This window comes from Notolepis coatsorum (genome assembly GCF_963971535.1).
Source record: "Notolepis coatsorum genome assembly, chromosome: 2".
NCBI classification, from domain to species: domain Eukaryota; kingdom Metazoa; phylum Chordata; class Actinopteri; order Aulopiformes; family Paralepididae; genus Notolepis; species Notolepis coatsorum.
Genome location: NC_140166.1, coordinates 83,081,527 through 83,225,705, shown reverse-complemented (window position 1 = coordinate 83,225,705; position 144,179 = coordinate 83,081,527). Strand labels below are relative to the sequence as shown.

General features: G+C 44.8%; 1 protein-coding gene across 1 annotated transcript; it reads right to left on the bottom strand.

Moving 5' to 3' along the window:
- Nucleotides 1-29,444: 29,444 nt before the first annotated feature.
- Nucleotides 29,445-114,925, bottom strand: rras2 (RAS related 2). Its single transcript, XM_084307695.1, has 6 exons — nucleotides 114,462-114,925; nucleotides 50,149-50,236; nucleotides 47,633-47,735; nucleotides 43,605-43,713; nucleotides 42,613-42,731; nucleotides 29,445-31,537 (listed from the first exon to the last, which is right to left on the bottom strand). The coding sequence occupies exons 1-6, from the start codon at nucleotides 114,561-114,563 to the stop codon at nucleotides 31,459-31,461; spliced, it is 600 nt and encodes a 199-aa protein (XP_084163821.1). The 5' UTR covers nucleotides 114,564-114,925; the 3' UTR covers nucleotides 29,445-31,458.
- Between the last annotated feature and the right edge of the window lie 29,254 nt (nucleotides 114,926-144,179).

The following is a 144,179-nucleotide window of genomic DNA, read 5'->3' as shown; positions in this document are numbered from 1 at the left end:
TTTCCTATGCTACAATGCTGGTACTTTAAACAACAGCTGATACTTCAAAGTTTCTGTCAAAGACTGTGACTGTCAAAAAAAGATTGTGTGGGTGTGTATGTCTAGATGGATGTATTTCTGTATGGGGGTGGGGGCGAAGCTGTGGACGGGTCTATATGAAGCTATATAGGCTGTCAGGGTTGGATAAAAACCTATATATTTAGAGAGTTCCCTCTTAGAGAGACCCTAGAAAAAAGAAATGGCGAGCAGTCTAGCTACATCTACTATACGCACGTCAGCCCGAGTAGAACATTTTAAGGCCGAGTTACTTGCACCATCCAAATTTGGTAGCGTGTTTTACACCGAGATATGGCCCCTCAGGGATGGTGTGCTAGGATTCTGTTATGATGTTAAATTTGAGAGAGTTGTCTTCTACAAGACCTCCTTGGAGAATTTCCAGGGTGTTGGAAGAAGATCTGAGATAGACCTATCGGAGAGTGAATTTTGGCAACTAAATAAAGCTTCGTATGAGGCTATGGATGGATTAGTGGGTAGAACGCTTAAGGACGGGCATATATTCACCCTGGTAATAAGCTCAATAGACTACGGGTATGTGTATTACGGGCGGATATCTATAAAAAGTACTCTGGCTTTTGGTGTAGAGACTAATCTAACCATCTTCTCAAGGTTCCTTAATACAAGTCATGAGTATATCCTCTTCTCAGTACCGGTACCGGCCTGGTTAGAATGTCTTCGGACTTGCGGAATGGTTACTAAAGAAGGGGTTAAGGTGAGGACAGACCTGGCATATTCTAGAAGAAGGCTCCTTCCAGCCGACGATTCAGAGGAGATGGAGTGGGAGTGACCCAGCGAGGGGGCGGAGGATGGGGCGTGTCAACCCTAAATCCTCCTTTAAAAAGACTTACAGTGCATTTTGTACTTTTAGATAGCAATCATGGCTTTGTATGTGACACATGAGGCTGATCCTGCTAACTCTACAATGGATACACTAGATAGCCTGTCTCCACTATACACGCCTGACGATGTTGAGACATTACCCGTACCCCTGTATGGTTATAGATTCGGTGACCCTACTTCAACGCGACCAAACTTTGCTTACTATGTGAGACACGGGGAAGATCCATCTAAGCATGCATCGGATACACTAGATAGCCTGTCTCCACTATACGCTCCAGACGAGGAAGTTGAGACATTACCCGTACCCCTGTATGGTTCAACTAAAACTTTTTCATTGCAAAGCCTCCTAGACACCCCTAGGACTAGTTACAGCCCTCTTACAACGATTTCGGAGACTTCATCGCCGGATTCACCACCGTCAAACCCCGTCAGGTGTATGGATCCTAATAGCCCCTGGTACACCCCTCTTACATCAGAATCTGATGTATTCCACCCTGACCCCGAAGAAATACCTATCGTTGATGTAACCAACAAAGCATCATCACTGCCATCCCCAACCCGGGGTATGGTTAAGAGACTGTGTCCTACTAGAAGAAAAACCCTCCACTTCCCAATCAAAGTAGCTACTCTTAAAGCCTTAGTGACCGCTGCAGAGCTGTCAGGACAATTGTACATCGATGGGTAAACGGGAATGTCAATAGCCTGTGCTTAAGGCTTTTTGAAAATATGTTGAAGCTGGTGAGAGAGAAAGGCTTGCTAAATAATTGGCAATATATGATAGAGACACTCTCAGAGGATGAAAGTCTTCTATCTGAAAACGGCTTAGTTACTATAGATCATATGAATGGTCATTTTAACAGAGCACACCTGTTATGTTTATACACTGTAATAGTGGATGTTACGGCTTTTAAACTGACAAATCATAAGTGTTTAGAAACTTTAGATATTAATCACATTATTGATGTTATCCACGCTTATATTATTGATAAAAAAGGTTACAGCATGATCTGCAATATTCTTTAATAAATATTTTATAATATACCCATCTGTGTTTCTTTCTACCTCTAGATGTAATAATTGTGTTGAATGATTTTAAGTTCAGCTCTATGAATTGGAACCCTTTAAAACTTCAAAATGTCACCACTGTCTGTTAAATGTAATGCTTGAAAACATTTGACCATTTGTAGGGATCATGATCAAATCAGATTTATTTGTAAGGTCCTACAATACATACATTAATGACCCCTCGGGTTAAACACATTATCTTTAAACAATTCAATAAGAAGTATCACATTAAATCATGAATAAGCTATAAATACCATAAAGTCCACCAAATTTAAAATAAATGAATGCAGCACAGTCATACATGGAAAAACCTATCAATAGGACTTAATGGATCTCAGACCTAGTGTTGAGGAGATAACCCTAGACCCTTCTTAAATGTTGCTGATAGTCTTGCACTAAAAACAACCAAACAGTCAAACAGTTACAATAAAACATACCAACACATTTGTTTTGTATAGAAAAGGTGTAATTCCCATAGCAAGAGTCGGATATTTATCTTTCTGTACACGTTTTTAAAGTGAAATATATTACTAGAACTCTTTTTTACATCATTCTATATAAGACTTGTAGATACATAAGAACATCTTATAGAACATAAGACGTGTTTTGATATTATAAATGAAATGCCTCATTGTCTTAAGGTGTTTCATACAAAATATAATCGATCCACTATACCCCTGTAACGGGGGTAGACTGTATCGGTACCTATGGCACAGTGAATCAGTCCAGATATTATACATTATTTTTACACAAACAGCATCTTTATTGCGTGAATGAAGTAAATCTTTCATGTAGAAATAAGACATGTCGACAATGTAGCTATCAACAAGACCATCACTGAAACAATATGAATTGTTTTTGCTACACATTACATTTCGCAGAGTACATTTCACACAAACTGAGTACATTTGGATAATTGAATGTGAATGATACATTCCTATCCCTGACTTCATAAGTCTGTCCAGGGTTACTGATAAAGGACCCCCTCCTGGATACATTCCTATCTGTGAACACTATAATCACGGTAAAACCTAACATTGTATTATTTTCATGGTTATAATGAATAAAAATACATCTTTGTTTTAAGATGTTTCGTGCTAAATAGTTCTTAAAATGAATTTCCTTCAATCATCGGGACAAAGATCAAACAACCTCGCCGGTAATACTGTGCATTTAGCTTTTTTCTGCAAAAAATTATGAATTATAATATTGTATCAACAACTTTCCTACATGTTAGCCATACTATACACTAACTATGGTGAGTGAGTTAAAATGTATTTGCCTTAGAATTATCATCTTTGAGCTGTTTGAATATCTCCTATCGTGTGTAGGATTTAATGCATATCGAAATATTGAGAGCATAAAACTCAGGGGGGCTAAAAAACTAGACACTGTTCTGCAAAGTAATTCAGAAATGTGCTATTTGTTTAACTTAGATCAGGTTAAAGAAAATACCTTTGGGGGTTGATCGTACTAAAACTTGTAAAAATACATCTGTATTGTTTTTACCTTATCATTATGCAAACAGGTAAAAAAAACTATGTTGACATGTCTGTTTTTAAGTGTATCGGGCAGTTTCATGGTTTTAGATGTTTATAATTTATGTGTATCCTTGACACTCAACCAATAAACAACAAATTCAGAATTCACTAGGATTATGTGATATCATGTTTTTACCAAAGTACATGTTTTTCATATAACAAAGATATAAATACAAACTGTCTAGTAGATACAAAGATGTATGCCCTGCATTGTTTAGAACAATGCTGTTTGCAAATAGTCTGTTTTACTTATGTACCACAATATAGTTCCAATTCTTTCACGAAAGTTGTTTACCAGGTAGTCAATTGAGATCATAGATCCCCCTTTTTTCCCCCTAGCTAGACCTGGTCAAAATGACAGATAAAACATAACCAAACACCTAAAAAATACACAATAAGCAGATTGATAAAAAATGAAAGACCGGCAAACGATCCTAATCACTGTAATTACAGCACCAAAGCTGTTTGTCTTACAAAGTAGGGACGTGTCATGGGGGTGATATATGTCAACCCCCTGAGAAAATAACATTATCCTTCTGACTAATGATTCAATCTAGTAAAAATCGACCTGTTTCATGATTTTAGATGTCTATTTTAAGTGTATCATTGACACTCAACCAATAAACAAAAATTCAGAATTCAATAGGATTATGTGATATCACTTAAGGAACATTAACACTATGCAACAACCATCAAATGCACTCACAACACACACACACACACAGACCCATACATATATTTTCTGAACATTAGCTAACTCCTAGCCCCTACTAACTCAGATATATATGTTGACTGAATTACATTTTATTTACCCTAGAACCGTCATCTTTGTGTTGATTGAATATTTCATGCTGTGTGTAACTGTAGGATGTAATGCAGGTCACCATACTAAACTTCTAAAATACATTTGTAATGAAGCACATTGTTTTATTTAACCTCTTTTCTTATCATTATGCAAACAGGTAAAAAAAACTAGGTTGATATGTCGGTTTTAAGTGTATAATTGACCCTCAGCCATTAAACAAGAAATTCAGAATTCAATAGGATTATGTGTTATCATGTTCTCTGTCTACAGATGGAAACTAGTTTCTGCTAAATATCCTGCAATATGTTTTCAGGTGACAATTATATAATTGCATATTGTCTACATTAGCTACAAAGATGTTGTAATACACTGTTTAGAACAATACTATTTGCAAATATTATGGCTGAATTACTAGTGTGTAACACGTTAGAGTTTAAATTCATGCATGAAAGATGCTATACCATGATTGGAGATCATTGACCCCTCTTTTAGCTAGACCTGGTCCCAATTGACAGCAACAGCAAAGACCTAAAAATACACATTTTCTGAACATTACATTTGAGGTGGAGCAAACTATATTGAATGGGTTTTTCGGGCAAAAAAAAGGATGGAATGTATTGATCTGCAGGAGGTTGGTATGGGAGAGATGGTCAGGTCATAAATATAAAATATAACACCACGTTATGCAATGATGCAGGGACATTAGCCCTTCTCATTCTTTAAATGTCCTTAATTTGGAACTTTAAAACAGCTCGGACAGACACATCCTTACAAGTTATCACAAACAGTGCTGTATTTGTAATCTGCTATGTCCTAAATGTCTGGATGTTGCATTACAGTCTATCTGTATGTCATGTATGCCCTGATTAATTGAAAATGGGGACTCTGATGTAAACAAGACAAAAGTCTTTCTCTGTTCTGCTACCTCTTAACCTTGTCTAAAAGACTCATTTTCCAGTCAACATTGTATTCGTTTTACGAAATAAGAAATAATAACTACAGCTTCTCTGTAAGCACCGTGTCCCAAACTGTCAGCAGACAGACACCCCTAGCCCTGGACACCTTCAGACCCCCTGTCTGACTCATTCTAGTAAATGAGTTCCTTCCCCCTTTTAAAAAAACATCTCATATAATATCTTGAATTTCCTTCAAATGTCATCTGGTCTTGGAACAAGTCAAATAATCTGAAATTAATAAATAATCTGCATGTTCTCATGAACCTACTTTGTGTTTTATTGCTACACGATAATAATTCTAATGATTCTAATGATTTTATGCTACATTCATAAACGTTAACCCCTAGCCCCCTAACTCAGATATATATGTTGTGTGAATTAAATGTCCATTGTACAAGTGCCCATATAGGTTAGAATAATAGAACGTTTTATTAACCATAGCCTTTGTGAGTAGGCTTGAGGTTACAGTGGAATTGGGATCTGATCCGTTAATTCTAGTACCTGTTTTAAATTGTGTTCATGTGACCCCTTCCATTGTGTGAACTATAAAATATGCTATGAGTATAATGTTGTACACTAACTTTCATGTTACAAAGATATAAACCATTTGAATGTTGCCTGTAAATAATATGTCAGAGTTTTACTCTAAGTATGCATGTCCCCTAAATTTCACGCCCCTATGGGCTGTTTTAACACCTAAGAGGGCCTTATTCACACCCCCCGAACAGAGACACATAGCCTCACAGATAGATATTTTCAGCACTTTATATTTTCACCCCAACTCTTTAAGCTATCATATATAGTGTAATATATGTGTAATAATTAATGTGAATAATAATACAAAAACACTGTAATGCAGCCTTTTTAAAAGAATCTAATTTTAAATAAAATGCTTCACTGGATCGTATTAACAATACATTCAAACCCTAGACCCCTGCAGGCTAATGAAATGGTGCACTTTCTGAATGACAAGAGACCTCTCTATATTTTCAACACAGTTCTAAGCATCATTGTGCCAAACAGACACAGTGTGACACCTTTTTGAGGGGGTTTGCTTTTTTTCTGCTGACATATTAGAAAATGTAGGCTCCCCCTACATTTCTGCTGAGTGGTTAGACAACCTTGCAGAATAAGTGTCACTTTTCAGAAAAAGGAGAAGCTGCAGTTTCCTTGAGGGAACACACACACCCACACACACCAAACACATAAATCTATTAGACTTGACAGAAGCTGAATACACTAGTTTTAGGCTGCCAGAAAGGGGAAGTCGGAGGGTCATAAATCTGGTCCCAGTGACAGAAGCTGCATACACTAGTTTTAGACTGCCAGAAAGGGGAAGTCGGAGGGTCATAAATCTGGTCCCAGTGACAGAAGCTGCATACACTAGTTTTAGACTGCCAGAAAGGGGAAGTCGGAGGGTCATAAATCTGGTCCCAGTGACAGAAGCTGCATACGGCAGTTTTAGACTGCCAGAAAGGGGAAGTCGGAGGGTCATAAATCTATTAGACTTGACAGAAGCTGAATACACTAGTGTTAGGCTTCCCTATTCGCTATCGTCATTCTCCCTCCTTCTATGACAGCTAAGGGGGCTCTCACTTCAGAATCGTGACAGTGTCAGAACCACTGTAGTGTTTCTGTATGTCATTTCACCATACAGAGAGGAGACAGCCTACGGAGTGGAGACAAACAGAGCATGGGGAGAATTCTTTCTGCTTAAAGAAACAGCAAACTGACAGAGAGATATTCAGTTTGACAGAGAGGCTATTGAGCAACCACTTGCAAGAAAACATTCTCTACTTAAACAGACACAAGTGTCTGAACACACTCACACACATACACACACACATTTATTCTGAAGATATACACATATTCTTAATTCTGTAACTTAAACCACACACATTTGAAATGTTTAATCTGAAAACCTTGGAATACTTATTGTGAAACCATATTCTTAAGATACAGAAATACATATTGTGAAATGTTTAATCTGAAAACCTTGGAATACATACAATCTGAAAATAAAAAAAAATAAATCTTTTATTTCTGAAAAACTTTTTATTTTGAAAAAATTCTGAAAATCCTCCCCTTCCGTAACCCGATGTCTCTCCCCTTCCGAAACCGGATGTCCCTCCCCTCAAAACCGGACGTCCCGCCTCCTTGAATCATTGACCAATCAGAAAAGGGGGCGGGACTTAGGGGTCATAAATCATCTAAAAAAGGGGGCATGGCTACAATCAAGCAAACTAAAAGGGGCGTGGCTATATGCCCTTATAAGGTCTGACAGAAGCTGCCTCTTAAATCTCTCTCTATAGTATTTAAGAAAATTGTTAAATCGAGTAATAGATAGAACTACTGCAAGCGTATAGATACAGGATAAGATACAAGACAATAGCTCAGGGCCGTATGCCCCGGGGGGCAGGAGAAGCCACTCAGAAGGTTCAGCACTGCAGGCCAGACAGAAGACGGTATGAAGCTGTTCCATGGGACCGGTTGAATGAATGAATGAATGAATGAATGAATGAATGAATGAATGAATGAATGAATGAATGAATGAATGAATGAATGAATGAATGAATGAATGAATGAAGGAAGGAAGGAAGGAAGGAAGGAATGAATGAAGGAAGGAAGGAATGGAAACTTTATTTAACAGATTGCAGAATGGGTACAATACAGTACGGCTCAATACACACAATTGTTAAGGGGATGCAGACCAGAGAAAGACGTTTGTCTTGTTTACATCAGGCTCCCCCATTTTCAATTCATAGTGACATTTATGACATAGTGACATACACAACATATATGACATCATGACATTTATGGCATAGGGACATACATGACATACAGGTATATAGTACTGTTACATTTGTGACATATACAATATGCAAATATACAGTACTGTTACCCATAGATCTTGGCAGAGAGTATATACATATGATGGGGAGGAGACTGTACATTAGGAGGGGGTGGGTGGGTGGGAGAGAAATATACATACGGTGGGGAGAGAATATATACATACGGTGGGGAGGAGACTGTACATTAGGAGGGGGTGGGGGGGGTTTGGACATTTACGGTGGCCAGTTTCGAATTGCAGCCTCCCGTAGGTGCTCTTTAAGAGCAGTTTTGAATGTGGGTAGGGATTCACATTCCTTTACAGCTTTGGGTAGGGCGTTCCACATTGATGCGGCATAATTGCGAAACGTGTTTAGTCCCTTGTTTGAGCCGAATCTGGGTTTAACATGATTTGTTGAGCTCCCTCTGGTGTTGTGGTCGTGGTATTCACTGACCTTTGGGAAGTATTTTGACATGTACATGGGTACCTTAGTCGTATAGTGTATCTTGTAGACCAGGCCCATTGCAAGTTGCTGTACTCTGTGTAATTCAGTTATTGAGAAATTTTTTATGCTTAGCCCAGTTTTTGTTATAACTAAGTCTAATGTATTCCCAAGCCTGTGAGTTGCATTTGTTATATGCTGTGTTAGATCAAAGCTATCCAGTAGATTTTTTTGTTCTTTAGTTTTGGAGTCTGTTTTCTTATTAAAATGGATGTTCAAGTCTCCATTTAGGATCACCTTATCACTTACACCGTTGTGAAAACCACAACAGTGTATAATTCATACGGACTCTTCTTGTGAACAAGGAGAAGAAGTTCCATTTGAAGGCAGCACTGTGAATGTTTTCATCGGCACGGTTATAGCGAAAGTTTATGTGTTTGTGAAGTACTGAGCATACGACTGGATAAATGAAACTTGGAATACGTACAAGATTGTTCGGATTTTCTCTTTCTTTCTCTCTCATAATGGTATGAAATATTAGCCAGTAGAGTAAACGATATGTAGCCATTAGCTGATTTACCGAGTCCTGTGGCCGGAGGTCTAACTGTGTTCCAGACTAACAGTCCTGTGGTCTGACTGTGTTCCAGACTAACAGTCCTGTGGCCTGACTGTGTTCCAGACTAACAGTCCTGAGGTCTGACTGTGTTCCAGACTAACAGTCCTGTGGCCGGAGGTCTGACTGTGTTCCAGACTAACAGTCTTGTGGTCTGACTGTGTTCCAGACTAACAGTCCTGAGGTCTGACTGTGTTCCAGACTAACAGTCCTGTGGTCTGACTGTGTTCAAGACTAACAGTCCTGAGGTCTGACTGTGTTCCAGACTAACAGTCCTGAGGTCTGACTGTGTTCCAGACTAACAGTCCTGAGGTCTGACTGTGTTCCAGACTAACAGTCCTGTGGTCTGACTGTGTTCCAGACTAACAGTCCTGAGGTCTGACTGTGTTCCAGACTAACAGTCCTGAGGTCTGACTGTGTTCCAGACTAACAGTCCTGAGGTCTGACTGTGTTCCAGACTAACAGTCCTGAGGTATGACTGTGTTCCAGACTAACAGTCCGGTGGTCTGACTGTGTTCCTGACTAACAGTCCTGAGGTCTGACTGTGTTCCAGACTAACAGGGCAGCTGGGCAGCACAGAGAGACCCCAACCCTGTCCTCGTGGATTTCTGATGCTTAATTTTTCTCTCAGACCAACGCAACCTTGGAACTCTTTTGTCTCTCGGGGAACAGTGGTGTATTACTACGCACTGGGGCCCATTCACATACCATGTGTCGGTGTGAGAGCAGAATCAAGCAGCAATAATACATGAGGACCTTTGTATGATTACAACTTTTGTTTGCATACCGTGGTGTGGGTGGGGGGGGCGTAGGTTTGGTTTCAACCTGAGGGTGGGGGGGGGTCACTTTAAGAGTGGGGTCTGGGGGTCCTTCCCCTGGATTTTTTTCTTTTCCTTTTTCTCCCCATTTTTCTATTTTTCTCCCGTCCCCAATTTCGTATTGTCCAATTCTACCCTCCCCTGTCTCAAACGTTGTTAGGCCATGCCTCCCACAAGCCGGCTGCAATGTGGACGAAGCCTTGCATCACTTGTCCCCTCCGGTAGTCGAGGAGGCAGCCGTCGCATCTTTTCACCTGCACAGCGCAATCTCTCAGCGGCGAGGGTCTGCGTGGGAGGGACACGCCGCCCTCGTCACTTCCTGATTCTACTGCGCAGGCGCACCAACCGACCTGTAGGAGTCAGTGTCCACAACGTCCGATCCCCACCCACCAGCTTCCCACCCCCTAATACTGCCAATTGTATTAGTATGAACGACCAGCCAAGGGCTCGAACCCAGCATCTCCTGCGTTGGTGGCGAGCGCCTTGCCCACTGCGCCACCTAGCCGCCCCTCCCCTGGACATGTTGAGCGTCAAACACTTAATTTCATGCATTCTGGTATACTTTTCTGCACCAATCTGTGCCTTTTCTGCATCAATTTATGGTGGAAGTGTCTTTATTTATGTAAATGAAAAGACAACATTCAGGTACCCTGAAGGTAAGAAAGTGAAGTGTATTGGGCTAACAAGCTAGCTAGCTACTTACATTACTTACTACACTGGCTGCATTACCTTGTGCAAGCCAAGCCAGAACCCAAGCCAGTGACTGAACGTGAGTGAGCTGGCACGTCTGCAAGGTTGAGATGGTACAGACAGTCCTGTAGGGGTGTCTGAAATTGTTGGTTAATATATAGTTACAGGTAAGAAGGATATATAAATGTTTTTTACCTCATCTGGGGAGGGGGTTGTCTTTCATATTAGTGTAGCAGCCTGAATATTCTACAAAGTATTCAGTAGTGCTAACTAACTGTTACTTTCGCTGTGTGTGTATAACGTGTGATTAACAGTGTTCCTTTGGATAGCCTAACAGTGGTCCTTTGGATAGCTCACCCAGTCTAACGACGAGGTGAGGTGCTACTCTTCTCCGGCTGCAGTATGGATTACTAACAATAACATTGAGCCCTTTTTCCCTTTCTGGAGCGGTCCTTGAGTGGGACCAGTGGAGGTTGCCAGCAGGGGGCGGAGTGGCAGTGGTGGCAGGTGGAGCAGTGGAGAGAAGCAAGCAACGAGGAAGAGGGAGTTACCTGGAGGCAAAGGGAGCAGGAAGCTCTCTTCGGCGTTGGACTTGGCCGTGATCAGTCGCAGCCACAGCGGGCGTGTGCTTTGGAATAGCCCTGTTGAAGAAGTTAATGAAGGAGAGCCCCGTTGGAACGAGCAGCGGGTGATGAGAAGTACTTGCTAGTGACGGGTTATCCTAGAAGTATCAGCGATAGTGTGTGAGTAAGAGAAACCAAACCGAAGGACTAACGTCTAGAGTTAACGAGACTAACGTCTAACGTTATCGGGTTATAGTAGTTACTGTGTGCGGTGTAGTAGTATGCTGCTAGCGGCTCTGTCTGACTTGAGTAGACTACCGGGCGCGTGGCGCTGAAGAGACCGGTGGTATAGCCAGCCACGTTGCGTTAGCAGTGTAACCGATAGCAGGAGGGTCCATCTAGACCCAAAGCTTAGCTGTGTTTAGGGTAGCAACAGTATTAGCTTGCGCGACAGAAGCAAGCCAGCAACAACAGCGGTGGACGTCTCCCAGACGGTACAGAGGACGCCTCTTCCCACCAGCAGAGGACGCCATACAGCACGCTCCTCCAGCTAACCACTGCCTATGCTGTCCGCCCAGCCTGCTGGCTGTGCTCGCGGATAGCAGACGCCATCTTGTCACCTGGACGAGCGGTGACAAGGGTGGGTCCGCCATCTTGGCTAAGTACTAACGGTACCACGTGTATCAACAGCAACGTCCATTCAAGTAAACACTAACAACCAGTGTCTAAGGGGTACCCCGAACAATTTAAGCCGGCTTAGGTTAGGTTTTCTTTTGGTAACGTGGGCCCACATTTACTTGGTTTTATTTTGTTATTTGGTTATTTGATTATTGGATTATTTGGTTCTTTGAACTCCCAATGTGTCTCTACTTTATGCCTGGGTTCCCCTAGTACAAGCGGGGTGTTTTAATGTATTGAGCACTCTGTGCCTATGGTGGGAAGAGTTTCCCCTACATTATAATAGCAAGAGCACCCGGTGCCATGTATTAATGAATGACAGTGTAATGGATAACATGCCCAGGCTTCTATATAAAGTAGACATTATCGGGAACATTGTGTGTGTCTGTTTCTTCCAATTTCCATTTGCTATTCTAACCCTGGGTAAATATTGTGACTGCATAATTATTTAACCCTTACACCCCATTTACAGAATAGCATTTGAAGGGTCTATACAGGTGGTCAAGGAAGGGTACTGCTTAAAGGGAAGCCCAATAATACTATTGAACTGACAGTCAGTGGGTGTGGGAGGGCTGTCGGAGGTACTGGGGGAAGTGAGGGTGTGTGGGGAGCTACTGCTGACCGCCTTGGAAGGTGAGGGAGACCAGAGTACCAGTCCCGAGGTTAGTAAATCCTGGGCCCCATCCACTCCAGCTGCAAGCCCTCCAGAACGACGTTCCGGGCCAAAGACGGGGGTACATATAGGTCCAATACTATAGTATCCGACTACCCAGTGTCTGTGTACTACTACTCCCACAAGCAGGGATAATCCACCCTTCTACATTTGGCGTCACGAACAGGATCAACATCCTACTCCACTTCCTTGACAGACCAGTAGAGAGACCATGACGTCCAAGAAAGGGACCCGCGCCGCGCAGGCGTCGATCCGACAGCTATTCGCTGGCCTAGAGCGGTTGAGCGCGTGCCTGGAACAGGCGCAGGAGTGGCAGGTGAAGTTAAAGGAGAAGCAGCTGCAGTGCGAACAGCTGGAATGGCTGTACGTCCAGCTGGAAGGGGATCTTGACGAGCTGTGGAGTCGGCTGAGTGAACAGCAGAGCCACGGGGAGCAGCGGCAGCTGCTGTGCGACCGGCTGGAAGTAGAACTGGTGGTCAAGACCAGGGATCTGGAGGAGCTGCAGGAGAAGTGCCGGACTCAGACGGCACTCCTGGAGCAGCAGGCCGAAACAGTGAAGGAGTTGGAGCAGGCACTCCAAGAGAAGCGTCGATCCCAGGCGGCTCTGGAGGAGCTGCAGGAGACGTACCAGACGCAGACGGCACGAATGACGACACTGGAAGAAGCAGTGACGAGACTGGACCAGGAAGAGGCCGTGAAGGAGTTGGAGCAGGCACTCCAAGAGAAGCGTCGCTCCCAGGCGGCTCTGAGGGAGCAAAGAGACGGCCAAGACGCCGTCACCGAAGTGAGGAAGGAGGGCACGGAGGCCGTGGAGGAACTGACCGCCGCAGACCTCCTGGACCGACAGATACTGGCCCTGGAAAGGACCCAAGCCTCCCTCGACAGGGGACGGACGTTTTTCGACCCGACGATGGCGGCGATAAACGGGTCAGAGGAGGAGATGGTCCGGCCCCCACGAAGGGTCCCGCCCCTTCCCCCGCTCCCGAAGCGCCGGGCCCGTCGGGATTCCGACCTGGACCGTGAAGGGCGATCGACGCCGTCGTGACGGGAGCCGTCGACTTAGTCACGCACAGCGGCTGCGTGGTGGTCCGGGTGAACGAAGTCCGGGCTCTGCTAGGCCCAGAGGGACGGACCGAACCGAGAGAGCCCGAACGGAGAGGGCCTGACAGGAGAGAGCCTGAGAAGAAAGAGCCTGACCAGAGCGAGAAGGAGAGAGAGCCCGACGAGAGGGGGTCTGAAAAGAGAGGGGCCGACCAGAGGGGGCCCGAACAGAGAGAGCCCGAACGAAGAGGGCCTGACAGGAGAGGGCCTGAGGAGAAGGAGCCTGACCAGAGAGAGCCGGAGAGAGAGCCGGACCGGAGGGGGTCTGAGACGAGAAAGGCCGACCAGAGGGGGCCTGAACAGGGAGAGCCCGAACGGAGAGGGCCCGACAGGAGAGAGCCTGAGAAGAAAAAGCCTGACCAGAGAGAGACGGACAAGAGGGGGCCTGAACAGAGAGAGCCCGAAAGGAGAGGGCCGGAGGGGAGAGAGCCCAACAGAAGAGAGCCCGACAGGAGAGAGCCTGACAGGAGGGGGCCTGAACAGAGAAAGCCCGAACGGAGAGGGCCTGACAGGAGAGGGCCTGAGAAGAGGGAGCCCGACGGGAGATGCGACAGGTCCCGGAGTGGGGACCGAGACCGCGGGAAAGACAAACCCAGGAGACAGAAGTACTACAGAGGCTTCCGACCAAGGGGTTTCCCCCGTCCCAGACTGGTGCGAGACCGAGAGGAGAACAAAGAGAACAGGTCAGACGGAGGTCGAGGAGGAGAGGTAGAGTTGGTCCCCTCAGGAGAGGACGGCGAGGACGGCGAAAAACAGAGAGAGCCCAACAGGAGAGGGCCTGAGAGGAGAGAGCTTGACGGTGGAGACCGGGACCTCTGGAGGCAGAACTCCCACTGAGGTTTCCGACCAGGAGGTCAAGGAGGCGAGGACAGTCCAGAGCCGGGGCCTCGTCGGCGTCCATACCGGCGCCGACGCTCACCGACAGGGGTCAAGCCGGGCCCAGAGGGTGGCCATGGGAACGTCAAGAGGACGTCAGGAGAGGTAAAGTCAGTCCCCTCAAACGAGGATGGAGAAGACGGCGGAGACGGGGGCGAGGAAGGCGCCGCGGGCGGCTCCTCAGAGGCCTCGGCGGGCGAAGCCGTGGCCGAGGGCCTACCAACAGAGACAGACGAATCTGACGCAGAATCAGATGCAGGGGAGGTTGGACGAACCTGGCCCCAGAGGAGCACCAGAGGTCGGCTACCCGCTCGGGATCGCCAGGACTACGTGCTGAAGTATGTGGTAATGAAACAATGTGTGAAACTGTGGGTCTAAGGACCGTTTTCATGTCATTAACCTGGTTTCATTGAGTAACCTGCAGAGGACTTGGCAAGTTTAAAGTGGGGGGAAATGTAGCAGCCTGAATATTCTACAAAGTATTCAGTAGTGCTAACTAACTGTTACTTTCCCTGTGTGTGTATAACGTGTGATTAACAGTGTTCCTTTGGATAGCCTAACAGTGGTCCTTTGGATAGCTCACCCAGTCTAACGACAAGGTGAGGTGCTACTCTTCTCCGGCTGCAGTATGGATTACTAACAATAACATTGAGCCCTTTTTCCCTTTCTGGAGCGGTCCTTGAGTGGGACCAGTGGAGGTTGCCAGCAGGGGGCGGAGTGGCAGTGGTGGCAGGTGGAGCAGTGGAGAGAAGCAAGCAACGAGGAAGAGGGAGTTACCTGGAGGCAAAGGGAGCAGGAAGCTCTCTTCGGCGTTGGACTTGGCCGTGATCAGTCACAGCCACAGCGGGCGTGTGCTTTGGAATAGCCCCGTTGAAGAAGTTAATGAAGGAGAGCCCCGTTGGAACGAGCAGCGGGTGATGAGAAGTACTTGCTAGTGACGGGTTATCCTAGAAGTATCAGCGATAGTGTGTGAGTAAGAGAAACCGAACCGAAGGACTAACGTCTAGAGTTAACGAGACTAACGTCTAACGTTATCGGGTTATAGTAGTTACTGTGTGCGGTGTAGTAGTATTCTGCTAGCGGCTCCGTCTGACTTGAGTAGACTACCGGGCGCGTGGCGCTGAAGAGACCGGTGGTATAGCCAGCCACGTTGCGTTAGCAGTGTAACCGATAGCAGGAGGGTGCATCTAGACCCAAAGCTTAGCTGTGTTTAGGGTAGCAACAGTATTAGCTCGCGCGACAGAAGCAAGCCAGCAACAGCAGCGGTGGACGTCTCCCAGACGGTACAGAGGACGCCTCTTCCCACCAGCAGAGGACGCCATACAGCACGCTCCTCCAGCTAACCACTGCCTATGCTGTCCGCCCAGCCTGCTGGCTGTGCTCGCGGATCGCCGACGCCATCTTGTCACCTGGACGAGCGGTGACAAGGGTGGGTCCACCATCTTGGCTAAGTACTAACGGTACCACGTGTATCAACAGCAACGTCCATTCAAGTGAACGCTAACAACCAGTGTCTAAGGGGTACCCCGAACAATTTAAGCCGGCTTAGGTTAGGTTTTCTTTTGGTAACGTGGGCCCACATTTACTTGGTTTTATTTTGTTATTTGGTTATTTGATTATTGGATTATTTGGTTCTTTGAACTCCCAATGTGTCTCTACTTTATGCCTAGGTTCCCCTAGTACAAGCGGGGTGTTTTAATGTATTGAGCACTCGGTGCCTATGGTGGGAAGAGTTTCCCCTACATTATAATAGCAAGAGCACCCGGTGCCATGTATTAATGAATGACAGTGTAATGGATAACATGCCCAGGCTTCTATATAAAGTAGACATTATCGGGATCATTGTGTGTGTCTGTTTCTTCCAATTTCCATTTGCTATTCTAACCCTGGGTAAATATTGTGACTGCATAATTATTTAACCCTTACACCCCATTTACAGAATAGCATTTGAAGGGTCTATACAGGTGGTCAAGGAAGGGTACTGCTTAAAGGGAAGCCCAATAATACTATTGAACTGACTGTCACTGGGTGTGGGAGGGCTGTCGGAGGTACTGGGGGAAGTGAGGGTGTGTGGGGAGCTACTGCTGACCGCCTTGGAAGGCGAGGGAGACCAGAGTACCAGTCCCCAGGTTAGTAAATCCTGGGCCCCATCCACTCCAGCTGCAAGCCCTCCAGAACGACGTTCCGGGCCAAAGACGCGGGTACATATAGGTCCAATACTATAGTATCCGACTACCCAGTGTCTGTGTACTACTACTCCCACAAGCAGGGATAATCCACCCTTCTACATTAGCTATATTTTTTAAGAGGGACAAATTTACCTCTTGCAAAGCACTGCTCATTGGGATCCGTAGCAAGAGCATCCAGAAGCTCCAGTACATTCAAAAATGTGCTGCTAGGATCCTGATGAGAGTGCGGAAATATGAACACATCACACCCCATACTCCATTCCCTACACTGGCTCCCCGTCTCCTTCAGGCTTGAATACAAGGTCTCCCTCCTCACCCATCAGTGCATCCACACCGCAGCAACACCCCCTCCTACAGTATCTAAAGGAACTAATCGCTCCCCCGACCTCCACCCGCTCCTTCCGCTCTGGACACTCAAACACACTCCAACCCATACACAGGACACACCTCCGTCACCATGGGCGACCGGGCTTTCTGCTCAGCTGCTCCTCCGACCATCTGAGAGCACCACAGTCCATTGAGGTTTTTAAAAGGGGCCTAAAAGCATTTATTTTTAACAAGGCATTTGCCTGAATTATTATTTTATTACATTTTTATCTTCCATTTCATTGGTTGTTTTATTCATTTTAATAGTTTTTATTCATTTTATTTTTTATCTTTATCTCCTGTAGCACTTTGAGATTGTCACAAATATAAAGTGCGTTACAAATTGAATTTATTATTATTACCTCTTCTCAATATTGAGGGAGACATGTCCCCTAACCCCTCTGATACCAACTAATAGCAACTGTAATTAGTTTAGGCCAGAACCACTCTCCGTCCTCCCTCCCAACCCCCAAATCCCCCCTCCCCTGGGGTGCTTCCTGAGACACCCGGACTCTCGGCTAGAAGAACATTGTAACAACAAATGTGCTTTGTTTGTATTAATTTAGGGTTGTGCCATTATTACTATGCAAATGTAATAATTGTGATTGTTTTCCTGTAATGAGTATGTGCACGTTGTTTCAAGCATCCTTGACTTCCAAGGACAACGATGTAAATAAGTTATTGCACCTTTTTCGTTCCTATCCTTGACAAAAATGTATAATAGAGTAATAGTTTTCAAGTTTCAAGTTTCTTTAATAGTTGTCATACAGAAGTACAAAATACTTTTATACAAAATGCTTCTTACTGTTACGCTCCAGAGACTGTGCAAGACAAGATAAGTATGAAATAAAATAACATAGTATAGCATGTAAATTAGAAGTAAAAAAAAATTAGGTCACAGTGTTCAGTATAGACATATGTACAATGTTCGATGCAGAATAGACGTAACTGAGTTACCATATAATATACAATACTGTGCAGTGTACTAATATACAATACTATATAGTGCAAGGCAGAAATGGGATGAGGTGCAATTTAGGTACAATTTACAGTAGGTGTACGAGTTGTAGTGCAAATCCTTTATCAATAAATATAAAGTGTGTTTGTGTGATCTAAAGTGTGGAGAGTGGGTGCTGCAGTGTGTTGTTTGTTTAAGTGAGTGTGTGCGTGTGGGTGTGTGTGCTGTGTGCATTTGATGGTTGTTGCATATAATAGTGTTTATTGTTCGTTTAGCAGCCTGATGGCCTGGGGATAGAAGCTTCTTCTGAGTCTTTCTGTGCTCGCCTTAAGACTCCGGTATCGCTTGCCTGACCGCAGCAGTTCAAAGAGGCAGTTGTTCGGGTGGCTCGAGTCCTTAATAATTCTCTTAGCCTTCCCCTTGCACCGCTTGTTGTAAATGTTCTGGAGGGTGGGAAGCCCCCCTCCAATTGTGCGTTCGGCTGAACGTGTCACTCTTTGTAGTCTGCTACGGTCTTGTGCGGTGCTATTCCCAAACCAGGAGGTGATGTTGCCAGTCAGGATGCTCTCTATTGTACATGAGTAGAAGTTCCTAAGGATCTTCTGACTGACTTGGAACTTCCTTAGGCGCCTGAGGAAGTAGAGGCGTTAATAATCTGTATATGTTTTGTTGTCTAAATAAAAACCAAACCAAACCAAACCCTGCTTCCCCCGCTAAACTACGCCTATGGTGGTGTAGCTTAAAATATTTGTGTCATCTAATGGCTACGCCTTGTTTACTCTACAGGCAAGTAGGTTATACTTCATGTCAAAATATTGAAACTATCCCTTTAACATCTTTCCCAATTCATTCTCTATGGAACAGCTCCAAACTCAATATCTTGATGGCATCACAGATTCAAGTCTGCCTGGCTTCTGATGAATGGCCATGGATCTTGATTAGACAAATCTAGAAGACCATCAAATGTGAATGGTCTTGGTTTAACATTGTTTGACAGGATTATGTATGAAATGAAAATTAAGTAGAATAAAAACTATGATATTTTGCGGTCATGTTAGATGGTCTATTGGTACCGGCACCTCATCCCTACCAACGCAGCTCTCTGGCACGGATCACTACGACATGCCGCTGCCTCGCCAATCTCACCGCACACAGGCTGAACGAGGGGACATTCTGATCGGCCAGGTTACAAGTCAGGTCGACCGGGTAGAACGTTCATAAATAACATGCATTCAGTTCAGTAACAACATTAAGTGTATCTTTAGTGAAGCTTCACGAGACGTCTCGGTCCCACACACACCAGTCAGCCACTAGGCTGGTAAAGATATGCCTCCTAAAGTGTGTAAACGGAAGTACAGGAAACAGGCTTTCCGGTTTCGACAAAACAATTACAGAAACGTGTGAAGTGCACAATATTTCCTCTGCTTTGCCTGAAGAATTTACTACATGACCGGGACGCGTGTTCTAGCTTGTTTGGCGACAGGATCCGGGAAAAGTTTGGTCCGTTCGGAGGCAGCTTCCAGGGGAAGTACATACACCGGAAATTCTACCCCATACACACTTTCGGCAGTAGTTCTTTACCAGGCTTTATCTCACGAAGGAAACTGGTGAACGAGGTTAGTCAGCCACTAATCCCACTCTCAAGACAGACGGCCAAGGCATCAAAAGAACATAAAACGAAATGATTCTCCTTACCGACATTCTTGTTTGAACTATACATCAGAGTATATTGGACACATTGAGAGCACATTTGCAACTTTGAACATACCAAGCTGGTGTTGAATGTACTTGTATCGGGTCAAATATACACTGTTAATTCAACAAAACTGTAGGAGTGTATTGTTGATTGAAGATACTCTTCTCCTGGATGCTATGGCAACCTGTGTGCAGTGATTCCTGTGGGGGGGGGGGGGGGGGTGAGTGACCCATCATACATTCTACTTTATATCTGTTAGTCAAACCATTTAACCATTGGCTATTTCTACATGGATGTGAAGTCCCTCTCAGCTGTTAAAGCAGACTCCATTATGTCAAGAGAGAACAATTTCAGCATCAAACCATTTAACCGTTGGCTATTTCTACATGGATGTGAAGTCCCTCTCAGCTGTTAAAGCAGACTCCATTATGTCAAGAGAGAACAATTTCAGCATCAAACCATTTAACCGTTGGCTATTTCTACTGTACATGTCAAGAGAGAACAATTTCAGCATCAAACCATTTAACCGTTGGCTATTTCTACATGGATGTGAAGTCCCTCTCAGCTGTTAAAGCAGACTCCATTATGTCACGAGAACAATTTCAGCATCATTCTTTTTTAAGTTTATGTTTTTTTTTACAACTCTACAAGCATATCGGCATTGATGTGCATGACGACACATACAAGTAAGTTAGTAACTACTTATGTAGCTAGTTAAATGCCTAAATCGTAGTTAGGATAATTCCCAAATTTCATGAAGAATACGGTAGGAGAGAACGGGGATGGTTGTCAGTCACACGGGTAGGTTGTCACATTCATTATATTTTGCTACCAAAAGGTGCTTTCTCCAATATTTTGGTATGGAAATGTCCCGAATTGGGATCAGAGCTCACCTACATAGTCTTCTTTGGAGTAAGACAGCTGAACTTTAGGTGAGAGGACTTTTTGTGTTTTTCATGTGGAATTGTAAATATTCAGCTCCTCAGTATTTTTCTTCAAGGTTTTTACACAATTGTTTTTAATGAAACAATTGTTACCCTTAAAAAGTGTGAAGGGAAAGCTATAGTTTATATTGTTGTTTGCTAACTAACACATTTTTAGATGGTTGTTAGCCTTGATACTAGCAAGACATTCCAGTTGGGGTTGGTCGTCACATTTTCTTTGGGGTTGGTTGTCACATGTGACAAGCACATGACAGTGCTTTAATGAGCACAACATGGACCGTTTCTTCACCAACTTGGAGGTGATGGATGAGCTGAGGACAGACCGAGCAGAGCCCAATGCACCCCAGCCCACCTACCAAGCCTAGTACATCCCAGCCTAGACTACCTACCAAGCCTAGTACATCCCAGCCTAGACCATCTGCCAAGCCTAGTACATCCCAGCCTAGACCACCTGCCAAGCCTATCATCCCAGCCTAGACCACCTGCCAAGCCTAGTACATCCCAGTGTACTCCACCCCAGCTGGAAAAGGCAGCCAGCAAGAAGAAGAAACAGAAAAGAAAGAGACAGGAGGAGTCTTCATCAGATGAAGATGATGTTTTTGTTTGGTTTGTATGGAAACGTTCTCCAACAGCCGTTCAGGGGAGGTATGGGAGAAGTGTTGGATGTGCAACCAGTTGGCACACAAGCTCTGCTTAGTTGGAGTGCCCAGACCCTACATTTGCCATCACTGTAACTCAGATAGTGAATGAGTGTAGCCTAGTTGTGTTTTATTGTTATTATTATTGCTATTATTGCTATTATTGTTAGGCCTATTTATTTTGTTCTTATTTTGTTATATAGGATGGCCTAAAGAAAGATGTCTTTCCTGTTTATGTTCATGTTAAGATGCTTAAGTTATGCATTTGTCAACTTGTCAATGCAATTCAACTTTCAAATTTAGTTCTTCCTTCTTGCCTTATTTTTAAGATTTGTCCCATTAACTCATTCAGTGCCAGCTATTAGTCTTGGCCTTGTGCCAGGTTTCCATTACATATTTTCACTGTGCGTCACTATGTTTGGAGAGCTATATCTATATTCTATATTATAGCCATGGGGACAATACTATGGTCATTTGACAGTGACTTTCTTCCGTCCAAGATTCTTTCATGTATACATTCGCGTGTTATCCCGCGGTGAATATAAGTATAATTTCAGAGTGATCCGGGATCAATCCTGGGAAGCGACTTATAGGGCGCAACGTGAATTCTACTGTGTTGGCGTTTCTTGCCTGGACACGCTACTATTTCCAAATCAAATGTATATAATAGGTATTATGTTTCATCATGAATGCATGAGAGGGGGGGGGGTCGTTTCTGATGCTTTGATTGCCAGTGACGGCATTCGTATTGAACACTAAAAACGCTGATCAGCTGGATCGGTATCAAAACATTGTTGGATCAAGCTGAAATTGATGTCAGATAGTCCTTACCTGTGGTCGGGGGTATTCCAAAAATTATATGCCAATTGTGTGATCGTGATTTCCAGTATTGGTGTCCATCTGGTCCCGGACATAATTTGGCACAATTTATGGATCGAGTGTGCCAGATGAGCTTCGAAGTGGTCGGATGAAGCGATCTACTCGGCTCCATCTAAATATAGCGCCCGGAGACATTTGAGTGTAAAGGGCTCTACGTGGTTGGGCAACTGCAACGCAACATCGACAACGCAACAATGTTGCAGACACTCTGCATTTATACTTCTGCAACAGCTACGCGCAGCCTAAGCAACATTGTACCCCGTAGTATGTAGCTAGGTTCCCTAGATGAAACTTCCCTTCTCAACCAACCCATATAATAGCCGTATTTATGTTTGCTTTTGCTTGTGTTCTTGTATATAGTGTAATATAGTTATATTTAGTTTGTTTGGTACATTTGTTAGTTTGTTAGTTTAGGTAGTTGTAATGTTAGTTTAGGTTCATTTTAACGTTAGCTAACGTTAGATAATGTACAAAATAAAAGTTTTTCCTGTGTTTTAGACGTTGCTAATTTATTTTGAAAGTATTATTGCTGCTATTGTTGGTGAACAACTAACTTTAGGTTAGTTTTAACGTTAGCTAGCAGCAGGGATGGACGCCGTTGTGCAAATGCAGCTACAGGCACTCGAGGAAGAGCTGCTGATTTTAATCGGCAAGAGAGAGCTTGTCAGAGCCGTATATCCCTGGGGTGCGGTCGTAGGCACGAAAGTGCAGCTCAAACTACCTGTTGTATTAAATTAATTGATTGCTGTTTAACTTGTCCCTGTGTCCAGTCCTTTCGATTAGCCCCACCCGTTCATTATAAACAATGATGCATGCAATTATATTAACGTTACTGCTCTACTGTGTTGTAGCTATGTTAATAAATTCTGAATGGCATTAACGTTAGTTGGGTATGTTAGCTAATATCATAACATTGAATAGCATCAACGCTAGCTGGCTGGCTACAACGAATTCTCACAAGCTGGCATCGTAAAATCTCAACACCAGCCATGGGAATACTGTTTACTTAGTTGTGGAGGCTTTTTACACGTCAAGTGCCATTCAGCAGGGGGCGCTGTGGGCTGTGAGTGCCAGCGCTCTGTTCAATGGGGATAAATCAAATCAAATTTATTTGTAAGGCCCGACAACACACGTTAATGTCCCCATGGGCCAGACACATCTTCTTTAAACAAGTCAAGAAGAAACATCACAATAAGTCAAGAAACAAAACAAGAACACCATAAGGTTTTTGCAGTGCTAACCCTATATTAAATTATTATAGCTATGGATCTAATAACGTCAATTGTCAGTGAGTTTCTTCCGGTCAACATGCAAAAAACAGATAATTTTTTCATCCATACATTTCCGTTTTATACCGTGGTGAATATGAGTATTAATTAGAGTGATCCTGTGTAATCCCAGGAAACTCCGGCAAACAGCGCTTTACTGCATTTCATTATAAATCGTGCCACTTCTCGCCTGATTATAGAATCGATCCGAAATCAACGCTAGATATCGGTATTATGTTTCATCATGCATGCACGAAAGGGTGGGGGGGGGGTAGATCGTTTATCTATGCTTCGAGCGCCACCAACGGCATACATTACACAGTACATTACAGACACATGCTGCGATCGCGGGGAAAAAATATCGGATCAACGCAAGATTGATAACATATAGTCCTTACCTTGTCTCTGATGTACTGCAAAAAGAATAATCCAATTATCTGATCGCCATTCCAAATATCCACAGCGATCCTGTGTCCAACGTTATCCAGCATTGCACATGAACGGGCGGGCGGGGACCATGCCATGCGATGCCATCCCTATAAGCGCTTGTTTTGCCGGAGTGTTTAGAACCCGCCCCCACACCGCAGCTCGGCCGAGAAAACAAACCACATCGTTTCATATGGAGTGCAATAGCGGCCGCAAGGCGTTAGGTGGCGGTATTGTACCGTTGCGGTCTCAGACAGAGTGCCACACAGTCCTACAGCATAGCAGGATGAATTATGAATGGAAATAGCAAATAAAAGAAATAACGACACAGAAACGTAGATCTACGTTTCCGGCACTCAACCGCTGGGCCACAGAAACGTAGAGCTACGTTTTTGGCAATCAAAGACTTAATCGTCAATGCAAGCGGATTTGAAGGCGTATGCTATGGAAGTCTTCCCCTGCAGCTCCACTTTGTTGAAATGTACATATAACAGCGGTCAGGTGGCGTAGCGGAGATTGCGTTCGTCACCAACGCCGGAGACGCTGGATTCGCCTGTTCGAATCCAGCTCCCGGCGTGTCACCAGCTTGGCTGGCCGTTCACACTAATACAATTGGCAGTATTAGAGGGTGGGAAAGGTGGCGGGGTGGGTCCGGGTCGTTGTAAACAGCGACTCCTACAGTTCGGTCGGGGCGCCTGCTCAGCGCGGATAGGATCTAAGGGGGGTAGTGTGATCCTTCCACACATTACACCCTCTCAGTGAGAGTCCTCGCTGCCAGGTGAAAAGAAGCGGTGGATTGGCTAGACGTGTGTCGGAGGAAGCACGCAATAGCCTCCACTCTCCCAGACCGACTGTGGGGGGTAAGTGCGCAGCGACCAGGAAGGGGATTGAGAATTGGCATAACGACTAACATTGGGATGGGAGAAAATCGGAGGAAAAAGGAGGGGGGAAAAAGATTAAAAAATAAAAATAAAAAAATGTACATATAACTAGGGCTATAGGATAACCACCGGTTAATTCGTGATTTTTTATTGGTTTGTCATGACAAACCAATTACATAATCCAACATATGTGTAAAAAACTAACATATTCCAGTTGACTGTATATTTTTTTAATGATTCGCTACGAAGAAATCAATACTTCCATTTGTATAAATTACGTTAACTATCGAGGATAGTATTCCTGCCTGCGGAACCAATATTATATGACAGCCCCGCCCCCATTCGCTAACCAACCAATCAATGCTACACTACATCCACGCAACATCTAATCTAGTTAGATTTTTGTGATAGGTACTAGGGGTGTAACGGTACACAGAAGTCACGGTTCGGTACGTACCTCGGTATTGGGGTCACGGTTCAGTACGAGTTCGGTACAACAGAAAAAAAATATTTATAATAATTATATATATTTTATATATATATATATATATATATATATATTATATTTATGATAATAATAATAATTAGTATTAAATAGAATAATTTTCTATAGGCTTGCCGTGGTAGTCAGTGATACTGGTGTCATTCTGTGTTCAGGCATCCACTTGCCTACTGCCCCTTTAACAACTTATCCTTGCGCATCCTTAAGTTTCAGTTTCACTTCCAGAGAGAATTAACTTCACGACGAGACTAAATAGTAGAGAACAGAGATGACATGTTACTTACAACAATGGCAGAGGATTATTTGGATTTAAACACAGTGGAGCTCAGATGATCTGTCCGGAAAAGTATGTTTATTTTTTATTTTTTTATTGTGAGGAGAATGTTGATGTGTTTGTTGGCGCGTGTGTGTGTCTTTCCTTTGGTTTCATTTGGTTAACGTTATTGAGCGAACAAGAAAACGACCCTGCAGCTGTTCCAATGTAAATGTGCTTTTCTCGTGCACTTTCGCCCGCTCGCTCTGAACTGAAGAGGGAGAGGGAGGGATGCGGAGCATTTTGCGCACGCTCCCAACTGCGTGTGTGTGTCCCCCAGGTGTCCCCCAGGGCTCGGTTTTAGGACCCCTTCTCTTCTCCCTCTACACTAAATCACTGGGTAACATTATCACGTCTCATGGCTTCTCCTACCACTGTTATGCCGACGATACTCAACTCTTCCTCTCCTTCCCTCCCTCAGATATCCACGTCTCTGAGCGGATCTCGGCCTGTCTGTCCGACATCTCCGCCTGGATGACGACCAACCACCTCAAACTGAACCTAAGCAAAACAGAATTGCTCCACCTGCCGGCCAAATCCTCCCCCCTGACCGACCTTTCCATCACAGTCGAGAATGCAGCTGTGACCGCGTCCCCGACCGCCAAGAACCTTGGTGTTGTCCTCGACGACCAGTTGAACTTCTCTGCTCACATCGCAGCGACAACCAGACCCTGCCGATTCCTCCTGAGCAACGTCAGAAGGATACGCCCCTTCCTGACAAAAGAAGCCACCCAACTCCTCGTCCAATCAACAGTCATCTCCCGCCTCGACTACTGCAACGCACTGCTCGCTGGCCTCCCGGCCACTGCCACTAAGCCTCTTCAACTCATTCAGAACGCAGCGGCCCGCCTGATCTCAAACCTACCGAAGTCGGCCCATGTCACCCCACTTCTTAGGGACCTGCACTGGCTCCCCATTGCTGCACGAATCCGCTTCAAGGCCCTTGACCTAGCATACCGTGCGGCAAAGGGAACTGCTCCCGCCTACCTCCGGTCAATGGTCTCTAACTACACACCCTCAAGACCCCTACGCTCTGCATCTTCTGGCCGCCTCAGACCTACTCCTATCCAAGCTCCGGGAGGGTCATCAAAGAGAAGTCGCCTATTCTCAGTCCTTGCCCCACAATGGTGGAATGAACTACCCACCCCAGTTAGGACAGCCGAAACACGTCCAATCTTTCGCCGTCGACTAAAGACTCACTTCTTCAACCATTATCTGAATTAAAAAAAAAAATAAAAAAAAATCTAACCCTAACTAACCATACTGTCATGCACTTGTCCTAATAAACTAACCTACACTGTAGCACTCAACACTTTGATGAACATTGTTACTCAGCTGATAGAGTTGTGCTCTTCCTGATGGCTTGTCGTACAGAACTTGTAAGTCGCTTTGGATAAAAGCGTCAGCTAAATGACTAAATGTAAATGTAAATGTAAATGTGTGTTTCCCCACGCGTGCGGTGTGTGTGGGGTGCTCCGTGTCCCTCTCTCTCCCTCTGTCTCTCTCTCTCCCTCTCTCGTCACAGTCTGTGACAGTGTGCCGCGCGCTGTTCTCGCATGTGCGACTGGTGTGTTTGCGCTGAGGCGTATTCGTCGTATGGCGCGCGTACCGCACCGTGATGGCCGTACCGTAAATTCGCGGGACGAATACACGTACCGTTACACCCCTAATAGGTATGCAACATCCTCGCAACACCCTCTGCAACGGTTGCAGATGTCGCAGAGCCATGTTGTGTTGCAGTTGCGTCGCAGTCACGTTGCAGTTGCTCGAGCATGTAAAGCCCTTAACACAGAGTTAGATATAAGGTTTCAAAGGGTGGGCGACACTGCCATCTGGCAGGATGCGGCCGGTATTGCACTTTGGCGATCTCAAAATCCTTTCCTATGGCAACACCAAGTCAGTGGATGAATAATGAATAAAAATATAGAATAAAAGAAAAAATTACAAAAACCCGAGATATCTCGGGTCTGGCAAATAAAGAGTTAAAACACATAGTGACAACCAACCCCATAGTGCGACAACCATCCCCATGATGGGGTTGGTGAGAACGGGGATGGTTGTCACACTTTTTATTCTAGTGTGAATTGCTCATCATCAAAACCTCTTTCAATAGTCATTCCTACATTAAATTGAAGCTTAAGATGTTGGCTTGAAATGTGTATCCCTCTCATTTTCCAACATATTGTAACAAAGAGGAAATTACCTATCAAAGACACTCTGACACGTGATGTATTTCAGGGGTTCTCAACCTTTCTGCTGCCAAGGCACCCCTGTGTCCAATAAAATATTCCAGGGCACCCCTATATACGATAAAGACTTTTCCGGTCCTGTCTTTTTTGCTACAATGATGACAAAAGTGCTTGCTTTCAAAATAAGGTCTAAATGGCGTTTCAGGTCTAAATGGCTTAGTACTGTTGACATTACACTGCTTGTAGTAGTAAATCAAATAGCATATTTAAAAAAAAAAAAAAAATTACAGAAAAGTATCACTAAAGTGCTATCTGTTGTATAGCTGCACTGTTTTCCATTAAAATTGCATATTTGGATAAGTGTGACCATTTCTCAAAAACAGAAAATCATGTATTTCTTTTAAATACAGAAAAGGATCACCAAGTTACCATTTCTCAAAAAATATAAATAAATACAGAAGATAAGCACTCGTTCACTCAGTGGACATTTCTAGCTCAATGCGAGGTCTGCTGCTGCTGGCTAATAATACGGTCAATACGTGGGGAGATCTTTGACAAGGCAACACGCATGTCATCCTCAAGGCTAAACTTGGCCCTATATTTTGTTTTCAGAGCTGTCATGGATGAAAAGCCAGCTTCACACAGATATGTGGTGCTGAATGGTATCAACACCTTAACTGCTGCATCATGAGATACTTGGTACTCAGCACCACACTCTGAAACGAGCTCTCCAGGTGGTATCAGATGAGATTTCAATGAGTTCTTCCAAGAGTTTGGATGGAGATGTGTCAGGAAGCTTTGTCTCAATGTTGTCTGTAAAGGGATTCTTTATCCAGAGTAACTTGGTGATCCTTTTCTGTGTTTTATTAAATAATGATTTCCAGGGTGCCAGGGTGGTGCACGGCCGTCCCGGGTTCGACTCCCGGACGCGGCAACCTTTGCAGAATGTCTTCCCCCATATATCTCTCCCATCCTTCCTCTCTGCCGGACTTGTCCAATAAACAAAAGAAAAATCTACCAAAACATGTTAAAAAAAATTATGATTTTCAGTTTTTGAGAAATGGTCAAACTTATCCAAATGTGGTATTTTCATGGAAAACAGTGCAGCTGCAACTGATAATTTTCTTTAATCATATTAAAAAATATTTATATATATAATTTTTTTTTGAGAAATCTCAAGGCACCCCTGGCAGCTCTCTGAGGCACACTAAGTGTGCCTAGGCACCCCTGTTGAGAACCGCTGATGTATTTGACCATACCTCCTCCCCCAAGCTACGCCTACAACAGGTTTACATGGAATGAGACTTGTTTTTCTAAATCCACCCTTATGACACACACACACTTTGCATTACAAAAGAAAAAGGAATTTTGATATGTAAAGTATGTAGGCGGTTGTTTACCCAGACTAAACAGATTGTGGAAAAAAAAAAAAAGGGACAAAATAATTAATAAAGAAAAAAAGACATTTGAACAGAGTTATATTCATGTATGCGTCACTAAATCGCCAGTAGATCATACACAGGGAGACGTACTGTATCACCGTGGCCCCGCTAGGTTGTGGCTACAGCCGTGAATCTCTTCTGAAAACCCAAGGTTCCCACCTCGACAGGGCTTTAAAACAAAGGAAAACCCTCTACCCCATTTGGCTCAATCACAGATTTTATTATAGCACCAGATGCTATGCATGGACATGGAAAATAAAAACACAGGTATGACTTGGGATTTAAGTTACACTAGAATCTACTTGAAGATGGGGAGGTGGTTCTTTCAAACTCCAGTGATCAGAATACGTGAGTCATCTGTGACCATAAGCTTCTCAGTAGAGTAGAATGAGCTCCCAGCTTCCCCACCACCCCCCTGACATTTTGCACTACACACCAGCAGCCAACACTCCAAAGGCGAATAGATTTCCATTACTAAGCCACTTTGGGAAAGACATTCTCGATCGCACCTCTATCTATCTAGCATCCAATTTTGAGTCAATTTAGGCCAACAGTCAATTTCAGTTGAAAGCAATTGAGAATTAAATATTCCTCTTTACACATATATATATATATATATACGTACAGCTGTGCTGTGAAAGCGTATTCACTTACAAACATATAAAAATACTTGTCAACTAGTTTGATAAGAAAATAATGTATAAAAGTGGAGTAAAAACATTTAATCAAGTCCATCACTGAATCACTTCCATCCTCAGATTTGAGTTTTTGTCTTATATTACATGATAATAAAGCAACAGAGAAAGCAACAGTTCATGTCTAGGCTCAAACAGAAGTAGTACAAATGCAGAGAGGGGGGGGGAAAGGCAATACAGTATTTTGTCTCGACGGCGCCTCGTCTCCGTGGTGACAGCAACTTGATGGGTGTCAGGTCTGGTGAGCGGGCGGACTTGAACCCCCCCCCCCCCCCCCCCCCCGGGGTGTGAACTCGTGGCCTTGTGGCGTCAGGTTGGCATGGGGACAGGAGGTCTCGCGCACAAATGACAGATCCTCCGGGGCAAAAGGAGAGAAAAGAAAAGGTACAGAAACGGACAATGTACACATACCGTGTAATTGGAATGATGTAACATAATCCATCAAACCCTTTGACCTAGATTCCAGACATATGGTACTGTCCTATAACAATTCTGTTAAAAAAATAATAATTTTAAAGGAAATACACAGGAATGATCTGAAACGTGACGTTTTGAAGCTCTTCTGTATCAAACCTATCAAAGAACTACTTGTTGATACGCCGTTCCATTGGCACCCGCTCGCCAGGAGTTGAAAATAAAGAGTGTACAGTGTTCCAGTTCCACTGCCTCGGCACAAGCCACGAGACAGCGAGGGATACGTCTGAACGGTTTGGCTGAATCGAGGAGAAACGGCATGAGATTTTAATCCTACGATCTCTAAGACTTAAAAAGATGCAGATACAGTAGACATTCCATTATTTGGTTATCGAGATGAAAGCAGAATCCACAGACAAAAAGAAATGGATCCAAAATTCTGTCATATAACTTTAAGGGCTATCTAGGTATTATATATATGTACTTATATATTTATTTTCATATTTATTTTCATATTTGTAAAATCTCACACACCATATTGGTGATTTAATAAGTCATTAAAAATGCACTATGAAAATCACAACAAATGTCACATATGTACAGTAGCAGATTAGCACATGGAGTAAAAACGGATATGGCACTACATACACAAAGCTTCATAAAATAATCTCCAATCTAGTGAGACACTGGAAACAAAACAAAAAAAAGAACTCATTAAACAGTCTGGATATATATTTCTCATTCAATCTCGGCAAAAAGTACAAATATGACTACAAGGCAAGAGGAGTCCTTCTGAATACAAAAAAAATGAAATTGTTAAGCTGATTTAGAAGGCAAGGTTTAGTGTTGGGATTCTCATGTGACTCAGATTACTGTTGAAGGTAGAGTGGTGTTAAGATTTGGCGTCTGTCAGTTGTCTATACTGAAGTCCATGGGGACAGCGATTCCTGATCAAAGCATTTCGGAAAACAGCTGTCTGAAGTCATGCACGTGGAGAAGGCAGCGGTCAGTCATCCACAAAGGATGTTATGTCAGGCAAAGGGGTGGGGCTTGTCGAAGGTAGCTGCATGAGTGAGTGAGTGAGTGAGTGAGTGAGTGACAAGGCTCTACTCAAACGATCACACAATGGCAGCCGCTGGGCTCCGGCGTGGGCTCCGGCGAGGGCGGGCTCTCCTGCTCCTGGAACTTCCTGCGAGGAGGACAAGGGGGTGTTTTAAAGCTGCTATAGGTAACATTCAACCACTAGAGGGTGCTATAGATAACATTCAGCTACTAGAGGGTGTTTTAAAGGTGCTATAGGTCAGGGGTTCCCAAACTTTTCAGGCCGCGACCCAAAAATAACAGTGTCAGAGAGCCGCGACCCCCACTATTATAGGAGGTACATTTTTTTTTCTTTTTTTCTTTTTTTATAAATGGAAATGTATGGTTGAAACATGCACACGTTCAAACGCACACACACTAATACGCATTGGAGGCTTTTAACCAGGGCCGGACTGGGGAAATCATTCAGGCCAGGAAATATAGTGCAAAATATAGCCCCAGTCAGGCCACTTTTTAAGCAGGGGGTCTGGGGGTCCCCCACCAGGACATTTCTTGTTACAAAGACTTCATTTCCTGCATTCTGGTGCAGGAATTTTTTTATTTGTACCCTTTAAATGCCAGTGTTTGTGATGGCATCACAAATTATTGTTAAAAAACAGGCTAGCATATGTATGATTAGAAACAACACAGATTTTGATGGATTTTCAGTTTTTTTGTAATGTCAGATTGAAAATAATACAATCTTTTATTCAACTTCAGCCCTGATCATAACACCACATATTAATTGTATAATTCTAACCCTTTAAATGCCAGTGTGTGTGATGGCATATATTTGCAATATATCAAATACAAAGTAGATTTTTCTGGGGGGGATTATTACAGGCTAGCATGTGTCAATGATTAGATTACAACAGTTTTTTGTAAGGGTCCCGCCTCCACCAATCACATGCGGCTCCTTTTGTGTGTGTGTGTGAGAGCAAGAGAGAGAGAGAGAGAGAGATAGTTCTCCAACTTGTGTGAGTTGCAGTGATCTCCTGGTTGTTCCCCACCTAGGTTATCTAACTATTGCGCTACTGCAACTAGAAACACTGTCCTGGCCTGCTTCTAAATTCAGTTCAGTTTTTTGGATTTTTATTAAAAAAAATTGGAAATCATCTGGCTGCTATAGGTAACATCCAGCCACTAGGACAAGGTGGTGTTTTAAAAGCTGCTATAGGTAACATTCAGCCACTAGAGGACAAGGTGGTGTTTTAAAAGCTGCTATAGGTAACATCCAGCCACTAGGACAAGGTGGTGTTTTAAAAGCTGCTATAGGTAACATTCAGCCACTAGAGGACAAGGTGGTGTTTTAAAAGCTGCTATAGGTAACATTCAGCCACTAGAGGACAAGGTGGTGTTTTAAAAGCTGCTATAGGTAACATTCAGCCACTAGAGGACAAGGTGGTGTTTTAAAAGCTGCTATAGGTAACATCCAGCCACTAGGACAAGGTGGTGTTTTAAAAGCTGCTATAGGTAACATCCAGCCACTAGGACAAGGTGGTGTTTTAAAGGTGCTATAGGTAACATCCAGCCACTAGGACAAGGTGGTGTTTTAAAGGAGCTATAGACAACATTCAGCCACTAGAGGACAAGGTGGTGTTTTAAAAGCTGCTATAGGTAACATTCAGCCACTAGGACGAGGTGGTGTTTTAAAGCTGCTATAGATAACATTCAGCCACAAGGTGGTGTTTTAAAGGTGCTATAGATAACATTCAGCCACTAGGAGGTGTTTAAAAGCTGCTAGAGGTAACATTCAGCCACTGGAGGGAAAGAGGACGAGGTGGTGTTTTAAAAGCTGCTATAGGTAACATCCAGCCACTAGGACAAGGTGGTGTTTTAAAGGAGCTATAGACAACATTCAGCCACTAGAGGACAAGGTGGTGTTTTAAAAGCTGCTATAGGTAACATTCAGCCACTAGGATGAGGTGGTGTTTTAAAGCTGCTATAGATAACATTCAGCCACAAGGTGGTGTTTTAAAGGTGCTATAGATAACATTCAGCCACTAGGAGGTGTTTAAAAGCTGCTAGAGGTAACATTCAGCCACTGGAGGGAAAGAGGACGAGGTGGTGTTTTAAAGCTGCTATAGATAACATTCAGCCACAAGGTGGTGTTATGTGCTATAGATAACATTCAGCCACTAGGAGGTGTTTAAAAGCTGCTAGAGGTAACATTCAGCCACTGGAGGGAAAGAGGACGATGTGGTGTTTTAAAGGGGAACTATCTTATAAATGGCCTTTTTGAGTGTTTAGCATTGTTTCCTAGCTATGTGAACTTATATTAATATGATCTATGTCTCAAAATTCTCATATTGGCGCATTCTTCCAATTCTCCTCTCACAATATTCACCCTCACTGAACTGAGTCGTTTGAAAATGTGCCTATATATGATGTCATATAGTCACTGCTGCATGTTAATGTTCAGCAGGCGGCGCAGGCCACACAGTGGTTTAGGTGGCACCTGCAGCCCAGACTCAAAACAGCTCGAGATCTTGAGGTAGAAAAATGCTGTTTTTGAGGACTTGATTAGAAATACAAAACAATGAATAAAAAAAAATATATATATTACAGAGGTGTTCCATAGACTCACAGGAATTGTGTAAAAGTGCCCAAATAGTGAAAGAAATAGTAAAATAGTTCCCCTTTAAAGCTGCTATAGATAACATTCAGCCACAAGGTGGTGTTTTAAAGGTGCTGTAGATAACATTCAGCCACTAGATGTCGCACTAGAGCAGTGGTTCCCAAACTGTGGTGCGCGCACCCCTTGTGGTGCGCGAGCGCTCTCTAGGTGGTGTGTGACATGAAAAGGCTAATGGTGGTAAATTTTTTTAGATTTTTTTTACAATATAATTTCATACAAATCTTAGGTTGCTTTCACACTAGAGCTGTTTGGTCCGGACTATCGGACCAGAATTCGATAGTCCGCTTTTTTGGGTTTGTGTGAATGTGCGTCGAACTCGGTCCGCGGACCAAACACGCAAACTCTGGTCCGCCAAAAAACATAGGTCTCGGTTCGCTTCATCGGACCAAACGTGGACCAAATGTAGGAAGTCACCTGATAAACTATGCATCTTGGGTATATTATTATTATTACTGCGGCGCGGCATTCACTGCAAAACAAGCACACTGCATCTATCTATCTATCTATCTATCTATCTATCTGTGCATCTTGGGGTAGAAGGAAGAAAAAAACACAGCTGCTTATTATTATTATTATTACCGCGGCGCGGCATTCACTGCAAAACAAGCACACTGCATCTATCTATCTATCTATCTATCTATCTATCTATCTATCTATCTATCTATCTATCTATCTATCTATCAAACTGTGCATCTTGGGGTAGAAGGAAGAAAAAAACACAGCTGCTTATTATTATTATTACCGCGGAGCGCGGCATTTACTGCAAAACAAGCACACTGTGTAAACATGTCTCGTGGACAGACTTGGGCGAAGTGAAAGCCCTGATCGACATACAGTATGGGCAGAAGACCAAATAAAACAGCTGCTTGTGGGCACTCACAAAAACAACAAGGTGTACAAGTTGTTTAGCGAGAGGATGGCGGTAATGGGTTATAATCGAACGATGGATCAATGCCACGCCTCTGCTACTGCTACTATCACGCTTCACGCAGTTTGTGTTGACTCGCATTTCACTTCCTGAAGGGGAGGGATTTCCACTCTCCATTGTGTCCAATAGACGACCGTCCTTTTCGACCGCGTGACATTGTTCAGATAGTTTGGTGCGCCTGACAAATTGCTGTGTGAATGCAGACGAACCAAATGATGAATGCAACAATGTTGCAACTTCACCACCAGAACCGCACCGAGTCCACCAAAACTATATGTGAAAGCACCCTTAGGGCATGCGTCCACATATCTCACAAAAACGCTGGCAGTGCGCCGGTAGTACTGGGGGTGGAGCGCTGCAGCGCGAGCCTTTGTCTGAATATGCGCCCAGCGCATCGCTCTGTAAAGTTCAGAAAGTTTCAACTTTAAAACGCTGTGTGCGGCCGCACAAAAAAGCTGAAATGCGCTGAAAAAAGAAGCTGACTGCAGCGCATTTCCTTATAGGCGGCCGTGCGGCCGCATACGCTCCCTCCCCATTGGAATACATTGAAAAAAGACGCTTGCGCCCAGAAATATGAGGCAGGTGGATCCGCGCCCTTAGTCAAACCTTTAGTATTATGGATATTAAACATGCTGGCAGAGTACATGCATCCATGTTGTCGTGAACATTTTAATTAAATAAAGAAATTCCCTATCCATAGTCGCCGTGGGAAGAGATAAAATAAAAAATAAAATCTGTGCACGAAGACCAGCAACAATTTTTTCTAACAGAAACCCATTGGGGGGTGCGTCAGCTAGGTCGGGAGGTGACAGGGGGTGCACGGCCAAAAAAGTTTGGGAACCGCTGCACTAGAGGAACTTCCTGGGAGGGAAGAGGACAAGGTGGTGTTTTAAAGGTGCTATAGATAACATTCAGCCACTAGATGTCGCATTAGAGCACCAGCATTGTCATTTATCCACAATGGGAAATGGGAAGTAGGTGCATGCCTGCAACATGTAAACAACAACATTCATATTGGACCCGCAAATTGTTTTTAAATAATAAATTCATCAATCAATATTTTTATTCCGCACCTTTCTAAAATCATATATATATATATCTGCCACGCTGTTTCCGGGATATGGCTATGCACTGCCACACATTAAACCAATGGAGTCAGTCACCTTGTTTGCAGGGCTATAACTATATTCTATATTATAGCTATGGATGCAATACTATGGCCCATTTGACATCGAGTATCTATCGTTCAAGATGTGAAAAAAAAAAAAAAATTCATCCATACATTCCCGTTTTATACCGTGGTGAATATAAGTATGGTTTTAGAGCGGTTTAGGGTCATTCCTGGGAGGCTATTAACCCTTTTCCCGCCAATAACGTCGTACGACGGGTTTCAAGTTCATGCGAATTCTGCCAATAACGGCGTACGACGTGATTCTGATAATAATTTCATATTTTCGCCATGGTATTCATATTCCACTCACGGAGCCTTGTCAGATGCTGATGGACTCAGCACAACTCTGCAACACTTCAATACTGCCACCTGGTGGCTTATCGGCGAGTTGCCAAACCGGAAATGCCCGTTGCAGCTCGGTCTGTCCCCTAATTCTTTGCCATAACTCAATAATCTACATGATTTGGGCGTGTATTAGTAATATACAAACCGGAAATGGATCGCCTAGATCCCCACCACATAACTGGGATCTGTTTGCTCCACTCTCATCGCCAAACGGTACGAGGAGACTGACGTGAGTTTCAGCGTTTTTGTTTATCATTTTCGATACAAACTGCTCTGATCAATATATCACCCATACTACATGAAGCATCTAACGACTATCACAGAATTATAAACAACCCCCCCCCCCCTCCGTTCACCCGCGCATGATCAGTCATAACCCTTAGGACCATGTACAGTTGAAATTTTTTATATAGCATCGATCGGTATCAAACTGCATTTGATGATCTAATATAATGCATTTGTGCCTATATCTCACGTTCTGGGAAATACTGCAGAAAACGATAAAAACATATTTATACTCTACGGTATTTTCGTATGAATGTGTGAATGAAAAAGTTAAACGGTCCTACATCCTGAACGATAGGTAATCGATGTTGAATGGGCCATAGTAATGTCAATTTAGCAATACAATTTAAAAAGTTATAGCCCTGCAAAGAAGGTGAACATCTCCATAGACTTACAGTACTGGCAGAGAATGGTATAAGATGATCAAAGTGGTGGCAGGGAATGGATTAATAGCCTGCGACATGTATTATACTAAATCCATTGGCATTTCGTCCCTACACACGCTATGATAAAAAATTCAAATGCATATGATCGGTATTATGTTCCATCATGAATGCATGAAAGGGGGGGGGGGGTCGTTTCTGATTAATTGATTGTCAATAACGGCATTCGTTAGTACAACAACATACGCTGATCAGGGCGATGGCTATGAAAACAAGGCACATTCAAGCTGAAATTGACGTTAAATTGCTCTTACCTGTGGCCGGTGGGATTCCAAAAAGAATATTCCAATTATTTGATTGCCATCTGGTAGATCGTATGTGCATTTGGCTCACGACATAACCCACCATAATCTTTGTTGGCAGAGAAAGAGTTAAGGATCTTTTTTTTCTTAAAAAAAGGCACACTGTGCAGTTTTTGCAGAGCCTGCAATTAACCATACCACCATTTTGCTCTTATGTCATGCTCAGTTTGGGATTCCTTTCCAACCTAATATTGCAAAAAAAATGTAAATGTTAAATTCATTAATCAATACATTTATTTGGGGGGGGAAGCAATACTTTTATTCTCCACCTTTATAAAAGCTCTGTGGATGCTTATTTATTAATCTATAGCGCCAATCTATAGGATGCCAATTTGTATTTATTCGTTTATTTTTATTATTCTATCTTATGTCATCATGGTAGGTTTCTAGCCTCAGTGTTCCAGGGACTCAATTTCCTGAATATTCTGTCCGTTTCAAAGTTCTCTCCCTAAACTAGTGCACCTTTAACACATTCTGCGCCATAAACGAGTTAACTCGTTATTGGGCGCCATGCATTGAGCGCCAGAAACGAGTTAACTCGTTTTTGGGATCGTTATTTCATTTAGTCGCTATATCTATTCATAATTCATAGCTGCAGCCTCTGGTATCCTCTTCAGAGCTGGCAGACGGTCAACACCGCCCTCTACTGCCAGGTGGAGCTATTGCATCTCATTGAAAATGGGCTGGTGTGTTTTAGGAGGCGATCCGAGCCGGGTGGGCGGGGTTTAAATATTCAGGCGAGCCACTTCTATACAACGATGGCATCAAACAGTAACTCCGCCCGCCCGTCATTGTGAAAGTCGGTAGTGTGGTGCGGACCTCCACAAGCATTATTTGGAATTGCGACCAGATATTTGGATTATCTCTTTTGCGTATCAGATACAAGGTAAGAACATTATATATAAATTTGATCGTTGATCTGACATTTATTTCTACCGCGATCACAGCTATATGTGTGGACCGTGTATGGCTGTTTACCGTTGGCTGCGGTGGGGGGGGGGGGGGGAGCGCCCCGCTACGACGGTAATTTCATGTATGGACGAGGAGACATACTAATGATAATCTAGCGTTGATTTCAGAATAATTAGATAATCAGCCGAAAAATTACAACGTGATGACTGGATCAGTAAAACGCCTTTTTCTCGCATTTTCCTGTAATTACTGAAAAACACCCAAACCATACTCTATTCAAAACGGTATAAAACGGAAATGTACAGATGAAAAAACAATCTGTCTCGGGCATGTTGACTAGAAGCAACTCACTGAGACCCGACGGCGTTATTAGACCCATAGATATAATATAAGATATATTTTAAGGACTCGCAAATGTCACAGTCTAAAACTATATCCATTGAATAAAGACCTGGCGATGAATGGGGTATCAGCGCCCCCTGGTGCTGGTGGTCAATGTGTTAACCATTTAATACGGCTTATAAACAGGATATTTCTGAGCACTCAAAACCATTGCAGATAGACTTTTGTCCTCCAACATCCCATTCACCCATTTATTAATATCACACAGATATGCATCATAATATTAATGATATGTCAGATGTATTTTTCTTTAAGTTGTTGATGATCCAAATAACCAAATAATCTGGGTATGAATTACTAAATTACAAACCATTCAAATTACATCTTAGAATGATACTTTTAAGTTTGATTCGGCATGAGATTTTCCTTTGAAGCATGAAGCACGAGTAAGAGCGTGAAGCACGAGCATGAAGCACGAGTAAGAGGCTCATGGTAAGTCATGTAGTAACATGTGATCTTGTCATGTACAGTAACATGCAGGGCTTGACATTAACTTTTTGGCTCACTAGCCACTGTGGCTAGTGGTTTTCCAAAGTCACTAGCCACTCAGCATTTTCACCAGTCAAAAATCTCCACACTCGCACCCCCACCCAAAAAGTGTCAATAGTGTGGTGTGTGATCAAATAACATCTAATCCAATAACATCTGTCCCCACCAGAACATCCCACCCACCTAGACAGTCACACTTTACATTCTCTGTTCCTGTGTAGCTATTTGTGTAATGACAGTATAACAAGTATTGTACTTAGTCATTGTTGCAATGTACTTACTGCATTGAATTGACTCAATACCTAGGAATAAGGTCAGGGTTAGGAATATAGTTAGGGTTATTGTTAATGTTAAGGAAGTGTAATGCGGTAAGTACACTGTGTAACAATTAGTATGTAATTACAAAAACGAAGTACAAACTTAATTAATTAAATTGTAGAGCGTGATATATTGTTACCAATATTTGCTTTGATGTCTAGTCCTCTATTCAGTGTGTGTGAGTTAGAGAGAGAGAGAGAGAGAGAGAGAGAGGAGAGAGAGAGGGGAGAGAGAGAGAGAGAGAGAGAGAGAGAGAGAGAGAGAGAGAGAGAGAGAGAGAGAGAGAGAGAGAGAGAGAGAGAGAGAGAGAGAGAGAGAGAGAGCGCTTAGGTTCTAGGTTGAATGAATTGATGAACAATTGATGTCGCCGTTGGAACGTTTAATTATAAGCGCCTTGCAAGTTGCAACGTTGGTTAAGATATGAAAATACTTGCCAGTACTGTAAGGATGCATTAGCCATTAGCTAGCTTACTTACAGAGACTTGATGTGGAGGTTGTAGCTGTGTTCAACTTCGAACGAGCCCGCCAGCTTGATTTGAGCCAGGCAGAAAACGGGTCCATAAACGAACGTTTTAATCCACACCACAATATGTAAACAAAGGTTTTAACCATCCACAACAGAATACTGCAGTCCAAATGTATTTCCGATGCTTGATTCTTCTCTCAGACCGACGCAATGTCTTGAAACTATTATGTTTATTGGCGACGCAAGTGTAGCAGAGTGTAAACAAACACGCCCACAACTTGTCTCCCCACACAGGAGTTCTACGCACACACAGTAATTCGACCAGGTATTTTTCCATAGAAAAAAAGTCACCCGCTACTGTGGCGGGCAGAATGACGGAGTTACCCACCACAGCCGAATTCTACCCGCATTTGGCGGGTGTTAATGTCAAGCCCTGGTAACATGTGATCTTGTCATGTACAGTAACATGTGCTCGTCATGTACAGTAACATGTGCCCTTGTCATGTACAGTAACATGTGCCCTTGTCATGTACAGTAACATGTACTCTTGTCGTGTACAGTAACATGTGATCTTGTCATGTACAGTAGCATGTGCTCTTGTCATGTACAGTATCATGTACTCTTGTCATGTACAGTAACATGTGCTCTTTTCATGTACAGTAACATGTGCTATTCAGTCATGTACAGTAACATGTGATCTTGTCATGTACAGTAACATGTGTTCATTATGTACATTAGCATGCGCTTTTGTCATGTACAGTAACATGTGATCTTGTCATGTACAGTAACATGTGCTCTTGTCATGTACAGTAACATGTGCTCTTCAGTCATGTACAGTAACATGTGCTCTTCAGTCATGTACAGTAACATGTGCTCTTGTCATGTACAGTAACATGTGCTCTTCAGTCATGTACAGTAACATGTGCTCTTCAGTCATGTACAGTAACATGTGCTCTTGTCATGTACAGTAGCATGTGCTCTTAAGTCATGTACAGTAACATGTGCTCTTCAGTCATGTACAGTAACATGTGCTCTTGTCATGTACAGTAACATGTGCTCTTCAGTCATGTACAGTAACATGTGCTCTTCAGTCATGTACAGTAACATGTGCTCTTGTCATGTACAGTAACATGTGCTCTTCAGTCATGTACAGTAACATGTGCTCTTCAGTCATGTACAGTAACATGTGCTCTTCAGTCATGTACAGTAATATGTGCTCTTCAGTCATGTACAGTAACATGTGATCGTGTCATGTACAGTAGCATGTGCTCTTAAGTCATGTACAGTAGCATGTGCTCATTATGTACAGTAGCATGTGCTCTTGTCATGTACAGTAATGTGTGCTCTTGTCATGTACAGTAACATGTGCTCTTGTCATGTACAGTAACATGTGCTCTTGTCATGTACAGTAACATGTGCTCTTGTCATGTACAGTAACATGTGCTCTTGTCATGTACAGTAACATGTGCTCTTGTCATGTACAGTAACATGTGCTCATTATGTACAGTAGCCTGTTCTCTTAACCAGCATGACTAACATGTGCAGCAGTAGAAAACGTTAAGATTTGTGCAGCACCAACACCACCAATAGCAAGTAGTCAGAAATAAGTAGCACTGGGGACAAGTTACAAATGACAGCCTTTTGACGGCTCCTACAAGCAGGGGCGTCGTTCTGGTATGGCAAGGTATGGCATTCGCCATACCTTGGCAAAAAGATTTTAAAAAAAAGAAGAAAAAAAATTATTTTGTATTACATTTTTTTATGTTGATTTAGAATTCGAATGTCAACATTATGAACGAAGCTTCGAACTATTCGGTACAGCCCTAGCATGTTTTGATATAGTCAATTATCTCACTTTTACTATGTGACTTTTACTGTGACTAACTGAAATATGCCCCAAAAAAAAGGAAAATGGACATAGGGACGTTTTTTAATCAAAGGGCAGCAGAGACAAGTGATACAGGGACACAGGTAAGGTCTTACAATGGCGTAGTGATTATAACAGTGCAGTTCAGCATTCAGTAACCCATACTTTTTGTGAATGTGTTTTTGACATTCTGTTGAACACACACCTCAAAACCATACCTAAGGAAAATTGGCTCAATTGCAAGAAAAGTAATAGACAGTTATGATATTACATTCTGCATTATTCGTATGCAAAATATTGTGGTTCCCTGCTTTAGTCTGTTGACACATTTCTATACTAAAAATGCTTGTGTAGTCCTGTGTCATACCTAAATGTCATATAACTGAATTGTATAGAAACAACTCACCAAAAGTGACTATTGCACAACTGATTTGACAAAAAAACGACGCCACTGTCTACAGGTCACCTCTCGTTTTAAATTATTGTCAATTTAATGATAATAATGATAAATCTAATCATATTTTTTTTTATATGCAAAATAAATATATCAATAAATAAATGAAAAGTAAGTAACCATTAGTAACCTATAGTATGTTATGTCATCTGGAAAGAACCTACCTGATAACTCTAACCAGCTCATGGAAAGCCTGGTCTACATTCATACGGATTTTGGCTGAAGCCTCCATGTATGTGACTTTCAGCTGCCTGGCCAGTTGCTGGCCCTCCTCCTGGGTGACCTGAAGGGAATAGAGCGTACATCCCACTGTGAACCATCCATCTATAAGAACAGGTCACGCATACAACACTGGGAGCAAGAACCACCGCATGAGACGTCGGTGCCCTCTGCTGGCAAGACTGGAGAATGCATGGTGGGTTTATAGACTCACTCTATGCATAATATAAATGATGCAGCCATGAATAAAATGGGGACAAACAACTAGAGTAGCCATCATCTTGTAGTGGGAATAGATGCTGCTAAATGATTTAAGCTGTCAACTGTAAATACACTGGAACTGCAACTGAAGACCGATTGTAATTACACATAGTTATTTGGGTGTATAGTCTAGGAGAAACCATGCGGGGGCAATCAATACTATCAAGAGCTACAGTAAATCCTTTCAATAATAAACAGATTTTTAATAGGACAGCGTTCGACGACTACTATTCATTTGAATGGATTTCTCATATTGGCCTGTACGGCAACTTTTCGCCATAAGGGGGCGGTATAGCTTCACGGGAGGAGGTGGACTGCAGCTGCATACCAAATAAAGGCCACAAAATTAGCTTCTTTTCAACTCCCTCTCCATCCCGCTCCACCACCCCCCCCCCCTCCCCTTCACACCACAATCTACAGAGCTCGTCTTTTCTCTCTTTCACTCGCAATCCTCAAACAGCTGCAGCAGCTGCCTCCCTCGTTTTCAGTTTCCCCAATATGTAAATATGAATCCTCGAGACTTTCACGACCCTCCTTCTTCTTCTTCTTATTCTTCTTCTTCTTCTCCTTCGTCTCTCTTCTCCCCCCGCACGGCACGTTCAGACACGGTGCATGTTTGAGGACGTGGTTCGGAGGCGTATTATTATTACTCTGTACTGGAAGGCCCGGGACTCACCTGTCTCTGTACCTCGAGGTCTGCCTTGTTGCCTACGAGGATCATGGGGAACTCGTCTCGGTCCTTCACTCTGAGGATTTGTCTTTGGAATTTGTAGATTTCTTCGAAGCTGTGAAACAGATCGCATGGTTGACAGACATAAACCGCTTTGGCCGACGACTTCGGCTCAAATGGACAGCAAGCGGGGAATTATTACGCGCCCACGTTGCCCACACACGAATCATGCAATGCATGTGTGTGCGGCGTGTGCGCACACGCACGTTAAATTAGTACCTCTGAACATCCAAATCTTAAGTCAGACCTCCCAGGAATGTAACCTCCCCCGCTGTCACATAAATGCCCTCGTCTTTCTCTCTGCCCTGACCCACTGGCACCCTGTCTGTCTCTCTGCCCTGACCCACTGCCACCCTGTCTGTCTCTCTGCCCTGACCCACTGGCACCCTGTCTGTCTCTCTGCCCTGACCCACTGGCACCCTGTCTGTCTCTCTGCCCTGACCCACTGGCACCCTGTCTGTCTCTCTGCCCTGACCCACTGGCACCTTGTCTGTCTCTCTGCCCTGACCCACTGGCACCCTGTCTGTCTCTCTGCCCTGACCCACTGGCACCCTGTCTGTCTCTCTGCCCTGATCCACTGGCACCTTGTCTGTCTCTCTGCCCTGACCCACTGGCACCTTGTCTGTCTCTCTGGCACCATGGCTTACCCCCTGGCACCACGTCTTACCCCCTGACACCCTGTTTTACCCCCTGGCACCCTGTCTTACCCTCTGGCACCACGGCTTACCCCCTGGCACCACGTCTTACCCCCTGACACCCTGTTTTACCCCCTGGCACCCTGTCTTACCCTCTGGCACCACGGCTTACCCCCTGGCACCACATCTTACCCCCTGGCACCCTGTCTTACCCTCTGGCACAAGAGAGTGCAAACAACACGCCCGGGAGAGAGAGAGTGCAAACAACAAGCCCAGGAGAGAGAGAGTGCAAACAACACGCCCAGGAGAGAGAGAGTGCAAACAACAAGCCCAGGAGAGAGAGAGTGCAAACAACAAGCCCAGGAGAGAGAGAGTGCAAACAACAAGCCCAGGAGAGAGAGAGACTGTCAATCACACACAAAAAAAGAGAGAGATAGATAGAGATAGAGCCCACTGGGCCCGTAGTAAATCTGGAAAGACTTGACTAATAGGAATGGAGGAAGGAAAGACTGTTTACAACATAAACAAGGGGTGGGGGGAGGGGGTGGGGCAGAGACGCATAGATTGGTGGACTGACAACCGACCACATGACGGCACTACCCAGAATTAACCTCATACTCAGGCTCTTGCAGGAACTTCAACAGTCTGATGGTGAAGTTATCTAAAAAAATATATATATAATAATAACTGCACTGGAGGAGTTTCCAGTTCATGGTATTTCAAAACCGAATCTAATATCTACCGGTCGGCGTGGAGGGACATACTGGAGACAACGCACCACCTGAAGACCCTTTATTATCACGTGTGTGTCGCTTGTGATGTCAGCCGCTGGTTTTCTCCTACAACAGCAGAGTGGTGTTTTAAAGCTGATCTAATGAATTCCTAAATCAGTGACAATTCACTGCAACATTACAGTACACTTTACACTTAAATATGTGTACAAACTGCCCCCTGGACTTTGTAACGGATGTCGATGGAGTAAAAGGTTTGATTGGGCCTGCAAATATTGGAATGAAAAGGGACTTTTAATTTGCAATGTGATTAAAGGCAACAGGCTTGTTAAATCTATGTCATCTAAATATAGGCTGCATAGGTGTTTGTCACTGTTAGGGTTACTTCAGGACCCCCCCCCCCCTCCCCTCACTGTTAGGGTTACTTCAGGCCCTTTTTTCTTTATTTTGTATGATGTCTTTTTTTGGATGATTGTAATAAGTTAGGTTGTTGTATTGTGTATACTGAATGTGTGTGTATGTATGTATGTGTGTGTGTATGTGTGTGTATGTGTATACAGTACATGTATATATGTGCGTGTGTGTATACCGGTATATTGATATGTGGGACTTCGGACCACAGGAAGACTAGCTAATGGGGATCCTTTATAATAAACAATAAGAATAAATTCTTGTCAATGTTGACCGGTGATTATAGCGCCACCGTCTGGCCACTTTGTATGATATTTGTTGTGAGGCATTGGCACATCAATATCTAGCAGTGTGATAAATATCATGTCTTTTATAATTTGAGAACAGCGCCACCATGTGTCCAAATGACACAAACCTTTGAACACCTCTTCTGTTCAAGAGTTAACACATCACTTCCTGTTACTTCCCGCTCTTTTTCCCCAAATTCGATTGGGTGTGGCAGTCATGTGGTCTGGGCTAGCACCAATTAGACGTGAGGATGTCGGTGACCTCCCTAGATGCCACAGGGCAAGTTTTGTGAGAATCAGGCTCCCAGGGTGAGCAGGGTAAAAGGTGATTTTCCAAAGATTCAAAATGGTGGAGAATCCAATATGGCGGTGATGGGTGGGTCGATTGATTGAAAACTTTATTAACAGATTGCAGAATGGGTACAATACAGTACAGCTCAATACACACAATTGTTAAGGGGATGCAGACCAGAGAAAGACTTTCGTCTTGTTTACATCAGGGTCCCCCATTTTCAATTCATCATAACATATATGACATACATGACATACAGTCCTGTGTCAACGTTGTAGACCAAGGATAGGTGGATATCTGTACAACGTCTCATGTCAATCAGACATAGGTTGTAAAAATGTTGGCGTTTCAAAGTTGTAAATTTCTTTTTTTTTTATCCACTTTTTCTCCCATCCCAATTTTCATATCGTCCAATTCAACCCTCCCCTGTCTTCGAACGTTGTTTCTTGCCTCCCACAAGCCGACTGCAATGTGGACTAAGTCATACATAGCACGAGTCCCCTCCGATACTCGAGGTAACAGCCGTCGCATCTTTTCACCTGCGCGGCTCGATCTTTTAGCGTCAGGGGTCTGGGCTTTGGAGGGGCCCCGCCCCCGTCGCTTCTTGATTCTACTGCGCAGGCGCACCAACCGACCTGTAGGAGTCGCTGTCCACAACGCCCGATCCCCACCCTTCAGTTTCCCTCCCCGTAATACGGCCAATGTGTATTACTGCGGACGACCAGCTAAACTGAAAGCAATGTGGAGAGCGGGGCTCGAACAGGAGGCATTCCACCGTCTGGCCGATCTAGCAAATGTCACGTCTCTTATCTCTTATCGCCGTTTTCTTTTTTAAACATTTCTAGGATGGACTGAATGACCGGATAGGTGGAAGTTTAAGGTGGAAGGTTTCACAAAGAAGATTACGAGACAGGAAAACACTGAAAACCATGAATGACAATGAGAACAAGAAGAGAGAGAGAGAGAGAGAGCCAGGAAGTGGAGGAGGTGTTTTGAGTGTGAGATGTAAACGCTTTAAACAGAGAGAGGGGGATAGATCTAGAGAGTGTATATATACACCTGCATATAACCCACATAACTCTGTATGATAGCATGTACAATAATGATGTCTATACCGTATACATATATCTATTCTTACCATATATATATACAAATCTGTCTGTACATACATACCTGCATATAATCCGTTTTACATATCTGTAGATACTATATCTATCCCTACCTACTCTTACTAGTTACACTGATGGCCAGTATGACTACTACCATAGTGTATACATATCTGTGTATCACTGTACATATGAATACTACAACTCTGTACATACATCTTGATTAGCACTATTACTCAGTAGTACTATTTATATATTTTATACCCAGTTTAAATCACATGTACATATTACTATTGCACTTTACTGTTACATTTGCACTCTGGTTGGATGCCAGAGTTATTTCTCTTGTACTGTACTTGTGCTGTATAATGACATAATACATTTTTAATCTAATCTAAAAAGGGGTGCGAATGTGAACTATAAACAAGAGGCACATAGAGAGAAGAAAAAGAGGAAGGGTGAAAGAACACGAGATGATGGAAACGGAAAAAAGAGAGAAAGCTGTCACTCACCTTCCTCTGTCGGTGACGGAGAAGACCAGGAGGAAACCCTCCCCTGTCCTCATGTATTGTTCTCTCATGGCTCCAAACTCCTCCTGTCCGGCCGTGTCCAGGACTAACACACACACACACACACACACACACACACACACACACACACACACACACACACACACACACACACACACACACACACACACACACACACACACACACACACACACACACACACACACACACACACACACACACACACACACACACACACACACACACACACACACACACACACACACACACACACACACACACACACACACACACACACACACACACACACACACACACACACACACACACACACACACACACACACACTAGTAACCTTTTTCAGGGTTCCCACAGACATTGCTAAATGAAATTCAAGGACTTTCAAGTACAAGGATACAATTCACTTTCAAATGCTGTTTTTTTTACAGAAGAAATCTGATCCAATATTTATGGCTTAAAACCAATTTCCGACAATTAGTTACACTTGAAATTTAAAAAAATTCTATTTCTTGATTCAGAACAATTTTATCATGGATGAACAAAAGTTTCAATGCGAATGGTTGATTTGAATTTCAATGACTTTTTAAGCACCTTGTTAAAAAATTGGCTGGTTTAAAGGAATTCCGGGCCTTGACTTTTTTTTTTGGTTAAAAAATCAAGCACTTTAAGCACTTCAAGGACCTTGTGCGAACCCTGCTTTTAAAATTGTTATCATATAGAAACTGAACAGCAGGACTTCCAGCATTTATTTTGAAAAGGAATACACTATTTAGCTAAGCATTGGTGAAATTAGCTGAAGTTAGTTCACAAAACAATTGCAGTTCATCTCTGCCATTTTGCAATATACCTTTAAACGTACAATGTAGGGCAGGGTGCTGCCAGTTAGGGCACCTTGTGTATACGGTTTACTTAACCCTTACTCATAGTATATATTCAGTTTCAAATTCTTTATAGCCTATATTTATTGTAACGTATAATATAACCGATAGGGTATACAGACCATCATCTGCACCTTTGTTTACACTGGGCTGTTTATTTTTATATTCTGATCAAATTGCATTGCCTATATTTATCTATTCTATTACCCTGCCCATACCTGTACCCCCCCCATGCTGCTATGTCGCTCGAATTTCCGCCAAGTAAAGGGGATCGATAAAGGAATATCTTATCTTAAACCTGCGTTACCAAGGCAACAAGCTGTCAATGAATGATTGAACGAACGGATGATCATTGCGTTTGTATAGCGCTTTTCTAGTCACTCAAACCGAAGTGGAAATTGCCTCCTTCACCGCAGAGTGACGTGAAGTGCACACGACGCTCCGTGGCGGGAATCCTGTCTCTTCCCGACACTTTAATGTGATCACAGCCCCGGTGACTCGTTACGGGATGAGGGACGGGACACAGACACGTCACCAGTCACCACCGTGCGTCAAACTGGATTTATTGAGGCCATTAATAAACAAGAGGCTTTCAGAGCCGCTGGAGAGCTGTGTGTAGTGTTTACTTTTCAGTCTTTATTTTAAATTTTTTGATCCACTTTTTCTCCCATTTTCTATATTTTTCTTCCATCCCAATTTCGTATCATCCAATTCAACCCTCCCCTGTCACGAACGCTGTTTCCTGCCTCCCACAAGCCGGCTGCAATGTGGACTAAGTCATACATAGCACGAGTCCCCTCCGGTACTTGAGGTAACAGCAGTCGCATCTTTTCACCTGCGCAGCTCGATCTCTCAGTGGCGAGGAGTAATGCGTGGGAGGCTCACGCTGCCCCCGACACTTCCTGATTCTACTGCGCAGGCGCACCAACCGACCTGTAGGAGTCGCTGTCCACAACGCCCGATCCCCACCCATCAGTTTCCCACCCCCTAATACGGCCAATGTGTATTAGTATGAACGACCAGCTAAACTGAAAGCAATGTGGAGCGCTGGGCTCGAACAGGCAAGCCCAGCGTCTCCGTCATTCGTGGCGAGCGCCTTGCCCACTACGCCACGTAGCCGCCCCCTTTTCAGTCTTTATTATAATTTTATTTGTAATTTTTTTTATTATCTTCTGTTATTGTCTTATTTAGCTATTTTTACTATCTTATCTAATACTCTTCACTTTAATGTTTCATCATTTCCATCCTTATTTTATGAGATCAATAGTAGATACAAAAATATTTGATAATTTTTTTTGTTTTTTGTGTCAAAGCACTTTGAGCTGCAATCTGTATGAATGTGCTATATATATAAATAAAGTTATTATTATTATTAGTGTTGTGTAGGTCCGACATGACAGGCTAGCTAGACTATTGGCTTTGAGGTTTACTGGACATGGCACGCTGGCGCCATCTAGAGTTCCACTCGTTTATAATTGCTTCTATTTTTATTTATACTTTATTTAAACTCGGGAGTCATTGAGGGAGACCCCTCCTTTCCAATGGCGCAGAGTGTACCCTTGTCAGATTTATCTTATTTGTTCAACAAAGTGCACTTACTGTCAAGCCTGGCTGCCCGCTCGTCAATCACACACTGTTTGGTATATGAGTCTTCAATCGTGGGGTCATAGTCAGTGACGAAGTACGACTGGAGGACATAAACAGAGGAGGGGAGGACGAGGAGGAGGCTGTTAATGTGACTGATCATACTGGTATCATCATAGACTGGTATCATATTGGTATCATCATCATAGACTGGTATCATATTGGTATCATCATCATAGACTGGTATCATATTGGTATCATCATCATAGACTGGTATCATCATCATAGACTGGTATCATATTGGTATCATCATCATAGACTGGTATCATCATCATAGACTGGTATCATACTAGACTGTTATCATCATCATAAACTTGTATCATATTGGTATCATCATAGACTGGTATCTTATTGGTATCATCGTCATAAATCCCAATCAACCATGTGTTGAAATGGCAATAAAGTTTCTATCTATCTATCTATCTATCTAGACTGGTATCATATTGGTATCATCATACACTGGTATCATATTGGTATCATATCATCATAGACTGGTATGGTATCATACTGGTATCATAGACTGGTATCATATTGGTATCATCATACACTGGTATCATATTGGTATCATCATACACTGGTATCATATCATCATAGACTTGTATGGTATCATACTGGTATCATAGACTGGTATCATATTGATATCATCATAGACTGGTATCATATTGGTATCATCATACACTGGTATCATATCATCATAGACTTGTATGGTATCATACTGGTATCATAGACTGGTATCATATTGATATCATCATAGACTGGTATCATATTGGTATCATCATACACTGGTATCATATTGGTATCATATCATCATAGACTGGTATGGTATCATACTGGTATCATAGACTGGTATCATATTGATATCATCGTAGACTGGTATCATATTGGCGTCATCATACACTGGTATCATATTGGTATCATCATCATAGACTGGTATCATATTGGTATCATCATCATAGACTGGTATCATAGACTGGTATCATACAGGTATCGTTATCTGCACAACGTGAGTCAGGAGACAGTTGTAACTTAAGAGGAGAGTGGGCACGTGGTACTGTGTGGATGGATCTCAAGTCAAGTCAAGGCTTCATCAATCCCCTTGGGGAGATTCGGGTGTCATAACAGCATGGGGGAGGGGGGAGGGAGGGGAGGTACAGGCAGGGGGGGGAAAAGATAATAATAGAAATAGTAATCAAAGGAAAGGAGATATAGTAGGAAATAGGGGTAGGACTGGGAAAGGCATGGGAGCTACTGGCACAGGCTGCCACCCACTGCGGGGGGGGGTGAGATGTGAGGAGAATAAGCTCTTACCGCTCGTGTCGTTTGGTAGGATAGCAGAGAGAGAACCTCGATGACCTTTCCTAAACACACCGCTGTCGGAGCTAGGGTAAATACGGTCTCTCGTAGCCCATGCGTGTTCACTGTTTGGTTTTAGAGTTCTCAAAACAGACCGGTGTGCATACAAAATACAGCCTTCCTGCTGATGAGATGGCTAGCCGTATGTCAGCTCAGTTGCAACAGTTACAGGGAAATTTAAATACCGCCTCGCAGTTGTACGCCTGCGCCAACCATAGCGTAGGAGGGGGGCTTAAGAGTAGGAGGCGGGACAAACATAGACCAATGTAAGTGAGTGTCCCCGCTGAGTCCAACGGTGCCACCCGCGAGTCTCTGTGACATGATATACAAAGGGTTAACGTGCAATGAGTCTCTTGGCCACTTTCGTTTTTGAGGACTGCATACTTTTTTTGCAAACCAAAACAACATACTTTATACTTATAGCACATGCATGAGCCTGGTCTCTTTTGAAAGATGACATTCTGACGTTTCTGAAAAATGCACTTTTAGTGCTAACGTAATAGAGTAACATAGGTCTGAACTTGAGTTGTAAAAAAAAAAGTGTTACTCAAGTTTTTCTGTAGTAGTTAGTAGTCCAGAGGTAGTATTTCCCCAGAAGGTGGTACGGCTTACGAATCCAGACGGAGCCATAGCCTGAAGCCTTATGTAGTACATATCCAAATTTCATAAAGATCCATTCAGAAATGAGTGATTAGGAGTGATTTAGGTAAACTGTGTACAAAGAAAAACTCAGTTTTCTCATAGACTTCAATTAATTTGGCTTCCTGTTAAAGAATTTAGTTGTTCACCTAGATCCCTGATTCACACATCCCCACATGGGGTATCATTGGAAGCCACACTCATTGGCTACAACGATCCACAATAATTTTCAAGATCGGATCTAGATTGACGGAACTACTGCAGCCTGAGTCGGGAGTGGTATTTTGCGCAATACCGTGTACTTTGCACAAGCCTCAAATACCGGCATGTAACTCGAGAACCGCTGAACGGATTTTGTCGGATTTTGTCGCTATCGACAGGCAACAAATACGGCTTCAATTCGATATATATATTGTATTACAAAATATGCACACCCGAGCCACTAGGGGTCACCAAAGTGCCGGTTGCAAAAAGTCAGAAAAACGTCCCATATGAGGGACGTTGCAGCTTAAGAGGTTGGGGCGTGGCTTGAGTATGGAGGCGTGGTTACCCTAGAGTCATAGATGAACAAAACTTTCAATGCGAATGGTTGATTTGAATTTCAAGGACTTTTGAACTCATTCAGCGTCATACCCGAGTATAGTCGTGTTATCTCGCCAACCGTTGAGCGCCAGAAACCCAAATATACTCTTTTGATCCTTTGATATTTTCCTTTGATCCCCGTTCTATACGGTCAGCCGGAGCCCTCTAGGTGTCTCCGATTCATCTGCCTAAGTTGGAATTGCAATGACGATCGAATCTCACCAGGTGGCAGTATCGCCTACCTTTTGAACTCTGTCTGAACTAGACTGTCCTGACTCGCTCTGAGGGGGAGGAGCTCTTGCAGAGTAATCGCTAGGAGATCTCCTCGCCTCAAAACCTATAGTTTCCCGTATACACAAGTAATTACATATAAACGAGTAATCGTGATCGCCGATGGGATCATTGGAATTATTATTTTTGGAGTACCTTCTGGCTAAGGTAAGGTATATTCTAGTCTATTTTACCGAACCTGAAACATGTTTCTGTAACGATCACAGTGTCGTATTTTACCGGACCTAAACCAAGCTTTTTCTAACGATCGCATTTTTGGGGTAAGACTTTTTGTGAAGGCACATATGTACATGGTATATACCTTTGATTTGGGAGTATTTGGGGCTTCAGGCGATCAACCAGAACTATTTGGGCTCATTGCATATAACGTGTGGTATCTCGCGATCTATGGAATAATCTATGGATTATTTTGGAAATGGGGCGATGTTTAGCGTGTAGCAAACTACAGTGTGTAGAAATTAACTGATTAGTCAGTAATGGACTATGAACAATGCCTGTAAAATGAGCCATACTATTGTCTCCATAACTATAATACAGAACACACTAGGGTTAGAAATTAACATTCTTTTTCAAGGGCTTTTTTTGCCCCCCTTAAGTGATTTTTGGGTTTTTTTTTTGTATTTCGGGGGCACTGAATTTTTATGATAAACGGTAGGGGTGGGACGGTTCACAAAATGGACGGTTCGGTTCGTCTCACGGTTTTGGGGTCACGGTTTTCGGTTCGATATACGTACATTTTTATTAAAAAAATATTTAACACTCAAATCGAAACATGCTTCTCATTTATAAAAAAAATAATAAAAAGGTTTACAGTGTTACAGTGTTTACAGCCTTAAATAATGTTTGGCACACAAAGACCGAACTGACTGAAAAATATAGGCTACATTTGTCAAAGTATTAACTTAGTGCAAACAAACAATATGCTCAGCCAGCACTAGACTTTCCTTTCTTTAATATAAACACAAAAAAACTGTCAACCATGTTTAAATTCCCTGATTGTCAGTTCTTAATGGAAAGATTCGTTTTCGGCTTGAAATTATTATGTATCCGTCTACATTTATTTAGACTAACATTATTGAGTGCAACTGTGGTGGATTATGTAATCCGGTGAGTTGGAACTATCTATGGGTTTGGCGCCGGGTCCCCACGGACATTTTAGCGTCACGGACCACCAGCTCAGGCAATGTTATCAGCTCCGGAGGAGTTCATAACATCAACATGCAGTGGGACAGCGGCAATAGTCCCGATTGGAGTTAGTCAAACACAGTTGTATGTTAGCCTTCTTGGATGTTGAATAAACGCCTATCATTGTCTTTAAACACCCCGCCTCTCAGACTCCCATTTCCTCCTCTGCTACAGTAGCTAGTAGCTACGGTAACATTTCATTGACTGTACAGTATTAGCTTGCGGGCTGCGTCGGGCTACCATAGTTAAAACGTGCGCTGTGTTGTACAAACTGCTAACGCTATGGCAAGATGTGTGTAGGCCTATGTATGTTAATGGCTATGTTTTTAAAGTCGTAATGAAGATTGATTTATATTGTGCTTGCCATTTTTACACAAACTGACTAGCACCTCACCTCTCCCGGCTCCGCCAAATGAATTTGTTTATTTGCGCGTCATCTGAACCGTACGATACACAGACGCTCCATTACCGGATAAATATATATATATAATTAGTAAACTGTCGGGGGCATTTTGTGCCCCCCTTAACTGATTTTCGAGGACATTTTGTCCATTTTCAAGGGCATTAATGCCCCAAGCCCCCGTTAATTTCGAACCCTGGAACACACGATGGGTCTGCAAACATCGCTAAAATGGTCAATAATGCTGGCGCTAGCCAGTACAGATGGGGAAAGTCTGTGGCAGTCAAAGAGTTAAGCACCTTGTTAAAAAATGGGCCGTTTTCAAGGAATTCCAGGCCTCAACTTTTTTTTTGGTAAAAAATCAAGCACTTTAAGCACTTCAAGGACCTTGTGCGAACCCTGATAATGCCTCAGGCTGTGCCACAGAGACAGGAACTATGTTCAAAAGGCTGCTAATCCCTTGGAGTTTTTCCTTTTTTAACTCCGTCCCGATACGGTCTCTTGGTTACCTAAAATGGAAGGGTGGGGCCGGGGAGGAGGGAGCTGTGGAGGAGGAAGAGGAGCCGTGCATTTTTCACATTTTCCCCGCTTTGTCGTTCCCTCTCTCTCTCTCCTCGGGGACACCACAAAGGACCCTGACACACACACATACACACACCCACACAGTACAGAGTAGAGACTAAATGACACAGCAAAACAGCAGGTCAAGAAAGCTTTTCATTCCACCAATCTACTCTACAGCGGCATTGCGTCATATTTTTATTCTGCCAATCAGACCATTGATGCAAAATAAAACGGTAAATCACAGCTCTCTCTCTCATTTATGCTTCAAGCAGGTCCTTCCTCCTTCAGCACCTCTATATGGTGCACTCTTCTCTCATCTTTCTAACCCTGTATTCCCTGTTGCCCCCCCCCCCCCCGTACTGCCCCTTGCAATAGCATAAAGCAGACTCTCTCTCCCTCCCTCTATCCCTCTCTCTGCACCACATACAGTAGATATGCTGGCCTGTGTCACATCCACTAGCCACTGTTCAATAATTCATTAATGCTCCTGTGTATGAAATGTCTCTTCAGTCCACTGCACGGCCCATGTGACCCATGCACACAGAATTGAGAGAGGGATGAGAGACAGGGGCAGGGAGAAGAGTACAGAGAGAAAGAGAGAGAGGGAGAAGGATGAGAGACATGGAGAAGAGTACAGAGAGAAAGAGAGAGAGGGAGAAGGATGAGAGACAGGGAGAAGAGTACAGAGAGAAAGAGAGAGAGAGAGAGAGAGAGAGAGAGAGAGAGAGAGAGAGAGAAGGATGAGAGGCAGTGAGAAGAGTACAGATAGAAAGATGAGAGACAGGGAGAAGAGTACAGAGATAAAGAGAGAAGGATGAGAGACAGGAAGAAGACTACAGAGAGAAAGAGAGGGATGAGAGACAGGGAGAAGTGTATAGATAAAGAGAAGACATGGCTCACGTTTCTTGCCCCTCCCAAACTACCCCCCCCCCCCCCCCCCCCAGCACATCATCCCAGCTCCCTCTCCTTCCAATTACATCACAGAGCTCTCTCTCTCTCTCCATGCCGTCTCCACTGAGCCAGCATGCACTCTCTGCCCTCTTTATGTCACTCAGAGCTGCTTCATGGGGTCTGAGCCTGTAGTGCAGCTCCATAAGCCAGTCGGACTAGAGTCTGGGCTGGGAGGGCTGGAGCTGAGCTGGGCTGGGGCTAGGACTGGGCTAGGACTGGGCTAGGACTGGGCTAGGGCTGGGGCTAGGACTGGGCTAGGACTGGGCTAGGACTGGGCTAGGGCTGGGGCTAGGACTGGGGCTAGGACTGGGCTAGGACTGGGCTAGGACTGGGCTAGGACTGGGGCTAGGACTGGGGCTAGGACTGGGGCTGGGACTGGGCTAGGACTGGGGCTTCGTTCGAATACTTCAATCGAAGCTTAAAATGTTAAAAAATTACATTCGGTACAGCCCTAGTAGCTAGGACTAGTAGGGGCTAGGACTGGGCTAGGACTGGGCTAGGGCTGGGGCTAGGACTGGGGCTAGGACTGGGGCTAGGACTGGGCTAGGACTGGGCTAGGACTGGGGCTAGGGCTGGGGCTAGGACTGGGCTAGGACTGGGGCTAGGACTGGGGCTAGGACTGGGGCTAGGACTGGGGCTAGGACTGGGGCTAGGACTGGGGCTAGGACTGGGGCTAGGACTGGGGCTAGGACTGGGGCTAGGACTGGGGCTAGGACTGGGCTAGGACTGGGGCTAGGACTGGGGCTAGGACTGGGGCTAGGACTGGGGCTAGGGCTGGGGCTAGGACTGGGGCTAGGACTGGGGCTAGGACTGGGCTAGGACTGGGGCTAGGGGTAGGACTGGGGCTAGGACTGGGCTAGGACTGGGGCTAGGGGTAGGACTGGGGCTAGGACTGGGGCTAGGGGTAGGACTGGGAGTAGGCTGGACTGGGCTAGGACAGAGTAAGGGCTGGGTGAGTAGCTAATAGGGCTGTACCGAATGCTTCGAAGCTTCGATCATAATGTTGACATTCGAATTCTAAATCAACATTCGAATTCTATTTTATTTTTTAGTGTTTATTCTAGAGGTGGGCACAGATACATTTTTTTAATCTAGATTAATCTATCTGCAATCCTGGATTTAATCTAGATTAAAATGGCTCAAAAAAAATTATTCATTTATTCAAATATGTGTGTTCTACCCAAATAATGACCAGAAGTAAGTCCTTACTTTTTCTTTCCTCCTTATGTTTCTCAGGCCAGGTGGCCCATTACACCATGAGCCCATCTCCCGTTTCAAAAATGCATTACAGACTGTTTGAAAAAGCTGTTTTGCTATGATAATTGGTAATGAAATATCAATATAATGTTCAATAAGATGTACTTGTGTTTAATAAGTTGTTTTATTCAGAAGTTAACACAAATAAATAATATTACCAGTACAGTACAGTATCTAGCACACTCTCAGGAGCAAAACAGAAAGAAGCATTTCAAACTTGAACTATGTGACATGGCTTGACTCAATCAGTCCAATCTCTATTTCTCCTTCTTCCACCAGTCACTCAGGCAGACCAGCTTGTTTTATGTAGCGGTGTCTACTTATAGTGCCTATAATATTTTTCCTGTTGGGTGCCAGACAGGGCCAAACCCTGCCAATGCAAATCAACTGCTCCAGTGGAGTTGCTCAGTGGCCAATGGTGTCAACTGTGGTTGTACTGGGCAGCTTCCAGGTGTGAATGGAACTGTGTGAATGTGAAGCAGGGCGTTCCTGAAAAAGAGCATCTGTGCTCAGCAAACCTACACTGGGTAAATAAAGGTAAAAAAAAGAAAAGAAAAAAAAATTAGATTAACTGCGTCAATTATATTATCGTGCGATACTAGTATCGCGTTAACGCAGCACGTTAACGCCGTTAACGGCCTAGCTCGAGTTTATTCAATCTGTTTAAACCAATGGGCGTTTTCTTCACAGTTGCAGTTAAAGATTAGGCTACACTAATATTATACTATAAGACGTCACCATCACTTTCATACCAACCGTGCCCTTATTGGATTATTTATGTTGACGAAACTGATGAGTTATATTCATTAAAGAAAGTTGATTTAATAAAAGAAAAAGACTCATTTAATCAGATTAATCACTTTATTCAAATTGAGGATTTAGTTTAAATATATATATATATATAAAATGTATGAAGTAAATATTTTTTTATAGACATTCGAAGCTTCGTTCGAATACTTCAATCGAAGCTTCGAATGTTAAAAAATTACATTCGGTACAGCCCTAGTAGCTAACGATATCATGACTCATGAAATAAACCAGAATGAGCCATGTCCAGTAATATGTGTGATAAATCATTTATATGGTCACTGAGATCACTGGGTCACATTATCCGGATGAACTTCACTGTGGTACGAGTTAAAGGTCACGCGGGGGAGCAGAGCAGCCCCCCACCAGCAGTCTGGCCGGGAAGAGGTCAATACTCCCACTATGAGTATGCCGTCGTCTCAGCCATAGATTAGAATTAGTCTACTGTACATAGTGTTACAATTGATGTTAAGGGCTCATTCCCTTTTTAGGTCAACTAATTACAACGGTCTACTTACAAATACTAAATTACAATTTTTCAAACGCAAAACTGTTAAGAATCAAGAGAGCCGATGTTGAAATCCCATGTCAGCTCTGTGATAAATGTGCGGGGGGGGGGGGGATTTGTCTCCAAATTATGTTTAATGAACTTCATAAAATAACGTCCGTCTTGAGAAAGGAATCGCTGAAGAAGGGGACTCTGGGATTTCATACGTCATTCAGCCTCGCATAATTCAGACACAGCTCCACGCAGGACTCCTTCCAGTCCACAAGCACCGACTTGCAGCAGGGTTTTGATTGAATTGGAAACAGAAAATGTTAGCATTCATTAGCAATGCTGATGGGAGTCAATGGGGCCAGGAAGCACGTCTGTGGGGGAAAACTCCATGCTTCACGTCCCCTGTGACGTCTGCCTGTATTGCTATTTCTAAAAAGGTTCTGTTCAAAACCCTGGTGCAAGTGCTTTTGGAGATGGACGGAGGAGACGGTATGTGACTCGTCGGGTCATATAAATATGTAGGCTACTACCCCTTTAAACCCACTGTTCGTATATATGTGTCCACTATGGAGCGAGCCAGACTCAAGAAGGTGTCTGGGGGGGAGCTCCCGTAGCTCACCGCATATCTCGGCGCTATTTCTGCGTCGGGGAAAACCGTGCTCGTCACAGATCTGGGGGACACGAGTTCGATTCCCGGACCCGCCGTCATTTCTCAGAATGTCTTCCCCTGCTCTACATCCCATTTCAACCTGTTTCTGTCGGTCATGCTTGACCAGAAAAGCGATAAACGCTAAAAAAAATAAAGTTTAAAAAAAAAAGAAGGTGTCTGGGTTCCCGCCCGCGTCGCAGTAGTAGTGATATCACAGCATCCGGCAGCACAATGTAGATGGTGTCAGCGAGCAGCCTTGCTCCACTCCACTCCACTCTCCAGCCCCTGTACAGGAAGGAAACTCCACCTCCACAACGGGGCAGCGTCACAGAGGACATGTTCCCCTGCCCCACCCACCCACCCACCCACCCACCCACCTCCCCGCCGAAGTCCCAGGCCTGTCACTTGTTCCCCCCTCAGCATTCCAACCATCCCATTCCTCCGCCACCCACACACGCGCTCCAAATTCACGGGCCACACCAGGAAGACATTAGAGGCCTGTTTCAGCATGAAAAGAGGGTCAGTAGATGATTCTCAGCTGCAGCGTGGCGGCTCTGTCTGTGCAGCGCTGTGCTGTGCTGTGTTGTGTTGTGTCTATCTATATGTACTTGTATCTGTGTGGGAACACAAGGGAGCTCTTCTCTTCGGCGCGGCGCAAAGACGACAGACGGTCGAAGAGTCGGAGAGAGAGACACAATGCAACAGATCCCGTCTGTGCTACATCTGCCGGCTGCCAGCAGCCTCGTCTCCACCAAAGGGAAAATAAGGATGTGTGTGTGATGAGTGTAGGCGTGCAATAAATGCCACGCTCGCACCATGTACCCACTTCCTCTCTACACAAACAGCTTCACTGGCACTATATATAAATCCTGCTCTATCGTCGACACAAGCAGAGTAGCGGATAAACACACAGCACAGCACAGATTCAGTAACACTATTTGGTAAAAGGGAGATTTTTTTTGTTTAGGAAATAGAAACTTCCTGCAGTTCTTCTTTTAATTAGAATGATGATATAGATTTAGCACATGTTGTATGTTGTTATTCCAAGAATAATTCTGCCAACAGCAGCACTTACCCAGGCTGACCCAACCGGAGCCTAACATAACCTGAATCTTACCCCGGCTGACCCAACCGGAGCCTAACATAACCTGAATCTTACCCAGGCTGACCCAACCAGAGCCTAACATAACCTGAATCTTACCCCGGCTGACCCAACCGGAGCCTAACATAACCTGAATCTTACCCCGGCTGACCCAACCGGAGCCTAACATAACCTGAATCTTACCCAGGCTGACCCAACCAGAGCCTAACATAACCTGAATCTTACCCCGGCTGACCCAACCGGAGCCTAACATAACCTGAATCTTACCCAGGCTGACCCAACCAGAGCCTAACATAACCTGAATCTTACCCCGGCTGACCCAACCAGAGCCTAACATAACCTGAATCTTACCCAGGCTGACCCAACCAGAGCCTAACATAACCTGAATCTTACCCAGGCTGACCCAACCGGAGCCTAACATAACCTGAATCTTACCCAGGCTGACCCAACCAGAGCCTAACATAACCTGAATCTTACCCCGGCTGACCCAACCGGAGCCTAACATAACCTGAATCTTACCCCGGCTGACCCAACCAGAGCCTAACATAACCTGAATCTTGCCCCGGCTGACCCAACCAGAGCCTAACATAACCTGAATCTGACCCCGGCACCAATATATCAGGCCGATATTTAAAAAAAAATATATAACGGTAACGGCGGCCCGCTGACATGGCCATCTTAGGTCAGGTTTGTGGCTTACTGTAGGTCTCATTCACATCTACTGTACATGTTTTCATGTGAATTTTCAATTAATTTTAATCCACATAAAAATGTACCCTTTTTTATTTTTGAACGAGGGTAGTTGCGTCGAGCTCTGGCATTTGTTACCGCATGGGTTTGCTGAAAAAAAACAGAGTGGTATTCTGCAAGAAAGTTGAACTGGAGTTCAACGCAGTCCAACCCTCCCCACGCTGCAGTGGCCAATCCCAGCGGATGATGAGGGACTGGGCGGGGCTAAGAAGCTTACAGCATGATGTCACACAGATGGCCCATCCACACAAGGCGTCGCGTCGTCGGATCAGATGAGAACGAGGCTTTACTCTCCAAAGTTCATAGATATTTGGAAGGAAGAAATACTGCAGCTTTTGTGTAAACCTAGCTGTCGTCGTGAATGTGTGAGTGAGTGGGTGAATGTGAGGAACAAATTGTAAAGCTCTTTGGATAAAAGCTGCTATATAGCTATAACTCTCAGGGGCTCATACAGAAACAAGCATTTCATCATAAAGTATTCTGTATTTTGTTGTGACGAATAATAAACAAACTTGAAACTAAATTCAGCCATTTACCATTTAACTTGAGCATGACTCATAAGAGCAAAATGGCCACCGTGTGAATGGTCAATTGAAGGTTTACATGCTTCTCTATGTTGTGAGCCATAAGTACCTAGAAACCTCTTCAAAACACATCATATATAAAAACAATACATGGGTGTCATTCTAAAAATGAGAATGTTCGTCTTTCTTTCTAAAACGCTGACCCTCTTGGAGAGGTGATGTTTTCATCCAGAAGCAGCGATGTTCCTGAGTGAACTCTACAGATGCCCGATATTATCGGCTGATATTGGCATTAAATATAATAATATCGGAAATTATCTGTATCGTTTTCTTTTTTTACCTGTATTTACCCAGGCAAGCTAGTAAGAACAAATTCTTATATACAAAAGAAGCCTGAACAAAAAGCTAAATCATTTTGAGGGAAGGGGGGGTGGGAGGCTGCAACAGAAAAAGAGATATGCAAATGTTAGTTACCTGAAATTATTTCGTTCTTTGGAGCATATATCGGTATCGGAAATTATGAGTTGGACAATATCGGTATATCGGTAAAAAAGCCAATATCGAACATCCCTAGTGAACTCATTAACTGTGTTGATATCCCCTGCTAAGCTTACATATGGTGGCCTTAATAGCCACATGCATGCGGGGTTGTGAACTTTAGAGAATATGTTTATTAGGGGTTTTAACAGAGTTTACCAGAGCCCTGTGAGGCCGGGCGCCAGAGCCCTAAGCCCTTTCAGATGCCTGCACACAACCTGGCCCCCGATGTGGGGCCGCGTGGCAGTGGTCTGCATGGTCTGATCTGCAGGGCTTCCTTCATTGTCTTCCTCCTCACTGGATTCAGAGCCTGAATCCCATGACATGGAGGTATTAAGTTTTTAACAGTATGTTAACCGTTTCACTGCCACACGACAGAAGGTTAACCCTTTACTATCACACAACCGATGGTTGATTTCAGATTGATTGTTGATCCAAGCGAGGAATGGCACGGTTTCTAGTGACATGCACTAAACACTGTTTAGCAGCGTTTCCTAGGATTACACAGAATTACTCTAAAACTATACTCATATTCACCACGGTATAAAACGGGAATGTATGGATGAAAGAATTATCTGTTTTTTGCATCTTGACCAGAAGAAACTCACTGACAATCGACTATATTATTAGATCCATAGCTATAATATTTAATATAGTTTTAGCACTGCAAACACCGGCATGTATCCCCATTCATTAAAGCGCTGGCACACACAGCGACCTCTCGTGAACGGCACAGGATGTGTTAAGAGTAGGGGTGCACGATATTGATTTTTTGACCCCGATATCGATAACTTTCAGCTCCTCAAGGTCGATACCGATAACCGATATATATATATATTTATAGTATTATAATTTTTTTTTTTATGTATATTCCTGTAGTGTTGACCTAACCAGATGTATCATGACATGAGCGTTACTACTATGAACAAAACAAAGCCAAGAGAACAGTTTTGACTCTTCAAATAAAGTGACTATATTTATTTTTCCAAATAAATATAATTTGAGTCAATCACAAAATTCACAATCCGTCAATGTCATTAACAATGTGTTTCCCTGAACAATGAGTGAACTAAAAACCAACAGGTATTGTGCTTTGTCAGTAGGGATGGGTACCGTTCACATTTGAACCGATACGGTACCGGTACCTGTGAATCGATACCGGTACCCAACGGTACCTTTTTTCGGTATTTAAGTCTCTAAAAATTGTATCTACCTACCTCAGTTGTGAAAAAGATATTCAAATAACCACATTTTCGACAGTTTTCGGCTTGCCATTGCCCCGACTGCTTTGTTGTTGAATCAAGTCAAATCCTAAGTAAGCGTATATTGTGCGTGTGAACGTTGACATGAAAAGAAAAAAAGTTTAAAAAAAAATTAAATAAAAATGTTAACAAAAAAAAAAAATTATCGGAGCTATCAATAATTTTATCAGGTTTATCGGGATGACGTCATAATTGCTGATATCGGCCCGATAATTATCGTGCATCCCTAGTTAAGAGCATAACAGCAGCGGTAACGTGGGCGAGGAGCACCCTGTGAGGAGGCAGGGTGAGGAGCACCCTGTGAGGAGGCAGGGTGAGGAGCACCCTGTGAGGAGGCAGGGTCACATTGAGCCAATAATTATGGAAATAGTCTTAACACTTTCAGTGCCAAAAACGAGTTAAGTCGTTTCTGGGCCCATGTCGTTCAGCGCCAAAAACTGGGTCGTTCTTCCTTTTTTTCAATATTTTTATTCATTATCCACCCAGGGAGCCTGTTGTTACCATAGGGAATGAGTCTGAGGTCGCCAAAGTGCAATACCGGCCGCCTCCAGCTAGACGGCGGTATAGAGCACCGTTTGAAACATTGTATCTTGGCCTGTGGATCGATCTAATGGGTCCGGGTAGTTTTTTGTTGTTGCTCAAGCTCAGCGGTTATAGCGGTCGGATTGAGAAGAATCAAATGCTCCCGACGCATGATGTGTGGTGGATTATGTTGGCGACACGATGGACATCACTACTTGGAATCACGATCAGATAATTGGAATATTCTTTTTGGGGTACGTACATCCTAGTCAAGGTAAGGGCTATATGATATCAATCTTGCGTTGATCCAAGCATGTCTTCAGCCCGATCCGAACATGTGTCTGTAACGTTAGTCCACAACGTATGCCGTTTGTGGCGATCAAAGCATCAAAAAACTACCCCCCGCCCCCTTTCATGCATTCATGATGAAACATAATACCTATGATATAGATTTGATTTGAGAATAATAGCGGGTCCAGGCAAGAAACGACAACGGTTATAGTATAATACGGCTATAAGGCTATTCCTCAGCATTTCAGGAATTACCCCAGACCGATCTAAAAACACTTATATTCACCACGGTATAACGCGCGAATGTATGCATGGAAAAAAAATCTCTTTTTTTGCATCTTGACCGGAAGAAAGTCACTGGCAAATGACCATAGTATTGTATCCATAGCTAGAGCTGCCGCGATTATCGCATTACCGCGGTATCGCTGTTACATCACGGCCACCGCAGAGTAGGCTGAATACCGCGTCACCGCTGTTTTTTATAATAATAATAATAAATTACCCTCCTCTCGTTGGGCTTGCGGCTCTGCAGATATACCCTACTCCTCTGTCGAGGTTCCAAGCGACCCTATTGGGTACCAGAAAAGTCTCGTGAAACATTGCAGACCACTGATTGGTCAGAAGAGAGACGCGTCACACGTTGTAGCGTCATGCAGTGTGTTACCACCAATCGGCAAGCGTGTATTAGTTTTTTACGTCCTGAATGTCAGCTCATCACAACACGGCTAATAACTTTAGCTTTAACTCTCCGCCGGAGTGGACTACCATCGCTCGTCAGGAGTACTAAACGAGACATAATGATTTTACTGTCTGCAACGAATGTTATAATAAAAGCCCTTCGTTCTATACACTTGTCTGATTGAAAACTTTATTAACAGACCGCAGAATGGGACAACTCAGCACGCTCTGAGCAAAGAAAGGAACTGAGATATGAATAGAGTATTGCTTGGCTTGCTATGGTCCGGTAAATACGCTGATGTTATTGAACGTATAACTATATAATGTCAATGCCACAAAACGAATGCCTTTATTATAAAGTAGTAACTTTATAGTAATAATAATAAGAAAGGGTCGGGGGGGTTAGGGGTAACCACCCCTGCCCGCGACACCGAGTGAACTGCGCACGACCAGAGGGGAAACTTCGAATCCGTGTTTCACTTTCAATAACTAATGCGTGCTTGCCGAATCCCAAACAATATTCATGCTGCAAAGTCATCCTCTAAAGATAGACATTTAGACTAGAGGCAGGCTATATGCTATAAAGAGTAGACTACTACTAAAAAAAAAAATGCATTCAAACTTTTTTTTTTAATTTTTTGTGTGCGTGTGGTAATAACCGCGGCGGTAGGAAATATTTAGCTAATTTGTGCGGTAAGGAAATAATCAATACCGCGGCAGCTCTATCCATAGCTATAATATAGTTATAGCTCTACAAACAAGGTGACTTGCTGTCTTGTCGTACAGAACTTGTAAGTCGCTTTGGATAAAAGCGTCAGCTAAATGACTAAATGTAAATGTAAATGTAAATGTAATGTGACGGATTCCTATCTATCTAGCATTGGCGTTGCTACAGAGGGCTGCGTCTAATGGCTGGCACTGAAAGTGTTAAGAGTGGGACCCCAGCTTTACTCATACTGTAATGTGGGTAAACAAACACCTGTAAACAAAGCATTTCACGGGAGACGTAACGAGACATCGTTTCCCGTCCCTCCAGGTTTAATCCCCGCTGAACCTGTCGGGCCAGTTGGACACAGCTGTTGGTAATCAGACGTCATCCCCCCCCACACACACGGCATCACGTCCTAATGGTAACCAGCTGTGACTCGCTTCGCCGTCTCAACTGTGCTGTAAGTGGTATTTTTTATTATTATTATTATTATAATATTTTTAAAATACATGTTAGAATAATAGCTCTACATTCTGACAGCCATCACGGAGTGTTTTGGTCAGTAACATGGGTTTCTCAGTAAACAGAAAAAATACAATCTTCTGGTATCCTGTTCCCACTTTATCCAATCAGGAGAGAGAACTCCACACAAATGGTCAGACATAAATAAGAAATAAAAAACGATTTTTTTTTAAGCAAATAATATGAGCTTGAAACAAGTAAAATAATCTGCCAGTGCAGTAAGCAAATCTAGCTCGGCAAGATTTCTTGAAAGTATGAATATATAGGGTTCTCTCTCCTGATTGGATAAAGTGGGAAGGGATATCCGAACATTTATTTTATGATTACTGCAGAGTGGAGGGACTGACCAAACACTCTGTATCAGTGATGGCTGTCAGACCCATGTTACTGACCAGACACTCTATATCAGTGATGGCTGTCAGACCCATGTTACTGACCAGACTCTATATCAGTGATGGCTGTCAGACCCATGTTGTTAATGACCAGACACTATCAGTGTTTGTTTGTTTATTAACACAGTTAAACAGAAGTAAAAACAATACATAATAAGTTATAACGATTGTGAAGGAGAAGTTAGAAGCCTAGAGGCTTATCAAGAACGTCCCCTGTTTTATAAAATCAAACATACAAAAATACAAAAATATGCATATTATAAAATACCAGAATACATTAAAAGATTTGTGTTAATACAAACATACATACACACAGTACATACATGCATATACTGTGTACATAATAATATATAACAACCCACCCACCTGCCTACAAACCTACCCACCCACATAACCAAATGCATACCTACATGTATGACCTGTTATCTATCTACTAGTGATGTGACGTTTGAAGTAAGGCTCCGGAGCTTGTGTCGAGCAATCCAGCTTTTTTTAAGTGGATCAGTGATGGCTGTCAGACCCATGTTACTGACCAGACACTCTATCAGTGATGGCTGTCAGACCCATGTTGTTAATGACCAGACACTCTATATCAGTGATGGCTGTCAGACCCATGTTGTTAATGACCAGACACTCTATATCAGTGATGGCTGTCAGACCCATGTTACTGACCAGACACTCTATATCAGTGATGGCTGTCAGACCCATGTTACTGACCAGACACTCTATATCAGTGATGGCTGTCAGACCCATGTTACTGACCAGACACTCTATATCAGTGATGGCTGTCAGACCCATGTTGTTAATGACCAGACACTATCAGTGATGGCTGTCAGACCCATGTTAATGACCAGACACTCTATCAGTGATGGCTGTCAGACCCATGTTACTGACCAGACACTCTATCAGTGATGGCTGTCAGACCCATGTTGTTAATGACCAGACACTATCAGTGATGGCTGTCAGACCCATGTTGTTAATGACCAGACACTATCAGTGATGGCTGTCAAACCCATGTTACTGACCAGACACTCTATATCAGTGATGGCTGTCAGACCCATGTTGTTACTGACCAGACACTATCAGTGATGGCTGTCAGACCCATGTTGTTAATGACCAGACACTATCAGTGATGGCTGTCAGACCCATGTTACTGACCAGACACTCTATATCAGTGATGGCTGTCAGACCCATGTTGTTACTGACCAGACACTATCAGTGATGGCTGTCAGACCCATGTTACTGACCAGACACGCTATATCAGTGATGGCTGTCAGACCCATGTTACTGACCAGACACTATCAGTGATGGCTGTCAGACCCATGTCACTGACCAGACATTCTGTTGGAATGTAGAGCTATTCAATCCTTATTTTAACAACAAAATACCACTTTTCACATGACAGAACCTCACGTCTGGGCTGGGTCTGCTGAACCAGAACCTCACGTCTGGGCTGGGTCTGCTGAACCAGAACCGCACGTCTGGGTTGGGTCTGCTGAACCAGAACCTCACGTCTGGGCTGGGTCAGCTGAACCAGAACCGCACGTCTGGGCCGGGTCTGATGGGTGTCACACGGCTGACGCCAGGTGTTCATGCTGAGAATGAGAATCACAAGTTGTGCTGTGTTTTGTACGTGTGTTATTGTGTACAGTAAGTGAAAAAAGAGAGAAAAGGAGGGAGTGGAAGACGTGAGGGCGAGGAAGAGAGAGAGAGAGAGAGAGAGAGAGAGAGAGGGGGAGAGAGAGAGAGAGAGAGAGAGAGAGAGAGAGAGAGAGAGAGAGAGAGAGAGAGAGAGAGAGAGAGAGAGAGAGAGAGAGAGAGAGAGAGAGAGCAGGCCTAAGAGAATGGGAGAGAGTGAAAAGGTTCCAGCTTCCTGTGGCAACACCCACTTTTCCCATGAGCTCATTCAGAGCAGAAAGGTCAATTGCTCAATAAGTAATAGAGGCTGGGAGAACACACAATGAGCGCACCCCCTTAAGAGGCCACCGGGGACAGCTCTCCTTAAGATCACACTGAAGTAGGCATCAACCCAAACGCTACAGCAATGATTTATAAAAAAAAAAAAAAAAAAATAGGAAAACCAAACCGACCGTGTGATCGACAACGGCCTATTCGGAATCGATCGGCCGCTACTGTACAACTGTAGCCATTAGTGCGCACACTGCATGCTCGACATTTATAGTCACTCTCGCTGCACGTTTCCTCTTGGCATGCTGCTCGCGTGGACCACCCATCCTCGGGTTGATGCCTGATGAAATGAATCGCGCACACCGCTGCTACAGGCTTTCATCTTCCTAATGCCTGGCAGATCAATAGCCTGTCCTCTGAATCAGACGGAGTAACCCCCCCCCCCCCCCCCCCCCCCCCCCCAAGATGCCCCGCCGACAGGCCAGACAAACCCTATCCTGTTCATGGTAGCGCACTCTTCCGACAAATCATCTTCTAAATTTAAAAAGATCCCCTCCGCTCAGAAATGTGTTGTTTTATGGTGAACTCCCCTCTAGAGGCTTTGACTCTACAGGTTGATATTTGTGACTTTGACATTTGTGCAGAACGTAGTCACCAGAGAGAGCACCTCTTTCATATTCTTCCAGCCTGCAGAGGGAAGAGCTTCTCTGTACCTCCCTGAAATCCGAGTGTGATGTCACTAAAAAGGTCAAAGCTCTCATGGTCCAATATGAGGTAACGTAACACATTTAGCTTCAGCGTGTCCACAGAAAGCACAAGTGGGTATTGACATGCTAAGCTGTTAAAGGAACACGCCAACATTTTGGGAAATTAGCTTACCGTCTTATCCAAAGAGAGACAAGAAGTAAAGTAGATACCAGTTACCTCTCTGTGCGTTCAGTAGAAAGCTATCTGGCTGCACGTTAGCCTAGCTTAGCACAATGAATGAAAGCGGACATGTCCGGTTAGCCTTCGGGAGAGGTGTTAGTTGGACAATGCCTAGGCTAACCGGCCATGTCCGCTTTCATTCATTGTGCTAAGCTAGGCTAATGTGCAGCCAGATAGCTTTCTACTGAACGCAGAGAGGAAACTGGTATCTAACTTATTGTTTCTCTCTGGAGAAGACGGTAAGATAAGCTGCCCAAAATGTTGGCGTGCCGTGTTCCTTTAAGGGTTTAAAATACATCTGGAGGGAATCTTTGTAGCAGATATCTGAAACGGTCTAGCTCTGCTAGAATCACCCACATTCCACTTAGTAACCTGTTCTCACCTGTGGAGCCACAGAACAACCTCTCACCAGTAAAACAATGACCCTACTACAGTAGGTTAGAGCAGTGTTTCTCAAACTCTGGGTCGCGAACCAAAATGGGTCGCAGACCAGTTTTTATTGGGTCGCAAATTAAAAAAAAATAAAGAAAAAAACGTTTTCTTCTTTTTAATTATTATTATTTCTTTAAAAAAAATGTAAAACTGTAGATCTGTTGATTCAGTTAGGCACCACATACTTATGTGAATCTGGGTTTTCTACTCTAGCATACCTGAAAAACAAATACAGAAACAGACTAAATGCTCAGCATGACCTCAGAATAGCACTTTCAAAAACCAAGCCCAGAATAGATCTGCTGGTTGAAAACTTCAACCAGCCACATACCTCTCATTAGATTTCATTGTGCCATAGATGAAATATTATACACCTTCTAGCATGTCAGGTCAGTAAAAATTTTAAATAAGTCAGTACAAATTCATCAGAATGTTGCTCAATGTTGGGGTTTAAGGTTGAGGGACGGAGGGAGGGGGTAAGTTGAAAAAGGGGTGAGAAATAGAACGGAGAGTAGAACATGTTCGTTTTTAAAAGTGTTACAAAATTGTATGTACATATGTTATGAGGTGGTGAGCAACTTAACATTACACTCTGATTATTGCTGTGATGTACTTTTATAATTAAATAAATACATTTCATATACATTTGAAATTCATGGTTTGTTGTGTTCTTTATCAGTAGTTTATAAATTCCGTTTTTCTCCCCTCCCAATGTTAGTTGTCATGCCAATTCCCAATCCCCTTCCTGGTCGTTGCGCTCTCTACCCCCTACCGTCGGTCCGGGAGGGCGGAGACTATCACATGCTTCCTCCGACACATGTGTAGCCAGCCCACCGCTTCTTTTCACCTGGCAACGCAGACTCTCACTGGGAGAGTGTAACGTGTGGAAGGTCACACTACCTCTCCTAGATCCTTCCCTCGCTGTGCAGGCAGGCGCCCCGACCAAACTGTAGGAGTCACTGTTTACAACGACCAGGACCCACCATCGCCGGGTTTCCCACCCGCTAACACTGCCAATTGTGTTAGTATGGACGGTCGGCCAACCCGGAAGCACCACAGCTGGATTCGATCCCACTGTCTCTGTGGTGGTAGACAGACGCTTAGTCCGCTGCGCTACCCGGCCGCCCTATAAATGTATGTTATGGCAATTCATGATGTATTTTTGTAAGTTTGGGTGCCGGGGAAACACCAAATTTCTCTTTTGGGTCTCGAGCTGAAAAAGTTTGGGAACCCCTGGGTTAGAGCATTAGGAACCTTCAGATTCAGTTTTATTTGCCATATCATAATAATTATGTAACAAGTACAATGGAATTCTTACTCTCCATCTGCTCCACAGCATCAAGGAATAAAAAGCAACAATTTACAGAATAAAAAAGCAGGTATTTATATACAATAAACTGGTATGTGCAATACAATAAGTAAAAACATTTTTTTAAATGAATAATGTTTAATTGCCCTAATTAGGAACAAAATAAACGTCATGTAATTTTTTGTTGTGGTTTATTTTTTTATATTAAAAAAGGAAGAAAGAACTGAGGTTAAAGTCTGGGTAAAGCACATTCAGCGATCTGCTTCGAAACACATTATGCTAGAAAATCGTTGCTGAAAACATGTGGAAAGACTGAACTATGCGATACTGAATTGCGGAGTTAGACCGTTTTAAACAGTTTTTCACCATTTTTGTGTTCAGGTATTTTTGACACCTGACACACTGGAGCCGTCGTTAGCGTAAAGCCCTCCTCTCACACTATAAACTAGAGTTCTCACAGAGTTTGTAGTAGCTCAAGAGTGTAGCGTAGCAAAGCTAACCGTTTCATGTATGTGAATGGAAATGCTAACAGGAGGGTTAGCGCCGTACTCCGGGACGTATAGTTAAATAAACACACAAATTTGGGTGGTCTAACCTAGTTTGCTAGTTAGTCAATTAGTCAAGCGTTCTAACCAAGTAGGGTCAATTTGTCAGAGCATGCTTCAATCAAGCACCGTGCTTCAATCACACATGATCTGACCGCACCCCACAATTCTGAGAAATCTGTCTGATGCCATGAGACATTTTTGATAACAGTTATTAACATAGTTTAATCCTTCAAATTTGGCCGGGTGGTTAATAAAAAAAAATGTCTGTGGTGTGAGAAGCTCGGAACACAAATTGCTAATTATTTGCATTAGTAACTTCAGAATGTTATCTTTCAAAAGAGACCAGACTTATGCATGTGCTATAAGTATAAAGTATAAAGATAAGCTTTGCAAAAAAAAGTATGCAGTCCTCAAGTTCAAGTAAAAAAGATTGCCACTTCTCTGGTTGCCTGTTAAGAGGTTAAAAACCCAGTATGGCTAATTCCACTTCGCTCCCACAAACGCTGCGGCTGTAACTGTTGCGAGCAGCATTCCTGTTGTAGGGTATAAAGCAACGGGAGAACATCCCACCAAGCGTGCTTCGTTCTGGCCGCGCCCGCCCCCCTGTCCTCCTCTGCCCTCGTTGGCATTAAGACTTCAATCGGCCCATTAAATATCAGCCTCTGTGCCGGACTCTGACGTATTTTGAACACGCTCAAAGGCCTGCAGTCAAAGAGAAGACATTTAAAAAGCCCCCCCCCCCCGCCTGGCTCAAAGCACCCGGCTGATACCCTGGACGTTTATTTACCCCCCCGTTTCAGACGTGCACTTCTCCCCTTAAAGCGCAAGCTTGTTTAAATACTGTAGGGGCGACAGTGGCTCAGGAGGTAGAGTGACCGTCTGGTAGTCGGAAGGTTCCCGGTTCGATTCCCGCTCTTCCCGGGCAGCTTGTCGAAGTGTCCTTGAGCAAGACACTTAACCCCCCTAACTGCTCCCGATGTGCAGGTCGGCACCTTGCACGGTTGCCTCCGCAGACGGTGTGTGAATGTGTGTGAGTGATGATGTGAGGAACAAAAAGTGTAAAGCGGTTTGGATAAAAGCGCTATATAAATGCAGCCATTTACCATTTACTGTAGAAGTCCCACCACAATGATTAGATGACATAATACACACACACAACCAGAGCTGGTGTGAACGACTCTTATTGTTCCAGGAGATCACGTGACATCACTGAAGTTCCCCTTCCTCGCATTAAGCCGGCCCTAAGCCTGCCTATAGTGGGGCTATTGATGCAGCCATCTCTGTGGCTTTTTCTGTTTTCGCTGTGAGGGGCAGAAAATAAAGACTTATTATGATTAGTCTCATTGTCTTTGGACGCGCTAAGTCCCCCGACAGCATTCTGCTCTGGTGAATCTTCCTCAATGGCCGCTTTTGTGGCGGATTCCAAGTCGGTTTTTGTCGGCTCACGTGACGCCATATCCGAGCCGTACGAGAAACTGATTCAATATGGAATATTAAAAAGAAACACTGGGAGGGGGGGGGGGGGCAGTGGGACGGCTGTGAGAAGTTTAGAGTGAGGGAACAGGGATTATCACATACAACCCCAGTGGCTGCCTGCAGTTCCCAAAGCCGGGTACGTTCATGTACCAAAACAAACGTCCCCTTTCAAACTGTTCCAATTCCTGTCATTCTCAAGCTTTCTAGCTGGTGGCTACGAAGCTAGTTGTGAAATAGTGCCCTCATCTCATTTGCCTTGAATTACACACATGGAGAAAACGGTCCCTCTTCTCTTCTGGTCTAAATTGCATTGAATTCAACTTGGCTGCTCTTGCAGCTGCTCGCAAAACAAACAGATATACAGAAAAGGTTCAGTACCACTAATTAGAATCAGGGACGCACGATGTACAGTCAGTATGTGAGGTATTATCAACTTCCTCAAATGAATAAGAACTGCCAACAGAAATAAAAAAAATTATAGTTTGCCCTCAGATAAGTGGTATGGCATGTAGTAGTAGTAGTTTTAGTAGTGACATATCAACAAGCCCGATAGGCAATTTTGTAGCATTCGATGTCCTAAAATGACCCCTATTAGTCGATTAGTCGACTAATCGGTCGAAAGGAGCCGTAGTCGACTGCCAACCTCTTAGTCGAATACAAACAAATAAATAAAAAATATTTATAAAAAAACGTTTAATTTTTTTTATCATTCATTCCAAAAGAAAAGAGGCCTAGAAGCGTGGCTAACGCTAATGGCACGCATACCAGAGGCTAACTGCCTACGAAAACAGGCACAGAGGCACTGAAAGAGGATTTCACCCATGAATGAACACACTAGACTAGACAAATATCAAGATGTATCCATCAGTGGACCAATTGCATGCTTTTGCAGAGGACAAGAAGCCTTCAGTCGACTCCTTCAGACATTAAGCACCCCCACAGCCCAAATGGAATGATAAAAAAAAAATATATATATATTATACTTTTTTTTTTTTTATGGCCGACTAATAGTCGACTAACAGCAAATTTTGGCCAATCATAGTCGACTATGCAAATCCTTAGTCGGGGACAGCCCTATGGTGTACAGAGCCGAAATTGTGAGAACTGTGTCAATGTCCAAATATTTATGGACCCGACTGTATCTGCCACCATATCGGTAGATATTTGTCATTCTTTTTTATTTATTGTGATCAGGATGAGCAAAACTGAGTAGATATATAAATCAGCTGATAACAGCGACTTGTTTTTATTTATGACCAGTGACTATTCCTCTGTCTAGCCCATCTCCGTCTAGCCCATCATTCCTCCGTCTAGCCCATCATTCCTCCGTCTAGCCCATCATTCCTCCGTCTAGCCCATCATTCCTCCGTCTAGCATCTAGCTCATTATTCCTCCATCTAGCTCATCATTCCTCCGTCTAGCCCATCATTTCTCCATCTAGCATCTAGCTCATCATTCCTCCGTCTAGCTAGCTCATTATTCCTCCGTCTAGCCCATCATTCCTCCGTCTAGCCCATCATTCCTCCGTCTAGCCCATCAGTCCTCCGTCTAGCCCATCATTCCTCCGTCTAGCCCATCATTCCTCCATCTAGCATCTAGCTCAGGGGTGGCCAACCCGCGGCTCGCGAGCCGCATGCGGCTATTTGCCCGTCAATGTGCGGCTCTTCCATCCATAAAAAAAAAAAAAAAAAAAAAAAAAAAAAATTGCTTTATTTTTTTACTTTTTTTTTTTTATGTCACTCATTCCATAATGACGTAGAATAAACATTTACAATTTTTTTTTAAATGGTCCATTTGCATGTTCTTGGTATCTGAATCTAGGGACATATATGGATCAGTGTCAGAAATAGTGTGTCTGTTACTAGGCTTGAGTAAATTGTAATGAACCAAAGGAGAATATCAATTCTATTTAAAAGAAAAATTATCTTTGACTGTAAATAACACCATGCTAAAATTGACCAGACCTGAAAAATCTAAGCAAATGAATAAAGGGAAGATGATTAAACAGAAGGTTTTGTAGATACAGTACTGAATTCTGCCATCTTTTTTATAATGTAAATTTCTCCACCATTTTTCATCATATTGCAACACCGTTTTTTGCAAGACGTTCACAGAAAGGTAGAGAAACTAACTGCGTTCTGTTTTATGGCAATAACGTTCAGGTTTGTGGGAGATAATCCCAAAAAATAAAAGAAATTAAAAGGTAAATCCAGAAGTCAGATGATTGACAGGGGCTGGTGTGAGCTGGGTAAGGTCGTTTTTCGAAATTTGAAAGCCCTGAGTCTCTTCCTTCAAAAGACTACACTCACTTTTGGATGTGCCACTTCCTCCTGTCAATATGCGCCGGTTTCCGACTCAATGCCCTGAGATTTCTATAATCTTATATTTCACTAATAACAGTTAAAATAATTGGTAAACAAACGTGATGCTGAAAATATACACTTTTACTGTACCAGAGGGTGGGACATATAAACACATTTACTATCAAATAGCATTGTGAGGCTGAACAACAGGACCAATTGACTATACATGTGCTTAAAGGGGAACTATCTTATAAATGGCCTTTTTCAGTGTTTACCATTGTTTCTTAGCTATGTGGACTTGTATTAATAGGATCCATGTCTCTAATTCTCATATTGGCGCATTCTTCCAATTCTCCTCTCACAATATTCACCCTCACTGAACCGAGTCATCTGAAAATTTGCATATCTGTGATGTCAGAGATTTCTCAGCTGCATAATAATGTGGCAGTTGATGTGGCAGTTGGCACCAGGCCACACAGTGGTTGGAGCCCAGCCTCAAAACGGCTTAAGATCTTGAGGTAGAAAAATGCGGTTTTTGAGTACTTGATTAGAAATACAAAACAATGCATTTTTTTGTGTGAAAAAAACCTAGGTGTTCCATAGACTCACAGGAATTGTGTAAAAGTGCCCAAATAGTGAAAGAAATAGTAAAATAGTTCCACTTTAAAAAAAATTAAATAAACATTATTTTTTTAAATGGCTAAAAGTGATTTTGTAATTTTGCAACCGTGGGTCTCACAGGGTATTTTAACCCTGTGAGGCCCAAATAAAAAAGACATTAGCAACTTCAGAGGCCAGAGGGTGAGACCACAGTAATTTTTGTGGCTCTTAGTCTCTGACTGGTTGGCCACCCCTGGTCTAGCCCATCATTCCTCCGTCTAACCCATCATTCCTCCGTCTAGCCCATCATTCCTCCGTCTAGCTCATTATTCCTCCGTCCAGCCCATCATTTCTCCGTCCAGCCCATCATTCCTCCATCTAGCCCATCATTTCTCCATCTAGCATCTAGCCCATCATTCCTCCGTCTAGCTCATCATTCCTCCGTCTAGCCCATCATTCCTCTGTCTAGCCCATCATTCCTCCGTCCAGCCCATCATTCCTCCGTCCAGCCCATCATTCCTCTGTCTAGCCCATGAGATGAGATACTTGGTACTCAGCACCACACTCTGAAACTAGCTCTCTAGGTGGTATCAGATGAGATTTCAAAGAGTTCTTCCAAGAGTTTGGATGGAGATGTGTCAGGAAGCTTTGTCTCAATGTTGTCTGTAAAGGTTTTTTTTATCCAGAGTAACTTGGTGATCCTTTTCTGTGTTTTATTAAATAATGATTTTCAGATTTTGAGAAATGGTATTTTCATGGAGAACAGTGCAGCTGCAACAGATAGCACTTTAGTGATAATTTTCTGTAATCAAAAAAAAAAAAAAAAATTAAATAATTCTCAAGGCCCCCCCTGTCATGCCTCTGCGCCCCCCACTTTGAGAAACACTGGTCTAGCCCATCATTCCTCCGTCTAGCTCATCATTCCTCCGTCTAGCCCATCATTCCTCCGTCTAGCCCATCATTCATCCGTCTAGCCCATCAGTCCTCCGTCTAGCCCATCATTCACAGCCCTCAGCTCAGGCCGATACACACAAGAGGGAAGGAGACAGCGTCCCGCTGGCAGCGTATTAGAGACACAGAAGCACCATTACCGCTTTAGGCCAGCAGTCACACAACAGACAGCAGGGATGTTATTGGCTCAGCGGGCAGCTCCTCATAAATAACTGGCCCGCTCGCTCAGGGCTGCTGCCGCTCGCTCAGGGCTGCTGCCGCTCGCTCAGGGCTGCTGCCGCTCGCTCAGGGCTGCTGCCACTCGCTCAGGGCTGCTGCCGCTCGCTCAGGGCTGCTGCCGCTCGCTCAGGGCTGCCGCTCGCTCAGGGCTGCTGCCGCTCGCTCAGGGCTGCTGCCGCTCGCTCAGGGCTGCTGCCGCTCGCTCAGGGCTGCTGCCGCTCGCTCAGGGCTGCTGCTGCTCGCTCAGGGCTGGCGCTCGCTCAGGGCTGCTGCCGCTCGCTCAGGGCTGCTGCCGCTCGTTCAGGGCTGCTGCCGCTCGCTCAGGGCTGCCGCTCGCTCAGGGCTGCCGCTCGCTCAGGGCTGCCGCTCGCTCAGGGCTGCTGCTCGCTCAGGGCTGCTGCCGCTCGCTCAGGGCTGCCGCTCACTCAGGGCTGCTGCCACTCGCTCAGGGCTGCTGCCGCTCGCTCAGGGCTGCCGCTCGCTCAGGGCTGCCGCTCGCTCAGGGCTGCCGCTCGCTCAGGGCTGCTGCCGCTCACTCAGGGCTGCTGCCGCTCACTCAGGGCTGCTGCCGCTCACTCAGGGCTGCTGCCGCTCACTCAGGGCTGCTGCCGCTCACTCAGGGCTGCTGCCACTCGCTCAGGGCTGCCGCTCGCTCAGGGCTGCTGCTCGCGCCTCGCAGCGGTGTGTAGGGATGGGTACCGTTCACATTTGATGGGTACCGTTCACACTTTCGACCGTGTTCGGCTTGCCATTGCCCCGACTGCTTTGTTGTTGAATCAAGTCAAATCCTAGGTAAGCGTATATTGTGCTTGTGAACGTTGACGTGAAATTTTAATAATTTTTTTAAAATAAAAAGTTACACAAATAAAAAAAAATTAAAAAAATTAAATAAAAATGTTTACAGTACCGAAATCTGGCACCGACGGATCTCACGTGAATCGGTACTCGGTAGTACCGACGTGATTCGGTAGGTACCTTTAAAAGTACCTAATTCAGTACCCATCCCTAGCGGTGTGTCCTCGGTTCTGTAGTGAATAGGTGATCAGCGGCTTACATTTCACTTGGGTTTTAATTCCTTTCCTAGCTAAATCAAAACAAAAAGGTCTGTATTTTAAATCCCCCACTAGTCAGTGTTCAAATCCAAAAAACCACAACAAGATTGACAACAAGGCTGGTTTCGGTGGCGTGGGGGGGGGGGGGGGGGGGGGGGGGGCAAAGCTCCACCACACTTTTAATTGACGTCTAGAGAGAGAGGCGGGCTCTCAAGGGAGGATCAAGGACAATGTTTTGGTAAGACATACCAAACACACTTGCTAAGCAGCTGTTGACTTGGTGTGCGCAGGCTTGTGCCAACTTAACATTCTCCTAATTTGTGTTTGTTGAGACCAACTGGTGCAGAGAGTGCGTGGAGCCACAAACAACGGCTGTGTCTCTCAGATCAGCATAGCAGCCGGCAGCTGTTTCAGTGGCTCCACTGAACCCAAACACTCCTATATCATGGCACAACAACAACCCCTCCGCAACTTATTACAGGCCGGGCCGTTCTGATTGTAGTCCCGATCATTCAGCCCCAAAAAGCCCTGTGACACAAATTCACCAGCAGTTGTTCGGGGTGCAGGGAGGCCACACTTGGCCCACTGGCGTCGACACAGATGGACAGTCGTTCATTCATGCTGCTCAGTCACCTGTCGAGGGGCTGTTCCGTTCCTCTGATGGACAGCAGGTGCCCAGCTGTCTGGCGCTCTAGTCTGGACACTGCCTGCCTGACCGGTGCACTGCCATCCGTCATGCAGCCTTGTAACAATTGTGTTTAATATTTATAAAATCGGTAAACCTAAGTCTTTTGTGGTCAGAACTACAACCCACCAATGCTAGACATGGCTATGGCACCAGACACGACGTGGGTCTTCATTTTACTCTACCTCTACCAAGTACAAATGCACTTAAGAGAACCGTAATGTATAGAGCTGCTGCATACTGGAGTTGCATACCTGTGAAGATAACATCAGCAACAAATTAACTTTTAAGAAAAAGTTGAAAGATGCTGTTATGAATGGTGAAATACAGCCGAGTTACTGATGTATTTAGTTAGTATTGTACTTAGTTTAGTTAGTTAGTTTAGTTAGTATTGTATTTGTGGCTGGAGCCTTTGTGTGTTTCTTTTTTTTTTTTTTATGTTGAGAATGTGCTTAGGCTAAGGTGTTTATGTTTTTATTGTTTTTTTGTTACTGTAATGTAATGTACTGTAATGTTGTGTGTTAGGACCCCAGGAAGAATCATGGGTGTGTAGACTAATGGGGATCCATAAATAAACAAACTGTCCCACCAACCGCCTGACCAGCAGCCTCTGGGCGCTCCTGGGGGGTCGGAGGTGAGTGGCCCAGGAGAGGAGCAGATACTCGGGCCAAGGGAAGCTCCCGAGAGTCCCAGGAGGGTAACGTACAGCACAGTGTTATTAAAAGAGTGAGATGCGTGGATGGACATGCCCGGGAATGTGATCCTCAAACCGGATGAGGAATCTCGTTTCCCGCTAAGACATCTAAATGCATAACATTATCCCACGTCCCGTTCGAGGTTGTAAACATTGAGTGCTTGAAATAAGGGAGAAACTAAAAGACTCATCATTTCTGGTCCATTCTGCAGTTCAAATAACTGCCCCTCTGACCAGAGGGAGAAGAGACATTCCTGGGGGTTTGGCATTCCGGCACATTCCTGTAGGTCACACGATAAGCAGTGCATACGCTTCAGGCAAGAGAAGACATTGGGGGGGACAGGTCTATTTATGAAACTTTTGTGTTCCTTAAAACAGATTAATTTGTAATACTGTAGATATTTTTTTCTATGTTTCAAATAGAAGTTAATAAGTTTATCTTTCCACCGATACGAAATGCGTAGACAATGTTTACAGCAGGGGTTTGTGAAATGACAGTTACAAGTAACTGTTGACTACCAAAACAAAGCTAGGTTCTGTGACAAGGTGACGAAAAACCACCAGGACTCATCAAGTCTGATCTCAACTAAAAATACAGGTATACTTCACGTCACTGTTTACAATCAATACAGAAGGTGACACGTGAGAGGAGAGGGGCCCGCGGCACAGCGGGGCACATTCATGTTGAGTGTGTCCAGGTTCAATTCTCACTATGTAAAAATAAAAATCATGCATACCGGTTTATAAATTACGAGCCATTTTCTTATTGCATAATCTAAAATAAACTAAAAACGAGCATCTGCACAAGGTTCAACTAGCCTATTATATGCATTGGTCAGGTCATTCAATCTTTTTTTCTTCTAATGATTTTTCGGACGGTTTTAATGTAAATTGTATGCTCATTTTATGCCCGTCTATAATTATGCCACTTGTATGCTCATTTTATGCCCTAGTATGTCCATTTTGTGTCTACATCACTTTGGGCTGCAATTCTTGTATGAAAGGTGCTATACAAAGAAAATAGGTGCATACTCCTGCCATTACCCTTGACCAAGGTACTGGCATTACAACTGGACCTTTGACCAAGGTACTGGCATTACAACTGGACCTTTGACCAAGGTACTGGCATTACAACTGGACCTTTGACCAAGGTACTGGCATTACAACTGGACCCTTGACCAAGGTACTGGCATTACAACTGGACCCTTGACCAAGGTACTGGCATTACAACTGGACCTTTGACCAAGGTACTGGCATTACAACTGGACCTTTGACCAAGGTACTGGCATTACAACTGGACCCTTGACCAAGGTACTGGCATTACAACTGGACCTTTGACCAAGGTACTGGCATTACAACTGGACCCTTGACCAGGGTACTGGCATTACAACTGGACCCTTGACCAAGGTACTGGCATTATAACTGGACCTTTGACCAAGGTACTGGCATTACAACTGGACCTTTGACCAAGGTACTGGCATTACAACTGGACCCTTGACCAAGGTACTGGCATTACAACTGGACCCTTTACCAAGGTACTGGCATTACAACTGGACCCTTGACCAAGGTACTGGCATTACAACTGGACCTTTGACCAAGGTACTGGCATTACAACTGGACCCTTGACCAAGGTACTGGCATTACAACTGGACCCTTGACCAAGGTACTGGCATTACAACTGGACCCTTGACCAAGGTACTGGCATTACAACTGGACCTTTGACCAAGGTACTGGCATTACAACTGGACCTTTGACCAAGGTACTGGCATTACAACTGGACCTTTGACCAAGGTACTGGCATTACAACTGGACCCTTGACCAAGGTACTGGCATTACAACTGGACCCTTTACCAAGGTACTGGCATTACAACTGGACCCTTGACCAAGGTACTGGCATTACAACTGGACCTTTGACCAAGGTACTGGCATTACAACTGGACCTTTGACCAAGGTACTGGCATTACAACTGGACCCTTGACCAAGGTACTGGCATTACAACTGGACCTTTGACCAAGGTACTGGCATTACAACTGGACCTTTGACCAAGGTACTGGCATTACAACTGGACCTTTGACCAAGGTACTGGCATTACAACTGGACCCTTGACCAAGGTACTGGCATTACAACTGGACCCTTTACCAAGGTACTGGCATTACAACTGGACCCTTGACCAAGGTACTGGCATTACAACTGGACCCTTGACCAAGGTACTGGCATTACAACTGGACCCTTGACCAAGGTACTGGCATTACAACTGGACCCTTGACCAAGGTACTGGCATTACAACTGGACCCTTGACCAAGGTACTGGCATTACAACTGGACCTTTGACCAAGGTACTGGCATTACAACTGGACCCTTGACCAAGGTACTGGCATTACAACTGGACCCTTTACCAAGGTACTGGCATTACAACTGGACCTTTGACCAAGGTACTGGCATTACAACTGGACCTTTGACCAAGGTATTGGCATTACAACTGGACCTTTACCAAGGTACTGGCATTACAACTGGACCTTTGACCAAGGTACTGGCATTACAACTGGACCTTTGACCAAGGTACTGGCATTACAACTGGACCTTTGACCAAGGTACTGGCATTACAACTGGACCTTTGACCAAGGTACTGGCATTACAACTGGACCTTTGACCAAGGTACTGGCATTACAACTGGACCTTTGACCAAGGTACTGGCATTACAACTGGACCTTTGACCAAGGTACTGGCATTACAACTGGACCCTTGACCAAGGTACTGGCATTACAACTGGACCCTTGACCAAGGTACTGGCATTACAACTGGACCCTTGACCAAGGTACTGGCATTACAACTGGACCTTTGACCAAGGTACTGGCATTACAACTGGACCCTTGACCAAGGTACTGGCATTACAACTGGACCTTTGACCAAGGTACTGGCATTACAACTGGACCCTTGACCAAGGTACTGGCATTACAACTGGACCTTTGACCAAGGTACTGGCATTACAACTGGACCCTTGACCAAGGTACTGGCATTACAACTGGACCTTTGACCAAGGTACTGGCATTACAACTGGACCTTTGACCAAGGTACTGGCATTACAACTGGACCCTTGACCAAGGTACTGGCATTACAACTGGACCTTTGACCAAGGTACTGGCATTACAACTGGACCCTTGACCAAGGTACTGGCATTACAACTGGACCTTTGACCAAGGTACTGGCATTACAACTGGACCCTTGACCAAGGTACTGGCATTACAACTGGACCCTTGACCAAGGTACTGGCAGTGGCATTACAACTGGACCCTTGACCAAGGTACTGGCATTACAACTGGACCTTTGACCAAGGTACTGGCATTACAACTGGACCCTTGACCAAGGTACTGGCAGTGGCATTACAACTGGACCCTTGACCAAGGTACTGGCATTACAACTGGACCTTTGACCAAGGTACTGGCATTACAACTGGACCCTTGACCAAGGTACTGGCATTACAACTGGACCTTTGACCAAGGTACTGGCATTACAACTGGACCTTTGACCAAGGTACTGGCATTACAACTGGACCCTTGACCAAGGTACTGGCATTACAACTGGACCTTTGACCAAGGTACTGGCATTACAACTGGACCTTTGACCAAGGTACTGGCATTACAACTGGACCTTTGACCAAGGTACTGGCATTACAACTGGACCCTTGACCAAGGTACTGGCATTACAACTGGACCCTTGACCAAGGTACTGGCATTACAACTGGACCCTTGACCAAGGTACTGGCAGTGGCATTACAACTGGACCTTTGACCAAGGTACTGGCATTACAACTGGACCTTTGACCAAGGTACTGGCATTACAACTGGACCCTTGACCAAGGTACTGGCATTACAACTGGACCTTTGACCAAGGTACTGGCATTACAACTGGACCCTTGACCAAGGTACTGGCATTACAACTGGACCCTTGACCAAGGTACTGGCATTACAACTGGACCTTTGACCAAGGTACTGGCATTACAACTGGACCCTTGACCAAGGTACTGGCATTACAACTGGACCCTTGACCAAGGTACTGGCAGTGGCATTACAACTGGACCTTTGACCAAGGTACTGGCATTACAACTGGACCCTTGACCAAGGTACTGGCATTACAACTGGACCCTTGACCAAGGTACTGGCATTACAACTGGACCTTTGACCAAGGTACTGGCATTACAACTGGACCCTTGACCAAGGTACTGGCAGTGGCATTACAACTGGACCTTTGACCAAGGTACTGGCATTACAACTGGACCCTTGACCAAGGTACTGGCATTACAACTGGACCCTTGACCAAGGTACTGGCATTACAACTGGACCCTTGACCAAGGTACTGGCATTACAACTGGACCCTTGACCAAGGTACTGGCATTACAACTGGACCTTTGACCAAGGTACTGGCATTACAACTGGACCCTTGACCAAGGTACTGGCATTACAACTGGACCCTTGACCAAGGTACTGGCATTACAACTGGACCTTTGACCAAGGTACTGGCATTACAACTGGACCCTTGACCAAGGTACTGGCATTACAACTGGACCCTTGACCAAGGTACTGGCATTACAACTGGACCCTTGACCAAGGTACTGGCAGTGGCATTACAACTGGACCTTTGACCAAGGTACTGGCATTACAACTGGACCCTTGACCAAGGTACTGGCATTACAACTGGACCCTTGACCAAGGTACTGGCAGTGGCATTACAACTGGACCTTTGACCAAGGTACTGGCATTACAACTGGACCCTTGACCAAGGTACTGGCATTACAACTGGACCCTTGACCAAGGTACTGGCATTACAACTGGACCCTTGACCAAGGTACTGGCATTACAACTGGACCTTTGACCAAGGTACTGGCATTACAACTGGACCTTTGACCAAGGTACTGGCATTACAACTGGACCCTTGACCAAGGTACTGGCATTACAACTGGACCTTTGACCAAGGTACTGGCATTACAACTGGACCCTTGACCAGGGTACTGGCATTACAACTGGACCCTTGACCAAGGTACTGGCATTACAACTGGACCTTTGACCAAGGTACTGGCATTACAACTGGACCCTTGACCAAGGTACTGGCATTACAACTGGACCCTTGACCAAGGTACTGGCATTACAACTGGAGTTGGTCCCTGGGTGCTGCACTCTCTGGCTGCCCACTGCTCCTAAGTAGTTAGGATGGGTTAAATGCAGATGACAAATTCCCCCATGGGTATAATAAAGTATAACTTCACTTAACATAATATAATATGGGAACTAATAGACGAAGCTAGCCCACTCACTTGCTACATGCTAGCTACATATCGCAGCCGGGAGAATTAACGTATAGTGAGATGAAATTGAGATCCCTCGGGCGACAGGTAATTTAGGTTAGACTTCTAATGACTTTATTCTTTTATTTCCTCTACACCATAGGTGTCAAACTCATGGCCCGCAGGCCAAATGTGGCCCGCCACGTCATTTGATGTGGCCCCCCAAGAGCTCTGGTAAAAAAAAAATTATAAAAAAAAAAAAAATTGAACATTAATCGTGGGTTAAAAAATAGCGGCGTTAAAATAATTGTGGGTTAATGCATTAATAAAGCTTTAACTTTGACAGCCTTAGTTATTACACATTCTTACACATACATGTATGTTGAACATCTGAGGTATTGATGAAGTAACAAAGGAAAAAAGCCAAAAGCACTTACTCCTCAGACATTCTTTGACAATTTTACAGCCCAAAATACAAAAAAGATCCAGGCGGAATAGGTAACAAAGGGTTGAAGAAATATTGTCTGAACTGTCAGATGCAAACTGGCTGTGTGACATAACCGAGCATCTCGCTCAATTGAATAAGAAGCTGTAGGGACGCAAACAAGTCCCACCCAAAACTTTACCAATATAGTTGTGAACTGAGACAACCCTTATTTTGTTATTTTTGAGTACAGTTACAGTTGTGTGTTCATGCAGCCACATAATAGCAATTTCATTACGAATTGAAAATGGTGGACCCTGATGTAAACAAGTAGAAAGTCTTTCTCTGGTCTGCATCCCCTTAACAATTGCGTGTATTGAGCTGTACTGTACTGTACCCATTCTGCAATCTGTTAATTAAAGTTAATTAAACTATCTTCCATTAGTTGGATGTATGGCCTCTGCAAGGTTGTGTGCAGCCATTTGTTTTTGTAACATCAGCTACATCTGTCCCATGTGTTCTTTGCAGCTCAGTTGTTAGTTCTGCCCCTCTTGACTGTGACAAAAAGGTTTTGAACAAACTTAATGTCATAGCTTGTATTTGATGATCTTCTTCTTTGTTATTTACTTGAATGGTTTGATCATTGATTAATGGAGTAATATGGGGTTCTGATAAACTAAAATTATTTGTTAAACTAACATAAGCTAACATATATTTTTACATCTATGCAAATGCATATGCAATATGTATAACTTGAATAAGTAATAAATACAGAAACAACATGTTTAACAAAATGTAAATGAGTAGCTACATTTATTTTACATTACATTAACATTTATACGGTCTTTGGCCCTTTGAGGGCAACCATAATGCTGATGTGGCCCTCTGTGAAAATGAGTTTGACACCCCTGCTCTACACAGACGGTTCAGGGTAGAACGATGCGTGTGGTTCTTTAAAAGAGGTTTTATATTGCACCAATGAACGGTATGTTGACTAAATAAAGCACCTCTTAAAAGAGGATTTATATTGCACCAATAAACCGTAACGGTATGTTGACTAAATAAAGGCTAGTGTCATGCATAGGCCAAGACAAACTCAGAATGAGACGGGTATTTGGGGTAGTGGGTTAATGGGATTCTCAGCATGTCGGTTTCTCAGAGGCGCTGATGAGCGGTGTTGTTGTTACACGACTCTATAGATGTGAAACGCGATAATGTGGCCGGTTATTCTGAAACAGGCCTAGGGCTGAATGGAGAAGGATCACCCAAAACAACGATGCTAAAAAAAACACTGCCTTTTTTCTAAGCGACGCGCCACTTGCTTCAATCAGATAGTCAGATGTTACACTAATGATAGCTAATTCAGACACCCATTATTAACCCTTTCACTACCACACTACAGGAAGTTAACCTTTCACTAACGCACTACAGACGGTTAACCGTAGTGAAAGGGTTAGTGAAAGGGTTAACCCTTTGTAGTGTGGTAGTGAAATGTATTGTGTTTTTAAAAAATGTAAATGTTTAAATATCCACATCATCTGGCCATCCTCAGTAAATATTATCAAACTCCTCTGACCTCGTCTGGTCTTTCCAAAGACCCATGAGACGGGACAGTAATATACTGTATATATATATATATATATTTGTGGATACGGCTCCCTCTTGTCTAGCATATTACACTCTTACAGTAAACCAGTGGCGGTTCGTCCATAGTGGGCGCTAGAGCGCCGCCCTCCCTGGTTAACCCTTTAATCGCCAAGGACGAGTTAACACGTCATTCTCTGCCATGCGTAATCTGCCAATGACGCCGTAACACGTCATTGAGATCAATATTTCAAAAATCTGTGATGGCAATCATATTTCACCCGTGGAGACTTGAGATCTCCTGTTTATCTCCTCTCAACTCTCCAACGGTTCAAGAGCGCCATCTGGTGGCCGATCGGCGGATCGCCCAAACAGCAAACCGGAAACAGAAAGTGGTGCTGCTCATCCAAATTCGGTCCGGCCACTCGCTATAGTGGCCGGCTCCATCTCGACACACTGGATAATCAATCGCTCGCCCTAACTCAATAAACAACGTTATTTGGACGTATATAGTATTATACAACCTGGAAATGGTTCATCTAGATCAACATCCCATAATAGGAAACTTTCTACTCCAAGCTGATCGCCCAATGGCCCGAGGAGACTGGGGTAAGTTTCAGCGTTTATTATTACCGTGTTCGATACAAACTGCTCTGATGATCATATAACGTTGGCCACGGAATTATAAACGACCCCCCCCCCCCCATCCGGTCAACATCAGATGATGAGTAGTAACTTCTAGAAGCACGTACATTTGACATTTTTTATCTGGCGGCGATCGCTATCAAACTGTATTTGATCATCAATATAATGCATTTATGGCTATAAATCATGTTCTGCAGAATGCTGCAGAAAACGATAACATATTTATACTTTAGACCATATTTTAGTATGAATATGTGAATGAAAAAGTAGAACGTTGCTACATCCTAAACGATAGATACTTGACGTTGAATGGGCCATAGTAATGTCAATTTAGCAATACAATTAAAAAAGTTATAGCCCTGCAAAGAAGGGGAACATCTCCATAGACTTTCAACAGTGGCAGATAGGGGTATATGATCAGAATAATCCCTGGCAGATAAAGAGTTAAAAGAGAGAAGAAGAAAATATATATATATTTTTTTAGAGCCCTAGAAATAAAATAAACATGTTTAAAATGAATAATATTTACTCATTTTAAGTATGTTTGTGTTTCCAATGCACAATATAACGTTAATATATCAAATATAAATAATAGTTTTTCATTCACAGGAAGTCACTAGTAACTACCTCTCAGGCCGGGGCGAGACATATCGCGCATGGCAGGGCGTGCACTGGTTTCATCGCTGTATCCTCGCAGCCAATCAAATAGGTCAACGCACGTAACGCACTGTGCGTTGAAATATGATGTAAATGTAATATGATGGAAGCCGGGCGCGTTTTCAAGCGATCTATATCATCTAAGCAAGCAGCGTCTATACTTTCCGTAGCCGCATTTCTCGGAGACGCTCTCTGATTGGCCCGACGGCAGTTTCTACACTGGTTTGGCTTAGTTACTCTTCGAAGTTGGTTAAGGTTAGAGTTTGTCTTAGAGCATGACGGCAAGTTCTTTCGACGGTTAAGCTTAGGCACTCTTTCAAAGTTGGTTAAGGTTAGAGTTTGTCTTAGAGCAGGGCGATAGAACGGCAGGTAGTTTGCAGGCTGTTCGACGCGGAAATGGGCAAAGACACAGCTCATCACAGTACTTGTGGGCTAACAAGAAGCTATTTGGCTAGCTGGATGCAGTCTGGACAGTGGATATACATCAACAGTCTGGGACTGTGGGACAGTGGACATATACACTTTACACTCGACTTAACATTGGAAACGGGGTAACGTTATGTCAAGTCAGTATTCGCTTGGTCAGCTGTCCGCTTGCCCCCCCCCCCCCGCGCCCACCCAAATGTAGTTCACACCGGCCGCCACTGCAGTAAACATGTAAAAGGTATCGAAATTTGCCATCTAGCGTGAAGCGGTACTCGGTAGGGATGGGTACCGTTCACATTTGAACCGATACGGTACCGGTACCTGTGAATCGATACCGGTACCCAACGGTACCTTTTTTCTGTACTTTAGTCTCTAAAAATGTAATCTACCTACCTCAGTTGTTAAAAAAAATAACCACAAATAACCACACTTTCGACAGTTTTCGGCTTGCATTGCCCCGACTGCTTTGTTGTTGAATCAAGTCAAATCCTAGGTAAGCGTATATTGTGCGTGTGAACGTTGACATGAAAAGAAAAAAGTACAACATTTTTAAAAAAGTACCGAAATCTGGCACCGACGGATCTCACGTGAATCGGTACTCGGTAGTACCGACGTGATTCGGTAGGCACCTTTAAGAGTACCTAATTCGGTACCCATCCCTAGTACTCGGTAGTGCCGATGTAATTCGATCAATACGGTACAGAGTTCGATATCCAACCCTAATATTGAGTAACAGCAGTTGTAAAGGGAACAGAGCATAGTGGCTCTGTAGGTCACAATACATCCTCCTTTATGTGTCTAGAAACCCTATGGTGGCTTTGGAAAAGCGGATCTCTACTGCAAACTTCACATTGAATAAACTACAATAGATTAACGTTCCGATTCATTAAGGATGAATACCAATTCACCATTGAACTCATAGACTTGATTTGATTTGATCTTTATTTATCTCGAACATTTCAACCATAAACCAAACACACTAATTTGTAATAACAAAACATACAAAAATTTTAAAATACAAATAAAATATATCTTCCTAGACATGGAAGCAATAATCAGCATAGCTCAAGACAATGGTTTTGTTCGAGAAGGGACAGAAATAAGCAAACCTTATCTGGTCCTGCCCCTTCCTTACAATATCATATTAATATGTAATAAGTTATCTATCTCTATCAACATCTAGACTGACTCGTAGATGGATAATAAGCTCTTTTGAGATGTAATCTCTTCCCATTATATCAAAAATAATGGTCTGCACAGGTCTAAGATAATTGTAATTCAATGTAAACAAAACTTTTAAAGCCTCAATAGTCATGTCGACAAATTTCAGACTTTAAACAACGATGCCAGAAACCAAGTCAACCAGAATCGTATAGTGTATCCAACATTGTTATTATCACCAAAAAATGGAAGGGAGGGCAATATTGAATTGGTTAGAAACATAGTCGGCTTTAGACTCTTCCCTCGTCCCATTCATCCTTTTCCTCTGAAACCCCACAGTGTTAAGTCAAGTGAAGTTTATTTGTACAGCCCAGAATCACATCACATATCCCAACGGGGTTCACATGCCCACTGTGCAACAACACCCCCTGACCTCGCATAAACTGCAGCCCGTCGCCAACAACTGTTGTTTCAGAACCACGGACAGCGCGCTATTACTTTTTGCAGCAAAAGATAAATGGACTGGAGGGGGGGGGGCGTTAGCTTTAGCTTAGTCTAGTGGTAGAGAGGTGGATGCTAGCTGCTAACCAAGCCGAAAAATTATGTAACACAAGAATCACTATCAATTCATGGTAAAAAAAAATTTTACTTTTACCTTTTCTATACTTTACTTAGTATAGCAGCGAAGCAGATGTTGGTGGTTGTTAGGGATGGGTACCGAATCCGGTATTTTTAAGGGTACAGACTGAATCATGTCTGTACCCGTCAGCGTTTCATTTAACGCGAAACTAAACCTATGTAGTGGGCCTCTAGTCAACGTTCATGCGCACAATACACGCTTACCTAGGATTTGACTTGATTCAACAACAAAGCAGTCGGGGCAATGGCAAGCCGAAAATGGTCGCAAGTGTGGTTACACTTTACAAAGCTAGATGCAGACAATGCTCGCTGCAATATTATTTATATATTAACAAATTGTTCTAAATAAATAATAATGATAATAAATCATTTGAAGTTTGGACACATTTTTTACAACTGAGGTAGGTAGATACAATTTTTAGAGACTAAAGTACCGAACAAAGGTATCGGTATCGATTCACAGGTACCGGTATCGGTTCAAATGTGAACGGTACCCAACCCTAGTGGTTGTGTGGTGCCTTAGTGGCTTAACCAGATGGCTCTGTGTTGGCGTGTGTCTGTGTCTGTGTCTGTGTCTGTGTCTGTGTCGTGTGTGTGTGTGTGTGTGTGATGGACTCTTGTGGGGACCAGAGATACATGATACATACACAGACAAACCATGTTCTAGGCGACTTGGCACCTTTGGAGAAAGATGACTCAGAAGAGCAATTCGATGAGATACCAACACCCCCCCCCCCCCCCACACCTCTCTTGATGGGAAGCTCTGACTCATATCTACGATGTCAAAGCTGTTGTATTACCATCCGCTAACTACTTCTATCAAGGTTAAATCGCACTTATCCTGTGCACACATCCAGAGGTGGGTGTGTGTGTGTGTGTGTGTGTGTGTGTGTGTGTGTGTGTGTGTGTGTGTGTGTGTGTGTGTGTGTGTGTGTGTGTGTGTGTGTGTGTGTGTGTGTGTGTGTGTGTGTGTGTGTGTGTGTGTGTGTGTGTGTGTGTGTGTGTGTGTGTGTGTGTGTGTGTGTGTGTGTGTGTGTGTGTGTGTGTGTGTGTGTGTGTGTGTGTGTGTGTGTGTGTGTGTGTGTGTGTGTGTGTGTGTGTGTGTGTGTGTGTGTGTGTGTGTGTGTGTGTGTGTGTGTGTGTGTGTGTGTGTGTGTGTGTGTGTGTGTGTGTGTGTGTGTGTGTGTGTGTGTGTGTGTGTGTGTGTGTGTGTGTGTGTGTGTGTGTGTGTGTGTGTGTGTGTGTGTGTGTGTGTGTGTGTGTGTGTGTGTGTGTGTGTGTGTGTGTGTGTGTGTGTGTGTGTGTGTGTGTGTGTGTGTGTGTGTGTGTGTGTGTGTGTGTGTGTGTGTGTGTGTGTGTGTGTGTGTGTGTGTGTGTGTGTGTGTGTGTGTGTGTGTGTGTGTGTGTGTGTGTGTGTGTGTGTGTGTGTGTGTGTGTGTGTGTGTGTGTGTGTGTGTGTGTGTGTGTGTGTGTGTGTGTGTGTGTGTGTGTGTGTGTGTGTGTGTGTGTGTGTGTGTGTGTGTGTGTGTGTGTGTGTGTGTGTGTGTGTGTGTGTGTGTGAGGATACGTGAATAGCGGGAGGATCTGCTTGGCAGGAAGTTGCAGATTCCCGCAGCAGTAGATGCCAGATCTCCGAGCATGAAGACGTGTTCCTCCTCCTGCCTGACATTATGTGACGTGGCCGCGGGCCAGGGAGGGTTAATAATATCTAATATCGGTTCCTCTTCATGTCAGGAAGTGATTATGCACCACCCTGGGGGATGTCTCTTCAGGAACAGGGAGTGATTAGACTATTGTCACAGTTTCTTTTTACAATCCCATTGAACTAAAAACAATGAGACATGACAAGAAACATGACAAAAGGGGGGTGCTTAAACGTAAGTATAAAATACATAGGAAACGAGAGACGCTCTCGGCTCTCCATCGTTGTGCTTTCTTCTGACTAAATGCAAAACCAGACTTGATTGCACGGAGCAAGTTGCACCCTTACTTGAAATTCATTATGAATTGAAAATGGGGGACCCTGATGTAAACAAGACGGAAGTCGTTCTCTGGTCTGCATCCCCTTAACAATTGTGTGTATTTAGCCGTACTGTATTGTACCCATTCTGCAACCTGTTCATAAAAGTTTCATTCAATCAATCACCGTGCAGATTGATTGATTGAATGAAAATTGTATTAACAGATTGCAGAGTGCGTACAATACAGTACGGCTCAATACACACAATTGTTTTTTTTTATCCACTTTTTCTCCCATTTTCTATATTTTCTCCCATCCCAATTTCGTATCATCCAATTCAACCCTCCCCTGTCACGAACGCTGTTTCTTGCCTCCCACAAGCCGGCTGCAATGTGGACTAAGTCATACATAGCACAAGTCCCCTCCGGTACTTGAGGTAACAGCAGTCGCATCTTTTCACCTGCGCAGCTCGATCTCTCAGTGGCGAGGAGTAACGCGTGGGAGGCTCACGCTGCCCCCGACACTTCCTGATTCTACTGCGCAGGCGCACCAACCGACCTGTAGGAGTCTCTGTCCACAACGCCCGATCCCAGGGTTCGAAATTAACGGGGGCTTGGGGCAAAATGCCCTCGAAAATTGACCAAATGCCCTCGAAAATCAGTTAAGGGGAGCAATAAAAGCCCCCGACAGTTTACTAATTATATATATAATTATATATATGCTCTACAGCGCGAGCATTTCCCCCGTATTTGCCCCTAATAATATGTGTGTGTGCGAACCGGAAAAATCATTTACTTGCAGAGTGAAGATTACAAAACAGCTCCGCTGTTAACACTTTGATTGCCTAAGGCTAAATTCATGATATACCATCCCTTGCCAGCTCTATTTGTCTATGGAAAAGTTCCCCTTCTTTGCAGGGCTATAACTTTTTAAATTCTATTGCTAAATTGCCATTATTAGGGCCCATTCAAGGTCCTATATGTATTGTTCATTGTGTAGCAACGTTAAACTTTTTCATTCACATATTCATAGTAAAATATGGTCTAAAGTATAAGTATGTTTTCATCTCTTTCTGCAGCTTTCTCCAGAACGTGATTTATAGCCCCAAATGCATTATATTGATGATGAAATACAGTTTGGTAGGAATCTGTGCGAGATCAAAAATTTCAATTGGACGTACTTCTAGAAGTTTCTACGTATCATCTGATGATGACCGGATGGGCGGGGGATCGTTTATAATTCCGTGGGCAGCGTTATATCATTCATCTAGTGTGGGTGATATGATCATCAGAGCAGTTTATATCGAACACGTTCAAAAATAACGCTGAATCTTACCGTATCTTCCTCGCGCCGTTGGACGATGAGCGTGGAACTGAAATATTCCTATTATGGGATGTAGAAATACGCGATCCATTTCCAGGTTGTATAATAGTATATACGTCCAAATCATGTTGTTTATCGAGTTATTGGCAACGGATCGCTATGTATTGTGTTGAGATCGAGTCCCGGGACCTATAGAGAGTGCCCGGAAGTAATATGGACGATCAACACTTCAACCACATAACTTCCTGTTTGGCGCTTCTGCCGATCGGCCACCAGATGGCGCTCTTGAACCGCTAGAGGTTTGAGAGGAACTCAGAACTGTGTGTGAAGGCTGCGGATGGAAAATATGATTCCGATCACAGATTTTTGAAATATTGATATTAAAGACGAGTTACGGCGTCCTCGGCAACTTGAGCATGGCGGGGAAGGACGCCTAAACACGTTTTCGGCACTTAAAGTGTTAATAGTTAAGAAACTGGACTGAAATTCAGTTTTTGGGTGGAATGCAAAGAGGGAGGGAGGGAGGCGGGGCCCGCTGCGTGTTAAGGGTGCTTGAGGTGCGAACACAGACAGACAGACAGAGAGCTCTGCTTTTCAGCAAGCATGCATAGTGCTGTGTAACATTAAGTTACACTGCTATCTTAACGTTAGCAAGCTAAGCATCTGCATAGCGCGACCTGTGTAACGTTAAGTAACTTGTGTTCGGCGGGGAAAGACCGTTCCATTTGTAACACAACTCCAAAGAATAACATCCAAATGATCCCGATGCGCATTTCCTTCATTCCACAGCGCTGAGCGCGCAACGTATTTCATTGATCGATCTGACAACAACACAACTTGCCCTCAGGGACAATCATATTTAATCTATTTAGATAGAGTATGTATGTATTATTTACAGATAATTGAAGGTACCTCAAAACATGAAACCAAGCCATGTCACACATCGTGTGTGTGTGTGTGTGCAAATCTGATATGTCATAAATGTATAGATGTAGCAGTACTGTCTATCTGTATGTCATGTATGTCATAAATGTTATGATGAATTGAAAATGGGGGACCCTGATGTAAACAAGACGAAAGTCTTTCTCTGGTCTGCATCCCCTTAACAATTGTATGTATTGAGCTGTACTGTACTGTACCCATTCTGCAATCTGTTAATAAACTTTTCAATCAATCAATCAATCAATGTGTGTGTTACTTGAACAATTGTCACTCTGCTCCTAAATTTCTGTGTGCTCCTAAATTTGTATTTAGATTTTATTTATTAACATTTTATTTATGTGCTCCTTGGGAAAAAGGTTAGCGTAGAGCCCTATATATGGAGACATTAACATTACGTTATCAAACATAGGGACGAAGACTGTAAAAAAAAATGTCAACAATGTTTTATAATCTTTATGTTAATTTTCATTATAAAAATTTTGTGCCCCCGAAATACAAAAAAGCCCCCAAAAATCAATTAAGGGGGGCAAAAAAAGCCCTTGAATTTTTTTTTTTTATTTCTAACCCTGCCCGATCCCCACCCATCAGTTTCCCACCCCCTAATACGGCCAATGTGTATTAGTATGAACGACCAGCTAAACTGAAAGCAATGTGGAGCGCTGGGCTCGAACAGGCGAGCCCAGCGTCTCCGCATTCGTGGCGAGCGCCTTGCCCACTACGCCACGTAGCCGCCCAATACACACAATTGTTAAGGGGATGCAGACTAGAGAAAGACTTCTGTCTTGTTTACATCAGGGTCCCCCATTTTCTATTCATAATGAATTTCAAGTAAGGGTGCAACTTGCTCCGTGCAATCCATTCTTTGTGGATCTAGCCATTAGGCTATTTCAAAAAGGTGTGCGCGTCTATGTGCCGTACGTATGTGTGTGAGTAGTAGTACTCAGGCTCCACAACCAGGCAGGGCCAGGACGGGCTAACTGCCGTGGACTGGAGGAGCTGGGTTGTGGACTGTAACCAATTAATTTAATTATTTAACATCACGATTGGACTTGTTTCTTTTTACCACTTTTAGCTCTTTTTTAGCCCTATGTATTTGTCCATCTTGTTTTTAACACATACTAAATAAGTGTATGTTATGTATTAACTGTTTCCATTAACTGTTTTTAAATTGCTGTTATGCTGTGATGGACATCTGAATCTCCCCTCGGGGATAAATAAAGGTTTTCAATTCAATTCAATTCAATTCAATAAGGCCTCTGAATAACCACAAGTAAATACAAGTCACAATATGGGGTGGCAGGGAGGGAGGTAGTAGCTATCCGGGGAACAATAAACTTCATAATATGACACACTTATCATTTAACGTCTTCTGTCTTCGACCAAATATACATATTCAAAACAGTGAAAACACAGACCGACAGAATGTCCTCCAAGATACATTATCGTCAATTAGCCATATAGTAATCCTACTTTATAGCAGAGTAATGTACTTCATGTAGATATGAAACAGTATTTTTTCTCTCTCGCTCTGTCAATCCAGCAATGGCTGAAGGTGGGTTAGGCATTCATGAACAGTGGTCTTCCTCCGTATGAGCTCACTCTGCGACTACCGAGAGCCAGCCAGAGAGGGCCGGCTCGTCTGGAGCGCTCCCACTCGTGGAAGTGGGGCGGGGGTGTCTCCTCGGATCCAGGGACTCCCCCGCTCGCGAGCGCTCCGTTGGTGTGCCCCGTGGCACTGGGCCAGATTCTGGTCCGTTACCTGGGCAACAGAGAAGTAGTCCTGCATGAACTTTTGCGACAAAAAAATAGGGCAGTGCTCTTCCTGCCACCCCGGCCGGCTCGAGGGCAGGTGACGTGCGTCGTGGGTTCGAATCACAGGTCGTGACCTTTTGCCGCGTGTCACACACCTTCCCTCTTCCCCCGTCCATCTCGCCGCTCTCCACCGTGGCCCATATAATAACGTGGAAATGCCATAAAAACTATATTTTAATGAAAGATTTTGGACCTCTGGCCTGTGTGGATTTACACTATTTACTTTCTCATATTTGGATATTCAAAGTTAATTATATTGTTTACACTGTATATTTTCTTCTCATATCTTTATATTCAGATCGAATTGTACTGCCTATATTTATGTCTTTTATACTATTACCCTGCCCATACCTCCCCCCTACCCCATGCTGCTATGTCGCCCGAATTTCCCCCAAGAAGGGGATCAATAAAGGAATATCTTATTTTATCTTACAGTGTTCAGATTAAGTGTGATCTAGCCTACTTCCCAGCGGGGTATCAATAATAATGCAATCGGATACTACAGAAATGTGTACAACGCAACCCGTGGCTATATAAAAGGCACTATTAACCAAAAGTCAGACTGATTATGATTAGAGCCACAGATTGAGCTTTAAAACACTATGACGTAAAGAAGAAAAGATACAATTACAATAGGTGCCTCGCAATTAGCAGATGTAGGTTCCACATCGTTAAGCCCTACTGTACACACATGGACGAGCGCACAAGTATAATCACTCTTGCACGAGTAAAATCACACATGCACGCACGCACACAATTCTAATTGAATGGGTCGGAGTGGGCCGACTGTAAAATGGAAAGCGAATGACAGAGAAAAGAGTGAGATAGCAATGCTCGACTACTAGTAACTTTTCAAAACCTATTGGTTACTTAAAGGAACACGCCAACATTTTGGGAAATTAGCTTACCGTCTTGTCCAGAGAGAGACAAGAAGATAGATACCAGGTTCCTCTCTGTGTGTTCAGTAGAAAGCCATCTGGCTGCACGTTAGCCTATAGCTTAGCACAATGAATGGAAGGATTAGCCCTCGGGAGAGGTGTTAGTTGGACAATGCCCAGGCTAACCGGCACTGTCCGCTTCCATTCATTGTGCTAAGCTAGGCTAACGTGCAGCCAGATCGCTTTCTACTGAACGCACAGAGAGGAAACTGGTATCCATCTTCTTGTCTCTCTCTGGAGAGGACGATACGCAGTTTTCCCAAAATGTTGGTGTGTTCCTTAAGAGGATCATTCAGATTTCTTGACATAAAAATGGTATTTGCCAGTAGTGTAAGTAGGGCTGGGCGATAAAACGATAACGATAACTATCGCGATAAATTATTTCCTCGAAATAAACATGAAACGTGGTCGCAAAGTTTCGATATATCGATTTTCCAAGCTTGGATATGAGCACACGCACTAACAACCAATCAGTGAAGGAGATGGCCGATAGCGGAAGGAGACCCGGAAGGAGACGCGGAGGTAGGACTCAGTAAACAAGGCTGGCTAGGGCTAATTAGCTTGCACTGCGCTATTTTACAGGTTACCTGCCGAGTTGATGTGTGTTTTGAATTCCGAGGGTAACTGTTATAGTAGTGTGGGGTATACGGTGGACGTCGTCGCAATGAATTGGGCGGAACAGAGTATTTTAGGGTCATTTTTAGTACATTGTCATGAGATACTCCGCTTGCTTTGGCTAACTGCTAACGTGCGCGGACTGATGACGACATCAACTCGACTCTCGAGACATTCACAGCAGCAAAACAAGTCTATTAATAGCCCGTCCATCGGCGCCGGGCATAATAAGTTAATTAAACTTGACAGACATTATATCGACGATAATTATCGATATCGAGTTATATGAAAATAATTTTTTTTTTTTTATCCACTTTTTCTCCCATTTTCTATATTTTCTCCCATCCCAATTTCGTATCATCCAATTCAACCCTCCCCTGTCACGAACGCTGTTTCTTGCCTCCCACAAGCCGGCTGCAATGTGGACTAAGTCATACATAGCACAAGTCCCCTCCGGTACTTGAGGTAACAGCAGTCGCATCTTTTCACCTGCGCAGCTCGATCTCTCAGTGACGAGGAGTAACGCGTGGGAGGCTCACGCTGCCCCCGACACTTCCTGATTCTACTGCGCAGGCGCACCAACCGACCTGTAGGAGTCGCTGTCCACAACGCCCGATCCCCACCCATCAGTTTCCCACCCCCTAATACGGCCAATGTGTATTAGTACGGACAACCAGCTAAACTGAAAGCAAATGTGGAGCGCTGGGCTCGAACAGGCGAGCCCATGCAGCGTCTCCAGATTTCGTGGCGAGCGCCTTGCCCACTACGCCACGTAGCCGCCCTATATGAAAATAATTTTATAATTTTATCGCGATAACGTTTTTGGCCATATCGCCCAGCCCTAAGTGTAAGTGATTACGATTGTCTTAGGGGGGCAGTCCTCTGGCTCTTAGGGGGGGGGCAGTCCTCTGGCTCTTAGGGGGGGGCAGTCCTCTGGCTCTTAGGGGGGGGCAGTCCTCTGGCTCTTAGGGGGGGGGGGCAGTCCTCTGGCTCTTAGGGGGGGGCAGTCCTCTGGCTCTTAGGGGGGGGCAGTCCTCTGGCTCTTAGGGGGGGCAGTCCTCTGGCTCTTAGGGGGGGGCAGTCCTCTGGCTCTTAGGGGGGGGGGGGCAGTCCTCTGGCTCTTAGGAGGAGGGGCAGTCCTCTGGCTCTTAGGGGGGCAGTCCTCCGGCTCTTAGGGGGGGCAGTCCTCCGGCTCTTAGGGGGGCAGTCCTCTGGCTCTAAGGGGGGGGGCAGTCCTCTGGCTCTTAGGGGGGCAGTCCTCCGGCTCTTAGGGGGGGGGCAGTCCTCCGGCTCTTAGGGGGGGCAGTCCTCTGGCTCTTAGGGGGGGGGGGGGGGGGGGCAGTCCTCCAGCTCGCTAAGAACGGGAACTTCGACCACAGGCCTCTCTGTAAGTCAGCTGACGGCTGTGCATCGATTACACTACGGGGCATACATTTCATACAACTTTTTGTCCCCAAAAAAATCCGAACTATCCCTGTAATTTCTGAACAGCTGTGAGAAATTAATACAAATTACTTTTCACATTTGAGATTTACAATCCTATTCTAATGTTTATGTCCGCCACAGAAAAAGAGGGTCTGGCAGAACGTGCGATATTATTCTGATAACGACTGGAGCTCTGCTCTGCATGGCGGCTCTGTGAGAACTGAACAGGTGACTCTCCTGTGACACTGAACACACACACACACACACACACACACACCTAAGAAAAGCCCAAACCAAGGCTTTTTTAGTACATGTACACTACGGCCGATCTTAACACTATGGTCGCCAAAAACGCCGTACCACGTCATTCCCCGCCATGCTCATTCTGCCAAAGACGCCGTACCACGTCTTTGATATCAATATTTCAAAAATCTGTGATCGCAATCATATTTCTCCCCCGGAGACTTGAGATATACTGTTGATCCCCTCTCAACTCTCCAACGGTTCAAGAGTGCCATCTGGTGGCCGATCGGCGGATCGCTCAAACCGGAAACAGGAAATGGAAGCTGGTGCTCATTCCAATTCGGTCCGATCACTCGGTAATAGACCCAGGACTCGAGCTAGACACAATGGATAGCAATCCGTTACCAATAACTCGATAAACAACATGATTTGGACGTATATACTATTATACAACCTGGAGATGGATCGCATATTTCTACATCCCATAATAGGAATATTTCTGCTCCACGCTCATCGCCCAACGGCCCGAGGAAGCTACAGTAAGATTCAGCGTTATTTTTTAACGTGTTCGATACTAACTGCTATAATGATCATATCACCCACACTAGATGAATCATCTAACGTTGGCCACGGAATTATAAACGACCCCCCCCCCCCCCATCCGGTCATCATCAGATGATAAGTAGTAACTTCTAGAAGCACGTCCATTTGAAAAAATTTTATCTCCCGCAGTTTGCTATCAAACTGTATACAATCATCAATATAATGCATTTAGGGCTATAAATCACGTTCTGGAGAAAGCTGCAGAAAACGATAAAAACATACTTATACTTTAGACCGTATTTTAGTATGAATATGTGAATGAAAAAGTATAACGTTGCTACACCCTGAACAATAGATACTTGATGTTGAATGGGCCATAGTAATGTCAATTTAGCAATACAATTTAAAAAGTTATAGCCCTGCAAAGAAGGGGAACTTCTCCATAGACAAATAGAGCTGGCGTGGGATGGTAAATTATGAATTTAAGCCTGGCGACCAAAGTGTTAAAAGGGTGTGCGACTATCTGAATCTTAGTCTAATCTTTTTTCTTTTTTTTTATAGTGAGATTTGTCAAATTGTGGTGAAATGTTTCTGCACTGGGACTTTATATAACTGAAAACAGTCTTATTATTATTTTATTATTATCATTTTTATTGTCAGCATTATTAATTGAAACCAATGTGTGCTGTTAGCTAGGCCCAATAGCTTTCATTTGACAAAAGCAGAAACTATTCATACATTGTTTTTGCCTATATATATTATTTCAGAATGTGCCATGTGAAGGAAACAAAACATTAAAAAATGTCCACGTACTGTACGCCCTCATCACCCTGTGATATTCACACTTCATACGTGAGGTAATATCAATTCCCTCGAATGAATAAGAACGGCCAACAGAAATAAAAAATAAAATATATATATAATAGTTTGCCCTCAGATCAGGCATGTGACATATCAACAAGCCCGAGGGGGAATTCTGTAGCATTCGATGTCGGGGGGGGGGGGGGGGGGGGGGGGGGGGGGGGGGGCAGTTGCGTGCTGTGGGTTCAATGCAACTTCCCCCGAACACACAAAAACAAGCCACTGCAAACACTTTTCTCTTAACCAGTCTGTTTCTGAGAAATGTGCGTGAAAAACACCCCCCCCCCCCCTCCACCTCCTCCACAGCAGTGTAACCTCCACACCTCTCCTCCACAGCAGTGTAACCTCTCCTCCACCTCCTCCACAGCAGAGTAACCTCTCCTCCACCTCCTCCACAGCAGAGTAACCTCTCCTCCACAGCAGAGTAACCTCTCCTCCACCTCCTCCACAGCAGAGTAACCTCTCCTCCACAGCAGAGTAACCTCTCCTCCACCTCCTCCACAGCAGTGTAACCTCCACACCTCTCCTCCACAGCAGAGTAACCTCTCCTCCACCTCCTCCACAGCAGTGTAACCTCTCCTCCACCTCCTCCACAGCAGAGTAACCTCTCCTCCACAGCAGAGTAACCTCTCCTCCACCTCCTCCACAGTAGAGTAACCTCTCCTCCTCCTCCTCCTCCTCCTCCTCCACAGCAGTGTAACCTCTCCTCCTCCTCCTCCACAGCAGAGTAACCTCCACTCCACCTCCTCCACAGCAGAGTAACCTCTCCTCCACCTCCTCCACAGCAGAGTAACCTCTCCTCCACCTCCTCCACAGCAGAGTATAGAGCCATATGGAATCCGCGATCACGGAATCGCGGACGGAATCGCGGAATTGAGCAATAAAAATGGAATCAACTATAAAAAAAAAATTAATTTTTTTTTTTTTTTTTTTTTTTTACTTTTTTTTTTTTTATGTTGTGGGACTTGTACGTACAGCACTTTGTTCAACTTTGTCAGTGCTGTAAAGTTGAAACCTTTTTAAATATTAGACAAACAAAGCACTTTGCTTTCATGAAATATTGTAAGCAGTCATTTGAGGCTTCATAAAAGCAGCACAATGAACACAAATCTGTCAGTGCCAAGTCCGACCTCATCTTAAATAACAAACAGTATTGCTTGTTGTAGTTAACAAAGAGAGGCAGAGTTGATTTTGCAAAAATATATATACCTTTTTATTTTTTTAATAATCGAATTTTATTTTCATATTCGAATCCCATGCCCATCGAACGAAGCTTCGAAGTATTTAAGACAGCCCTATTAAATGGACTGTTATATCTTATTAAATTGTGGACATTTATTCATTCCCACTTATTAGACACTATTTCTGATGGTAAAATGAGCGTACAAAGCAAAATACAGAATTCTGAAATATTAAAACGGAAAAAACAGAATTTGGAAAAAAATAAAATGGAATTTGGAAAAAAATTAAACGGATTTCATATGGCTCTAGCAGAGTAACCACCACTCCTCTCCTCCACAGCAGAGTAACCTCTCCTCCACCTCCCCACAGCAGAGTAACCTCCACTCCTCTCCTCCACAGCAGAGTAACCTCTCCTCCACCTCCTCCACAGCAGAGTAACCTCCACTCCTCTCCTCCACAGCAGTGTAACCTCCCCTCCACCTCCTCCACAGCAGAGTAACCTCCACTCCTCTCCTCCACAGCAGTGTAACCTCCCCTCCACCTCCTCCACAGCAGAGTAACCTCCACTCCTCTCCTCCACCTCCTCCACAGCAGAGTAACCTCTCCTCCACCTCCTCCACAGCAGAGTAACCTCTCCTCCACCTCCTCCACAGCAGAGTAACCTCCACTCCTCTCCTCCACAGCAGTGTAACCTCCCCTCCACCTCCTCCACAGCAGAGTAACCTCCACTCCTCTCCTCCACAGCAGTGTAACCTCCCCTCCACCTCCTCCACAGCAGAGTAACCTCCACTCCTCTCCTCCACAGCAGTGTAACCTCTCCTCCACCTCCTCCACAGCAGAGTAACCTCTCCTCCACCTCCTCCACAGCAGAGTAACCTCTCCTCCACCTCCTCCACAGCAGAGTAACCTCTCCTCCACCTCCTCCACAGCAGAGTAACCTCTCCTCCACCTCCTCCACAGCAGAGTAACCTCTCCTCCACCTCCTCCACAGCAAAGTAACCTCTCCTCCACAGCAGAGTAACCTCCACTCCTCTCCTCCACCTCCTCCACCAGCAGCCTGCCTCCACCCCCCCCCCCCCCCCCTCCTCCACCAGCCTGCCTCCACCCCCCCACTCCACCTCCGCCACCTCCAGCAGCCTGCCTCCACTCCTCCCCTCCACCTCCTCCACCAGCAGCCTGCCTCCACCCCCCCCCCACTCCACCTCCTCCAGCAGCCTGCCTCCACTCCTCCCCTCCTCCCCTCCCCCCCCTCCACCAGCAGCCTGCCTCCACACGCCCAGAGACAAAAGGGACTGTCCTCACCATCTCAACTCTCTGCTTTTTCTTCTAAATTCTATTACAACTCGGGCGGCATTCCTCCTAAATGACCTCACATCTTAGTAATCAGAACCACACTGGTGAAGGAAGTGAGCTAAGCAGAGAGGTAGGTGGTATGTGAGAGTAAAGAAATAGAGAGAGAGAGAGAGAGAGAGAGAGAGAGAGAGAGAGAGAGAGAGGGTTTTAAGGTTTTAACACTGACATGAGATATAGCCAGGCCTGCTGTTTTCAGTGGGCGCATGGTGCTCTATCAGAAGAACACAATCTGAATCTACAGAGCAGGAGCCAACGGCCACCAGCCTAATGTCAAGCATGTGACCACGTGGATCATGAAACAACAGCGTGCTTTTTACACTGCTGAGCAGACTGAGCAGACTGAGCAGACCTAAAGACCTGAGCAGACCTAAAGACCTGAGCAGACCTAAAGACCTGAGCAGACTGAGCAGACCTTAAGACCTGAGCAGACCTTAAGACCTGAGCAGACCTAAAGACCTGAGCAGACCTAAAGACCTGAGCAGACTGAGCAGACCTTAAGACCTGACCTGAGCAGACCTTAAGACCTGAGCAGACCTTAAGACCTGAGCAGACTGAGCAGACCTTAAGACCTGACCTGAGCAGACCTTAAGACCTGAGCAGACCTTAAGACCTGACCTGAGCAGACCTTAAGACCTGAGCAGACCTTAAGACCTGAGCAGACTGAGCAGACCTTAAGACCTGAGCAGACCTTAAGACCTGAGCAGACTGAGCAGACCTTAAGACCTGAGCAGACCTTAAGACCTGAGCAGACTGAGCAGACCTTAAGACCTGAGCAGACCTTAAGACCTAAAGACCTGAGCAGACCTAAAGACCTGAGCAGACCTAAAGACCTGAGCAGACCTAAAGACCTGAGCAGACCTTAAGACCTGAGCAGACCTTAAGACCTGAGCAGACCTTAAGACCTGAGCAGACCTTAAGACCTGAGCAGACCTAAAGACCTGAGCAGACCTTAAGACCTGAGCAGACCTTAAGACCTGAGCAGACCTTAAGACCTGAGCAGACCTAAAGACCTGAGCAGACCTTAAGACCTGAGCAGACCTTAAGACCTGAGCAGACCTAAAGACCTGACCTGAGCAGACCTTAAGACCTGAGCAGACCTTAAGACCTGAGCAGACCTTAAGACCTGAGCAGACCTTAAGACCTAAAGACCTGAGCAGACCTAAAGACCTGAGCAGACCTAAAGACCTGAGCAGACCTAAAGACCTGAGCAGACCTTAAGACCTGAGCAGACCTAAAGACCTGAGCAGACCTAAAGACCTGAGCAGACCTAAAGACCTGAGCAGACCTTAAGACCTGAGCAGACCTTAAGACCTGAGCAGACCTTAAGACCTGAGCAGACCTAAAGACCTGAGCAGACCTTAAGACCTGAGCAGACCTTAAGACCTGAGCAGACCTAAAGACCTGAGCAGACCTAAAGACCTGAGCAGACCTTAAGACCTGAGCAGACCTAAAGACCTGAGCAGACCTAAAGACCTGAGCAGACCTTAAGACCTGAGCAGACCTAAAGACCTGAGCAGACCTAAAGACCTGAGCAGACCTAAAGACCTGAGCAGACCTTAAGACCTGAGCAGACCTTAAGACCTGAGCAGACCTAAAGACCTGAGCAGACCTTAAGAAGACCTGACCTGAGCAGACCTAAAGACCTGAGCAGACCTTAAGAAGACCTGACCTGAGCAGACCTAAAGACCTGACCTGAGCAGACCTTAAGACCTGAGCAGACCTAAAGACCTGACCTGAGCAGACCTAAAGACCTGAGCAGACCTAAAGACCTGAGCAGACCTAAAGACCTGAGCAGACCTTAAGACCTGAGCAGACCTAAAGACCTGAGCAGACCTTAAGACCTGAGCAGACCTTAAGACCTGAGCAGACCTAAAGACCTGAGCAGACCTTAAGACCTGAGCAGACCTTAAGACCTGAGCAGACCTAAAGACCTGAGCAGACCTAAAGACCTGAGCAGACCTAAAGACCTGAGCAGACCTTAAGACCTGAGCAGACCTTAAGACCTGAGCAGACCTTAAGACCTGAGCAGACCTTAAGACCTGAGCAGACCTAAAGACCTGAGCAGACCTTAAGACCTGAGCAGACCTTAAGACCTGAGCAGACCTAAAGACCTGAGCAGACCTTAAGACCTGAGCAGACCTTAAGACCTGAGCAGACCTAAAGACCTGACCTGAGCAGACCTTAAGACCTGAGCAGACCTTAAGACCTGAGCAGACCTTAAGACCTGAGCAGACCTTAAGACCTGAGCAGACCTTAAGACCTGAGCAGACCTAAAGACCTGAGCAGACCTTAAGACCTGAGCAGACCTAAAGACCTGAGCAGACCTAAAGACCTGAGCAGACCTAAAGACCTGAGCAGACCTTAAGACCTGAGCAGACCTAAAGACCTGAGCAGACCTAAAGACCTGAGCAGACCTAAAGACCTGAGCAGACCTTAAGACCTGAGCAGACCTAAAGACCTGAGCAGACCTTAAGAAGACCTGACCTGAGCAGACCTAAAGACCTGAGCAGACCTTAAGAAGACCTGACCTGAGCAGACCTAAAGACCTGACCTGAGCAGACCTTAAGACCTGAGCAGACCTAAAGACCTGACCTGAGCAGACCTAAAGACCTGAGCAGACCTAAAGACCTGAGCAGACCTAAAGACCTGAGCAGACCTAAAGACCTGAGCAGACCTTAAGACCTGAGCAGACCTAAAGACCTGAGCAGACCTAAAGACCTGAGCAGACCTTAAGACCTGAACAGACCTAAAGACCTGAGCAGACCTTAAGACCTGAGCAGACCTTAAGACCTGAGCAGACCTAAAGACCTGAGCAGACCTTAAGACCTGAGCAGACCTAAAGACCTGAGCAGACCTAAAGACCTGAGCAGACCTAAAGACCTGAGCAGACCTTAAGACCTGAGCAGACCTAAAGACCTGAGCAGACCTAAAGACCTGAGCAGACCTTAAGACCTGAGCAGACCTTAAGACCTGAGCAGACCTTAAGACCTGAGCAGACCTAAAGACCTGAGCAGACCTAAAGACCTGAGCAGACCTTAAGACCTGAGCAGACCTTAAGACCTGAGCAGACCTAAAGACCTGAGCAGACCTAAAGACCTGAGCAGACCTAAAGACCTGAGCAGACCTTAAGACCTGAGCAGACCTAAAGACCGGAGCAGACCTTAAGAAGACCTGACCTGAGCAGACCTAAAGACCTGACCTGAGCAGACCTTAAGACCTGAGCAGACCTAAAGACCTGAGCAGACCTAAAGACCTGAGCAGACCTTAAGACCTGAGCAGACCTAAAGACCTGAGCAGACCTAAAGACCTGAGCAGACCTTAAGACCTGAGCAGACCTTAAGACCTGAGCAGACCTTAAGACCTGAGCAGACCTTAAGACCTGAGCAGACCTTAAGACCTGAGCAGACCTAAAGACCTGAGCAGACCTAAAGACCTGAGCAGACCTTAAGACCTGAGCAGACCTAAAGACCTGAGCAGACCTTAAGACCTGAGCAGACCTTAAGACCTGAGCAGACCTAAAGACCCGAGCAGACCTTAAGACCTGAGCAGACCTTAAGACCTGACCTGAGCAGACCTTAAGACCTGAGCAGACCTTAAGACCTGAGCAGACCTTAAGACCTGAGCAGACCTAAAGACCTGAGCAGACCTTAAGACCTAAAGACCTGAGCAGACCTTAAGACCTGAGCAGACCTTAAGACCTTCCTGCTCCAGCGGCTTCCACAGTTGACGCAGACATCCCGTGTTTTTCATGTAACATTTAAGGAATTCTGCTAAATTAGTGAATACAAAAATTACCCCAATAACCCTGACCCCCCCCCCACACACACACACACACACACACACACACACACACACACACACACACACACACACACACACCCCACACACAGGATACACACACACACACCCCCCACACACAGGATACACAGACACATACCCCACATACACTCTGCCACACTGAGTCATGTTCTCCCTCCATTGGCCCACAGGCACAGACTAAGTTAAAAAGGGGAAATCCACCCTAAAAAACACAATGTATATTTTGTCAATATACATTATAGGTGTCAACAATTATCTCAGCAGTTAAGTCAATATCTATAAACATCAATTAGGGATGAGTTCGAATATTCGAGTTTTCGAATAGTCGTGCCAGTCTCTCCATATTCGATATGTTGAAATTGAATTAGTGGTCAACTTTGCGAGTTGGTACAAATATATTTTGAGATAATACATCCAAAGTAGTTTTATTTAGATGAAAAAATGCGTGAAGTGGTCATATCCTGGTGAAATCACCATGGTTACCGTCATAGTTTCCTAGGGAGTCGCTCCACTATTCGCCGTCTATAGAGCAGCTCCAGGATTCATCTCCTGATGACATCACTACATGTTGACTGCAAGCAAGTCATTGATAAGCGAGGGGTGTTTTAGACCCATAGCCATAATTTAAGATATAGTTTAAGCATTCGCAAATATCCCGACCTCCCATTGACTAAAGCGCTGGCACTCAAGGGGTTATCTGGTCAAAGGGGCATGGCACTCAATGTGTTAAGGCTGAGACAATATGCCATTTGGAGAATCGATAAATTGAGACCAAATTATCGATAAATATCGATATTTTTATTAGTATAAAATATATAAATAAAAAAAAATTATTTAAACAACAAATTTATGTTTATTTTGCAGCAATTCTTTGTTGTTGCCGCCATCTTTAGTGTTACAGATTTCCTCATTCAAAACTACCAGTGATCCTTCTAATTTTATAGTCGGCAGTCTCTCATATTGAATGCACAGTACAGAGTTGCAATTCAACTGAATTTACATGAAATGGGGATGTTTTTAACAACAAAAAATTATAAATAAATGTACATATGCAAATATATCAATATGTCACACCACTTATCAATATCACGCAGTAATCGATATATGGATAAGTGGTCTCAGCCTTATTTGAGCGCAATTCCATCCTTTTGCTGACGCGCTAGCATAAAATGGCAAGGAAGCAGCAATGTGGCCAAAAAGGGCTGCGCGATTATCAAAACCACGATTATTTTGATTGATACTGAAATCATGATTATTAGACACGATCACTTTGATTTGAGAACATCGTATGGCAACGAATTTGTTTTACCTTTCTTTTTTTTTTTTTATCTACTTTTTCTCCCCATTTTCTATCTTTCTCCCATCCCAATTTTCGTATTATCCAATTCTACCCTCCCCTGTCTCGAACGTTGTTAGACCATGCCTCCCACTGGTCGGCTGCAATGTGGACGAAGCCTTGCATCACTTGTCCCCTCCGGTACACGAGGAGGCAGCCATCGCATCTTTTCACCTGCACAGCACGATCTCTCAGTGGCGAGGAGTAACGCGTGGGAGGCTCACGCTGCCCCTGATACTTCCTGATTCTGCTGTACAGGCGCACCAACCGACCTGTGGGAGTCGCTGTCCACAACGTCCGATCCCCACCCACCGGCTTTCCCACCCCCTAATACTGCCAATTGTATTAGTATGAACGACCAGCCAAGCCGGAAGCAACGCCGAGAGCTGGGCTCAAACCCAGCATCTCCTGCGTTAGTGGCGAGCGCCTTGCCCACTGCGCCACTTAGCCGCCCTTTGTTTTACCTTTCTTGTCGACCAAAGACTTTTGTCTTCCCGTTACAATAACTGTCAGAAATGCGCCGTGGCTCCCGGCTGCCTCTCAACCCGAGCTGAAGCTACCGTTTGGGGCCTGAGGGAGGAGGGGCGGAACGCACCGCGGTGAAAGAAGGGTGCGCTGCCAGCTGGATACGCTATGTTTCAGAGGTCGTAGCGGACTCAATTGACCCCGTCTCAAACCCCAACCTCTTTTCTTGATCCTCCGATCACAGCCGTCGCTTGCCCCGGACAAAGAAAAGTTTTGTTTAGTTTCGGAGGGGTTTGAGACAGGGTGAATTAGGTTTAGGGTGGATTTCCCCTTAAAAACGACACATTGGGCTCTGGGCTCTGCAATGTTTGTCAGATGACTCAACGGTGTGTCACCCCCTCTGCCATTTCAGCTCGAGTCAGTTGCTTGGCACTCGTGTGTCCAACAACTCCCGGCGGGGGGCTGACATTCTGTTATTGCTAGTGACATCACGCTTCTTCCTCCCGGGACCAGAAACCCCTCGCTTCAGCACTGCATGACCGGCGTGGTCTCGCACCGCTAGTTCTGGCTCAGCATTTAATTCAAGGTGCAGGATCATGTATCTATTCGGGCCTAATCCTTTTTTTTTTTTAAACAAATGGTGGACTTGCACGCACACACACACACACACACACACACACGCACATGCACACGCACACACAGATTCAGGAAGCAGGTCATGTTCTCCCATACAAATGTAGGAGTTCCTAAGAGCAGGATTGGAGGGAGTTCCTTCCCAAATTCCGGACGTTCAATGGCCAATAACCCACCCAGCATGACTCAGACACCTCCCCTCCCATCCAACACCCAGTACAGTCCAGGGGAAAGACACCTACCCCCCCCACAACTTCTAAAAAGGATGTCAGCTCACATTCCTCACAACATCTCCTTTCCCACACTTTTAAATCACCAGACAAGCGCTAGGGAGAAAAGAGCGGCGGACAGCGGAATGTGCGGACTAACTGGATATTACATAAACTTAGCCAAGGTATTGGATATTGTTTGACACAGATTCTCCGGAAGAACCCAGCGCCGTGTACACGACTAGTGGACTTCGCCCCAAGGTTCTGAGAACCGGAGCAGTTGGCAGGGACAGCGTTGCACTCCGGTGGAGTCTGGAGATCAGTCATTCAGGAGTTTGTCATCCTGACAAGGAAAAACACTTCTGGGTTTAACGCGGAGACTCAGCCCCTTGCGAAAGCTTTAGTAGTGGATGTCCCCCGTATCATTGCGGGCTCTCGCCTGGATCACACGGTTAAGCCCTCTAGCCCGTAAGACTGCCGTGGTGTGTGGAGTGAGTTTAGAGAGGGATGAGATGTGTAACGGATGAGATGTGTAACGGTACGCAGAAGTCGCGGTTTGGTATGTACCTCGGTTTTGAGGGGGTCATCATGCCACGGTCCTCTACGACGCACTGCCTCCTTCTGCTCCTCTGCCAGATGTGAGACATTCAGACAGGGGGGGGGGGTGAAGTGGGCAGTCAGGCTCCCGTTAGCCCCACAGTCCATACCTTGTGTATGTGGTTTACTTTACTTACTCATAGTATAGCCTATATTCAGATTCATATTTACTGTAATGTACAATATAACTGATAGGTCTATCTGCATTTCAGAGTTAATTATATTGTTTACACTTTTTTATATGCAGATCAAATTTTATTGCCTATATTTATAATTTTGTTTCTACCATTACCCTCCCCTCCCCCCTCCGACATGCTGCTATGATGCCTGAATTTCCCCCAAGGGGATCAACAAAGGAATATCTTAAAAGGGCTGGTATCTTGGTATGACTTGCTGACTGAACTGCGGACGAGAGGGACGTCTGTAAGCGGGGCTTGATCACGCTCAACCTGTGTGCGCTCTCCATAACTAAGTAGGGTCACAGATCCGTGGTGATAAACACACCTACGCCGTGTGTTATTGCCTAGGTCCGGTCTGAAGCAGCAGGGAGAGGCTGCTTCAGCGCCACGGGGAGCTGCACTCAGTTCCTTCCTCGTACCAGCGATGACCACATTTGGATGCCGCCGCCGCCGCCTCAAATGAGTAATCATGTGTGACGTGCTGCCAGTGACACCTGATTTAAGATGAACAATGGCGGCACGCCGGCCTCGCCTTCATCCAACTCTGCTATATTGTAACTCACTGTAATAGGGAGGTGTAGTTGTTACGTCATTGCTGTTTCCGGCCGGTCCACCTTGCCAAATTGCAACGTATTTGCCCATTGCCCATTTCTAAATCGTCTCGTTTAAAGGAAATAAAGCATGAACATTTGCATGGTGTACCTTTCTGTGCTTATTCATCCACAATCTATAGCTCAACATAAAAATATTTGCAATTAATCGTAAAAAAAAATCGCCACATTTTATTTCAACCAAAAATGCTTAAACAATAATGTTAGTGCTAGAAGGAAACTCATTGTGCAAAAATGGAAAGCTTTCCAAATGTTCATGAGGCAGAATTGTTACAATAGCCGATAATCCATTTTCCCAATGATGAATCCCTATACGGGTGGACCTCGCGGGCGGTCCAAAGTGACGTCAGACTACACCTCCCTATAGGTGTAAAGGCCTTGGAAGAATCTGTTTAAATCACTCCCGACCGAAGGAAAAAAATAAACTATGCTTGAGCTAATTCAAGAATGTGGTTGTGAATCACTTTGCACACACACAGCTGTCCATCGTGCCACCGGGCACCAGGCAGAGGACTTGTGGGTTTGAGATCGGGAAGAGAGACTTGTCCTAAGAGGAAGCTATACACATTTAGTCATTTAGTCACATTTAGTGCGACAGCCCATCGCGAGAACGAATGACACATGGACACCGCTATGATGAAACAATCACTCAGAAAAGATGAAGTATTAACGGCTATCCCATCCAACACCCGCCGCGATCAACAGTAGTCGTTATATGTACTTTGCTAATATTCTAAACTAATTAGCCTAAACATAAAATGCTAATTATCTGTTGAAAAACTATCCATGGTACACAGACCAGATACTTGAGATTTTAAATCCTCTACTTCATCCGAGAAATAGGGTCAGTCTGGCAGAACTCTGTCATCTGATCCCATTTCACCTGGTATAGAGTTAATGAGCTTTTTGAACCCTTGTTAGGTCATGAAGACTTCCCCCGCCACACACACACACACACACACAGACCCACACAATCCTCTCAACCCCCCTCTGAAGCATGAGTCAGTCGTGAAGACTTCCCTTGCCACACACACACACAGACCTGCCACACACGCAGACTCACACAATCCTCTCAACCCCCTCTGAAGCTTGTGTCAACTCTCTATTGTCTGCCACCATAGAGACATGCAGCTGCCCGACTGTCCAGGCTTCTTGGGTTAAGACTTCAGCTACATCAATAATAAAGCTCGAGATTCTCCCTGATGTTGTAGAGTTTAAATCCTCGATCTCCAACCTTTGTCAATCAAGTTTAGATGTGTTTTAATTTATTGTTATCCTTACTTGTCTAATTGTTGATTGTATATGCTGTGTGATTTTATATGCCTTTGCTTTTTATTAACTCTGTAGGTTTTGCTTAACTCTGTATATATATACACTGTAAATGAATGTAAATGAGGGGAAAACCTCGGTTGCCTTTCGAGTTTAAATAAAGGTTTGAAATTAAATGGAATTAAATAACAAGGCAAAGGCAAGTCCCCTGAGCTCGTTCACATGCAGGCTCCATGGGCTGGTCTCTGCAGAAGATTGACACTTGGGGGAAGTATGATGAGAGGTAATGACAGTTTAGGTCGACATGCTGCATGTCCGTTGGAATTCGGCTGACGAGGCTTTTCAAAAGACGTCTAGCAGAGTAGCAGTGGGGCAATTACTGCATGAACCACTGCCTTGAGTAGTAACTGCTCTGGGAACAGTTGTGATCGCTAAAAATTGTCAGGTTAGAAGGAATTGATAGCCAAGTCAACCCTTTACATAATTAGCCTACTACACTAACGTGTTATCTCGCCATGTCCACGGATATCAAAGATTAAATGTACCGTATGCACATTCCTAAACTGTTTGCCTCTTTTTATAGCCACTATAGAAAATGTATAGTTCGGTAAATATAGGCTAGTCGATAGGGATTTGAATGAGAAGGCTGTGTAGTGAAAATAATGACCCATCATTTGAATAAATCAAAGGACATCTATATCCGAAATTAAACTGTTGATAGACCGATAGAGAACTGGTGCTGGAGTTGCAGTCATTTAATGCTATTTATTCCTTTATTATTAGAGTAGGCTAGTTAAACATATTTTGGGGAAACAAAGTCTACGGTCTTCATTCTTCTTGTAGTTTAGCTGTCATTTCAAAAAAGATTTTAACGTGTTAGGTCTTTAGGCAAAAAAAAAGATATTAAATAATCAACAACACAACGACTACTTCAAACCCTAAATCCTAAGTGGTGCAATTTACTTTGCAGTGAGAAGAGAACAACACTCAGGAGCTCACTTTCTCTTTGGTTTCTTTTAGTAGGCATAGCTACAAAAGTCAAGATGAAAGGCCAATCTTCAAGAAGAAAAGGAAGTGGAGTAACAACAACCAATTATAGTAGACTGTTCAGTTTCATTATAAAAAAAAACTGTTTTACTTTTGAATTAAACTGTGTAAACAACACAACATTCCTCGCAGGCCACTGTGAACTCGACCACTGTTTAGTGTTCAGAGACGAAATCCCACCCTCGGCGTCGGTCGGTCGAGGGGTTCCCCCAGTGCATGGCTTCTTTTTGCCATGTTTCGTAGGTAGTGCAGACAATGCTGTTTCACGTATGATATGGCCCTAACGGCCCCTCATAATCATTAACGGCCCCTCATATCCACGGGGTTTGATTGATTGATTGATTGATTGAAAACTTCAGATTGCAGAATGGGTACAGACCACTTACAGTACAGCTCAATACACACAATTGTTAAGGGGATGCAGTCAGACCAGAGAAAGACTTTCGTCTTGTTTACATGATCAGGGTCCCCCCCCCCCCAATTTGACTAACTAACGAGTAACTAACGCTACTACTACTACTGACCTGGATGAATTGAATAGTCAGGGCTGACTTGCCGACACCGCCGCCTCCAACCACGACCAGCCGATACTTCTCCTGCACCGAGCCGTCCTTCCAACCAGCCATCGAGGACACTTATATACTGAAGAACACACTACTAGTGGAGCAGCAGACAGACACCCACTTTCCAGTCAACCGAGAGAGGCCCGCCGATACAGAACACAGCGCAGAAACTAGTCGGAGAATAGGAGGGGAGAAATGCTCGCCGATCATCCGTTTAGGACACACGGGATACTAGCGGGATTCCGAGGGTTGTCTCTGCTGCTCTACCACGGATGCCTGTCTGTCCACCATACGCCCTCCTCCTCCTATTGCGATCGTGTCTAGTCTACTGTGTCTACTACACGCTGCGATGTGAGACGATATGAATCCGATAGGAGTGATCAGCTAGTCCAGTAGTACACATGTCTGTCGCTAGGGGGCACTTGTCTCTGCCGCAGGCCTGTTATTAAAAACCCCAGTCTGGAGACTCTGCCATACACACTCATGCAAGCAACACCATTCCTGTACTGCGCACAGCATGCCCAGAGAGAGTAGAGGAGGTGGTACAGTATAATGACCTACTGTAGGCGGCTACGGATTATAATTGGTTTAGGATTGAGATCTCTCTCTCTCTCTCTCTCTCTCTCTCTCTCTCTCTCTCTCTCTCTCTCTCTCTCTCTCTCTCTCTCTCTCTCTCTCTCTCTCTCTGACACACATACACGTACACAATAACTTGTGCTACTATTACTATTTATTCAATAACATGTTTATTTATTATGTTGGTAATAATGAATAATGGATAATTATTTTTATCAGGGAGGCTTTAGGCTTCTGTTTCCAGTCGTCAGCCAGTCAGTCATTTAACATTTAATCTGGCTGGATGTAAACTATAGCCATACATCATTCCAAATAAAAAGCCTTGTTATACTTCTAGAGTTGAAGCACAGCTCGGACACAATTATGTCAATTTACAGTGTGACTTTTGAGAGTGAAATGCAGACATTCTAACATGGCCCGGCCTAAATTAAGTTGATTCCACTATATTTTGTGTGTAGAGACGGTAGATACTGTACACACTGCAGGTGTTGTAGCATCCTCTGGTGTTGAAATGAGATCAGGAACTTTTAAGGAGTGGGATGCCGGGCGACATTGCAGCGGGCTTGGGGAAGACTAACGTTCCGTTAAACGGGTCGTTAAATTATAATGGAGAGATTTACAACATAGCTAGCTAGCTACATAAAACTACAACTGGCTATGTCTCCCAAGTCTGCAATGTAAAGACGACTGAATTAAAGATCCCCTTGTAGTGATTGTTAATTGTACATAATTCACCCACGGAACTATTGTTAGGAACAAGAGTTCCGCCCGGACATTATAGGAGGTGGCACTACCTGCCACCAGGAGTCAGTCTTCTGCACGCAACGTAGCCGTAGCATGTTGTATTTGTGTACTGAATAAAAGCTGTTCGCTCTATCGAGCTACCGTCTCCGACTCCCATCTCTCGGCACTACACTGGTGACCCCGACATTGGTCTCGCTGAAGTATCAGGGACCGGACCGAACATGGCAAACGATGCCGTTATTATTCGATTGCCGGAGTTTTGGGAGCATTCTGCGGCGGCGTGGTTCGCGCAGACAGAGGCGCGGTTCGCCCTACGAGGGGTTGACGACGACGCCGCGAGGTATTACCACGTCGTCTCGAGCCTCGGGAGCACTACAGCGGCGAGGACGGTAGGCTTCATAACAGCTCCGCCGGCACGGAATAGATATGAGGCGTTTAAGACGCACCTACTCAGAATATTCGAGTTGTCACAGTCAGAGCGGGCCCGACGCTTGCTGGCTTTACGAGGCTTGGGGGACAGCAAGCCTTCGGAGCACATGGAGATGATGCTGAACCTGCTGGGCGCCGGCAGGCAAACTTTTTATTTAAAGAGCTGTTCCTCAGGCGCATGCCGCCACGGGTACAGACGGCACTGGCCAATACAAACATTGTGGATCCCCGTGCTCTGGCAGAGGAGGCAGATCGCTTCTACCTGGCCACTCGACACTTTGCCCCAGGGCTAATAGCCTCGACATGCGGTTACACGCCGCAGGGGGGAGGGGCGAGGAAGATCAGGAGCAGCGCTGCCGCAGGCCGGTGTTATTACCACGCACGTTTCGGCGCGAGGGCGACGAGATGCCGTTCCCCTTGCACTTTCGGCATAACGCATAAACGCAGACACCTGCGCCCAGTAGCAGCGGTGAGCGCAGGTATGTCGAACCGGCTGCTTTTCATTAGAGACACACTCTCCGGTTGCAAATTCCTCTGCGACACCGGAGCTCAGAGGAGCGTCCTGCCAGCTACGAAAGAGGACATCGCCGGCGATGATAGAGGTCCGCGCCTGACGACCGCCAACGATACCCCTATCCGCACCTACGGTACAAGGACCGTGGAACTGTGTTTTGGGGGCCAGCGGTTCACGTGGGACTGCATCACGGCCGACATTTCGTTCCCACTGCTGGGGGCAGATTTCCTGGGTGCACACGGTCTCCTCGTGGACATTAGACATGGCCGCCTAATAAATGCACAGACACGGGCTTCGTTGGCATGTGTCCGCGATGAGGCGACATGCGGCGGCCTTCTTACAGCTTTCACCGACCACGAACCCCTCACGACGTCTGAGTCAAAGGTAGCGGAGCCGTGGTCGGCACGACAAGAGCTCACGTACGATTCCGAGGGCGCCGCGGGACACGTCGCCGAGAAGCCCGACGTCGTCATCGGAGCTGTACCGCCGGACCTCGACTACGTCGACAGGGGCTCGGAACAGGCCTCCGACCACGACATCCAGGCCCTCGGGACTGCAGGTTCCGGTCTACGCCTGGAGGACGTCGCGATTGGTCACTCGGGTCCGACGCTGCTGAATGACCTATCCACCGGACACCCTAGCCCACAGGCCCCTGAGGACTGGCGAAGGCTCGCCTTTGAGGTGGGGTACAACCACCACAGGGTTGGACCCGCCCGCGTAGACATTTCCCAGCCCTTAGAGCTGGCCCTCTCCCCCCGCCGAGGCCGTCCGCCGCTACCCCGGGACCCGCCAACGACGGAGCCGCCGTTGGCCTCGTCGACGTCTGTGCCCCCGGGTGTCGGGGAGGACACGGGCGCTTGCGCCGCCCCTACCTCCCCGCCCCTGGCTTTCCGCACTCACCGTGGCCGGTTCATGCCCCCGGGCGCCGTGGAGGGCGCAATCGCTTGCACCGCGCCCCGGGTTGTCCGCTCACGCCGCGGCCGGGTCGTTGTCTCTCCCCGCCGTGGAGATTTTGACCATGGTTGAATTCTGGGGGGGCTTGTGTAGTGATTGTTAATTGTACATAATTCACCCACGGAACTATTGTTAGGAACAAGAGTTCCGCCCGGACATTATAGGAGGTGGCACTACCTGCCACCAGGAGTCAGTCTTCTGCACGCAACGTAGCCGTAGCATGTTGTATTTGTGTACTGAATAAAAGCTGTTCGCTCTACCGAGCTACCGTCTCCGACTCCCATCTCTCGGCACTACACCCTTCATTTTATTTATTGGTTAACTGCTCTTGGAGGCATGACTTTGACTATGCAGATCATCTGCATAGTCAAAGTCATGCCTCCAACAGCAGATCATTATTTGTGTATAACTTGTCACCAGAGCGCCTTTTCACATGCCTCTCTGCTTCCCTGAAATCAGAGTTGCATGTGTGATGTCACTAATAGGTCAAACCTATCATGGTCCAATTTGTCTATTGTTTATTTATTTATTTATTTATTTACTCAGTTTATTTGATCAGGGACAGTGCATATATCAATCAACAGTTATTGATAAATTAATAAAAATGGAAAAACTGTAAATATGCCAACGTTAGCATTGATTGATTGATTGATTGATTGATTGATTGAAAAGTGTATTAACAGATTGCAGAATGGGTACAGTACAGTACAGCTCAATACATACAATTGTTAAGGGGATGCAGACCAGAGAAAGACTTTCGTCTTGTTTACATCAGGGTCCCCCATTTTCAATTCATCATATGACACACACGACATACAGATAGACAGTACTGCTACATCTATACATTTATGACATACCAGATTTGCAAATACAGTACTGTTTGTGATACAAAAAGTGTCCAGAAAAAGAGTGTATATACATTTGACGTAGAAACTGTACATTGGAGGAGGTTGGGTATAGGTGGGGTGGGTGGGTTTCGCTGTACATTGGAGGTGGGGGGGGGGGGGGGGGGGGCACTGTACACTGTACATTGGAATACTGACAAAGCCATACTTGGTCATTTACTGTACAACTGGGTTAGGACATTTGTAGGGGCCAGTTTCGAATTGCAGTCTCCCGTAGGTGTTCTTTGAGAGTGTTTTTGAAAGTGGGTAGTGATTCACAATTCCTTTACAGCTTTGGGTAGGGCGTTCCACATTGATGTGGCATAATTGCGAAACGTGTTTAGTCCCTTGTTTGAGCCGAATCTGGGTTTAACATGATTTGTGGAGCTCCCTCTGGTGTTGTGATCGTGGTATTCACTGACCTTTGGGAAGTATTTTGATATGTACATGGGTACCTTGGTCGTGTAGTGTATCTTGTAGACCAGGCCCATTGCAAGTTGCTGTACTCTGACGTCTACTCTAAGCCATCCTAGGTTGTCAAAGTGGGCAGGGGTGAGGTGGGTTCTAGGAGTAAGGTCAAGCAGTAGTCTGACTAGTTTGTTTTGAGATGTTTGTAATTTGGTTTTTAGTGCCTTTGAGGTGCTTTGGTACCATGAGGTGCAAGCATAGTCGTAGTACCCTTGAATGAGTGCTCCTGCCAGAGTCTTCAGGGTATTCTTGTTTACCAGAGAGGAGATCCGGTACAAGAATCGAGTTCGTTGGTTGACTTTTTTTATTACATTGGATGCCATTTTGTCACAGGAAAGATTAGCCTCTAGGATTTAGCCTCTAGCAGGGTTGCATAGTTTTCAGTTGTAGTCCCTGGGCTAGATGTTAAAGCCAGAAAAGAAACAGAAACAAAAAATGACCATGTCTTAAAAGAATATAAGCTGCCAACTTGGAATTCCTGGTAAATATTAATGGCTATGCTTGTTGGTAATTTGCATATTCATTACCAAGATCCTTGCATTCTTAATGAGGGTAAAATGTGTAGAGATGCTGCTAAGCCATTTTCAGTAGTTTATTGGTGGGGGAAAAAACATAATACAAATTGTTACTCAATATAGAAATTTTTTTTAAGGTTTTAAAATCCACCTGGAGGGGATCTTTAACGCTGAGCAGGCAAATGCAGTTTAGAGGAATATAGACTTTCAGTGGCGGACTCAGGCTGTTTGAAGGGCAGGGGCGAAAAGAAAAAAAGGGCACCTACTGCACAACATGGGACTGTTAGGGTTTGAAACCGACCTCAAATGCACGGCACAGACAGGTAGTTCAGAGTTAGCCAAATACTAGGGCGTATTTATTTACAGAGTCAAAAGGAGTCAAGTAGCAAAGTACACGGTATTGCGCAAATACTACTCCCGACTCTTGGGGATCTAGTTCCGTCAATTATTTGGCGATCTCGAAAATTATTGGACAGGGTTGTAGCCAATGAGTGTGGCTTTCCAATGATACCCCAGCTGGGGATGTACGAATCAGGGATCTAGGTGAAAAGTCACGAGCGAAAACAGGAAGAGAAAAAACGCAGAATTAGTTGAAGTCTATGAGAAAACTGAGCTTTTCTTTTGTACACAGTTTACCAAAATCACTCCTAATCACTCATTTCTGAACGGATCGTTATGATCTACATAACACTTCAGGCGTATCTCTGTTGTTTTTTAAGCCTCCAGCCATTCTGGGGAAAACTACTTCTGGACTACTACAGAAAAACATGAGTAACACGTTTTTCTACAACTCAAGTTCAGACCTATGTTACTCTATTTCATTAGCACTAAAGGTGAGTTGTCCTTATTTTATCAGAAACTCCAGAATGTCATCTTTCAAAAGAGACCAGGCTCATGCATGTGGTATAAGTATAAAGTATAGTATTTTGGTTTGCAAAAAAAGTATGCAGTCCTCAAAAACGAAAACTAAAATGGCCAATTTTGGGGTTTACTACCACTCTTAAATTAGCTTTAAAAAGCTTTAAAAACACAGGATAGCATAGAATCAGCTAAGCAAGGTACCTGTTTAGTTAGCTAGCTACAGTATAGTACAGCTAGCCTAGGCTAAAACATACTGCCATCAATGAAAGCACTTGCAGTGTACATACATTAGTATTTAGTAATGCATAATTGGTAAAACAAACTCAATCTTTGCAACTTCAAAGAAAGCTTGCTGTATTACCTACCGCACACACAGCAGTAGGATGCAGGGTTACAGCTCAGACTGCATTAAGCCCTCTGGCATCTGAACATTCAAGAGAGGATGTGTCTAAAACTGAACATTTAAATGGATGGAATATTGTAGTGACGGGGCTGCTCAGAGTTGTAGCTAACACTTTTGTGTGACATTATTTAACCGTCTGGGTCAAGTTTAGACCATTGGAAAGGCATGGGCACGTCCTCTCGCTTTTGCTACTCAAAAGGGCACTTTAGGTTTAGCGCAATGTTTTCAACTGTGGGGGCACATAGTCAAGTTTAGACCATTGGAGGGGCACATCCTCTAGTTTTTTCACTCAAAAGGGCACTTTAGCAAGATGTTTTCAACTGTGGGGGCACATGGTCAAGTTTAGACCATTGGAAGATCTGGGGTCGGTCGGTCTGGATCGGACAACCTTCAAACAACACCTCGAAGATGTCAGGGCAAAGACAACATCAAGGGTTGCGCTGATCCGACGCCTCGCGGGTACAACCTGGGGAGCCACTGCCAAGACCCTTCGGATATCCACCCAAGCCCGGGCCCTATTCCCCGTACCTGGTTCAACTAAGTCGATCAAGAGTCCCATTATCCAGATTCAATTAACCCGATGTTTGAAGCCGGGATTTTCCTGTTCCTCGAAGGTGGATTCAGTCTCGTTAACTCGAACCAGACTTGAGACCCAGGATAAGTGCGCGCGGCCGCTTCAGTTGAAAAGCCAGCACGTATCGATAGCAGAAATCCTGATTTTCTAACGGCATTGATTGATTAATTGATTTAAAACTTTATTAACAGATTGCAGTACGGCTCAATAGCCTCGCCGACAAGTTAAATGCATAATCTATAGGCTAATTTTAAGTCCCTCATTACCCCAATCAATCAGATTATATTTCTTTAAACTTGCCTGCTGGCAGTAGGTTTATGCATTGGATAATCAAATGAGATCTTGCTAGCGAAAATAATTAGTTCAACTGTTTCAGAATAAGGATACGGCTCTCTTATCCATTGATTGATGTATGGTGGATATTTTACTTATCTGCACTGTGGTGTGACGGTTTGTGCTTTTGACTTTCACGCAGACGGCCCGTGTTCGAATCCCCCTCCTTCTAGTCTTTTTCTTCTTTTTGCAATGTAAATACTTTGGTGCACGTTTAGAGCTATATAAAGAATGACATCCTCAATGCATGTAGATTTATAATATTTTAACTTAAAACTAGGCTACTTTTGCGTATAATCATTAATATTATATTCCAAAAAAATTATATTGGAAACGCAGGGTCTAGAACTCGGGCCGTCGGGTTGACAGGTTTGAGAACTAGCCGTTGGACCACTGTGCCATACGGGATATATTCATTGTTTATCCATCAATGGACAAAGACCGTGTTTCGAATATTTTTCTTTTGAATGAAGTTTTATCTCTTTATTCTCAAATGCATTAATGTGACGTCAACGGCTCATTCAATTTCTCAAATCCGTCAAACAGCGCATCTCATCAGACATTTTAATCCCAGTTACAATATCACACAAAAACCACAATCCACGCATAGACACTTCAATTTTATGCTTGAATGAAACACAATCCGGGCGCTTCGTTAAGCAAATCTACAGCGGAGAATATATGAAACTAATCAGAGCCAAACGGCCGATAGGTTTTATTCATTAAAAATATCCCCGCGGGATTCACATTTGCAATGCGCCTGCAGCGTGTATCGCACTCCGAGCGCCGTATATGACGTGCATTATTTTATTTAGGACAAAGTAAATCTATAGGCTGAATATGATTTATTATCAGCATTTAGTTCTATTATTATACATTTCAAAAGCCCCCTCTAGGAAAACGAAGCACAGAAACATAATTCAGAATGGTATAAATGGGATCTCTAGACTGTGAGAATCATTTCAGGAAGCGAGCTGTCATTTATTTGCGGGGGCGTGGCCATGGTTCATCCGGCTAACTGAAGTTAACCCTGCTCTCGACCAGGCTCAAACTTTTTGATCTGTTGTCATGGTGATTTGGACAATCGAGCGTCGGGGAACAGGAAGGTCCGGCTTAAGTCAGGCTAGACTGGAAATTATCCGGCTAACTCAGTTAGCCAGGTACGGGGAACGGGGCCCTGGTCTTCTCGGCAGCGGAGTACTGTGCCCCAGTCTGGAGCAGAAGCCCACACGTTAAAAAAGTTGAGGCGGCTACTAACAACGCCCTCCGGATCATCACTGGATGCCTGAAGGCTACACCCGTCTTCCTGCTACCAGTCCTTGCAGGAATCGCACCAGCTGGCCTACGACGAGAGGCTGCCACTCTCGCCCTAGCAAGGAAAGCAGTGAAGCATGACTGGCACACCCTACACAACACCACAACAACAACAACAACAGCACCTATGAGCAGACTCAAGTCCCGCCACCCCTACAACAAGGTGGCACAAGAGATGCTCCGTTCCACCACTGAGGACCTATCCAGAAATGGATGGCTGGCGACAGCCTGGAAGAGAGAGTGGGAGAGTGCTGGGCCAACCCGTATCCACCACTACATCTGGGATCCAGGAGATGGCGCCACAGGACGATCTTCCACGCCGGCAATGGGTTCTGCTGAACCGTTTAAGATCTGGGGTCGGTCGCTTTAAAGCATCATTAAAGAAGTGGGGCCTGGCAGAACGCACTGCATGTGAGTGTGGAGACCCTGAGCAGACTGTTGACCACATCCTGACCATCTGCCCCCTATAACCACCCTCGGAAGCCAGCCTCTTTGATGTGGGACCAGAGTTAAGGGCATGGCTACAAGATACAGAGTTGGACCTCTGACGTTACATGAAAAAAGAACTGTGGGGGCACATAGTCAAGTTTAGACCATTGGAGGGGCACATCCTCTAGTTTCTTCACTCAAAAGGGCACTTTAGCACGATGTTTTCAACTGTGGGGGCACATGGTCAAGTTTAGACCATTGGAAAGGCACCAATGGGCATGTCCTCTAGTTTTTGCCACTCAAAAGGGCACTTTAGAGCAATGTTTTCAACTGTGGGTGGGGGCACATGGTCACGTTTAACCATTAGAAGAGCACCAATAGGGCACACCCTCTAATTTTCCGCCACTCAAAAGGGCACTTTTGTTATGGTTTGTAACCGACCCCAATCGCACAACACAAGACAGGTATGATGGTTTGCCAAGAAACAGATATTTATTGAGAGACAGGGAAAAAAGGGCACTGTCCCTTTAAGGGAGAACACAAATACAGGAATATAACAAGAGGGGAAAAACTAGGTGCCTTTAAGAGGCGGGCAGGAAAAGGGTACACTAAGGGAAGGTTAATGAACGCTAGGGGAAACATTAAAGGAACGCTAGGGGAAGGTTAAGGAAACAGAGGAACTAGAGACTAGGAGATGTCGGGACAAGGAGAGCTAGGGAACAGGAGAACTGGGGACTAGGAGAACTAGGGACAAGGAACTAGGTGGAACTAGAAGGGGAGAACTTGGGACCAGGAACTAGGTGGAACTAGAAGGGGAGAACTAGGGACAGAGGGGACTGAGGCCCGCGGAGGCGGGCTGGGGACAGGGAGGAACTGGGGACTGGTGGGAAAACATCTGGGCCGCTCTGCAGAACAGAGGAGAGGGTTAATATTCAAAAGGGAACAAACAGAGCAGATGCAGAACAGTCCAAATAAACAAAGTAACAAAGTAATAATATCTTCGTGTGACAAACACACAGGGGGAGATGTAATGTCCAAAAATACTATCTAAGTGAGAACAAAAACAGAGTGGGAGATGAAATGTCCAAACTACTAACTAAGTGAGAACAAAAACAGAGTGGGAGATGAAATGTCCAAACTACTAACTAAGTGAGAACAAGAAAAGGAGGCATTACGCTGGGTGAGTGACATCACAATCAAAACTCACCCAAGCGTATGCGGAATGGTAAGGAACGCAGCGGGACGGGGGCAAGAGGCATTATGCTGGGTGAGTGACATCACAATCAAAACTCACCCAGGCGTATGCGTAATGGTACAGGGACAGCAGCGGGACGGGGGCAAGAGGCATTACGCTGGGTGAGTGACATCACAATCAAAACTCACCCAGGCGTATGCGTAATGGTACAGGAAACGCAGCGGGACGGGGGCAAGAGGCAATACGCTGGGTGAGTGACATCACAATCAAAACTCACCCAGGCGTATGCGTAATGGTACAGGAAACGCAGCGGGACGGGGGCAAGAGGCATTACGCTGGGTGAGTGACATCACAATCAAAACTCACCCAGGCGTATGCGTAATGGTGCAGGAACAGCAGCGGCGGTGAGGGTGTCGCCACCGGGTAGCTGGCTGTCCGAGCCGAGGAACAGAGTGCTGGAACAGCGGCGGTGGCGAGGGTGTCGTCCACCGGGTAGCCGCTGTCGGAGCCGAGGAACAGGGTGCTGGAACAGCGGCGGTGGCGAGGGTGTCGTCCACCGGGTAGCCGCTGTCGGAGCCGAGGAACAGAGTGCTGGAACAGCGGCGGTGGCGAGGGTGTCGTCCACCGGGTAGCCGCTGTCGGAGCCGAGGAACAGAGTGCTGGAACAGCGGCGGTGGCGAGGGTGTCGTCCACCGGGTAGCCGCTGTCGGAGCCGAGGAACAGGGTGCTGGAACAGCGGCGGTGGCGAGGGTGTCGTCCACCGGGTAGCCGCTGTCGGAGCCGAGGAACAGAGTGGCGCGCCACACCTTGGTGTGCACGTCGGAACCGAGAGACGCCTCGGGGTGCGTCTGCGAGGAGGAGTGTGCCAAGCACGAGGATCCTTGGAAGATGCGCGTTGCGCGCTGGAGACTGGAGAGCGTGCCAAGCCCTTGAAGATGCGCGTTGCGCGCTGGTGACTGGAGAGCGTGCCAAGCCCTTGCAGATGCGCGTTGCGCGCTGGTGACTGGAGAGCGTGCCAAGCACGAGGATCCTTGGAAGATGCGCGTTGCGCGCTGGAGACTGGAGAGCGTGCCAAGCCCTTGAAGATGCGCGTTGCGCGCTGGTGACTGGAGAGCGTGCCAAGCCCTTGAAGATGCGCGTTGCGCGCTGGTGACTGGAGAGCGTGCCAAGCCCTTGCAGATGCGCGTTGCGCGCTGGTGACTGGAGAGCGTGCCAAGCCCGAGGGTCCGGGAGATGCGCGTTGGTCTAGATGTGCGTCAGGACGAACAGCTGCGCTGGGGTCTGCAGTGGAGCGCTGGGGTGCCTCCCGTGGAAGTACAGGGAGCGCAGAACAGTCTCCTCCACAGGCTACGGCGACAGCAGACGAAGGCTGGAGCAAAACATCTCAAGGCTGGAGAAATCCATATACAGCATTGGTAGACCAGAGGATCTCCCGAAAGAGTCTAGATGTTAGAGAATATGACTCAGCATGAATACAACACGACCCCACGCCGAAACGAGGGGAAGAGCCCTGGTATTTAAAGCCCACAGGGGAACTAATTAGCCTGCCACCACAGGTGCGAGAGGTAATTGATAATAGTCCAGGTGTGGCCACTGAGAGTAAACGAGAGTAAAGAACGAGAGGGTGGGGGCTAGAGAGAGTGAGTGAGAAGGGAATTTCTAACAGTAGGCTTAAAGAAAACAGAGAAAGTTGGTGAGCAGCGGACAAAACCTCACAGTACCCCCCCCTCAACGGGAGCCACCTGGCGACCCAAAACAAATACAGACAGAGTGGCAGGGGGCAAAACAAGACAAAAACAAAAGGTACTGGCCAAGCCAGCAGGGGAAGCCACCACAAGAGTGGGGCTAGCAAAAGAAACAGGGTCGCCGAGGGGTAACTAGGGTAGCAGAGGGGCAACAGGAGGAACTGGCCTAGAGGAAACCGGGCCTAGAGGACCCGGGTCAGGAGGAACTGGGTCCAGAGAACTAGCCTAGAGAACTGGCCAAGAGAACTGGTCTAGAGAACTGGTCTAGAGGAACTGGTCTAGAGGAACTGAGGGGCAAGCAGGGTAGCTAAGGGGTAACCATGGTAGCACCGGGAAAGGGCTAGCAGAGGGAAAGGGTAGCTGCCAAGGCACTGATAGCTACAGGGCCTATGCTAGCTGTACTGCTACATCAACATAGAGGCTGCGCTAGCTGCCGAGCTAGGCTAGCAGGGGGAAAGGGTAGCTGCCAAGGCACTGATAGCTACAGGGCCTATGCCAGCTGTACTGCTACATTAACATAGAGGCTGCGCTAGCTGCCGGAGCTAGGCTGGCAGACAGGGCTGGACCAGCATGAGAGAACAAGCTAGCTGGAAGGACAGTCCTAGCTGTGTGAGATAAACTGACCTTGCTAGCTGAAGGGCAGTCCTAGCAGTGTGAGATAAACTGACCTTGCTAGCTGAAAAGGCAGTCCTAGCAGTGGGAGAAAAACTGACCTTGCTAGCTGAAAAGGCAGTCCTAGCAGTGAGAGATAAACTGACCTTGCTAGCTGAAAAGGCAGTCCTAGCAGTGGGAGATAAACTGACCTTGCTAGCTGAAAGGGCAGTCCTAGCAGTGGGATAAACTACACAAAAAAGTGGAGGCCATGCAGAGGGACCGGGTTAGCTGCTTGGGCCTGGCTAGCTACAGGGCCTATGCCAGCTGCAAGGCTGAATTAACATAGAGGCTGTGCTAGCAGCCGGGGCCAAGCTAGCAGACTGGGGCTCTGCTGAGGGACAGGGTTAGCTGCCAGGGCATGGCTAGCTACAGGGCCCATGCCAGCAGCAAGGGCTGCATAAACATAGAGGCTGTGCTAGCAGCCGGGGCTAAGCTAGCAGACTGGGGCTCTGCTGAGGGACTGGGTTAGCTGCCAGGGCATGGCTAGCTACAGGGCCTATGCCAGCAGTAAGGGCTGCATTAACATAGAGGCTGTGCTAGCCGCCGAGGCAAAGCTAGCAGACAGGGCCATGCTGGTAGTAGAGGCCTAACAAGCTGCAGGGGGGTCAAACAGGGCTAAGAGGGGAGCTAAACAGGGCTAACAGGGAAGCAAATGGGGGAGTCAACAGGCTAACAGGGGAGCTAACCGGGGAGACCAACAAGCTAACAGGGGAGCTAACAGGCTAACAAGGAAGCTAGAGGGGAGCTAGAGGGAACAAGAAAAAAAAAGGCAAACTCAACATACACCGTCTGTGCTGGCTGGGGTCGTCGATTTGGTGGGGTCGTACTGTTATGGTTTGTAACCGACCCCAATCGCACAACACAAGACAGGTATGATGGTTTGCCAAGAAACAGATATTTATTGAGAGACAGGGAAAAAAGGGCACTGTCCCTTTAAGGGAGAACACAAATACAGGAATATAACAAGAGGGGAAAAACTAGGTGCCTTTAAGAGGCGGGCAGGAAAAGGGTACACTAAGGGAAGGTTAATGAACGCTAGGGGAAACATTAAAGGAACGCTAGGGGAAGGTTAAGGAAACAGAGGAACTAGAGACTAGGAGATGTCGGGACAAGGAGAGCTAGGGAACAGGAGAACTGGGGACTAGGAGAACTAGGGACAAGGAACTAGGTAGAACTAGAAGGGGAGAACTTGGGACCAGGAACTAGGTGGAACTAGAAGGGGAGAACTAGGGACAGAGGGGACTGAGGCCCGCGGAGGCGGGCTGGGGACAGGGAGGAACTGGGGACTGGTGGGAAAACATCTGGGCCGCTCTGCAGAACAGAGGAGAGGGTTAATATTCAAAAGGGAACAAACAGAGCAGATGCAGAACAGTCCAAATAAACAAAGTAACAAAGTAATAATATCTTCGTGTGACAAACACACAGGGGGAGATGTAATGTCCAAAAATACTATCTAAGTGAGAACAAAAACAGAGTGGGAGATGAAATGTCCAAACTACTAACTAAGTGAGAACAAAAACAGAGTGGGAGATGAAATGTCCAAACTACTAACTAAGTGAGAACAAGAAAAGGAGGCATTACGCTGGGTGAGTGACATCACAATCAAAACTCACCCAAGCGTATGCGGAATGGTAAGGAACGCAGCGGGACGGGGGCAAGAGGCATTATGCTGGGTGAGTGACATCACAATCAAAACTCACCCAGGCGTATGCGTAATGGTACAGGGACAGCAGCGGGACGGGGGCAAGAGGCATTACGCTGGGTGAGTGACATCACAATCAAAACTCACCCAGGCGTATGCGTAATGGTACAGGAAACGCAGCGGGACGGGGGCAAGAGGCAATACGCTGGGTGAGTGACATCACAATCAAAACTCACCCAGGCGTATGCGTAATGGTACAGGAAACGCAGCGGGACGGGGGCAAGAGGCATTACGCTGGGTGAGTGACATCACAATCAAAACTCACCCAGGCGTATGCGTAATGGTGCAGGAACAGCAGCGGCGGTGAGGGTGTCGCCACCGGGTAGCTGGCTGTCCGAGCCGAGGAACAGAGTGCTGGAACAGCGGCGGTGGCGAGGGTGTCGTCCACCGGGTAGCCGCTGTCGGAGCCGAGGAACAGGGTGCTGGAACAGCGGCGGTGGCGAGGGTGTCGTCCACCGGGTAGCCGCTGTCGGAGCCGAGGAACAGAGTGCTGGAACAGCGGCGGTGGCGAGGGTGTCGTCCACCGGGTAGCCGCTGTCGGAGCCGAGGAACAGAGTGCTGGAACAGCGGCGGTGGCGAGGGTGTCGTCCACCGGGTAGCCGCTGTCGGAGCCGAGGAACAGGGTGCTGGAACAGCGGCGGTGGCGAGGGTGTCGTCCATCGGGTAGCCGCTGTCGGAGCCGAGGAACAGAGTGGCGCGCCACACCTTGGTGTGCACGTCGGAACCGAGAGACGCCTCGGGGTGCGTCTGCGAGGAGGAGTGTGCCAAGCACGAGGATCCTTGGAAGATGCGCGTTGCGCGCTGGAGACTGGAGAGCGTGCCAAGCCCTTGAAGATGCGCGTTGCGCGCTGGTGACTGGAGAGCGTGCCAAGCCCTTGCAGATGCGCGTTGCGCGCTGGTGACTGGAGAGCGTGCCAAGCACGAGGATCCTTGGAAGATGCGCGTTGCGCGCTGGAGACTGGAGAGCGTGCCAAGCCCTTGAAGATGCGCGTTGCGCGCTGGTGACTGGAGAGCGTGCCAAGCCCTTGAAGATGCGCGTTGCGCGCTGGTGACTGGAGAGCGTGCCAAGCCCTTGCAGATGCGCGTTGCGCGCTGGTGACTGGAGAGCGTGCCAAGCCCGAGGGTCCGGGAGATGCGCGTTGGTCTAGATGTGCGTCAGGACGAACAGCTGCGCTGGGGTCTGCAGTGGAGCGCTGGGGTGCCTCCCGTGGAAGTACAGGGAGCGCAGAACAGTCTCCTCCACAGGCTACGGCGACAGCAGACGAAGGCTGGAGCAAAACATCTCAAGGCTGGAGAAATCCATATACAGCATTGGTAGACCAGAGGATCTCCCGAAAGAGTCTAGATGTTAGAGAATATGACTCAGCATGAATACAACACGACCCCACGCCGAAACGAGGGGAAGAGCCCTGGTATTTAAAGCCCACAGGGGAACTAATTAGCCTGCCACCACAGGTGCGAGATAATAGTCCAGGTGTGGCCACTGAGAGTAAACGAGAGTAAAGAACGAGAGGGTGGGGGCTAGAGAGAGTGAGTGAGAAGGGAATTTCTAACAGTAGGCTTAAAGAAAACAGAGAAAGTTGGTGAGCAGCGGACAAAACCTCACAACTTTAGCTCGCATTTTTCAACCCTGAGTCCGCCAGTGTAGACTTTACAGGAATAAACTGTAAAAACCACAGGCATACCTTTTCTGTATGTGCAGGCAAAGCTGCATAGCTGTTGAAGACAGCGGGGGTCCTGATTCGATGCAGAATAAATTGGAGTGAACATTGTGATCAGTGTAGCTAAGCCCAGTCTTCTGCTCTCCCGCGAACATGCTTTTGTGTAACCAAAGAGGAGTGAGCTATTTTTTTAAATGTTGCAATCTGATTATAGTTTTTGGTTTGTGTCCTTTTTTTATATAGTGTGTTACCATGAAGAAAAGAAATATGGAGAAAAGACTGCACTCCATCAATACACAAAAGAAAAAGCAATACCTCAAAGTCTTCGTTTTTCTACTGGTCTTTCAGTTCCATTTCTTTCTTTTATTTATTTTTTTGATCCACTTTTTCTCCTCCTATTTTTCTTGTATTTTCCTCCCATCCCAATTTAGTCGTTATGCCAATTCCCCCCTCCCCTTCCTGGTCATTGCACGCATTTGCCCCTTACTTGCCGGTCTAGGGAGCCCTGAAGTATATCACATGCTTCCTCCGATACATAGAAGACAGCCAGCAGCCTCTTTTCACCTGGCAGCGAGGACTCTCATTGGGTGAGTGTAACGCGTGGGAGGTCACACTACCCTCACCCAGATCCCTTCCTCGCTGTGCAGGGCGCCCTGACCGACCTGTAGGAGTCGCTGTTTACAACGACCAGATTACCACCCACCGGCTTCCCTCCCGCTGACACTGCCAATTGTGTCAGTATGACGACCGGCCAAGCCGGAGGCACCGCTGACAGCTGGATTCGATACCAGTGTCTCTGCGGTGGTAGACAGACGCTTAGTCCGCTGTGCTACCCGCCCGCCCCTCATTTCTTTCTTTTAAAAGAACCATTCCGACCACAAACGTGCTGACAAGGAAAGTTCTCCTGATTTTGCAACCGGGTTACTGTAATCCCCTTAGAGATTGCTGACGACACAGTAGTGGTGGGCCTGATCTCTGCAAACGACGAGAGGGCCTACCTGGAAGAGGTCAAGGTCCTGGCGGGATGGTGCCAGGAGAACAGCCTCTCCCTGAACGTCAGCAAAACAAAGGAGATGATTGTGGACTTTAGGAGGTTGGGGGTCAGGGACTGCAGCCCCCTCAGCATCGACGGGGCACCGGTTGAGAGAGTGAACAGCTTTAAGTACCTCGGAGCCTACATATCCGAGGACTTGACATGGACCACACACATTGACAGTGTTGTGAAGAAGGCACAACAACGCCTCTACTTCCTCAGGCGCCTAAGGAAGTTCCAAGTCAGTCAGAAGATCCTTAAGAACTTCTACTCATGTACAATAGAGAGCATCCTGACTGGCAACATCACCTCCTGGTTTGGGAATAGCACTGCACAAGACCGAAGCAGACTACAAAGAGTGACACATATGATTAAAGTATTATACAAAGACCCATCGGCCATGATTACAACAGGCACAATCATCTCCCAGATATTTCCGGTATCACGCTCTGCCAGACAGGGTTGTCCTCTTAGTCCCGGACTGTTCAATCTATCATTAGAGCCTTTAGCACAATATATAAGACAATCCCAATCCATAGAACCAATCGTAATCAAGGGCACACAACAAAAAATTTGTTTATATGCGGACGATGTAATATTGTTCATGCAAAACCCCAACACCACATTGCCTCATCTGCTCAAGTTGATTGAGGACTTTGGTGATTTATCGGGATTTAAGATTGGCCGAAGTCGGCTTTCCTTCCACTTAACACCCCTGCAAAAAAAGATACAACCCTCCCAGGACAGATACCGATGGTAAAACATTTCAGATGCTTGGGAGTGGAAATATTCCCTACCATAAGACAAACGGTGAAGCACAACTACACAAAAATCCAAAACAAAATCAAAGACGACCTTGATAGATGGGCAAAACTTAAAAACACAGTACAAGCACGGATATCAATAGTTAAGATGGATGTACTACCTAAAATCAACTTCTTCAGTTCAATGCTACCGTTACCCCCTCCAGAGGGTTACTGGAAAAGATTACACTCCTCCACATACAAATTTATTTGGAATAACAAACCACCACGTATAAAAAGATCCACCGCACAGAGAAATAAAGCAGATGGTGGCATGGCATTTCCAGATTTTTTCCTATATTTTAAGGCGTACACATTAAGTCCATTGACAACATGGTTTGACTCCCAAGCATTAGCATCCTGGAGGAAAATAGAAGAAAACATAGTAGCCCCACATAGACTGAAGGACATAGCATACACTAAACTACCAATCAAGCACTGTGAACGAAAATTTGGCCCCATAATTACTCATGCGATCCGGATATGGCGTGAATCACAAAAAAAAAATCCTAACCCACAAAAATGGCACAATCATACTCCCTTATTCAATAACAATGCACTCTTAATTGGAAAACGACCTATAAGATTCCCTATATGGGAAGAGCAAGGCATACACTCATTAGGGGATGTTTTTAACAAACAGGGTTTTTGTAGTGATAAAGAAATACGCAAAAAATGTAATCTCACCAAGTCCACATGGCTTTTTCACAAACAGTTAGAGCTATGTTTGAAGTCTCACGGTGTTCCATTAGACAGACCAATTGAACACCACAGATACCACAAATTCTTCTACGCAAGAGAGACATCGAGAGGTTTTGTTTCAGAATTTTATCATCAATTACTAACGTCCTCGTATGAAACCCTCCAACTTGACTCTGTCTGGAGGAGGGATATACCAGACCTGGAAAATGACTTTGATTGGCAAGGAGCCTGGGCAAATGTCCGACTTACATCAAGGAACCCGAATCATCAACAAATCAATCTTAACTATATTCACAGGACATACTTGACTCCTATAAGACTGTGCCGAATGGGGCTTAAACAAGATTCCAAATGCACCCAATGTGCAAATGGGGACGAAGGAACATTTATGCACATGTATTGGGACTGCTCACCAGTTAAGGCATTCTGGAAAGATGTGACCCAACAAATATCAAAACTCGTATCTTGGAATATACCTGTACACCCCTCGGTATTATTATTGAATGATGTTTTTGAGTTTGCAGTGAATCCACAGCTAAAGAGATTGGTTTTATCGGGTATCACAGTAGCCAAAAAGCTGATCGCATCACGCTGGTTTCAACCGGAAAAAATGTGCCGTAAAGTTTGGTTTCTTACATATCTCGATGTAATTTACCATGAAATATCTACAGCAAGAATTCTGGGTCTCAATGAATCCAAAATGTCAATGTGGTTAGAAGTGGTGGAGAGAATAAAAGCTAGCTTATAATGGTAGTGTCTGGTTAGGTGCGAGGGATAGTGGAGGTACTTCTCAAGGTGGGGTCCGGGAGGGGGGGGTTCGAGCTGAGCATATGTGTGTAGTTTTTTTTTTAGATAACAGGTATTAGGGGTATATCTTATATAAGACAACTAACTAAAATGTGATCTCATTGGATGTGCCCTGAAATTAATGCTTGTATATCTTATCGTGTGTTGTCATGTTTGTTTATATGTTTGTTTAAAAAATTATAAAAAAATAAAATACAAAAAAAATAGTGACACGTTCAGCCGAACGCACAATTGGAGGGGGGCTTCCCATCCTCCAGAACATTTACAACAAGTGGTGCAGGGGTAAGCCTAAGAGAATCATCAAGGACTCAAGCCACCCAAACAACTGCCTCTTTGAACTGCTTCGGTCAGGCAAGCGATACCGGAGTCTCAAGGCGAGCACAGAAAGACTCAGAAGAAGCTTCTATCCCCAGGCCATCAGGCTGCTCAACGAACAATAAACACTATGCAACAACCATCAAATGCACACAGCACACACATCCACACGCACACACTCACTTTAAACAAACAACACACTGCAGCACCCACTCTCCACACTTTAGATCACCTAAACACACTTTATATTTATTGGTAAAGGATTTGCACTACAACTCGTACACCTTACTGTAAATTGTACCTAAATTGTACCTCATCCCATTTCTGCTTTGCACTATATAGTATTGTATATTAGTACATTGCATAGTATATTGTATATTGTATGGTAACTCAGTTACTTCTATTCTGCATCGAACATTGTACATATGTCTATACTGAACACTGTGACCTCTATTTTTACTTCTATTTTACATGCTATACTATTTTATTTCAGACTTATCTTGTCTAGCACAGTCTCTGGAGCATAACAGTAAGAAGCATTTTGCCATAGTCGTTAAACGGAAGTTGAATATTGAATTGAAGGGAGTATGGTCTGATGCAGATGGTCGGATAACTATAGCTAAGATTGTACACAAGAACAGGAAAATAGCGTTGGTAGCGGTATACGACCCAAATTTGTACGAAGCTAATTTCTTCACTACACTTACCAGAACAATGTTAGACCTTCCCGAATACTCATTTATAATTGGTGCGGATTTTAATGCCATTTGGGATCCAGGGATGGATAAATCTTATCCCTCCTTTTCCAACTAACAGAAAAATTCATCTAATGCGTTAAAGGATTGGTCGAAGAATACAGGTGTAAATGATCTATGGCGATCACTCAACCCCACGACCCGGAAGTACTCTTGTCGATCTGCAAGACATAACACACTATCCAGAATAGATTATGTTTTTGCATCCCCGAGACTATTTGATAACTATGATGTGGAAATGGTACCTAATGCATTATCAGATCACTGTTATTTACTCCTAAAAGGATCATTTGGTATACTGTCATCCCGAGCCCCAAGATGGCGATTTAACTCGATGCTGCTTAATAACAAGGAATTCATTACACAACTCAAAGAAGCTCTCTCAGTATTCCTACTGGAGAATGCGAATTCGGTGCAGGACCCCAGAATATTATGGATGTCGGTAAAGGGAATGATCAAGGATTTCACCGATAGCTTTTCCTCCAAAATACGCAAGAATCGATGCTCAAAACTGGGGGAACTGGAAACGCTTTACTCTACGTTATTTACTTCTTTACAATACAACGACTCGGTTCGACTGGAAACTCAAGTTAATGTACTAAAAAAAGAGATTAACGCCATTTATAAACAACAATCTGAAGTACAAATATGTAGCACAAGACAACAGCATTACTCTCAAGGTTCTAAACCAAGTCACTACTAGCTATGCGATTAAGAGTTAACGCAAAATTTGCAGATATAACTACCATTAAAGCACAACAAGGACTTGTTACAGACCCTAAAAAAATAAACGCGACATTCAAAGAGTTCTACTCCAACTTGTATAAATCAGAAACGACCTTCGACCAAAACAAAATGGACACATATCTTAATCAAATTAACCTCCCCAAACTTTCAGAGGATGATGCTAAACAGTTAGAAACACCTATCACACTAGAGGAACTCAGGAAGGCCATATCCTAAATGCAAAGTGGTAGGGCTCCTGGAAGAGACGGTATCCCACCAGAAATGTACCTCTCATGTTGGGACATAATTGGACCACTATTACTTAATATGATTTTATACTCCGTCAAGGAGGGGAACTTCCATAAGAACGGCAATATTGCACTCATAACAGTCCTCCTTAAAAAAGACAAAGACCCCACCGAGTGCGGTAGTTATAGACCCTTAAGCCTCCTCGGAACCGATATCAAACTGTACTCTAAGGTATTAGCCATCAGACTTCAAAAGCATATGACGTCTTTAGTTCATCCGGATCAAACTGGCTTCATAAGAGGCCGCTTGATCACTGATAACATAAGACGATTACTACACGTACTAGATGCCAGCAAGGACGACACCACACCTAAGGCGATGCTGTCCCTGGATGCAATGAAAGCTTTTGATAGGTTGGAATGGTCGTATCTATGGGCAGTATTAGAAAGGATGGGGTTAGGAAAAGGATTCATTGATATGATTAAAGTATTATACAAAGACCCATCGGCCATGATTACAACAGGTATAATCACCTCCGAAATCTTTCCGGTATCACGCTCTTCTAGACAGGGTTGCCCTCTTAGTCCCGGACTATTCGATTTATCATTAGAGCCTTTAGCACAATATATAAGACAATCCATAGAACCAATCGTAATCAAGGGCACACAACATAAAATTAGTTTATATGCGGACAACGTAATACTGTTCATGCAAAACCCCAACACCGCAATGCCTCATCTTCTCAAGTTGATTGATGACTTTGGCGATCTATCGGGATTTAAGATAAATTGGCCGAAGTCGGCTTTCCTTCCACTTAACGCCCCTGCAAAAACAAATATACTCCTTCCAAAAGCGATACCAATGGTTAAACACTTTAGATGTTTGGGAGTTGAAGTATTCCCTACCATAAGCCAAACGGTGAAGCACAATTACATAAAAATCCAAAATAAAATAAAATACGACTTTGACAGGTGGTCAAAACTTAAAAACTCAGTACAGGCACGGGTATCAATAGTTAAGATGGATGTCCTACCTAGAATCAACTTCATCAGCTCAATGCTACCGTTACCCCCTCCAGATGGTTACTGGAAAATATTACACTCTTCCGCATACAAATTTATTTGGAATAACAAACCACCACGTATAAAAAGATCCACCGCACAGAGAAACAAAGCCGACGGAGGTAGGCATGGCATTTCCAGATTTGTTCCACTATTTTAAGGCGTACACTTTAAGACCACTGACAAACCTGGTTTGATCCCCAAGCATCAGTATCCTGGAGAAATTTAGAAGTAAATATAGTAGCACCACATAGACTGCAGGACATAGTATACACCAAATTATCAATTAAGCAATGCAAACTGAAATTTGGCCCCATTATTACTCATGCAATCCGGATATGGCGTGAAACACAAAAAAAAAATTCGAACCCACATAAATGTTATAATCATACTCCCTTATTCAACAACAATGCACTCCTGATTGGAAAACGACCTATAAGATTCCCTAGATGGGAAAAGCAGGGCATACACACATTAGGAGATGTTTTCAACAAACAGGGTTTTTGTAGTTATGAGGAAATACACAAAAAAAATTATCTCACTGGTTCCACATATTATTTCTACGCACAGTTATTGTTATGTTTGAAGGCTCACGGTGTCCCATTAAGGATACCAATTGTACACCACAGATACCACAAATTCTTCTATGAAAGAGAGACATCGAGAGGTTTTGTATCAGATTTTTATCATCAATTACTAACGTCCTCGTATGAAATCCTCCACCTAGACTCAGTCTGGAGGAGGGATATACCACACCTGGAAATAGATTTTGATTGGCAAGAAGCCTGGGCAAATGTTCGACTTGCATCACGGAACCCGGACCATCAACAAATCAATCTTAACTATATTCATAGGACATACTTGACTCCTATAAGACTGAACAGAATGGGTCTTAAACAAGCCTCCAAATGCTCCTTATGTACAAATGGGGACGAGGGTACATTTATGCACATGTATTGGGACTGCCCACCAGTCAAGATATTCTGGAAAGAAGTGACCCAGCAATTATCAAATCTCTTAACTCTGAATATACCTGTACACCCCTCTGTATTACTGTTGAATGATGTTTTTGAGTGTGCAGTACCTATACAGCTAAAGAGATTGGTTTTATCTGGTATCACAGCGGCTCAAAAGCTGATAGCATCACAATGGTTTCAACCCGAAAAAATGTGCCGGAAGGTCTGGATTCTCACATATCTCGATGTGATTTATCTAGAAATATCTACAGCAAGAATTTTGGGTCTCAGTGAATCCAAAATTACAAAGTGGTTAGAAGTGGTGGAGAGAATAAAAGCTAGCATATAATTGTAGTGCCTGGTTAGGAGCGAATGATAATGGATGGATTATCCAAGGGGGGGCCCGGGGGGGGGGGGGGGGGGAGCGAGCGAGAGCATATGTGTGTAGGGTATTAGATAGCAGGTATTAGGGGTATATCTTGTATAAGACATTTATTTAAATGGTGATTTCATTGGATGTGCACTGTTAATTAATGCTTGTATATCTAATTTTATGTTGTCATGTTTGTTTATGTGTTTGTTTAAAAAATAATAAAATAAAATACAAAAAAAGAAGCATTTTGTATAAAAGTATTCTGTACTTCTGTATGACAACTATTAAAGAAACTTGAAACTTGAAACTTGAAGGTTGTGCGGATGTCCTGCAGAGGAGGCCGGTCTCCGTGGCACACTGTGCACAGCAGCGCGAGGCCGGAGGTGTCATTATCGTCATTATGTCGGGTGTGATCCGCCGCTACTCGATACCATCTCTTTATTTTCGCAGTTGTGAATCTTTCATCTCACAGCGGCTGCCTTCAGTCATTATAAAGCCCCCTGGAGTGAGTTTGAGTCACAGACATTGTTGAAGGAACACGCCAGCATTATGGGAAATGTGCTTATACCGTCTTCTCCGGAGTCAGACAAGAATATAGTGATTTCCTCTCTGTGCGTTCAGTGGAAAGCTATCCGGCTCCAAGCTATAGCCTAGCTTAGCACAAATGAATGGAAACGGATACGGACCAGTTAGCCTTGTACGGACAGGAGCTTGACCCCATTGACTTTGCGTTGGGTTTGTGGCTAGGGGTGTAACGGTACACAAAAACCACGGTTCGGTACGTACCTCGGTTTTGAAGTCACGGTTCGGTACGGATTTTCGGTACAGTGGGGGGAAATTTGGCTTTCCATGTTCCACTCAGGGGTGATAGTGTGCAGTAACTAATTGTACTTGTAGGGCTGTCAACGAATATTCTATATTGAAATTAATAATCGACTTGTAAAAAAAGAAAATTATATTATATTGTGAAAAAAACAGCCCCTGGTGGGCGGTCGTTACTGGCTAACAATATTCGTTCGGTACACAGCCGTACTGAACCTAAGGTCCAGTACTGAAACGGTTCGGTACGGATATGTGTACCTTTACAACCCTATAGGAGCTAGTAAGAGAAACAGCGTAGATTGTGCTGAGATCAACATCATTGTTGGTGAGTAAGAATGATCTCTAACTACACACCCTCAAGACCCCTATACGCTCTGCATCTTAACTCTGTATGTACACTCGACGTGACTGTAAATGAGGGAAACCTCAGTTGCCTTTCGAGTTTACATAAATTAAATTAAATGAAAGGAAATGAGTGTCAAGGAGGAATGATTTCAGAGTGTATTGGTACATTTTCTGTTTCAGAACACTGTGTAGAGATTAAAGCTCATTTGGATATTAAAATTTGTTTTAATTGTGTAGGTCTGCAAAATCACTCTCTAATTCATTGTCAAAGTGGCAGCTCCACTTTATACCTGATGGCATCGCAGATTTAATCCCTCCATTTTGTTTTGTTTTCAAAACAAGGTTTTATGCTGGGTCCTGCTGTACTAGGTCGAAAAGTACTTCGCGGAAAGAAAGCTAATCTACGAATTCCAATCTGGCTTCAGAACATCCCACTCCACTGACACATGCCTTCTCTATTTGAACGACCACATCAAACAAGAGGTGGACTGACGCGGGCAAATACTGCGGCATGGTCATGCTGGACCTACAAAAGGCTTTCGACACTGTCAATCACTCCATTCTGATTGACAAGCTAAAAGCAATTGGTTTTGAATGATAGTTCATCAGTGAGCTGGATGCAATCCTACCTGGAGGGGAGGGAACAGATGGTGGAGGTAAACGGTACACTACCCCCCCCCCCCCCTTCCAGTGAGCTCCGGTGTTACTGTTCCTAATTTATGCAAATTACATCATCAGCTTGTGACTGCAACTTGTTCCTGTTCGCGGACGACTCAGCCCTGCTGGTCTCTGTCAGGAGGGACTGGTCAGCAGACCTCAGAGACCCATTACGGTCTCTGAGGTCTGCTGACCAGTCCCTCCTTGTTGTCCCTAAATCCAGGCTAAAAAACAGGGGGGACCGTGCATTTGCGGTTGCAGCCCCCAAACTGTGGAACGAGTTGCCCCCCCCACATTAGGCTGGCCCCAAAGCTCCCAGTGTTTAAGTCCCATCTTAAAACACATTAAGTTCTCCCTAGCTTTAAAAAAAAATTGTCTGCTGCTGTAATTTTGTATTGTTTATGTGTGCTTTTTTTTTTTTTACTGTATTATGGTGTGAAGCACTTTGGTCAACCATGTTGTTTTTAAATGTGCTATACAAATAAAGTTGGATTGGATTGGATTGGAAGTTGCAGGTTGAAAAAGCCCTCAGCTCTGAACTCGGCAGAAACTGCACCTGGCTCGCTGATAACAAACTATCATTACACCTGGGTAAAACAGAGTCCATTCTCTTTGGATCAAATAACAAACTCAGCGAGGCCAACGGCTTCTTTGTTACAGTTGGTGATAATATTGTCACAAGGAAAGATGAAATTACATACCTGGGCTCCATCCTAGAGGCAAATATTTCTGGCTCATTATTAATTGAATTAATTAATCAAATCCAATCCAATCCACTTTATTTATAGAGCACATTTAAAAACAACAAAGTTGACCAAAGTGCTGTACAAGTCCCACAACATAAGATAAAAAAAAAAAAAATGTATATATATATATTTAATTATTGTCGAAACTTCGAATTAAAATCTAATCTTGGGCCTAGAAGCTTCGACGGCCAAAAAAAGCTTCGAAGGTCAGCCCTACTGAAGACTCTAACAGGAGCACTCATTCAAGGGTACTACGACTATGCTTGCACCTCATGGTACCAAAGCACCTCAAAGGCACTAAAAACAAGACTACAAACATCACAAAACAAACTGGTCAGACTACTGCTTGACCTTACTCCTAAAACCCGCCTCACCCCTGCCCATTTTGACATCCTAGGATGGCTTAGAGTAGACGACAGAGTACAGCATCTTGCAATGGGCCTGGTCTACAAGATAACACTACACCACTAAGATACCCATGTACATGTCGAAATACTTCCCAAAGGTCAGTGAATTCCACGACCACAACACCAGAGGGAGTTCCACAAATCATGTTCAACCCAGATTCGACTGAAACAAGGGACTAAACACGTTTTGAAATTATGCCACAACAATGTGGAACGCCCTAAAAAGAATGTGAATCCCTACCCACCTTCAAAACCGCCCTCAAAGAGCACCTACGGGAGGCTGCAATTCGAAACTGGCCCCTGTAAATGTCCAACATCCCCCCCCCCTCCCCCCCCCCCCCAACCCCTTCCTAATGTACAGTTTCCTCCCCCTCGAATGTATGTTTCAGTTAGGATCTCTGTTAATCAGTACTGTCTATTTGTATATCTTGTATGTCATAAATGTAACAGTACTGTATAGCTGTATGTCATGTATGTCTTAAATGTCATGATATACTGTATATCTGTATGTTGTGTATGTCATAAATGTCATTATGAATTGAAAATGGGGGACCCTGATGTAAACAAGACGAAAGCCTTTCTCTGGTCTGCATCCCCTTAACAATTGTGTGTATTGAGCCGGCCCGTACTGTATTGTATTGTACCCATTCTGCAATCTGTTAATACAATTTGCAATCAATCAATCAATCAATCAATCAATCAATCAATCAATCAATCAATCTATCTATCTATCTAGGCATGTCTGTCTTGTTCTGACCGTATCTGTGGGCCATAGTCACACGTGTTCTGGAGGAGTCTTACCTGGAGATAGAAAAGAAGCCTTTTAGAACTTTCTTTAACCCTTTCACTACCACACTACCAAAGGGTTAACCCTTTCACTGCGACAATACAGAATGTTAACCCTTTCACTGCCACACAACAAAGGGTTACCCCTTTCACAACCACACTACAGAAGGTTAACCCTTTCACTACCACACTACAGACGTGTGTGTGATGCGCCGTCTGTAGTGTGGTAGTGAAAGGGTTAACTGTCTGTCGTGTGGCAGTGAAAGGGTTAACCCGTCTGCTTGTTGAAAACAAACCATTTACAGCCACAAAATACACCAAATATAATTAGAAACTCATATTTACCTGATGTCTAGTGTTCTATTTCATACTGGCTTCCGCTCAGCGTCATTCTGCACTAACCTCACTTCGTGCACAGCACTGAATAAAAAATCCACAATGTACCTTTACATACCGACATCCGTCTGGCCACACCCCTATCCAATTACCTTCATAAGCAGGTGGTGGTCACCTACTCGCCTCCTTCTTCACTTTCACCACAAGGAAGTACCTTGGTATATACCCCACTTGACGAGGTTGTTAGTTGAAGAAAGTTGAGAGGAAAACAGAAGAACGGGAAGATACGTTGACATTATATCTTTATTTTCTCTCTCACTATTTTCGAGAAAATACGGCGATATTGTCTTCGTCACTGGAGTGTCTGGAAGATGATCATCATTCTGACCTCCACCGGCTTTTTCGTATTAGGGGCTCGCGCCGCTGATATACTCCCCAACTGCAGTCCTCCTTGCTGCGGCTGGATGGGTATTGACCCTCCGGTCATACAACTGGACTGTGGGAGGCACCGGCTGTTGTGAGAAACTGGGTTGCTTCCGTGTTGGGTGAGTACTGTTTTGCTTGCGAGCGCTAGTTGTCTGTTAACGCTATGGGGGTTAGCTGACAATTTTACGAAAGCCGACCCCGGACTGGGGTCCTCTGCTCGGCTTCTTAAGCGGCGGACGGAGGATCTTGGTCTGACGCCCATGATGGTCAACCTAGTGGGCCGCGACCGAGACCTGGTTAAAATCCGGGATTCTCTGGACGAGCGGATATTAAAGGCAACCAACTTGTGTTCGGCTTTTCTCTGATTGGCCGCGCCCCCCCGCCCCCACGCGCAGGCAAGCGCAGTCGTCCCACGTCCCAAATGAAATCCAAGGAGCGCAAGCGAGCGGCAGCGCGGGCAACCAACTTGTGTGTACCAACGCACTTGTGTTGGGCTGCTGTTCCAACCAACTTGTGTTCAGCTGCGGTAGCAGTGGAGCGCTATGAAATGCGCTGAACTAGAAAGCGTAACGTTATTATGTTTCGCGTTTTTAACAACCAACTACCAGATTCACTCGTGTATAAACAAAGCCCATACAGTTATGAAATGCGCTGAACTAGAAAGCGTAACGTTATTATGTTTCGCGTTTTTAACAACCAACTACCAGATTCACTCGTGTATAAACAAAGCCCATACAGTTATGAAATGCGCTGAACTAGAAAGCGTAACGTTATTATGTTTCGCGTTCCATTGATTAACGCCATTACCTGCTGTGCTGTAGGAAGCAGAGGTACAGTAAGTTACAGTAGGTGTAGGTTACATGTTTAATCAAAGCCCATACAATTTTTTAGATGAATGATTGTGGATATAATATAGAAAACACATCATTATGATATTGTCAGATGGCGCAAAATACAATGGTGAGTGAGAAATATATCTCCAGTGATAAAACCCAGTGCTCTATGTCTCTATGATACACAGCGTGAATGGGCTTTCAGAGGGAGAGGCATGACTTCGCGACAGCCATATTAGACACTCACTGTACATCAGTGTGGAACTGTAACGTTATATGTTATTTCGCCCGTGGAGGCTGCTGAGCCTGAAGCGCAGCGGGGCGACGCGGTGGTTTATCCCCGGCTTCTGTGCGCCGCCCGCGGCTTGACTCGGTTCAGCTCCAGCAGCAGCAGCGGCCGTTCCTCCGTTGTAGAAGCCCTTCAATGACAGAGCTCTCATATTTTGCGAATGCATAAACTATATCTTAAATTATGGCTATGTGTCTAATATGGCTGTCGCTTATCAATGACTTCGCGACAGCCATATTAGACACATCGCCATAATTTAAGATATAGTTTATGCATTCGCAAATATGAGAGCTCTGT

Coding starts and splice junctions, on each gene's coding strand:
- rras2 (XM_084307695.1), bottom strand. CDS start 114,563: ATGGCTGGTTGGAAGGACGGCTCGGTGCAGGAGAAGTATCGGCTGGTC. Junction 43,714..47,632: donor TCCGTCACCGACAGAGGAAG/GTGAGTGACAGC, acceptor TCTGTTTCACAG/CTTCGAAGAAATCTACAAAT. Junction 42,732..43,604: donor ACCTCGAGGTACAGAGACAG/GTGAGTCCCGGG, acceptor TATTCCCTTCAG/GTCACCCAGGAGGAGGGCCA.